Source organism: Hesperophylax consimilis, chromosome 19 (genome assembly GCF_061612785.1).
Source record: "Hesperophylax consimilis isolate HC1 chromosome 19, BYU_Hcon_1.0, whole genome shotgun sequence".
NCBI classification, from domain to species: Eukaryota; Metazoa; Arthropoda; class Insecta; order Trichoptera; family Limnephilidae; genus Hesperophylax; species Hesperophylax consimilis.
In genome coordinates this window covers 21,340,531-21,484,709 of record NC_142854.1, presented here as the reverse complement: position 1 = coordinate 21,484,709, position 144,179 = coordinate 21,340,531, and the positions used below count along the sequence as shown (strand labels likewise).

General features: G+C 34.4%; 4 protein-coding genes across 4 annotated transcripts; 1 reads left to right on the top strand and 3 right to left on the bottom strand.

The window, feature by feature from the left end:
• Positions 1 to 49,613: 49,613 nt before the first annotated feature.
• LOC149414980 (uncharacterized) lies at positions 49,614 to 94,484 on the bottom strand. The gene is made up of 6 exons (XM_089642963.1): positions 94,373 to 94,484; positions 81,645 to 81,790; positions 81,344 to 81,549; positions 80,932 to 81,028; positions 61,697 to 62,059; positions 49,614 to 49,681 (listed from the first exon to the last, which is right to left on the bottom strand). The coding sequence occupies exons 1-6, from the start codon at positions 94,408 to 94,410 to the stop codon at positions 49,614 to 49,616; spliced, it is 918 nt and encodes a 305-aa protein (XP_089499089.1). The 5' UTR covers positions 94,411 to 94,484.
• Positions 94,485 to 99,039: 4,555 nt separating this feature from the next.
• Positions 99,040 to 115,497, top strand: LOC149414979 (uncharacterized). The gene is made up of 6 exons (XM_089642961.1): positions 99,040 to 99,196; positions 100,105 to 100,257; positions 112,310 to 112,366; positions 112,556 to 112,587; positions 112,732 to 113,452; positions 115,448 to 115,497. The coding sequence occupies exons 1-6, from the start codon at positions 99,040 to 99,042 to the stop codon at positions 115,495 to 115,497; spliced, it is 1,170 nt and encodes a 389-aa protein (XP_089499087.1).
• A 1,275-nt stretch (positions 115,498 to 116,772) lies between these two features.
• LOC149414978 (uncharacterized) lies at positions 116,773 to 135,023 on the bottom strand. Its single transcript, XM_089642960.1, has 4 exons — positions 134,813 to 135,023; positions 129,993 to 130,049; positions 128,704 to 129,266; positions 116,773 to 116,853 (listed from the first exon to the last, which is right to left on the bottom strand). Exons 1-4 carry the CDS (start codon positions 135,021 to 135,023, stop codon positions 116,773 to 116,775), a joined length of 912 nt encoding a protein of 303 aa, XP_089499086.1.
• Positions 135,024 to 138,297: 3,274 nt separating this feature from the next.
• On the bottom strand, positions 138,298 to 140,127 carry LOC149414977 (uncharacterized). The gene is made up of 4 exons (XM_089642959.1): positions 139,898 to 140,127; positions 139,514 to 139,789; positions 138,831 to 138,931; positions 138,298 to 138,596 (listed from the first exon to the last, which is right to left on the bottom strand). Exons 1-4 carry the CDS (start codon positions 140,092 to 140,094, stop codon positions 138,298 to 138,300), a joined length of 873 nt encoding a protein of 290 aa, XP_089499085.1. The 5' UTR covers positions 140,095 to 140,127.
• Positions 140,128 to 144,179: the final 4,052 nt, after the last annotated feature.

The following is a 144,179-nucleotide window of genomic DNA, read 5'->3' as shown; positions in this document are numbered from 1 at the left end:
GTCGGAACTTCTATTTATGTTTTACTCTGACAACAAGCTAATATATTTACTAACAAATTTTCAATCTTTGTGCAACAAACTTCCTCAGCATTATAACATTACTTTACCAAGCTAGTTTAATATAATCAATTATATTTGTAATATTAACTGACGTTGTAAATCAGGGATATTTGATTTTTTTTTGTTTTTATTGGATATTCTTGCGATTCTCCATGCAAATTTTACTAGGATTATTATTTTATTATTTATTATTTGGTACATTATTTTTTTACAATTTATGTTTTCCAGTAAGGTAGGCCTCACTGGGTGGCTTGCCCGTGCTGAGGCCTTCATTTTATAATATGAATTCTAATCTACATATTACATTTAAAGAGAAGATAGTAAATTTGAAAAGAAAATAATAAATTTAAAATTAAAAATAAAAATACATTAAAAATTAAAAAATAATACAATGAAAATAATCTTGTGTGTTTGTGAGTGATGTGTGTTTATGTTGGTTTTGTGTGTTACGTGTAGGTTTTATTTTTATTTTATGCTATGACATTTTGGTAATATTGTCTTTTTTGTTGTTTAATCCATTTTGTAATTTTGTGTGTGAATTTATTTTTATTTTCCTCAATTTTAATTTCAATTTTTAGACTGTTGAAAGAGTTTATAGCATGGTATTGGTAGTGTCTTTGTCCAAAGGTTGAATTTACTGTTGGAGTTTTAATGTTTTCTTTGTACGCTTGTTTTTTTAGTATTACCTTTAAGATCGTTTTCTGTGCGGTTTCTATGTAATTGATAGCCGAGTTTGTTGCTCCTCCCCAAGCAATAATTCCATATTCTATTATTGATTGGCAGAGTGCAAAATATATTGTTTCAATTGTTTTATTTTATATATGTTTCTTATGTTAAGGAAAATGTGTATTGTTTTGTGAAGTTTATTTGTGATTTGTTTGATGTGAGGTATCCATCTAAGGTTATGGTCAATTACGATTCCTAGATACTTTATTTGTTTTGTTTTTTCTAGAGGAGGGCAATCGCAGATGTTGGTGTTTAAACATTCGTGTATTTTTATGGTGTTTGTTTTGTTTTTTGGCTGTCCCGTGCTCATTATATCATTATATGATCTATACAAGTTTTTGTGTTTTGTGTGACTCGTGTTGGAATCTTTATCGTTGGCTCCAGTCCATGCTGTGCTAGTAGTGTTAGGTATTCTATGTTTTGTGGGTGTCCGTTTTGTAAGATGTTTATGTTTAGGTCTCCAATGATGATGATATTTTTATTTTTGTTGATTTCTTTTAAAGTATTGTTAAGTGCAGTTAGGAAATGTGTGATGTCGTTTTTGGATGGAGATCTGTACATCGCAAGAATACACGTTTCTTTATCATATGTGTATGCAGTTGGAGTCTATTATGTGTATTTCTTTGAAGATTGTACCTATTTATTTTATCATTGATGTATATGACTATGCCATCATTTTGATTTTTGTGTTTTTTTGTGTGGTGTGTGTTATAGTTTTCGATTGTTTTTGGTACAAATTTATCGTTCAACCAGCATTCTGTCAGCACAATTATATCAAAATTATTATCAAGCTGTTGTAGGTATATCGTAAATTCATCAAAATTTTTATTAATTGACCTAATGTTTTGGTGTAATATTTTGATTCTATTTTTTTCTTTTGTGATGTTTGTCCATATATTAAAATCGTTTGTACTTACACAGTAGTGTTGGTTGTCCGAGTCTGTATATTCCATGTAATCCGCCATGTTGGTGATTAATTGTGTAAGTATATGATGTGAAGTGTATTTACGTGTGGAGTTGTGTTTATGTTAGTTTGTTAATGTCATCACAATGTTTAATATTGAAAATTTTGCCTTCCGGGGTCTTCCTGGTTAATAGATGGCCTCTTCGAAACCATACAAATTTGTAGTTAATTATTTTTGCATGGTTTTTTAATTTCCGCATTAGTTGCTTGTAATATGGCGTCATTACTTCTCTAATGTAAATGTTTTGTTTTCCGGGCTGGTGTATTGCCTCCGTGGTGAGACCTTTTTTTGATGATAGTTTGGCATCCCTTTTTTGTTATTTAATTTGAAAGTTATTTTCGGTGGGTGGTTTGGTCGGCGATCTTGGATGTGATTTATATTCGAAATTTCTGTGTCTTCAGTTTGAACTCCGCACGCAGCAGTTATTTCCTTTATTATGTTTTTTGTCATTTTAGGATCATTATTTTGGATACCTGATATTTCGAGATACTCTTTCAGTGTCGCCTGTTCCATTTCTGTTGTTTTTACTAAAATACTTTTGAATTCTATGTTTTTTTGTTGTAGTTCATTTTTTATTTCAGATATTTTCTTTTTCTAACTGTGGAATTTTTTCAATAGATTTTATTAATGTATCGTATTGGTCGCTTATAAATTGAAGCGATTTTTTATTGTCCGCAGATTCCGTTTCTATCTTGTTTAAAATCACTGTTTTCATTTCATCGAATTTTTTGTCGATGTAATTTATAATGTAATTCATATTTTCTGGGTTTTCAGTGTATGTTGAGTCGGTAGGCCGAAAGTTCTTACTAGAAGAAGGAGTGTAATTGGATTGTGATTGAGTTTTAGGATCCAATGTTTTACATTCTTTGCATTTCCAGTTGTCTCTGAGTGTTTTTGACATTTTTAAAAATTTGAATTATAACGTCGCGTGATTTTTCACAATATTTCACGTCTAAGCTTGTTTAATGTGACCATTGATATGAGTTTGAGAAATATTAACATTTCAACAACGTTTCGCCATATCCATATTTCAGATGCATATCCATATGTCGATTTCGACATAATAAACCTATCCGATTATTGATTTTCAAATGATTGGAATTTATATTGTATTTGGTAAGGTAAATATCTTTCAGCAGGATCTGATTAAACTATATGAAACAATCTAAGAATAAATACAAATAATCATACACATACCTCTCATATCTTTATATAATATTAACATTAGTTGTTGTTATATTTCAGGTAGCATTAATGTGGAGACTGTACCTATTAAGGAAAAACCAGGATCCCGAGAAGAAGATGGAGGAAGAATCCCTTATACGGAAATAGACATAGACCTCCCTGATGTTAAAAAGGAATGCTTACAGCACTCTAAAAGTATTACCGAGACTGCAGGTAAAATGGATTTTTTTATCTGAATCAGTTTTAATATTCTTATCGTTTCATTATAGATACCTACTTATTGAGCTTTATCTGCCATCTTTTTCAGACATGATAACGGACCTGAAGATGAATCCGGGAGAAAAACCTCATTCATGTTCCTATTGTAACTACTCCTGCTCTCACAAATTAATTTTAACAGTGCACTTACGCACCCATACTGGAGAAAAGCCGTATTCGTGTTCCCATTGTAACTACTCGTGCTCACGCACGTCAGATTTAACGGTACACTTACGCACCCATACTGGCGAAAAACCTTATTCATGTCTCCATTGTAACTACTCCTGCTCACGCAAGTCAAATTTAACAGTGCACTTACGCAACCATACTGGCGAAAAACCTTATTCCTGTCCCTATTGTAACTACTCCTGCTCAAATAGATCAAATTTAACGAAGCACTTACGCACCCATACTGGCGAGACGCCTCATTCATGTCTCCATTGTAACTACTCCAGCTCAAACAAATCAAATTTAAAAGTGCACTTACGCACCCATACTGGAGAAAAACCGTATTCGTGTTCCTATTGTAACTACTCGTGCTCACGCAAGTCACGTTTAACACTGCACTTACGCACCCATACTAGAGAAAAACCGTATTCGTGTTCCCATTGTAACTACTCGTGCTCACGCAAGTCAAGTTTAACACTGCACTTACGCACCCATACTGGAGAAAAACCTTAGTCATGTCCTTATTGTAACTACTCCTGCTTAGAAAAATCGAATTTAACAGTTCACTTACGCACCCATTCTGGAGAAAAACCTTATGCATGTTCCCATTGTAACTACACCTGTTCACACATGACAAGTTTAACGGGACACTTACGCACCCATACTGGAGAAAAACCTTATTCATGTTCCCATTGTAATTTCTCCTGCCTACGCAATGCAGATGTACACTTACGCACACAAACTGGAGAAAAACCTTATTCATGTTTCAATTGTAACTACTCCTGCTCAAAAAAGTCACGATTAACGTTACACTTACGCAACCATACTGGAGAATAACCTTGTTTTTGTTCCCACTTTAATTTGTGATAGATCACATCTTCGGATCTACCAGATCTGCCCTGATGATGGACACTGCAACGCTGTCCGAAACGTCGGCTAAAGAAGGAGTTAGCGCAACACGGCATAACACCCCAAAAACAAACAACAAAAATGCTTTTGGCCGTGAAAATCTAAAAACTTACCATTTTTAAGTTTGCATTACAAATTTTTAGTTTATTTAAAAGTGTTATTACCATGGATAAATGTGACAACATAACTAAGACCGTGATTTTTTTACAACTAGATCATTTTGAACTTATTCACAATAATCCTTTTCATAGGTAAGTGTCAAAAGCTGGTGAAAGAAGCAGTGAAAATTTGTTTTAGTGACTTATTTGAAAATTAACAAAAAAATGATTTTAAGTAACCCACAGGTACCCAAATATTATAGTTTATTAAAGTGAATAAACAGAATAAATTTATTAGGCCACTTGTTTTACCGAGACTGCAGATTAAATGGATTTTTGTTTGTCTGAATCGGTTTTAATAAACTAATCATTTCATTACAGATACCGACTTATTGAGCTTTATTCGCCATTTTTCCAGATGTAATAACTGTGCTGAAGTCACACCCCGGGAAAAAAGCAATTTTAGACAAGTATGGCGAATTTTCAAAAATTATAATCATAGAGTATTTCTTAATTTCTTAATGAATTTTAATTAAAATGTTTTTTTTTAAACCTTAGAGATTATCACAACATTGTAAATGTGCATTTTAGATATTTAAGATTTATTTGTATTACTTTTGTGTTATCTTTATTCTACTTTACTATTTAAAAAATACCCTCTGACGTCCAATGTTAAGCCAAATTAAAAAAAAAAACCGAAGACCAACAAAATTTCAAATAATTTTCTAAGCAATATTTCTAACTATATTTTGAATATGTTAAATCAATAATCCTGGTGTGAAAGGGTTAAGAATGCGTTAGAATTAGTCAATAACTTAAGGAATTTGGAAATCCCTAACCACGCTAAGTTTGTGTCCTAAGATGTAATTAATTTATTTCCTAGTATCCCAATAGAATAAAGTAAATCAATTTCTAATAATTTGTTAATTTCTTCATTTTCGCCGAAAGTGCTGATATCTAATCTGAACTTATTTTTCGATCTAATTTTTAAACAGAACCAAATGCAATTGAGAAAAACTGGAATTTAAATGCATCTTTACCATTTCCACGAAAATAAATAGTCCCTTTTTGAGGAAAATCATGCAGCGGAATTTGACACCTTAATACTCGTCAAAAACTTTATTACTTTATGTATGACGAAAGCTTTCCAGATATTTAAAAAAGCACAGGTCTGATGGAAGCTTTCGAGGTATTTTCAAAAGCCCAAGACTTAATGTCTGATGGAAGCCTGCGAGGTATTTACAAATTCACAAGTTAAACAAACATTAATTTAAAAAACTAATTTCTAAATACCATTTAGATATCTGATACTGGAAGTTTCATTTTTAAGTCTCCACTCTTTATTAATTTTATCAGTTTTTTTTAAATCTAAAACCGCCTAAGAGCCCCAACTGCTGCCAACCGTCTGGAGCCAATGATACTATGGCATCCCACGAGTAAGGTGGATAAGTACCTACCTGACTATTCAGATCCAGTCGCCAAACATGGCCAAAGCAATTTCAAGCAACTTTCAATACTGAATGGTTGTCTTACACCACAGGAAAATCGATCCATATCTAGTGGATATGTCAAAAAATCAATGTCCATGTTCGGTAATACTTTTGTTTTCATTTTAAATATATTTATTAAATAATTAATCAATTTGCAGAGTATAATCAATAATGTTAACAAAAAGATAATTCATACAATTAGTTTTCACTGCTTTTACTGCAATACATATTATGAACTACACAATAACGGTGAATTTTGCTTTACACCAGTGTTTCCCGACATAGCGCCTCAGTGGTGGGGCACCATCCTTCAGATATGAGACACGTAGGCATTCCACACATAAAGGGGAATACTCATCGGTCATACAAAAAAATGCCTGAGATGTACAAAATTGAAATATACGCCAAATTGTACTTCAAATAAAATGAAACCCGTTAAAATTTCAAAATTATCTAAAATCACAGAAACTATGCAGGATGTAGCTGTAGTTGTAGTTGTTGTATTTCTTAGTTATTTTATACCTATATAATGTATAAGTATAGTGAGTAAATCTATAATTGGTTTCTCAGTTAAGTAAATTGCACATGTATAAACCAACCACGTAACTGTTAATTTTCCTAAAACAAAATATATCATTACGATTAGATTTACATGATACATGATTTTTCCAAAGCATGAGTGCGAATTCGAACATTAAGCTGGAAATTAGTGAACACAAATGATCTCAGTAAGAACATGAGAATGGATTTTGCTTAGTATGAGTGCGAATGTGTCTTTTTAAGCTTGACTTTTGTGAACATGAATAGTTACACTAATAAAATGAAAATGGTTTATCCTAAATGTGAGTGATAATGTGGATCATCAAATTTTACTTCCATAAACATGAATAATTACATTAAGAATTGTTTTTTTTAGTATAAGTGCTATTGTTTCTAATTATACGTGACTTCTGTGATCATGAATTATCGCAGTAAGAAAATGAAAACGGTTTATCCTTAGTGTGAATGCGAATGTGAGTCACTAAGTTTGTCTTTTGTGAACATTAATAGTTATAGTAAGAACATGGGAATGGTTTTGTTTTAGTATGAATGCAAATGTTTGCCATTAAGCTTGACTTTTGCGAACATGGATAGTTACAGAAAGAACACGAGAAAAGAGACGGGTTTTCCTTAGTATTAGTGTGAATGTGTCTTATTATGCTTGACCATGAATAATCACAGTAAGAAATTAAGAAAAAAGTTTCCTTTGAATGATTGAGAACGTGTTGCAATAACTGTGACTTCTGTGAAAATGGATAATAACAGAAGAAAATTAGAATACTTTATCCTGAATCCTCGTATGAGTGACCACGTATGCCATTTAATTTGGCTTGCGTGAACATGAAGAATTACAGTAATAACGTGATGACGGTTTTTTGCTTAGTTTGAGTGTGAATGTGAAATTAAGGCTTAGAAGAAACTTACACTAAGAATTTGCAAAGAAACTAACATAAAATATCCTAACTTTACTTTGCATGCGAGAAAATTATTATTAACCTTTCCCTCAACTTATTTGGTGGAATGTGGTTTTAGCGCCATAAGCGATTTACTCATTAAAAAACTAAATCGTAAGTTCGTAGCAAGCGTAACTGAATTTAATTTCAGTTGTAAAAAATGTATTAGAAAAGGTTTTATTCAATTTCTTAAGGGGTTCATGTATTTACAAACTATTAGATTATGATTTTAAAATTTACCTGTTCGCTGTCCTAGTTCTTGTATGTTCAATAGACCTTTTTTTGCAAAACTGAGTTATGAATGCCAATATGTTCATTAGCCTATTTCGCATTAATGAAGCTCAAAAAAACCATATTTTTTGGTTTTTAAGTGACATTTTAAGCATTTTTCGAGTGCCAATATCCATTCACGGAATAATGTTTCAGTTCTTATTTGTTCAATCTCCTGGATATTGAACATTCAAACACTCAAAGTTATGAATATAATATTTTTAAAAAGTTCATAGATATTTGTTCAACATCCCGCTGAACGTTGAGGTCTTGAATGTTCAATCTCCACTGTCAACCAATCAGGAGCCGGCTAGTAAAAATGTGCGGCCATGTTGATTTTTAGTTGTTTTCTAACAATGAAATTGTTCCACTAAAAATACGTTTTATTGCGAATATATACTGTTATTGAACTAAAAAATGACTTCACCGAATCCAGAATCAATTCACCTAAGAACAGTAGCTCAAATAGAAAGGTAAGTCTTAAAATTATGTCATTTATAGGCTTTTTCACCATATTTTACATGTACTTCTTGAATTTGCTAGGCAAATATACAGGATGCTTCATTTATTATTTATTTATTCAATTATTTATTTACAAACTTAGGACTTTCACATAAAATGAGTATTAATAAATTAAATTAGTGCATTAAAACTTATTTTTTATTCAAGAAATACAACAAAAGAGCCAGGACATGGAAATGTGTAAAAAGTCGAATGTCCTCATAGTCTGATTGAAAGACATCTACGACACATATTTTGTCCGTTATCACTGCTGAGATCGCTGATGAAAACGAAGTCCAAATATTTCAATTTTGATTCATTCAATTAAAAGTTTCTGATTTTTTGTTTTTTTTAGTCACTTAACCCTCTTCTTGGCACCGATAGAATTAAGCATCACAAAAAATATTTTTTTACATATTTGAAGTCTGTTAGGTTTCAGATTCACAAAAACAAATGAAAAATATTTTTATTGTTTTTTATATAGTTTATTTGGAGTTGTATCCTATAGGATACATTGCCAGGTTGTTAGAAATCAAAATTTTAAAAAAATTACCATGGATAATGAAAAATTATGTCTTAAAAGCTAATTAAAACTATTATTTTGTGTGATATGATAGGAAGCAATTTCTCTTATCAGTAAAACAAAGCCTTAGGCCACATTTTATGCAAAATACAGACGTTTGTCCAGAATTGCATAGTCGGCATCTTCCTTTTTCTTTATGTTCCGGAAAATGTCCTAAGTTATCAAACCGGACTTCATCATCCGGCCTGGCTTTTACCGGATTCTTTATTTTGTTTGGTGGCGTTGTGATGTTTCCGATAGGACGGCCACGTATTTTGTTTTTGTAAAGCAGACCATTTGCAATTTTTAGACGAAAATCCTTCAAACATATTGTATTTTTGCTTCCTTCTTTTTGTAGGGCCGCTTCACGCCGGTAAAGTAGCCATGCGTTGTTGATAGATATATCGAGTAATTGAGAAAATATCGCCATATACCAACGATGTGTGCGAAAAGTGCATCGGTATAAAGCTATCAGCATATCGGCTAAGTCGACACCACCCATATGGGCATTGTACTGCTTTATTATTTCGGGGCAGGTGACGTCAATTTTTTTTTGTCCTGTTTGCTATATCTTTGTATTGTAGATAATGGGTGTGAGTCTACAAATGAACTTCCAATAATAACAGCACGATTGTCAAACCAAGTGACTGCAGCCAATTTTTTCTTCTCATCCGTCATTTGATGAAAAGCTCCTATTCCAAGTCTCTTGAGTTGTTTATCAGGTTTAAGTTTACATCCTCGTAATCGATTTCGCCGCATGGTGCCCAGACCTAAAATTCCCTACTCATGACGAAGATGATGCAGAAGTTCAAAAGAGGTAAAAAAATTGTCAAAATATATAACAGAGCATGCCGCATTGGGAATAGACTTACTGAGAGTCAGAACGTCTTTTGCCCCCATTCCAAGATTTTCTTCGTAGTTTGAAAATTCACAACCACGAAATGTTGCCTCTCCACCGTATATCAAGAAGTCATATACTATGCCCGAAACCCCCGATCGGACAAACATTTTAAAGCCCCATTTTTTAGGTTTGCTCTTTATATATTGTCGCCGGGAACCTGCTCTTGTTCCTTTGTATGGTATCATCATTTCGTCGACAGAATTTTTTATCTCTTTTTCAATTTTTAAACAATTCTGCTTTAACAGTTCAAAAAGAGGCCTTATTTTAAAATAAACATCCCCATCAACATCCTCATTGTTAACAAAATGAAGATATCTTCTGACGGACTGGTATCTTTTGAGTGGCATGATACTTGCCACTTGCTCAATTCGCATTTTTTCAGACCAATAATCAGTGTATGCTGGTAGTTTTATTAGGCCCATTAAAATTTCAATGGCCAGAAAGTCACATATCTCACTGTAGGAAGTATCAATGCATTTGCTTGATGATTGTGTGGAATACAAATTGGTGTTACAAACTATCATATTGAATGCTTCTTCTGAAAAAAACATTTTGAAGTACTCTAAGGGCGATTTTATCGTCTCTGGAGTTGTAAAATGATTGTCACATATGTCTACTTTTGACATAAAATCTTTCTCTTTCCAATCAAAGTTCATTTTTTTCTTACGATTAACATGTCGACGTGTCCGTATTTCAGCGCTTGAGGTGTTTGCGGAAAGATCAGCAACATGAGCCATTGGTTCATTATCTTCCTCCAATGCATCACGAACAATTCCAAAGTTTGATGAGCGCACTGCAGATGAATCATGTTGTAGTTCATCATCTTCGTCACTTTCAATATCAGAATCTGCTCCCGATATTGGTATTATAGTCAGCATTTCTTCAATTTCGCGAGGCTATGGAAAAATGAAAAAATCATAATATATAGATTTCAAAGGGGTTTACTACATAATACAATAAACAATAAATACTTGACATTGTACATAAGATAATATAAACTCTTAATAACTTGGCATTGTATCTCAGGGGATACACATTCAATCAAATGTAATTCACTGCAGACTTGGCGGTGTATATCATAGGATACACACCATTTTGGAATGCAATATAAACAAGATTTGTCACATATTTTACTCAAAATATATTTTTTATTATTCACTAAACCCTTATAAACACGAATTCATTCCTAAAATAACTAAATATCTAATAATGCAAGTAATAAATAAAGATAACTTACAGACAAATTAGTTATGCGTCTTCTGTTGGCAGCCATCTTGCAGCGGTATGAGTTTGAACTGTCACTGTTCTTCTTAATTAAACAATAGATGGCTCTAGTGGCACTAATTATAAAGTTGAGAACATGTTAAAGCAGATTTCATTAAAATCTGTTTTACCCATGTACCAGTTTAAGTGGGAAAAAATTATGAAAACTATGTATACTATAGGATACATTGCCAAGAAGAGGGTTAAAAAACAATAAACATATTCTTATGTAGGAACTACAATAAAACCAACTAGGCAAATGACTAACAACAATAAATGTAATGTTAAATAGCGCACACCCATAACCTAAATCGCGGGATATTATAATTTTAGGATCTTAATAGCTGAAAGTATTTAAAAAAATAATATTTTACTCATGATAAACAACATAAATAATAAGCTCACGGCAAATAAGACCTTCCGAAAGAAAAAAAAATCTTTCTAAAGTAAGTAAACTTTAAAAATTACATTTATCAAATGTAGGTAACGAAACAATAAAAATAAAAACAAATTTTCAACTGAAAATTGAACTTCAATAATTTTACGCATCACTCGAGATTTTTTTTAATGGAATACCGCACACAGTCTCAACTGCTCCCAACCATCTGGAGCCAGTGAGACTATGGAATCCCGAATTGGGGTATATTAGTATATTGTGAGGCTGAAGGTAGTGTGGAGGGGAAGGAGATGGAGAGGAGAAAGAGAGGAAGGAGGATGAAGGAGAAGAGAGATGGTATGTGAGTATCTATTCTGATCTGATCACCAAACACGGCTAAAGCCATTTAAATTCTTATGGTGGTCTTTACACCATATCTTCCTCTCTGGAACATGCCGCAAATAGACAATATGTTATTTTAAATTAATAATTTGTGAAATAACATAAATGAATCAAATGAAATTTACTTGCGCACGCCGGGATTTGAATCCGCGACCTCCGGATTTCTAGTCAAGAGTACCCCTAGACCACGGAGGCCGTAATACGTACGATGTAAGAATATTTCACATTACGCATGCACCGACAACCGATAGTAGTATATTAGCGGTAGGTACCTTTGTACCTACTTGTGCATTGTTTTCAAACTTCCAAAATATTGGATGATTTATATAGAGCAGTTTTGTGAAAAATCAACTTTGTTTGTATATTTTAAAGTAATACTTTAAGTCAACTAGTAACTAAGATAAAAGTAAAGTATTTGAAATCTACTAGTTATCTTCATATAGTGACACGGAGAGCACACTCAATTTTACGCTTAACACAATTTAATATTTTACAGTATTTTTAAACAGTGAAACTAACAATTTAACGTATCATTGAGAGACTGCAAGTTTAAGGAAGTCGGAGAGCAATCCTGCTGGTTCCTAAATTCATAACTGAGTGAGCATTGTCAATTTAAATAAAAGTCAAAACATTAAGTATTATTGTCACCCAAACTACTACCGCGCGGCTGGGTCCCTAGTATCTACTTCAAATCACTCCACCTTAAATACAGGCTGACCCATCCTCCATTTTTCCTAAAAAAAAAATTAAAAAAATTTTAAGTTAATAAAATGGATTCCCAAGGATTCATCAATCTGGCGAGAAACGCGGTTGAGGCCCTCACTGAATTAATAATTGACCCAACAAGCAAATTAAACAAAGATCAAATTGCAAAAATGGTACCAAAAACAAATGCTATTCTCGGAACCATTGCTCAAATGGCTGCCAAAATGGCAGCACTCGAGGGTGAGCTGTCAGCTTTTAAAGCATTATCCAATAAACCTAACTCAGTAGTATCTATTTGTGAAGCAGCCGACGAACTCGAAGAAAGAAAAAAAAGAGCAAATAATCTAATAATCATAAATATTCCTGAAAGCTCTAAACTCAACCAAATAGAAAAAATACAAGATGACAAAATACAAATTACAAATATCTTGAATAAGATTGATAGTAACATTGAAATTAACTCTATCAACACTTTACGCCTTGGAGCAGTGAGGCCGGATAAACCTAGGCCCGTTAAGGTTATTCTAAAGAACTCCACTGAAGCAATAAACATCCTCAGGAGAAAGAACTTTTATCTGACCAACTCCACTGTTAAAATCTTTTCCGACCAAACACCGAACCAACGAAAATTCTTGTCGGACCTCCGCCAAGAATTGGAAACTCGGATAAAGGGAGGAGAAGTTGGGTTAACAATAAAATATATGAATAACAAGCCCACAATAATAAGGTTAACTTCAAAAAACTCAAACACATCATCGGATACGGCCAAAATATCCGAGGCTGCCGTACTAAACTCATAGAGCTACAAACTACTCTTCCACTACTCCAACACATTGAAGTTTTTCTTCTTACCGAAACTTGGCTTGATCCTGATATTCACACCGAGGAACTTGGATTTTCATCTTACAACACCTACCGCCTTGACAGAAATTCAGCCACTAGTACTAAAACCAGAGGAGGAGGAGTTCTTATATCCGTTACAAAATTACTGCCATCCACTCGATTAATTTGTAAACATCTGGACGTGGAACAGGTATTCGTTTTACTAAAAACTAAATCAGGCAAAATTCTACTGGGATGTGTCTACATTCCTCCTGGATCCAATATCACAGTCTACAGAAACCACATAGATGACCTCGAAACCTTAAAAAATAAATACCCTGATGCCAGAACAATTTTATTTGGTGACTATAATACCCCTTGCATTGATTGGATGAATAAGGACTCTTATAACAACTTAAGCCTACCAGAAAATGCCCGCGAAATAATAGATATGACGAACTTACTCTCTCTACATCAAGTCAATCAAGTCTACAATACCAATAATCGGCTGCTGGATTTAGTATTCTGCAGTGATACCTCAGTCCATATTGCTAAATCAGTTGACGAGCTTCTCCCCCTAGACTGCCACCACCCCGCCCTAAGCATAACCATCACTACTAATAACTCACCAGATGACACAACTGTTCTTCCTAACCTAACTTATAATTTCTCCAAAGCTGACTATTCTAACATGAATCAATATCTTGCAAATGAAGACTGGTCATTTCTTCACCAAAATAATACTATTAATTATAATCTTGAATTATTTTACAAAATTATTAATAAGGCCATTGATAGCTTTGTACCACTTTCACACTTCAAGGAAGCGAAGTTCCCAAAATGGTTCAGTGGCGAGCTAATTAACCTAGTTATCTGTAAAAAAATTGCACACAAAAACTTTAAAGAATCGAACTCTCTTAACGACTACAAGATATTTCACAACTATAGAACTCAATGTAAAAAACTATCAAGAAATTCATATTTCAATTATATAAATGGAATCGAAAACTCTATACCTTCTAATATACAAAACTTTTTCACTCACGTTAACTCTCTTAGAAAAAACAAACAAGGTTTACCCCTTTCAATGCACTTCAAAGAAAAGAGTAGTACTGACATGAATGTAAAAGTTAACTATTTTGCTGATTATTTTAAAAGCGTCTATGACGAAGATATCCCAGACAATTATATACCACCTTCGTCGCTTAACGAGAGCATACATATCCCTCCCATACACATCAACTTAAACGACGTTATAAGTAAAATCAAATCCTTAGACAAAAACAAAAAGGCTGGACCTGATAATGTACATCCCAATATCCTGATAAATTGCATTACTTCACTGGCTGAGCCGATTTTTCTATTGTTTAATCAATCCCTTGACACAGGGTGCTTCCCTGATATTTGGAAACGTTGTTATCTAACTCCTATATTTAAAAAGGGTAATAAAAGTGATGTTACTAACTATAGACCAATATGTAAGCTATCTGTAATTCCTAAACTTTTTGAAAAACTATTACTTGATAAAATTTCACCATGTATTAACCATCTCATTGTTCCGAATCATCACGGATTTTTGTCAGGTAGATCAACTCTGACAAATCTCTCGTTGTATGAAAACTATATATCAAACGCATTAGCTAACAGAACTCAAGTCGATTCCATATATACGGACTTTATCAAGGCCTTTGACAAAGTATGCCATAAAATTCTCCTGATCAAACTACGTAAGCTCGGTATTGACGGAAAACTTTTAGAATGGTTTGCTAGTTATCTAACTAATAGAGTTTTACTTGTAAAAATCAATTTGTTCATTTCCAATCAATTTATAGCTACCAGTGGTGTACCACAGGGGTCTCATTTAGGCCCAATATTATTTTTACTGTTCATAAATGATATTGTAAATATATTTGATGAAGATATTAATACGTTACTTTTCGCAGATGATTTAAAATATTTAAAATAATCAAAAGCGCTGAAGATTGTATCTGTCTACAAAATAATTTGAACAGGTTAATTAATTGGTGTTCTCTTAACAAACTTCATCTGAACATAAATAAGTGTTATTCAATTCAATTTTACAGAATAAATCAACCAATTATTCATTCATATAAACTCAGTAACTCAATCCTTACCTCTGTCGAAGAAATTAATGACCTGGGGATAACTTTCGACTCTAAATTAAACTTTAAATCGCATATAAATAATATTAATAATAAAGGAATGAAAATGCTAGGCTTCATTCTTCGAAATTCCAGAGGTTTCAAGAATATTTCAACATTAAAAATTTTGTATACATCCCTGGTTCGTAGTCAAGTCGAATATAACTCCTCGATCTGGTCCCCCCACTACAAATTACATTCAGATTCAATCGAAAAAATTCAACATAAATTCCTAAGACACATTAATTTTAAACTCGGTATTCCCATTGAAAATATAAATTATAATTACTTGATGAAAAATCTAAATTTATTAAAACTCTCAGATCGAAGAATTATATCCGACTTAATATTTATGTTCAAAATTGTAAATGGTAGTATAGACAGTCCTGATTTAATTAACCTCATTGAATTTCATATACCCACGAGAGCTACTCGTTCTAAAATTTTGTTTAAATGCAACAATATCAGGACTGAGTATTCCAAACACTCGCTTGTACCTAGGTTGCATGAAGTTAGTAATAGATACGCAGATGTGGCAGATCTATTTAACTGCACGCAAGGTAGGTACAAGAGGGCTATGCTATCAAATCTTTTCAATCAATATTAATTTAATCTAATTCTACCTTATTTGCACTATAGAAACTTATGTACTTGTATCTCTTGTTTACTTACTTACTTACTCTCTAATGTCATTTCACAATCAAATGCCACATATATTTGTAATTCTTTTTTAAAAATATTTCTACGATTTTAACTGTGACATGTTATCATTGTTTATGGTATATTTATACCGTTGATATTAAATAAATAAATAAATCTGAAAATCACGCTGTATATACAATTTACCACTAATTGGCTAATTGAACAAAAAATACCTCAAACTTATGGAAGCCGAATTGTTCAATCTCCAGACAATATGTTCAATATCCAAAATAATCATTCATCATTTTCAAGCCATGTTCAACGTCCACCTTTAAAGTCATAATATGGGCTTAATATAGCTTCAATCTTCGAAAAATGATCTTTTATAATTTCCTGTTACACATATGTATTAAACGAAATGACCAAAATCGAGAATTTTTTAGAATTTGTATGTAAAAACAAAAAAAAACGTCTCCTGTAAAATTTGCTAAATGGTCTATTGAACATACAAGAACTAAAGCAGCGACTTATAATTAACCTATTTTGTGTATGTACTTCAAGCCCTATCAACTTAAGTAATTATTTCCAAAAGCAGTTAAGTGGAAATAATTTTGTTTGACTAAAAAAATATTGCTTTTATCAAAACGAAACTTATTGCCGTGTGAAAAAGTTTTGATATTATTTGCATTCTTACATTTTGAGTGCAATAATGTGGTCTACTACCTTTTTTAAATCATAAACATATTGTTTTAACCAATTCAGTACCAGACTTTTTCCAGCCAACGAAAAAAATGTTTGTCTACATTATTGAGTTCTGTGATTTTTTTCAATATTTTTACAAAAAAAAATTATTTTTTTTCCAAACGGTCTTCGAAATATTTCATGTTCCTCAGGAAGAACATTGGGGCTTAGGGGGTGTTAGTCAAAGAACGGGTAGTACAAGGAGCATACATAATTTTAAAGTGTTTTTAATTGTTTAATTAGAAAATAAATACACAGAAATCAATACTATTTAACTATAAAGGCAAGCACATTAAATTGCATTTTAATATTATGCTAAAATAATTTTAGTACAATAGAAAAAATCAAAATATATATTTTTTTTAAAAAACGGACCATTATTTATTATATTTACTGACGTTGTAAATCAGGGATATTTGTTTTTTTGGACATTCTTGCGTTTCTCCATGCAAACTTTACTAGGATTTCCCAGGCATCGTTATTAACTGCTCATGCAGCAACGGCAAATATAGATAATTATCATTCATCTTGAACTGCATGTAGACGTCAAACATTTAGAAAAAAATAACTCCTTTACCATATTTCAGATCTATTTCTATATAATAAACCTATCGGATGACGGATTTTTATACTATGGATTTTGTACCCGCTTAGCAACCGCAAGTAGCTTATCAATTTGTTATTGTTTTATTATTCCAGGTAGCATTAATGTGGAGACTGTACCCATCAAAGCAAAAGCAGAACCCCGAGAAGATGATAGAGGGGCAATCACTTATGCGGAAATAAACATAGACCTGCCAGATATAAAAAAAGAATGCTTAAAGCAGTCTGAAATTATTCTCGAGAATGCAGGTAAAATTTATTTTCGGTTTTCTGAATTAGTTTAAATAATTATCTAGTTATTATAGACACGTACTTATTATTATCTGCCATCTTTTTCAAAGATGATAACGGACCTGAAGACGCATCCAGGAGAAAAAACTCATTCATGTTCACACTGTAACTACTCATGCTCACGCAAATCACATTTAACAGTTCACTTACGCACCCATACTGGAGAAAAACCGTATCCATGTGTCCATTGTAACTACTCCTTCTCACGCAAATCAAATTTAACGATGCACATTCGCAGCCATACTGGAGAAAAACCTTATTCATGTTCCCATTGTAGCTACTCGTACTCACGCAAGTCACATTTGACAGAGCACTTACACACCCATACTGGAGAAAAACCTTATTCGTGTTCCCATTGTAACTACTTATGCTCACGCAAGTCAGAATTAACAGTGCACTTACGAACCCATACTGGAGAAAAACCATATTCATGTTCGCATTGTGACTACACCTGCTCACATAAGTCAGCGTTAACAGTTCACTTACGCACCCATACTGGAATTAAACCTTATTCATGTTCCTACTGCAGCTACTCATGTTTTTATCAGGGGAATTTGAAACGACACGCTCTTACCCATACTATAGTAAAACGACATAAATGCTCCCATTGTAATTTCTCCTGCAAAGGAAAATCACATTTTAAAGTGCACTTACTCACCCATACTCGAGTTACACTTTAATGTTCTTACTGCAGCTATTCATGTTCTCTAATAGGAAATTTGAATAAAAATTAGGCATAAACTTAAAAAGTCTCATTTGTAACCATACTCTAGAAAAACAATGTATTTGTTCCCATTGTTAGTACTCCTGCTCACACAAATCAGTGTCAAATGGGCACTTACATACCCATACAGAAGAAAAACACTTTACAAGTAACCGTTATAACCTTTCCTTCTAACTTAAGTCAGCGTTATCATTGTGTGTGTACCCATTAAGCCTGCACTCATAACCCATACTGGAAATAAACCTTATCCATGTTCCGACTGCAGTTTTTCATGTTCACAAGTAGGAAATTTTAAAATCCAGATTTCGACCCGGTCATGAGGAAAACTATTTATGTTCTGACTGCAATATAAACGTTTTCAGAAAGAATATTTAATGCATCATACACTTACCCACACGGCATGAAAACTTTCTCCATTTTTCTAAGAAAAGTTTTCCAAACTGATATGGATGGCAGTATTTATTTTACCCTTCTTGGTTTGCCTTTGTAACTATAAAGTTTGGTTATATGGTTGAGTTTTATAGAGTTAATTTTGAAAATATTCTGAATAATTTTTTTAATAAGTTTCAAGAGTTGGTGAAAGATGAGGTGAAACATTTGTTACGTAGCGGTTTAAATCTTAGTAAATAATAATAATAGAAGAATAATTGATGGACACAATTAGCTGCTGCTATCCTGACAGTCACTAAAGACAGTCCACATTTATCATGAGTATATGTTCCCATGTGGTTTGATATAAAACTACATGGGTCGTGCAAAGATGGTGGGAGGCATATTTATAATATGATAAACTATTCGCGCTATCTTCCGGACGAACTAAAAGCAGATTCATAATTATAGGATTGAATCCATACAAAGGAAATTAACCCGTGTAATTGCTTATCGTGAAGGTTTATCTGGTCAATTTGGAACATATAATGACCGAATTTTGCACTATAAACTACACTCACTGACTGTCAGACGTAAACTTTCTGACGTACTGCTTCTACACAAAATTATACATGCATCAGTTGATACACCAAACATTTTATCCCAAATTAACATCAATATACCATCAAGAAAATCAACAAGGAGGATGAAAGACATTTTCTATATTAAAGCCTACCACACAAATACAGGATATTTTTCCCCTGTACCGCGAACATTAAGAAATTATAACATTATACATGGCTCTAATAATGAAATAGACATTTTTAATGACCAATTTAAACACTTCAAAAAAAATGTATTACCTTTAGTCATATTAAGCTGATATTGTGATGAAGCCCTTTATTTAAAGAGAAGCAACATTGTACCTACCTAATCAGTGTCTCACCAGTACAGGTGTGACAATAACAAATCGTTTATGAACATATTTGTATTTACCTTTTACCCATTCTTATTTGTTATTTACTTGCATATTTAGCTTACATATTATTATAATAGATTAATATTAATATTACTTACATTTTCCGTTTGTTACTATTTTTGTTATTATCATTTTGTTATTATTATATATATAAACATCCATGTACATAAATTTTTGGGCTCCATGCCTGTTTTATGTACTTAAATAAAAATAAATAAATAAAATTTATCCCGTAATACAGCGAAATGCTTACTACGCTCATCCGGAAAATTTACCCTAATCAATGATAACCGATGAATCGCCTATCATCAAATAACTTGGGATAAGACGTTTGTTGATAGCCAGAGAGTTTTCCCGGACAGAGCTCCGAACATTTAAAGTACCAATATTGAATTTTAATACACAATGCTATATTGATATGATATCTTGGCAAGATACGCCGATCACATATCCTCCCATTTTAGAAGGTGTAACAATACAAGACCTGGAGGATCTTAACCTAACTTCAGAAATCAGTTCCATTTTCATCAAATTTGAGAGATTCCCCTGTCACACACAATCGGTAGAACGCTGTGTGAAGGTTGTAACTGAAGCATCTTCGAAAGTGTGTGGTAAGAAGAACAGGGAAGTTCAAGTGATGTACAAACTTTCTTTGAACAGCTTCAATGCGTTTTGTGTGAATGTTATAAAAAGGATTCCATATGGCAGAAGCGTACTCAAGATGACTACGGACGTAGGAGTAATACAAAATTTTGAGTGTATCGATATTGTTGAATTCCTTTCCAATACGGAATAAAAATCCTAACATGCTCAATGATTTCTTGACAATCTTATCCACATGTGCCTTGAATGAAAGTTTGTCGTCAATCAGTACACCGAGGTCTCGAATTCGATTGACTTTTTTGAGTGGTTGACTGTTTGTAATATGGTAATTATATTCAATTCTATTTTTATTTTTTGTAAAGGTTATTACATAACATTTGGCAGTATTCATGTGGAGATAGTTGACAGTACAATAATCATTAAGCCTAATAACTGATAATCAACACGGCTTTATGAAAAAAAGATCAACTGTATCCAATCTTGCAGTATTCACCGAACATATTTCAAAATCAATGGACAAACGAATCCAAGTGGATGCTATATATACAGATTTCTCCAAAGCATTCGATAAAATCGACCACAGCCTATTATTGTCTAAACTTTTAGCTTTAGGAATACACGGTAATTTGTACCGATGGCTAGTTTCATACCTAAACCGACGCTCCCAGATAATAGCAGTAAACGGTTTCAATTCTGAGATTGTCAATGTACCTTCAGGTGTCCCTCAAGGATCTCACCTGGGACCGTTGCTTTTTACTATATTTATCAATGACATTGTAAAATGCTTTAAGCATGCTAAAGTTTTACTTTTTGCTGATGACATGAAAATATTTCTTTCTATTAACTCTATTACTGAATGTTATAAACTGCAACAAGATCTTAACAGACTTAACACAGTCATAGAGTTGCTCATGAACAATCTTTTCAAGAATCTCACTGAAGATAGGTAGTTTTGAAATTGGCCGATAGTTCTGTACGTCGTTTTTAGAGCCGGATTTGAATACTGGTGTAACGAGAGCACATTTCCATCGGTCTGGGAAGATGCCTTCTTTCAGTTATGATTTAAAAAGCAGTAGGAGAGGCTTAGATAATTGCTTGCTGCACATTTTTATAAAGTAAGATGGTATTTTGTCATATCCTTCTCTCAACGACCATGAGATATCATTAATTATTTTTTCTATCTGTTCCTTGGAAATTAAAATAGAAGAAATATTAATAGGAATATCAGTTTGGGGATTATTAGCGAAAGCCTTTGGAGTAACATTATGATTATAAGTAGATGCAAAATAATTTGAAAACATATTACATATAGCTAAAGGATCGTTAGCAGTTACATTCATTAGTTTCATAGTGTTGGGCCAGAAATTCTTTGGGTCATGCGATATTTTGACTTCTGCATTTATTATGAATTGTCTATGACATTCGTTCGAAACTTTTTTTTGTCTCGTTCGCAGAACACAGAATTCATGATAATCTAAAGGATTTGACCATTTTTTCCACTTTTTAAATATTCTGTATTTTTCTTTTGTTAATTTTATTAAAGCCAGGTTATACCAATATGGATATGTGCTGTTATCCTGAACTATTTTTGATGGAACGTTACAGTGAAGCTGCTGCCACACGCAAAGCTCACATCAAAAGATAATGTACAGCGCATCATTTTTTCTACCGACACACGACGCTATCAAATATTTCTTCCTATGGTAGGAGAGGGGGTCAGTTGAATTCGAGAGCGGCCGAGGAACATAATTTCATCTGTCAAAGTGACAACTTTACTAAGGGAACACGGAACTTAGTTGGTAGCTCCGTAATTAAAATGACCCCCTCTCCTTTTTACGGCGGAGAGGGGGACGCATAACTTTTCAAATATCGCTTCGGGAGCGGATACGTAAAATAAATTCGGTTAGCGAAGTTCAGAACCACACTTATAGCGCGTTATCTTTTTACGTGTGTCGGGTCTGTATGGGATTGTATGGCGAGCGCTATTGTGCTTTATATTATCTGTTGATGTGAGCTTTGCGTGTGGCAGCACCATGAATGATTTCATCCAATATATCGTAAAAACGGTTAATAGCTATATCGGTTGTTAGATTAGAAAATTCAGCATCCCAATCAACATTGTTGAGGACATTGTTTTTATTTTCATAATTCGTAAACCTATTCCATTTTTTTGAAGGACTTTAATTCCTGCATCAGGGTTAAAAGTATGATATTTATTGATTAAATGCTCCGCGAAATTTGAAAAACCTGAAGTAGTTAAGCATCTTAAGTGTTATTTTGTCCTAGTTTCTACATTAAGATATTTGGACAATCATAACAACTAATTTTATAAATGCTTGAGTGCTTTAAAATATCCCCTTTTTCTTTAGGGTTTATTAAAAAAATTCCTGATGATGGTACGGAGGTCCCAGATGTGAAAATATATCAATAAAGTAAAAACTAAGTATTTTGTTTTCATTTATTTAAAATGTCATGTAAATAAAAATGACTGTTGGCCTATTTATTTTGGAATGGACATATCTTAATTTGGACTAAATCTAGTATCTTGTGTGTGATCTACTTGTTCTTTATATATTGGATACGACAAAAAGTTTTTCAGTACAATTTTATACTATAATAACACTCAAACAGGTAATACTTTAACTGACTCATTTAGTCTTCCAAAATTTTTGATACGTACCATGAATTATGGTCTGAAGTTTGATCAAATCTTCAGAAAAATAGCATTTGTAGAAATATCATCATTTTTACGGGCACATATGCAAGACTTTGAACTAAATGAGTCAGTTAATATTTTATCTGTTCGTGAGATATTATGGTTCAAAATTGTACTCAAAAACATTTTGTCGTATCCAATATATAAAGAAAAAGTAGATCAAACAGAATACTAGATTTAGTCTAAATGAAGATATGTCCATTCCAAACATTAGGTACTAATAAATATGGCCAACAAACATTTTGTTACTTGACATTTTACATAAATGAAACAAAAATACTTTGTTCGAATTTAATTAATAAAGATTATACTTTTGACCGTGATACAGGAATTAAAAAGTCCGGCACAAAAATGGAAAAGGTTTAAGACTAAAAAATGTAGAAGCTTTGGAATTTAAAAAAAAATCGGTAAATTTAAAGGTTGAAATCATTAATAACCAATTAAATTAAATTTTCAGCCCAATTCTAAGTATGTATGTTCCCCATTACTTCACTTATCCTACTTTCCCCTCCCCCACCTCTCTCCCACAACTGACGCACTGTCCCACTCTAGTATACTGTCACTTTTTGAAAATATGTGTACTTATCCTACTTACCTTATTCTTTATATTGATTTTGTAAATGTTATATCTGTTCTTACTTTGCAGATTTAAGGGTTGGGAACTCTTTGTTAAAAGGTAAAAGTTTTACTTATAATTTTGTTTATTTTGCGTTACAAAATAATAGGTCTGGATATAGCTACACTGTTCATTACCCGAGGGTTGGTAATTATCTCGTTCGAGAAGCTTGTTCCCTGTCAATCTCATCTCACAAGTAATTGTTACACTTCAGCGACATCTGTCGGACTCTGGAGTAAGCTTTATGACTAGCGCCATCTATCGCTTAAATATTCAACTTATTACCATACACCACGGTACATAAAGACATCCGTATCCATATCACAATTACATCCATCGTGTGCATGAGAGTGTATAAGCGCTTTACTAGCAGCTTATACATACCTGGACTGATGTCGAACCTCGTGCTGGCACTGTTGGTGGACGCGGTGGACTCTCTCGCTGCATCAGCTTGTCCAGTTTCTTCACCACCTAGGATTCTTGCTACAGAGTCTTCATCTTCTATCATCGTGTCAGCTGTTCCTGGACTTCATTTTTCTTAACGCAACTTCACTTTATGTTTTGTAATATTTATATTTTTTGTAATACCTGCATCAATTGTAAAGCGCTCCTGACGTGATATCTCACAAAAGCGGCGCAATACAAATTGTCCAAAAAATAAATAAATACGCCTTTGAGTGTGTTGAAGTATGTTGTGTGCGTGTACTCCTGTGAGCATATTGACTGTATTATATCTAACTGGTGTATATTTTGTGCTTCTGCATTGTATTACTTATTCAAGTTTGTTATTCTTCTGTATATATTTTCTATATTGTGGCTTCTAGTTATATGTGTGCTTTTTGTGCTATTTAAATATTGTCAAATTGACAAACTGCTTTTGCAATTTATTTAAATGGTTATTTATAATGAAAACTACAAAAAAAAAATTAAAAAATTCATGTAGTTTTTCTAGTAAACATCTTTCCTAGAGTACATACTCACAATTTTTGTTCTCCCTGTGGCAGTTGACAGTAAGGTGACATAAGTATCTAATAACAAGGGTTTGCTCGACGCTCACATTTTTAATATTTATTATGAACGTATTACTAAAATCTCAAATGTTTCTAGAGGGATCCCTACGGATGCATGATATTTATATTTAATTGTAATATAAACACGACCTTATCATTAAAATTAAATATACATATCATGCATCCGTAGGGATTCCTCTAGAAACATTTGAGATTTTGGTAATACGTTCATCAGAAATAAGTAATAATAAGTAAAATAAACCCACGGAAAGATCAATTTTCTATGCCAGCCGACCGTAGGTTCATCCATTGTTTTTACAAGAGATTTGATTGGGTAAATTCAACCGCAGGTCTTTCTAACACACACACAGGGACACGTACGGCTGTTTCACTTACGTCGTTATGATTCTAGGTTTGTGTTGTTGTTGTAAGGCTGGAAATAGTGTCACACGTACTGTCGGTCGACCGACGACGTTGCGCTGACGAGCTAGACCGAATCACAGCTCTTCTTTCATTCAACTACATATTACCAAGCGACTGACGTACGCGTGTCACTATTTTCAGCCAATGTGTTGCATTGCCAGTTAGGTATTTTGTGTATTAGTAATAGGGTGACCACAACTAAATGCGAAATGAAAGGATATGTATATTTCCTGGGAAAATTATATCAAAAATTATTTTAAAAATCGAATAAAATAGATATTTATTATTCAAAAAGACATAAAATAACATAAACAAGAGGTTTGATTTGAGATTTTCATAGCCAACAGCATTATAATGGTATTAGGTATGTCATGTTGCGCTACTTCCTTCTTTAGACAACGTTTCGGATAGCATTACAGTGTCCATCATCGGTTTAGATGTGTAAATTAATGTTAAACTAAACCAGTATAATGAACAAAAGTTTATTAAATAAAACAAAACTTATATATCCATATCCATCATCAGGACTGATATTTATGCATATGGATGATGACGATGGATACTATATGCTGTGCGAACATTAGCTAAAGAAGGACGTAGCGGAACACGGCATAATTTCCCAAAAATTGCCACTATGAACACAATATCCTAATTTTTTAATATCCACTATTGCTCATTATAGTGGACATGTGGTTTGTGTTATTTCACAAATTATTATTTTAAAAAATATAAAGCGTATTTGGGGCACGATCCAAAGTGGAAGATACTTGCAGTATCGCCCTGGTGTAAGACCACCATTCAGAATTGAAGCGTTGGTTGAAATGGCTTTGGCCGTGTTAGGTGATCAGATCTGAATAGCCAGGTACTTCCCACCTTCCTCTCCCCCATCTCCTTCCCCTCCCCAGAACGTTCATCGTCACAACATACCTCAAGTAGGGATGCCATTGTATCACTGGCCCCAGACGGTTAGAAGCAGATAGGACTCTTGTACGGTTTCACATAAAACCAACAAAAATAAAAATACTACGCCAAATTTACAGAACCTAAAAAAATGGGATAAATGTCGAAATCTACTTGGATTTATTGACTTTAAGCCGTAGTAAGCAGTTCATGTTATGAAATAATGTGGTAAGATAAAAAAATGAAATACAACCAATCGCTCGAGAGGGTTGATAAAATTGAGAATGTACCACAAAATAAAACGAACTAATTTTTCTTTTAAATAAGAATAAATGAATATTTTAGAAACCGGAATCTGCGGAAGATGTAAACATGTGTGAGGACAAATTGTAATAAATGCGCGGCCGCACACGCACACACCCTTGCTTGTGATAATTATTGGTCTACGACGAATTAGTATACATTATTATTAGGGCTCTCTTGTGAGGTGTAACATAAAAAAGACAATATTCAAAGATGTCCAAACGAGGAATGTAGTAGTAAAAGTAATAATTATAAAAAATGACGATGAAAAGATTGTACATTTATATAAAGTAATGAAGATTTCACATTTACATGAAGTAATCAAGATTGTAGATTCACATGAAATAATAAAAATTGTACACTCACAAGTAATTAAGATTGTGCGTTCACGTGAACTTATATAAAGATTAAACATTCACATGAAGTAATTAATATTTTGGATTATCATGAAGTAGTAAGAAGTAATGAAGATTTTACATTCATATGGACAATGGGTCCAAAAAGAAACTCTAATTTCGATGTTTCCTTAATCATCATCGACTACTTCATAATGAGTGTCATAAACGATGGTCTCATAATCATGGAATTCAGAAACACCGTTACCTTCATAATTACTATTCATTTCATAATTAGCTGGTTCTTTAATTTCCGGTGTGTTCAGTTTGCTGCCAGAGCGCGAAGCAATCATTTTATAAGCGGCAGCCAGCACTAGCGTAAACAATCCAATGACCAAAAAAACAACCAACGTAACAACTAACGTGATATTAGTTTTTTTGTTAACTCTTCGTTGAATGCACAAATCCTCACTGATGATACCTTGCGAGCGTTGTGTGTACTCTTCCAACTTTTCTGGTGATGGAAACAGGGCGAAGCTGTTGCCAGTTGGATCCGAGAAGTTGCAGGAAGAGTTTTGCACCGGGAAGAATACAAACAAATCGCTTGATGTTAGTATAAAGATGTTGCTGTGATGGTCGATTGCCATGTCACGGATGTCGGAATAAGTGACAGTTCTTTCCGTAGCGTTTTGGACGTCTTCTGGACTATGGAATAAAAAGCCCTCTGCGTAACTGATAAAAACCTTATTGTTGATATAGTCGATGACGTACGATGGTTTGGCGCTCTTTGTTTGAAAACATAAATACAATACAACGAGGTTATCTTTTAATAGTAATAATAATAAATACATACATATTTCTTAAGGCTTTTTAAAGAGGAATTATATACTCGTACATCCACTCTTTCAGAAATTTCATTCAACAGCACCATTCCTTGTGCTAGAACATCTGTTCTGCCATGTTGTATCTCGAATAAGTCATGGCGACGACAACGGCTGTAGTTTTCTGGCACGTATAAGCCATAGCGTTCCAAGAAAAATCTCGTTAAATCTTGCATATGTCGTGTTAGCATTCCTTGCATTGCCCTAGTTCAACATTAGACAAAGTATTCTTAACTTATTTCAACACTACGGCCAAACATCGCCTACCAATTGATATAAGTAAGCTGGAATGCTAGTGGTTTGTTGATGGTTTTTGGAACCAAACTAAATTTATAAATGTGCTGGAACTGGAATAATTTTACTTATCCGAGGTTCCCTTCGTGAACTCTTCCCTTGTGGGGCCTTTGCGGAAAGAAAGGGGAATGGAGAGGAGAGATGAAACTCTATTCCCCTGTGGGGCCTTTGCGGAACGAAAGAGGAACGGAGAGGAGAGATGAAACCTGGGAAGACACATTGTGAAACCAGAAAATATAGCCATATATCCAATGACAACCCTGGTGAACTTTATTAAAGGGACCGGGTAACTGTTAAAGGTATGAGGTAAAATGGGAAATAACACAATGAACTACATGTAAACCATCTCCACTCTATATGAATAAATAAATCATTTCACATGATATTATATATATCATGTACCACCATAATAAAGCTAGGCTTGTATGTAGAGGGGGTTGTGTTATTATGTTGAGATATAATTTAAAATCTTTACTTTTATTAATATTTCTTATACTTTTTGGTAATGTATTAAAAACTTTACTCACATATATTTATCGTTCAATTGCCTCATTGTATTTTTTAACATTTTGGAATTTGGTGAATTGATATTTGCCTGAGTTTTCTGTTATTTTTAAATGGTGGAGTTTTAGGTATAATATTATATTTGTAAATTCGTAATGTTGCATGGAAGAAGTATATTGCATTTAGTTTTTTGACATTAAATTCTTTAAACGGAACTTCTGATGAATATGTTTACGGTTTCATTCGAATTATTTTTAATATTATCGTTTGTGCTATTTAAAGCGGTTGTCTGTTTTTTATAAGTTCCACCACATCCTATAATGCCATACCGTATTGATGGGCAGAAAACAAAGTATGTCATTCTGAGTAAATATTTATATGTATGTCTTATAGATCTAAAGATTTGTATTCGTTTTCTCACACTGTCTTTGAGTTTGTTTATGTGTGTGAACCATTTCAGGCATTGGTCTACTTTTAATGCCTAGGTATTTTATTTCGTTTTTGCTTATTTATATCTTGGAAAACCTTGAAAATCTTATTAAATATAAACGTAATTTTTCGTTTGTTCGTAATCTTAAATCGCCTAAAGTTCTTGACCGACTCTCTCCTTTTACTTATTTCGAAAAAACTTAGAATTTCATAAAACAGAAATTATTTTTCCTTACATGAAAATCATTGTAACATAAAAATATATTTTATTAAATTAAAAAAACTATTTTTTTTTAATAAGTTTTGGTGCATCTAAATATCCTGATTTTTTTCAACATTTTTCCTGCTAATAATTATTGTAACTTACAAAAAAACCGATATTACTGTACGAATGGATGTTCTTGAAATGATAGTAGGTCTTCACATAGTACACGCGGCAGTTGGCGTCCACAGCAATGTGGTAACCAGTTAGAAACTTCAGAGGACAGTCTATTAAAAACTTTCCGTCGATGATCTGTTTGACTCTGTCATTCTCCAGAACTATGTTGAGGGTATCATTCAAAATGGTCAGCTGTTTGATGGCTCTCAACTGGAAGAAGGAAACACACCAGATCAACTGACCACACGGAGAAAGATGTTATTCACAATTCTCATCAAATTATTCGAAACAACGTTTAAAAACGGGTTCCAGGCATTATGAACGACTTGACAGGAAGTGACATGGTGGGATAATATCCTTGGAGAAGATATTCCTGAAGAAGCATCGAGATAAGTTCTTAGGTAACTCACTTCAGCCGACAGGACCACAAGAGATCTGGAGATCCTGAGAGATGGCTTACCTTTCTTAATATTTCTCATTACACTCATATCAGCCTAGCGTTCTTTGCGAATCTTCGCATTTCCCAGACGATCATGCATGGTTTTACCACACATACTCCTCAGGGATTCCATTTCCACATCATTCAGTTTCCTACATTAGGGTAGGTATCAGCACTCCATTGTGGAATGCTAGCTTCGCTTATTCGAACAAATATTTGTTTCCGCCATCCACATTCTATCCACCAGGAGTTACCTGCATTTACTTTTCTGTCAATATCTCTGTCAGCCTTCCCATCTCTCGTAAACATACTTCTCAAATACACAAACTCATCCACCTGCTTCAAGTATTCCCCATTCACAACTATATTGCACACTATTTTCGTAAACACCATAACTTTAGACTTACTTACATTTACCATTAACTCATTCTTTTTACTCGTACATACATCGTTCACCCTAGACATGAGAGATTGTAGATTTTCCATAGTGTTATCTTATATGACAGTATTTGAGTTTACAAATAAATAAATGATTTAGTCTTACCGATACGTTGTCGTTAATAGAATAGAAGGTCATGTATTCATCGCCTTGAATAAACTTGTATATGCCGTTGCTGGAGCTCATCCAAACGGTTCCATTGCGATGGTAAGCGGTGTCCATTATTATATCCTCTTCTACTTCTGTTAAATTAAACATATTCAAATTCAGTTGAAAAATATTAAAAATGAAATGAACAAATTTGGTGTAAAATATTCCATGTCAAGCTCAAGCTGTAAATACTGACTGAAGCCTCGAGTACTTCATGTACAAAGTCTGCAAGAGAAGGTCTTAAGGCGAAGTATAATAATAATAATAATGTTTATTTCAGCTGGACAGAGCGGTGTGTGCAATGCTCTAATGCTAAATCAATATTTTGATTAATATTTCTAACGAATTTGTGTACATTTTGAATACCAAAAAATATGTTTTAGATAAATTGAAGGTTTTCCTATCGTTTCACTTGAGTAGAATAATAAAAAAAAAAAAAATTAGGTAGGGTGACCTGGTCTACAGTGGATCGGTATGGTACAGTGGATCACTCCAATATCTCGAAAGTTCTTAGTGTGTTTGCATGTGTATTCGGCTCTTAGGTAGGTGTTCCTTCATGCTACTAAACAAGTCGGTACTTGTCCGGCTGCGCAGGCGAATAGACGTGTGGTGCTTTATTTATTGTTTTTGTGGTAGGAGAAAAAAAATCACGTAAGTATATTTTTGCGTACCATTTCATTATTTTTTCCATGATACATTTTTGCTTATTTTAGTTATTATCAGTAGTTATTACAACATGTGTTAACACCCAGATATATGTCTTATTCAAAAGGGTTAAGTCAGAATAATATGTTTAGTAAAAAATGGAGTGTTGTTCTACAGTGGATCAGTGGATCACCTTACACAGTGGATCATGATCCACTGTGTACTACTGATGCTTGATTTGTCTTGATTGTTTGTTTTTTTTTGTTTTATAGGATGCCTCAAAAAGGGACGAAAGAAAGAAAAATAGGCAAACTTACACAGGCGGAAATAGAAGAGGCATTAAAGATAATTTCAGAAGGCTCAAGAATCCGTGGAGCGGCAAAGCATACAAAAATTCCCTTTACTACGTTACAGCGGTATAAAAAAAAAACAAAATAATTCGCCCAATGTAGTAAATATGCGATTTGTTCCTTACTATGAAGTGAATATGGTGTTTTCTAAGGAACAAGAAGAAATTCTCAAAAATTATTTCAAGAGTTTTAAAAAATTATTTTGCTTCTTTAGATTATTGTTTTCGTTCTCTTTTTTCTTTTTAAATCCAGTTATTTTTTATCTAGCCATGGGCTATTTTGTTTGTTCTTCTCTTTCAATAATAAAAACTGATTTATTTCTAGTATTAGTTTTTTATTTAAAAGAAATCCCATCGTTGATCCACTGTTAAATATAGGTTGATCCACTGTGTACCACCAAGTTTCACAGTGGATCATTTTCCCTCATCGCAAATAAGTACATATTACTTTCCTTCCCATTTAATGGCGGAGTTTAAACTATTACAATTTACAAGAATGATAAACAATGAACCATTGTGAAAGTTTTCATTACAATGCCTCAACTGATGTTGAAGTTATATGCCTCCAAAAAAAAGTGATCCACTGTTGACCAAGTCACCCTACTCTATAAAAAATATAATTGTGAAATACTAAAAAAATACTATATCAATATAAATGTATGAACGCATAAAGGAAACAACTTTTTAAAAATACAGTATTATAGCTAAGATTATCTGTGACAGGTTCACTTGATTAACTTTTTTGCTTTCTTATAAAATTATTTACAAAATAAATAAAAAACAATTTTTTGCTTGAAATCGAACGTTTCTAGACTACGTTTGTCAAGCGATTTTAATGCGTTTTACCTACAATATAAGGTATACCAAGAATATACACATTTTTAATGTGCGTTTAAATCAAATTAAATATTATGGCGTCAATTTAAATATTTTATGAAAATACACTCTTTGCAAGTTATGCTTTATTATATTAAGAGGAATTATTTGTTTGCGCCCGAACATACGTAACATTAACATGTGTATTATTTCAATAAAGGCATGTAAATACAATGTTGGATTAAATCACCGATACAATATTGTATTTGTATGCCTTTCTTCAAACAAACCAAACCCTTGACTCTGTGCACTCTGTGTCCGTTTAATAGATTCCAATAATCAAACGGATTTCAATCGTTAGTGCACTTGAGTCAGGTAGGTATAATGTCCTTGATCTACCGGTATCACAACGGAAGATGCTCAGAGGTACTAGCGTCATTGATCCCTTCGGCACCTTGACATTAAATTTGTCACATGAGAACGGGTTACTTCTACGACTCGCTGTGGAACGATTTTCCGGCCTCTGTGTTTCCTCCCTCCTACCCTCCGACCATGGGTCTTGGTCAATCCTTCTTCTCTTTAAAAAGTACCTCCACAAAGCATCCCCAAAGATGACATTGGCGCAGAGGGAAATTATTTTCCTAAGGGTCTCTTGTGTTTAGTTAAAGTTTAAAAAACTCGTTTGTTCAAAATCTTAAATCTCCGAAAGTTTTTCACCGATTGCTTTGAAATTATGACAAAAAGTTGCATTCGATTTGCATTCGACGCTTGTGTTTTTATGTACCTGTATTATATTATATAGATGTCACTTGTGACAGGTTTAAAAATGTTTTTTTTTTAAAACACCTCTAAATGTTTCTCTGTCTCTACAGATAGACAGAGCCACAGCCACGCGTGGCGGGGTACAGTTATTATAAAATAAAAATAATATTGACAGGACGATAAAAGACCTTTTTGAAAAATCATTACCTTCCAAAGTTTTTGTTGAATTATCTTCAGTGAATACAAACACATCAGTCCTGTATTTGTTCCACGTGTTTGTGGGTTCATTTGAAACTCCCACAAGATATGGCGAGCCAATTATGTTCTCTCCTGTAGAATCCGTATAGGCCCCAAAATAATCCAATTCTCCAATGTTAAAAATATTCAAGCAAATTTCTCCAGTGTTGGCACAAACTGATTCAAGAACTATAGCAAAAATCACAACGGCGTACGCACGACACTTCATTATTTTAATAGTTTTTTCTGTAATCTTTGAAAACTGTAAATCAAAGAAGTTATTTTCATATGATGCACATAGTCTGGAAAAAATGTATATTTATTTAAAGAACACAAAGTTTTTAGGAAGTATGTTTACGAGAGATGGGAAGGCTGACAGAGATAATAGTCTTTAGGAAGTATGTTTACTAGAGATGGGAAGGCCGACAGAGATAAATAGACTTTAGGAAGTATGTTTACTAGAGATGGGAAGGCTGACAGCGATAAATAGTCTTTAGGAAGTATGTTAACGAGAGATGGGAAGGCTGACAGCGATAAATAGTCTTTAGGAAGTATGTTTACTAGAGATGGGAAGGCTGACAGAGATAAATAGTCTCTAGAAAGTATGTTAACGAGAGATGGGAAGGCTGACAGCGATATTGAATGAAGGGTAAATGCAGGTAACTCCATTAATGGAGGACTGAACGCTGTTGGCGCTAATAGGTAATTTTTCAAAGAAGCGAAGCTAGCAGTCCACAATGGAGTTCTGGTACCTACCTCGATGGATGGAAGTGAGGTAAAGTCGTCAATAAATATATCCTAGGGAAATAGATTGCATTTAGTTCGAATTAAATCTTGAGATTACACATAAAGACAGCAGCCATTAATAAATGCATAAAAATAAATGCCGCCGATGGGAATTGAACCCGCACCTTCTGATGTCCGGTCAGGTGCTCTGGACCACTGAGCTTATTTCCAGCCCACAAAATAATTCAATATGTACTAGTAATTCAATCAACAATCAAACATCAGAAGGCGCGGGTTCAATTCCCGTCGGCGGCATTTATTTTTACTCGGAAGATATTTTCAATTTCTATTGATATTACAGACGACTAATTATTGGTTTAAATATTTTTTTATCCTTGGTAGTTCTTATTCGAAGTATGACATAGTTAAATATGACCGAAGAAGATAGGGTCCCATTAGCTCAGTTGGTAGAGCGGTGCCCCGGCAAGGCAAGGTTCCTTGGTTCAAGTCCTAGATGCGATCGTGTCTTTTTCTGATTTGTCTGTTTCAAATGTTTGTTTAAGAATCGCCGACATTGTCTTCAATAGTTGAAAGTTTCATACTTTGTCCCATATAGACTCAAAAACTACTGGACCGTTTTAACTGAAAATTTCAAAAATAGTTATTTTTTACATTAGCTCCACACAGCCCTGAGGAAAAAATATCCATCAGGGTCGGTGTCATTTTTGGGGATGAAGTGTGTAGAGTATTTTTAGGAAAAGGAAGGAATGAAAGTTTTGAGATGGAACAAGGTATGAGGGGTGGGTAGGAATCTGGAAGTTAATGTCGCAAGGAGTGATGGGCGTACAAACCCATCCCTCCCACTGCGGTGCAAGGCAATGGATCGAGAGAGAGAGAGTCTGGCTGGACCCGCCACCCCTGCTAACGTAGCGTACCACTGGGGGTGACCTATGGCAGGGGAGTTGGGTTTCCGCTAAGTACCCATTCCCGCCTCCCTAATGAAAGGTCTCAAGTCACTTATTAGTAACAGGAGTCTTAAGAGACTGCTTTGAATGGAAGACTTGACGCATTATCCCTGCACTGGAATTAAATATATATATATATATATATATATATATATATATATATATATATATATATATATAATATTACAAAATTATAAAAAGCTTAAGTACCGTTGGCCATGTATACCTTATCAGAAAATAGTAACTTTTGTTCCGAGAAGAAAAATGGGTATTCCTTATTTATAAATTATTTCTTATCTCTTTAAAATTATTGCTTCATAAAAATCTTTGTTTTTTTGCAGTTTGTCATGCAAATGCAGTTTGTCATGCAAGAAAATGCAGGTACATGAACACGTGTAACGATAATTCAGGAATTTGCTAAAAATTTATCAGGAAACGGCTTGCAATCCCGTTTTTAAACATTTCACCAATACGTTTAAGAGATAATAAATAATTAGCAGTTAGCAATATTCATTTTTCTCCGTTTTCCTGATAAAGGAGACACAAGTCTTACTTTGTATATTTTATGTATAAAATAAAACATGTAATTTTTTTATTGATTTCCTTTGAGTCATAAGTATGTAGAATTCTGGATATTCTTTGATATTTTTTCTTTACAAAATTTGATAATGGAAGCTTGTTTAAAAACGAAATTTGAAATTTTTTGAAATCCTTTTTTCAGATAATTGGACCCGGTTCAACGGAAGATCGAAATGTTGCTGTCGACTATGTAAGACGGACTGTTTACACAATGTCTGACAGCTATTTGATATATCGCAAATACAACAACCCTCTTGGACTCAGTACCGATCTAAACCTGAACTTAAAATTGAAAGCGATGGGTATAGATGCAATGGGAAACATATTTCTGATTAATATGTTGAACAAGGTTGATTTCAGTATTTATGCATTAACACCTTTAAGCATTTCTTGCTTTGCAAACGTAACACTTCACCCTACAGAGAACTCTCAACCAGTGAAACATCTCCAAGATGAACACGATGACCCTAAGAACATTGTTACTAATAAAGAGTGTCAGAACAATATCGACAAATTTGAAAATTATCCCGAATTATTTCACGTCGAAGTAAAAACTACAACCGATGTCTACAGTCGCATTATTTATGATTATAATAAATTTCAAAACCGAGAAACAAACAATGATGAAAAGAAGGAAGCAACAATAATTATTTACACCATTACAATTTTAGTTATTTGTGTAATTTTACTTGCAACTTCACTAAAACTGTACGCTGTTTACAAAAGTAAACATGATAACGTTTTTCTCTTTGAAATGGAGTGTTCACGAGCTGGTAATCTTGGAGCAAATATTGCTAATATTGTTTACAGTGACAACTCGGTGTACAATACTTTGGTGTATGGAAGTCCCCCATACGATCAACTTTATTTAGACAGCAATGTCAACAGTCCAACCATTTATGAAGGCACTCTCAATAGTTTGGATGATTACGAAAGTAGTAAGATTTGTAATGGTGGGACTATTCGTAATTCGGATATCACAGGTAGTGTTATTGTTCGTGAGAACAGTTCTACGGCCAAAATACTTTCCATTGAAGAAAACAATGAGGAAAATGTTTTTAACTCAATTTACAATTTAACATCTCCCGATGGAATCATAATTGAGACCCACGATAATTCTACCAAAGGTGAAATTGTAAGCAATTCCATTTACAATTTAACTTCTCCCGATGGAAACATAAGCGAGACTAATGATAACCGCACCGAAGGTGAAATTGTAATCAATTCCATTTACAACTTATCTTCTCCCGATGAACACATGACTGAGACTTATGATAACCTCACCAATGGTGAAATTGTAAGCAATTCCATTTACAACTTAACTTCTCCAGAGGGAAGCATAAGTGATATATATGATAACCTCGTCAAGGGAGATATTGAAAGAATTTCTAACATTTAATAAAATTATAATTAACATTAGTACCAGTACATTGTTCAAATAACAAGACATTTTCACCTAATATTCTAAATGATGACCAATATTTAATTTTTAAAATATTACATAAATGTACCTATATGATAATATATATTTCTTTGTGTACGTTTTAATAATAAATAATAATTGTTTTAATATCAAAAATATTACTTTATTTTGTAGCGGTTATGTCACCGCTCCTAGAGTCATCAAAATCATAACCAGACGGCATGTGTTAAAACAGCCGAGACAGCAATTATTCTTTCGAGACTTCAATAATAATATCAGTACCGCCATAAGTAGACTGCTGACTTGCATATAGGGTGATGCAAACGCCCAGACAATAAACCGAGTCAGCGGTCCTGCTGGTTCGAAGTCCAGACGCTACTCCAACCCGTGGCAGACGAGAACAAAGAAATCGGCAGCTATATAAGCGGTGGAGGACCTAAGTACATCAGTCAGTCATTCTTCCACATCTTTCCAGTCAACAAGTTCCACGCGACATCATCCTACTCGAGATCTCCGACTCGGCGTAATGGAGGAATCGGCCACCATGGCCGGTTCCCCCCACGTCACGCTTCGATCCTTCTTCACCTCAAGTCAGTAGTCAGTAAGTCATCAATCTGCCGCCAACGATTTACTAATCTCACGAGTGACAACTGGGGGGGAGCCTCGCGCCCCTCCGCAAAGGACACATACCCGGCTTCGCCCGTACCATCATGGACTCTATCGGGACATCATCTTAGCGCCTTGTCCGGATCGTCGTCCCTGGCAAGCGCCCTGGTCCCAGCGTCTCTGACCAGCGCTTCTTCCACGCATCATGACCACCACGAGGACACGCAGCATCCTCACTGGTCACATCGCGCCCGTTCAACCGCCTACAAGGTCCACCGTACCTTTGGCCGTCTCGTCAGCACTGGAGTGCCTGAAAACCTACGTTCTTCGCTAGTACCTGACCTTCATCGAGTCCCGGTCACCAGCGCCCGGCGTCGACTCACTGACCCGCGCTTGACCACCACATCATCGCAGCAACCGGAGTATTTAACATCTGTCCTACATCATCTCCTCGTCACCGCAACTGACTCTCAATAAACACAACAACAACAACACCTTTATCTTTCATTGTCTCACTACCAATTCCCATAATTTACTAAAATCGTTTTTAGGGGCTTTTACGTACGTATTCTAATAACAACCTCAAAGCATCATTACTAACAAAGAGTGTCAGAACAATATCGACAGATTTGAAAACTATCCAGAATTATTTCACATGGAGGTAAAAACTACAACGTCGCATTATTTACGATTACAACAATTTTCAAAATCGAGAAACAAACAATGATGAAAAGAAGAAAGCAACAATAGTTATTTAAACTATTACAATTTTAGTTGTGTATGTAGTTTTTCTTGCAACATCACTGAAACTATTCGCTGTTTACAAAAGCAAGTATGATAATGTTTTCCTGTTCAAACGTTGCTAATATTGTCTCCAATGACAACTCGCATAACGTTTAAGTAATGTAACAAACCCATATAAATTGTTTTACACGTTACGCACAAAAATATGTCATTGAACAAGAAGATAATAATACTAATAAATCTAAACTAAACATGAAACAAAACAAGATACAGAACAATACAAAGATAACGGTCACAACTAGGAATCGAACCCAGGATCTCTTGTCTTGACTTTTTTATACCATTTACTTCATGTAGTATTATGAATTCCACATTGTTACTGTTAAAAAACTACCTCATATATATTTCATTCCAGTGCAGGGATAATGCGTCAAGTCTTCCATTCAAATCAGTCTCTTAAGACTCCTGTTACTAATAATACCCACCCCTCATACCTTGTTCCATCCCAAAACTTTCAGTCCTTCCATTTCCTAAAAATACTCTACACACTTCATCCCCAAAAATGACACAGACCCTGATGGATTTTTTTCCATAAGGGTCTATTTCTGAAATTTTCACTGAAAACGGACAAAAAGTTTTTGAGTCTATAGGGGACCCCATGAAACTTAATTATTAAAGACAATGTTGGCGATTTTTAAACGAAAATTTGAAACAGACAAATCAGAAAAATACACTGTCGCATCTAGGGCTTGAACCCAGGAATATAGCCTTGCCGGGGCACCACTCTACCACATACCTAATGGGACCCTATCTCCTTCGGTCATATTTAACTGTATCAGGCTTCGGATAAGAACTGCCAACATTGTGTTCATTTTCTCACTGCACACTTTTATTGCTGTCTTTATGTGTGATCGCAAGATTCAATTGGAACTAAATGCAATCTAGTTATTTACTTATCCTTACTTCCATACTTCGGGGTAGGTACCAGAACTCCATTGTGGACTGCTAGCCTCGCTTCTTTAAACTATTAGCTATTAGTTCAGTCCTCTATTAATAGAGTTACCTACATTTATCCTTCCTTCAATATCCCTGCCAGCCTTCCAATCTCTCGTCAACATGCTTCCTAAAGATTTTTTATCTCTGTCAGCCTTCCCATCTCTCGGAAACATGCTTCCTAAAGACTATTTATGTTCCTTAAATAAATATACATTTTTTTCAGACTGTGTGCGTTATATGAAAATAACTTTTTGATTAACAGTTTTCAAAGATTAAAGAAAAACTATTAAAATAATGAAGTGTCGTGTGTACGCTGTTGTGATTTTTACAATAATTCTAGAATCAGTTAGTGCCCACGTTGGAGAAATTTGCTTGAACATTTTTAACATTGGAGAAGTGGATTATTTCGGGGCCTTTACGGAGTATACAGGACAGAACATAACTGGCACACCTAGATATGTTGTGGAAGATCCAAATGAACCCACAAGCACGTGGAACAAATACAGGACTGATGTGTTTGTATTCACTGAAGATAATTCAACAAAAACTTTGGAAGGTAATGATTTTTTTAAACGTCTTTAATCGTGTTGTTAATATTAACTTTTATTTTATAATAACTGTACCCCGTCACGCATTGCTATGGCTCAGTCTGTCTGTACTATTAAGAAAACATTTGGAGCTGTTATCAAAAAAAAACACCTACAAAACCTGATAATATAGGTACATATAAACACGCGAGTATTCGAATGCAACGTTGTTTCAAAATTTCAAAGCAATCGGTGGCGCTTCAGTCAGTCTTTACAGCTTGAACTTGACATGGCATATTTTACACCAAATTTGTTCATTTCATTTTTAAAATTTTTCAACTGAATGTGAACGATTTGAATATGTTTAATTTGACAGAAGTAGAAGAGGATATAATAATGGACACCGCTTACCATCGCAATGGAACCGTTTGGATGAGCACCAGCAACGGCATATACAAGTATATTCAAGGCGATGAATACATCACCTTTTATTCTATTAACGACAACGTATCGGTAAGACAAAATCATTTATTTATTTGTTAACTTAAAAACTATGTACGAGTATGAAGAATGAGTTAATGGTAAATGTAAGTGAGTCTAAAGTTATGGTGTTTACGAAAATAGTTTGCAATATAGTTGTGAATGATGAATACTTGAAGCAGGTGGATGAGTTTGTGTATTTTGGAAGTATGTTTAAGAGAGATGGGAAGGCTGACAGAGGTATTGACAGAAAAGTAAATGCAGGTAACTCCTGGTGGATATAATGTGGATGGCGGAAACAAATATTTGTCCAAATTAGCGAAGCTAGCAGTCCACAATGGAGTGCTGATACCTACCCTAATGTCGGAAACTGAATGCTGTGGAAATGGAATCCCTGAGGAGTATGTGTGGTAAAACCATGCATGATCGTCTGAGAAATGCGAAGATTCTCAAAGAACGCTAGACTGATGTGAGTGTAATGAGAAAGATTAAGAAAGGGAAGCCATCTCTCAGGATCTCCAGATCTCTTGTGGTCCTGTCGGGTGAAGTGAGTTACCTAAGAACTTATCCCGAAGCTTCTTCAGGAATATCTTCTCCAATGATATTATCCCACCATGTCACTTCCCGCCAAGTTGTTCATAATGCCTGGAACCCGTTTATAACCGTTGTTTCGAATAATTTGATGAGAATTGTGAATAAGTTAGCAGGGCATCTTTCTCCGTGTGGTCAGTTAATATGGTGTATTTTCTTCTTCCAGTCGAGAGTCATCAAACAGCTGAGTGTTTTGAATGATACCCTCAACATAGTTCTTGAGAATGACAACGTCAAACAGATCATCGACCGAAAGTTTTTGATAGACTGTCCTCTGAAGTTTCTAACTGGTTACCACATTGCTGTGGACGCCAACTGCCGCGTGTACTATGTGAAGACCTACTATCATTTCAAGAACATCCATTCGTACAGTACTAACGGTTTTTCGGTGAGTTACAAAAATTATTAGCGGGAAAAATGTTGAAAAAAAATAGTATATTTAGATGCACCAAAACTTATAAAAATATCGTTCTTTTAATTTAAAAAATATATATTTTTACTTTATTTTTTAATGTTTCAATGATTTTCATGTAAGGAAAAATAATTTCTGTTTTATAAAATTCTGAGTTTTTTCGAAATAAGTAAAAAGAGAGAGTCGGCCAAGAACTTTGGGAGATTTAAGATTACGAACAAACGAAAATTTACGTTTTTATTTATATAGATTTTCAAGGTTTTCCAAGATATAAATAAGCAAAAACGAAATAAAATACCTAGGCATTAAAAGTAGACCAATGCCTGAAATGGTTCACACACATAAACAAACTCAAAGACAGTGTGAGGAAACGAATACAAATCTTTAGATCTGTAAGACATACATATAAATATTTACTCTGAATGACATACTTTGTTTTCTGCCCATCAATACGGTATGGCATTATAGGATGTGGTGGAACTTATAAAAAACAGACAACCGCTATAAATAGCACAAACGATAATATTAAAAACAAATCTAATGAAACCGTTAACATATTCATCAGAAGTTCCGTTTAAAAAATTTAATATCAAAAAATTAAATGCAATATACTTCTTCCATGCAACATTACAAATTTACAAATATAATATTATACATAAAACTCCACCATTTAAAAATAACAGAAAACTCAGGCAAATATCAATTCACCCAATTCCAAAATGTTAAAAAATACAATGAGGCAATTGAACGATAAATATATGGGAGTAAAGTTTTTAATACATTACCAAAAAGTATAAGAAATATTAATAATAGTAAAGATTTTAAATTATATCTCAACATAATAACACAACCCCCTCTACACACAAGCCTGGCTTTATTATGGTGGTACATCTCTTATATGATACCATGTGAAATGATTTATTTATTCATATAGAGTGGAGACGGTTTACATGTGGTTCATTGTGTTATTTCCCGTTTTACCTCATACCTTTAACAGTTACCCGGTCTCTTTAATAAAGTTCACCAGGGTTGTCATTGGATATATGGCTATGTTTTATGGTTTCACAATGTGTCTTCCCAGGTCTCATCTCTCCTCTCCGTTCCCCTTTCGTTCCGCAAAGGCCCCACAGGGGAATAGAGTTTCATCTCTCCTCTCCATTCCCCCTTTGTTTCCGCAAAGGCCCCCCAAAGGGAAGAGTTCACGAAGGGAATTTCGGATAAGTAAATTTTTTCCAGTTCCAGCACATTTATAAATTTAGTTTGGTTCCAAAAACCATCAACAAACCACTAGCATTCCAGCTTACTATCAATTATATTGGTAGGCGATGTTTGGCCTTAGTGTTGAGATAAGTTAAGAATACTTTGTCTAATGTTGAACTAGGGCAATGCAAGGAATGCTAACACGACATATCCAAGATTTAACGAGATTTTTCTTGGAACGCTATGGCTTATACGTGCCAGAAAACTTCAGCCGTTGTCGTCGCCATGACTTGTTCGAGATACAACATGGCAGAACAGATGTTCTAGCACAAGGAATGGTGCTGTTGAATGAAATTTCTGAAACAGTGGATGTACGAGTATAAAAAGCTTTAAAAAGCCTTAAGAAATATGTATGTATTTATTATTATTATTATTAAAAGATAACCTCGTTGTATTGTATTTATGTTTTCAGACAAAGAGCGCCAAACCATCGTACGTCATCGACTATAGCAACAATAAGGTTTTTATCAGTTACGCAGAGGGTTTTTTATTCCATAGTCCAGAAGACGTCCGTAACGCTTCGGAAAGAACTGTCACTTATTCCGACATCCGTGACATGGCAATCGATCATCACAGCAACATCTTTATACTAACATCAAGCGATTTGTTTGTATTCTTCCCGGTGCTAAACGCTTCCTGCAACTTCTCGGATCCAACTGGCAACAGCTTCGCCCTGTTTCCATCACCAGAAAAGTTGGAAGAGTACACACAACGCTCGCGAGATATCATCAGTGAGGATTTGTGCATTCAACGAAGAATTAACAAAAAAACTTATATCACGTTAGTTGTAACGTTGGTTGTTTTTTTGGTCATTGGATTGTTTACGCTAGTGCTGGCTGCCGCTTATAAAATGATTGCTTCGCGCTCTGGCAGCAAACTGAACACACCAGAAATGAAAGAACCAGCTAATTATGAAATGAATAGTAATTATGAAGATAACGGTGTTTCTGAATTCCATGATTATGAAACTATCGTTTATGACACTCATTATGAAGTAGTCGATGATGATTAAGAAAACATCGAAATTAGAGTTTCTTTTTGGACCCATTGTCCATATGAATGTAAAATCTTCATTAATTCTTACTACTTCATGATAATCCACAATATTAATTACTTCATGTGAATGTTTAATCTTTATATAAGTTCACGTGAACGCACAATCTTAATTACTTGTGAGTTGTGAATTTTTATTATTTCATGTAAATCTACAATCTTGATTACTTCATGTGAATGTGAAATCTTCATTACTTTATATAAATGTACAATCTTTTCATCGTCATTTTTTATAATTATTATTTTTACTACTACATTCCTTGTTTGGACATCTTTGAATATTGTCTTTTTTATGTTACACCTCACAAGAGAGCCCTAATAATAATGTATACTAATTCGTCGTAGACCAATAATTATCACAAGCAAGGGTGTGTGCGTGTGCGGCCGCGTATTTATTACAATTTGTCCGCACACATGTTTACATCTTCCGCAGATTCCGGTTTCTAAAATATTCATTTATTCTTATTTAAAAGAAAAATTAGTTCCTTTTATTTTGTGGTACATTCTCGATTAATCAATTTAATCAACCCTCTCGAGCGATTGGTTGTATTTTAATTTTTTATCTTACCATATTATTTCATAACATGAACTGCTTACTACGGCTTAAAGTCAATAAACCCATGTAGATTTCGACATTTATCCCATATTTTTAGGTTCTGTAAATTTGGCGTAGTATTTTTATTTTTGTTGGTTTAATTGTTGGTGAAACCGTACAAGAGTCCTATCTGCTTCCAACTGTCTGCAGCCAGTGATACTATGGCATCCCTACTTGAGGTATGTTGGGAGGATGAACGTTCTGGGGAGGGGAAGGAGATGGGGCAGAGGAAGGTGGGAAGTACCTGGCTATTCAGATCTGGTCACCTAATACGGCCAAAGCCATTTCAACCAACGTTTTAATTCTGAATGGTGGTCTTACTCCAGGGCGATACTGTAAGTATCTTCCACTATGGATCTTGCCCCAAATACACTTTATATTGTTTAAAAGAATAATTTGTGAAATAACACAAACCACATGTCCACTATAATGAGCAATAGTGGATAATTAAAAAAAAATAGGATATTGTGTTCATTATAGTGGCAATTTTTGGGAAATTATGCCGTGTTCCGCTACGTCCTCCTTTAGCTAATGTTCGGACAGCATAAAGTGTCCATAATCATCATCCATATGCATAAATAACAGTCCCGATGATGGACATGGATATATAATAGTTTTTTTTTATTAAATAACCTCTTTTATATTATAGTGGTTTATTTTAACATTAATTTATACATCTAAACCGATGATGGACACTGTAATGCTGTCCGAAGCGTTGTCTAAAGAAGGAATTAGCGCAACATGACATACCTTATACCATTATAATGCTGTTGGCCATGAAAATCTCAAATCAAACCTCTTGTTCATGTTATTTTATGTCTTTTTGAATAATAAATATCTATTTTATTCGATTTAAAAAAAAAAAAAAATTTAGTATAATTTTCCCAGGAAATGTGAATATCCTTTCACGCAATTATTGATACATAAAATACCTAACTAGCAATGCAACACATTGGCTGAAAATAGTGACACACGTACGTCAGTCGCTTGGTAATATGTAGTTGAATGAAAGAAGAGCTGTAGTGCCGCGCAATTCGGTCTAGCTCGTCAGAGCAACGTCGTCGGTCGACCGAAGGTACGCGTGACACTATTTCCAGCCTTACAACAACAACACAAGCCTAGAATCATAACGACGTACGTGAAACAGCCGTACGTGTCCCTGTGTGTTAGAAAGACCTTCGGTTGAATTTACCCAATCAAATCTCGTATAAAAACAATGGATGAACCTACGGTCAGCTTTGCCCTAGCAGGCATAGAAAATTGATCTTTCCATGGATTTATTTTACTTATTTCTAAAAAAAAAAAATTTTTTTTTATTTGACTTATCTCTGATGAACTTATTACCAAAATCTCAAATGTTTCTAGAGGAACCCCTCGGAAACTTACTAATTCATCGTTATTAAAAAAAAATCGATTGCTGACAGCTAATTTTAAAGTTGAAAAAACGTTTTATATAATTTTGAAACCTTTTCACATTAAATATTTTAATGGTAAGGTCGTGTTTTAATTAATATTAAATATAAATATCATACATCCGTAGGGATCCTTCTGGAAACATTTGAGATTTTAGTAATACGTTCATAATAAATAATAAAAATGTGAGCGTCGAGCGAACCCTCGTTATTAGATACTTATGTCACCTTACAGGGAGAACAAAAATTGTGAGTATGTACTCTAGGAAAGATGTTTACTAGAAACGCTACATGATTTTAAAAAAAAAAAATGCATTTTTCATTATAAATAACCATTTAAATAAACTGCAAAAGCAGTTTGTTAACAGGTCAATTTGACAATATTTAAATAGCTCAAAAAGCACACATATAACTAGAAGCTACAATATAGAAAATATATACAGAAGAATAACAAACGTGAATAAGTAATACAATACAGAAGCACAAAATATACACCAGTTAGATATAATACAGTTAACCTTTAACTATGGAGGTCGGGTCTCAGAGGCCCAACCCCTTCTTCAATTTCTCGGAATAAACACCTTCCCCGCGCGTGCCATCCCCGCGCGTCTCAGTAGCTTCAGTTTTAGTTGTGTTATGACCAAGGAGGGAGAAGGTCGCGTCATCCGGCACTTATTACGTGAGAAATAATCATTTAAAGTCTGATCAGGGCCTGGGAGACCCGTTGACTATAATTTCCATACAAATATACTCGGGCCTATGTGACCCGTCTACTATAATTTTCTTACATTTTAGTATTACAAATTTTTTTAATTTGTTCTAGATTTAAGTGGAGTAAATGCTAACGTCTTGTTCAATCAGGAACAGGAAAAGAAAATAGAAATAGGTGATTTTTTGAAAACTTTAGCGCGGTCTCTAGTCCTGCCACATGCTCAAAGACGAGTTTTATGCACAAAGTTGCCTAGAGAATTGAGGTCGACAATTACTCGAATATTAGGTGCAGATGTGCCCCCAGCGGCAATACAGGCTGAAGAAGTTGGTCCTTAAAATCGTAAAAGATGTAGATTTTGCCCATCAAAGCTCTCTAGACAGACAACCCATGCCTGTATTAACTGCAAGAAGCCAGTTTGTCTTCAGTGTTCCAAGCCTCTATGTTCTGAGTGCCAGTAATTTTACATAAGTTTGATCCTTGTGAGAATTTTTATTTTATTTCTTTCAGAAGTTTTTTTTATGACTTTTTGTTACTGTTTCTTTTATTAGCTAGGAAAATTATTGGTTTTGATTTTTGTAATACCTACTATAATTAAGGAGCCTTAATATGATCTCAAGTCAATTAAGACTGAAAACTGACTAGGTTAGTTAAATTTGGAGATAATTATTAAAATATGAATAAAAGTTGATTATTTTTATTATTCAATCTTTTATTTATAAATACTTTATACATATAAACTCCTTGCTAAAGTCAGATTGGTCCAGGTTTGAAAATTAGAAGAATTTTATGAAGGGGTCTGTGTGACCCGACGTCCATGGGAGTGTGATTTTTTTTTCACGTCCATAGTTAAAGGTTAATATGTGCACAGGCATACACGCACACAACATACTTCAACACACTCAAAGGCGTATTTATTTATTTATCCACTGGAGTGACCACGCGAAATAAATAATTTTGCCTCGATTGCTCGAGATATCCAGACGATCATTTTTTTTTAATTTTTCGCCAACATTAAAAAAAAACATTACTTAGAATTTTTACATTAAGTCATACAAACTTATTATAGTGCTATATATAGCCAATGAGTTAACCTGTATTTTTTTGTTTGTTTCATTTTTGTAGGATTTATAGAAAACATATAAAAAAATCGTTAAGTTTATAATCGCGCGAATCCTGCGTGTTTTTTAACTTTAAAACTGCTTTGACAGCTACTTTTTCGAGTCAACATTAAATATTTTATATTTCTGTATGTTGTCTGTGGTTTACTTGATAATAAATGATACATGTCTATGGAAAAAAGACTTGATTTTAATTAGTGATGGGAATGATCGAAATATTTATATAATCGATTTTTTTAAACCGAAACATCAAAAGAATCGAATGATCCATTCGAATGAATCGCTCGGAGTGCGGGAGCAATAGCTACGGACAGGGGCAAAAAAATTTCCGTCGGGGGGGGGGGGGGGTAGGATTCGAAAATAGTAACTCGAATATCAAGACTATCCCTATCGAAAAAAAAATTGTTTGCATATTCCGGTTGTAATTTATTTTCAATAGTATGGCAATATTTTTGGTAAGCAGGTACTAGCGAAATTTCAAACGCTAATTTTAATTCCTGGCAATGATTCCCTTGTTGTCTGCTAGCAACATTAGTATTATTCCTGTTAGCCACGAATTTCAAATATGTATGCATATGCATATTTATTTTATTTTTTCAACTTATGTATCTACATATTATATAACAGGCAGATTTAATTTTGGGTACCTGTATCTTATTATGTACATTATTATTGTGCTGTAATTTTCATTTGCTGTACTTTGATATCTGTTTTATATAATATTGTAAGCTCCTGCTAAATAGCTACTTAGTGTAGCCAGTAGGTACAAATTCCCATTAATAATATTTATAATGTACCTCTTAATAATAAGATAATAATTATATGCTGTTTTGTTAAAAATAACCTCTAAATCTCATGTACGTTGTAGGCGCCTACTAGAACCCAAAACAAACCATTCATTCATTTGTAATTTGTATGCAATTCACAAATTATTATTAAGTAAATAAATTTATTTTACTACAGAAAGCGTTTCATTTTAATTACTAATTAAGAGACACCGATGTTAATTTCAAATAAATTAAATATATTTGTTCGTAGCATAGGTAGCAAATATATTATGTTTATATGAACGAACACATGTCACTTTATGAGTTTAATATAAACTGAATATTGTATACTGCCCGAAGAAGCTACGGTTGTAGTGAAACCCGATCAGCATTAAATATAAAAATGGTGTTTGCTAAGTTATTGGTTTATTTTATTTTAAATATACACTACCCGAATGTCCCGAATAGATGATACATAACCTAAAAATAACATAGGGAGGTATTAAACCTTCAATTGTGAAAAACTATCACCATGAAAATCTTTTACACATAAACTATACCTACTGGAAACGTAAATCGTCACCTAAAAGTATTAATTCATAATTTACAATTCACACACGAGGTTGATTATAACATCAACATGCTTCAGTAGACAGCCAACAATGTACTTATAAAATATTTCGTTTGTCAAGCAATCTGAGATATTTTGACATCTCGAAATATAACCTCTCGAATGTGAGAATCGATTTGCGTTTCCGAACGAATTCTGACAGTTTGAAAACGATTGTCTCGGACTGAACATTCGAATGATTTCTGACATTTCAGAGCGATTGTCTCGATTCCACTTTCGATGACATTTTAAAACGATTATTTCGGACTGTGTATTCGAATTAATTCTGACCAATCACAACGCTTGGCTGGCATCGATTATTTCTGACCAATCACAGCGACGACTTTCGATGACGTTTCAAAACGATTGTCTCGGAGTTGCATTCGATTTAATTCTGGCAATGAATCGAGATATTTCGAATGGTAAAAAAGATCGAGTAAACCATCGATGATTCATCGATTCCGCCCATCGCTAATTTTAATCGTAAACAACCCATCAGAAATCGTAGGTGAAAAAAATATTTTAAAGAATTTGATCACGGACTGTCCAAATGTAAAGAACTAAATTACTATATTAAGTACATTTAACACACTGACATTGTATTAAATTAGAAAGATAATTTCATTGTCTTCAATTACCAATAACAACCCAACCGAGGAGATGCAGCAGGCCCTCAGCCGAGCCAAGCCTCAAGATAAGACCATTTAAATTGATCGTATTTCATACTAACTTCATTTTAACTATTCTCAATGATTTATATTACTTTAAATGTACCCTTCCCTCCCTCATCCCCATCACCTACCCTAAGGATCTATTCACACTAACACACTTTTCGTTCTTTAAACATTTTGCAAAAATATTTGGGAATTATATAAAAATAAACACAAACTTAATTATCGATTTTTCTTAGTCCAATGACTCTAAATAAATTAAATATATATCACCAAAACGTAAGAGGGCTACGCACTAAGACTGACACATTGCTGATGGCAGTTCGATCCAACGAGTATGACGTTATCGCTCTGACCGAATTGTGGCTTGTTGATGGCATCCGTAATGAAGAGTTATTTGATGATCGCTACGATGTACACCGCCGAGATCGGGACTACGCTTGCACAAGGCAGCGCTTGGGCGGGGGTATCTTAGTCGCTGTTCGTCGTGAACTGGTAGCTCACGAGCGCCCAGGGTGGCATTTGCGAGCTGAGGACATCTGGATATCATTAGAATCTAAAGGATCCAAACACACAAATTTTCACATATGCTGTGCTTACCTCCCTAAAGGACCAACATATCGTGAAAATATGGAAACGCTTCCTCACCCAAATTTCTGCACTTACGTTGCAATTTCCCTCAGACAAATTCATTATCCTAGGTGACTTCAACCTCTCTGACATTTCATGGAATAAGTCTCCCAATAACACGTCCTTTATACCCAGTGATCGCTTATCGCCTGTTAGCACATCATTTATAGACCGCATGCATTTTTCTGGATTGCGCCAATTGGAATTCCAAATACCAACGGTCACTTTCTTGATCTCGTCCTATATAATGACTTCGTCACGGTCTCTGCATGTGATGAACCATTAATTTCAGAAGACCCTCATCACACCTCACTAATCATAGAGGTTTCATTTTCTGAACCCGATCCACTAGTGGAGGAACTAAGAAGCGGTTACGTCTTTAGGCGCGGTGATTACGAACAAATTAATACATGTCTCGACCAGGTAAACTGGCATGAGCTGCATTAAAAAAATTCTATTCACAATTAAATAATCTTATAGACGCCCACATTCCCAAAAAACTATGTAGGAATTCTAAATACCCGCCATGGTATAATTCGGCCCTCATTAAATTGACATCAGAAAAATACAAATACTTTCAAAAGTTTAAGATATACAAAAACCCATCTGACTACGCCACTTTCTCTTTACTAAGATCACGCCACAAAAAACTTAATTGGGAATGCCACAATATTTACTTACTAAAAATCGAACGTGATATATCCTCCGACCCAAAAAAAGTTTGGAATTACATAAAATCCAACTCCAAATCCCACGGTGTTCCGAACACTATGACATTTAAAGACGAAAAAGCTGAAAATGGGTCTGACATCTGTAACTTATTCTCTAAATATTTCATGTCTGTCTACAACAATAATTCTCGAAACATCCAGATCCTACCGGACAACCCCAAAGAGCTCTGTGTTGCTAGCATTAATAATATTGAAGTCGACCAGCATCATATACAGAAACACCTTGAAGATTTAGATCTCAAAAAAGGCGCAGGCCCAGATAAAATTCCCCCTTTCTTCATAAACAAATGTGCCCGCAGCCTATCTAAACCGCTATCCATAATTTTTAGTCGCTCCCAAATAATAGTCCCAAACACTTGGAAAACGGCATTTGTAACTCCCATCTTCAAGAATGGCCAAAAATCTGACGTCGAAAATTATAGGCCAATTTCAAAGCTCTGCATCTTTAGTAAGGTTTTCGAAAAAATTGTGTATGACCAGATGTTTTCGGCCTTGAGATCGTCACTCAATAATAACCAACATGGATTTATGAGGGGGAAATCTACAACCACTAACTTAACGGCATTCACCGAATTCTTACAAGATAACATGGATCATCGTATACAGGTAGATGCAATATATACAGATTATAGCAAAGCTTTTGATTTAGTTATTCATGATATCTTGCTGAGAAAACTTTTACAAATCGGTGTACACGGAGACCTCCTCAGATGGCTCTCGTCCTATATTGCAAACCGTAGCCAAGCAGTAGTTGTCGGTGGCTATAAATCGAACTGGGAAACCGTGCCGTCGGGAGTACCCCAGGGGTCATTATTGGGACCATTAGGTACTCTTTAATATATATATTAATGACATTGGGAAATGTTTTCACCACTCCAGAACTTTATTATACGCAGATGACATGAAAATATTCTCCCCTGTTACGTGTATCAATGAGTGTACCCGCATGCAAGAAGATCTAAATCGCCTAAATATTTATTGTGCAGAACACAACCTGCAAATAAATGTAAAAAAATGTGGCACCATCAGCTTCACCCGAAATAAAAATCCCATTTCTTTTAATTACTCCCTTAACGGCACAATACTGAGCAAAATGACAGAGGCTAAGGATCTGGGAGTAGTGTTAGATTCAAAATTACTTTTTGAGCGCCATATCGAATCCATGGTCGCAAAAGCTTCCCAGGTACTTGGCTTTGTACTCAGAACATGCAAAAATTTTAAAAAAGTAAATACCATGAAAATGCTGTACTTTGCGTATGTACGCAGTTCTCTGGAGTACGCCTCTCAAGTCTGGAATCCCAGGTATAAGTCACACATAGAAAGGATTGAGAAAGTGCAATATCGTTTTCTACGATACCTTGATTTTCGGGCCTATCGTCCTCATCTGAGTCACGAGGAGTCAGCAGCGTTTTTCAGGATTTCGTCACTGGAAAGTCGTAGACACTCCGCAGACGTACTATTTTTACAAAAAATTGCCACCTCTGTGATAGATTGCCCGGAATTACTAAAAAGAATTCAATTAAGAGTACCCATCAGACAAACCAGACAAAATCACACATTAAACATCCCTCAATGTAACACTAACTCAAAACAAAATGCTTTTATTCACCGTGCTTCATACAATTTTAATACTTCATACAGTAAATTAGACTTATTTAACTCAGCACCCCACAATTTCAAACCTAAAATCAATAAATAATTAAATTATCATTAATTATTTTTTTTTTTGGTAAATTAATGTTTTTAAGACAAGATTTTTTTTATGCATAGCACAAAGGATAACAATTATTTTTATAAGCAATAATTGTTCGCCTGAAACACTCATCCACATTGAAAAATCTCCTGATAAAAGATACATGACGCCAACGGGACTCGAACCCGTGTCCCTTCGATTTCCGGTCGACAGCTCTGACCACTGAGCTATGGAGGCTTATCTCTTACCCGCGAAATTATTCAATATATGCTAGTGTTTCATTCAACAATTACTGCTTGTTACATTTTTTCACCTGAAAACAAACAACTTTATTTTATAGGCCTTTTCGCTTCCGTGGTCCTGCTGCACCTACATATCTGTGTTTATTTGCATATCTACCATTTGGTAGAAAAGCAGTTGGGAGAAACCAGTTTGACATTTTTTATTTATGAAAAGAGTACCAATTCCAAAAAGGATACAATATACAGATAATGAATGAATTTTGAATTTAATCTTTAAACATTTGAATATTATTTATTGTACATTAATAATATACTGTCACTGAAAGAACAGTTTGTATGGGGAAACCTAATAAAGACAAAGTCGTTAAAATGCATTTAAAAGAAATTACATTAAATGTCAGATTGCAAGAATTGACAATTTGATTTCGAATACGTCTTCCTTCAGCGAGACGTTTCCTGGGAAGTTCTAATTCTTCTGAAATGGATAATGGCCTATTATCCATTTCAGAATAGTTATCTTGTTCATCGATTCTACTTATCCTGCGCAGGTTGTGTAACACGACGCATGAATTAATAATGCGGGTCGCTCATGCAGGCTCATACATCAAAATCCGCTGGACCGATAGGCATCTCCAAGTCCCTTTTAGAACTCCAAAACATCTTTCCACAGCTGATCGAGCTTTACAGTGTGCATCGGTGTATCTATTTTCTTTTTCAATGACTGAATTTGGAATAGGCGTCATTAGCCACGGTTCCAAAGGGTAGCCTGAATCTCATGTTAAGTACAAACACACCGTATATTAAAATGAACATAAGTTTTGTTGTTTAAATTGCTTTCAAATGATATATTATATTCGTTTTGTATTTAAATCGAATATAATATATCAATATCTTTAATGTTTCCTGTTCTATGTTGAGAGAAGAAAATATTATATGCTGTGTACTTGTTTTTGTTGAAAAAATATTTATAAAAACAAAAAAGTCTTTTTTGTAATTTGAGTGTTGTCAATAAAACATTTATTATGTACTACATGTCATGAATTATTTATACCTATGAGCCACGTTTTCCTTTCTCCTCTTCCATGCCAGAGCTCCATAACACGACGAACTTGCGAACCGGCCCAAATCTGGCTGTCATGCCGCGATCTAGGATACCATGCATTTACATCCAAGATAACCAAGTTCGGATCACAAATCTGAAATGTTCATTATTTATCATAACATGACTTTCTTGTGCATATTAAATTACACAAAGAATGATGAAGATGATCAAAATGAAGAGCTCACCATTTGCACGTTTAAGGAGTGATTCCCGTGATGATTGCAGTACATATCTTCTTGTACTGCAGGAGCAATGGTAGCTATACGAGTGCAGTCAATTGCTCCTATAGTGCCAGGGAAAGGATCACCGGACTGCTCAAATATTTGTCTGGCCTTTTGCCTATCTGCAGCAGTCAAAGGGAATTCAACCCACGTCTGGAGTAGTGTGTCGTTGATAGCCGATGAAACATTTAAAATGCATCGGCTAACCGACGACAGACAGACAGCCAAGCCCCACTCGTGACCTATACCTCTCTGGTACGAGCCCACAGCGTAAAATCTTACTGCAGTAAGTCCCTGTGAAAAATTCAGCTATTAATAGTGTATCTTATTTTGTCATGGATTACATAGTTAATTGAATGTACCTCTCACCTGTGACTGGACAGACAGTCCATGCTTTCTTCTCGGTTGTAAGATAGTGGATAACGAGTTCATTAGGGAGTGGCCAATTTCCTTAGATATATATATTTTTTTTTATATATTAACTCCACACAGGAGGCCCTGAAGAAAATAATTTCCCTCAGGGCCTATGTCATCTTTGGGGATGCTGTGTGGAGGGTCTTTTTGTGGAGAGGAAGGAGTGAACATGGGTCTTGAAGAGTCCCATGTTGTAGGAGGGAGGAAACACAGAGGCCGGCAGTTCGTTCCACAGCCGAGCTGTTGAACTTAAGAACGAATCGTAGAAGCGACCCGTTCTCATGTGACAAGTGTCAACTGAGTACGCACCGGTGCCGAAGGGATCAATGACGCTAGTTCCTCAGAGCATCTTCCAATGTAATACCGATAGAACAAGGACAGCATTCCTACCTGACGCCTGTGCTCTAAAGATTGCAGTCCGTTTGTTAAGATTGGGGAATCTATCAAACGAACCGCTTTTCTGCACAGAGTCAAGGGTTTTTTTCAGGTATTTAGGGGCTCCGGACCAGAGATGGCTGCCAAATTCGACAGTAGGGCGCACTTGCGATTTGTACAGGGTCAGCAGTTGTGTATTATTAAAGTATCTGCGGGCCCTGTACAGTGCGCCCAGCTTCTGAGAGGCCAACTTTACTCTGGCTTCCCTTGGAGCCCCCGTACCTGAGCTGGTCACTTATAGTTATACCAAGCATATCAATGGAAGGCCTGTTCGGAAGATCGCTTCCGTTGAAGGAGACTAGATTATCATTTGGATCCCTTTTAGACGTAATCAGACAGGATTGGGTCTTTGAAACATTAAATTCGACGAGATTATTTTTACCCCAGGAGGAAATACTTTCGAGATAACCGTCCATTCTCTGCTTCAAAGCCCTCCGAGCCGTTGGAGTTTGTGGGCCCTTTGGGGGCTTGTCAAACAAAAAGCTATCATGAACTGTACTGTCATCCGCGTAACAATGATATTCTGAATAAATTCAGGAACTCCGTTTGCCCCATTTCCATGAGATTTTGGGCGTCTCTTAAGATACGTTAGGGGATTCTAACTTCGTTGTGGTTAACTTCAAAACCCACAATTTCGAGCGCCAGCCATCCTGCAGCCATTTTATCTGAAACTTATTATTATTTATGTAGAAATCCTCAATGGTATTTGTAGTTTATTGTAAATTAAATCACTTTTATCAGGCTTTCAACATGTTACGTACTTTACAAACATCGAAATTACGTAATTCAATTCATTTAATAGCATTATTGTGCCACAAACAAGTCACTAATCATGTTTACAGTCAATACTTACGAGAATATTAAGTTTTCTCTTGTTAAAACTACGCAAATATTGCTAATTGTCAAAACGTCACACTTAAATGAAGCAAATTCTCCGCGAATGCTAGCATTCGGCCGACAAAAGAGAGCTCACGGGGTACCCTTAGCGGAAGGCTATGAGTTTTGGCACGCACTCGAAAATCTAAAGATTCCATCTGTCATCGAGAGAACCGGAATCGTTTCATACGAATAATCAGAGAAAAATCGTCAATTTGAAGGAAAGGACGATTTTAGTGTCGTGTAGAACGAGAATCGCCCTCCTAGGACCTTAAATTCTTTATTTATTTTCTCTTCACAGCCGCACAGATTATTTTATTGATGCGGATTTTCCCCACGTCATCCGTTAGGGATTTCACCGTATTTTTCTCCGTGGTGGCTGTTGGACATTTACTATAGGTACATAGGTGTTGTATGTTGCGGATCTTATCCATCTCTATATTGCGGACTTCCACGAAAGCTCTATGCCAGTGTTTCCCAGCCTTCTTTATGCCATGCCCCGCCGTATTCTTTTCAGAAGTCAGATGCCCCACCGGCATCTTTTTTTACGAAACAACAGGTAAATTTTAAAATCATAATCTAATATGTTTGTAAATATATGAACCCCTTAAGAAATTGAATAAAACCTTTTCTAATGCATTTATTACAACTGAAATTAAATTCAGTTATGCTTGCTACAAAGAAATTTTATGTTCGGATCTAACTTAGTTAATTTCGGTCTTAGGTCCTTAGTTTTTTGTCAAACGATTTAGTTTTTTAATGAGTAAATCGCTTATGGCGCTAAAACCACATTCCACCAAATAAGTTGAGGGAAAGGTTAATAATAATTTTCTGGCATGCAAAGTAAAGTTAGGATATTTTATGTTAATTTCTTTGCAAATTCTTAGTGTAAGTTTCTTCTAAGCCTTAATTTCACATTCACACTAAAAACTAAGCAAAAAACCGTTATCACGTTATTACTGTAATTCTTCATGTTCACGCAAGCCAAATTAAATGGCATAAGTTGTCACTCATACGAGGATCCAGGATAAAGTATTCTAATTTTCTTCTGTTATTATTCATTTTCACAGAAGTCACAGTTATTGCAACACGTTCTCAATCATTCAAAGGAAACTTTTTTCTTAATTTCTTACTGTGATTATTCATGGTCAAGCATAATAAGATACATTCACACTCATACTAAGGAAAACCCGTCTCTTTTCTCGTGTTCTTTCTGTAACTATCCATGTTCGCAAAAGTCAAGCTTAATGGAAAACATTTGCATTCATACTAAAGCAAAACCATTCTCATGTTCTTACTGTAACTATTAATGTTCACAAAAGACAAACTTAGTGACTCAAATTCGCATTCACACTAAGGATAAACCGTTTTCATTTTCTTACTGCGATAATTCATGATCACAGAAGTCACGTTTAATTAGAAACAATAGCACTCATACTAAAAAAAACAATTCTTAATGTAATTATTCATGTTTATGGAAGTAAAATTTGATGATCCACATTATCACTCACATTTAGGATAAACCATTTTCATTTTATTAGTGTAACTATTCATGTTCACAAAAGTCAAGCTTAAAAAGACACATTCGCACTCATACTAAGCAAAATCCATTCTCATGTTCTTACTGTGATCATTTGTGTTCACTAATTTCCAGCTTAATGTTCGAATTCGCACTCATGCTTAGGAAAAATCATGTATTATGTAAATCTAATCGTAATTATATATTTTATTTTAGGAAAATTAACAGTTACGTGGTTGGTTTATACACGTGCAATTACTGAGAAACCAATTATAGATTTCCTCACTTTACTTATACATTATATAGGTATAAAATACCTATACATTATATAGGTATGAAAAAACTAAGCAATACAAAAACTACAACTACAGCTACATCCTGCATAGTTTCTGTGATTTTAGATAATTATTGAAATTGTAACGGGTTTCATTTTATTTTAAGTACAATTTGGCGTATATTTCAATTTTGTACATCTCAGGCATATTTTTGTATGACCGATGAGTATTCCCCTTTATATTATCCCATATTCCTAAAATATTTGAATCAATAATCACGAAGAAAATCACACCTATCTTTAAAAATGTACTGATCGAGGAACAGCATGGATTTAGATCTGCTAAATCTACTACTACTAACTTACTATCTTTTACCAATTCCATCGTCAATGGTCTAGAAGATAACTCACAAATAGATGTTCTATATACCGACTTCTCTAAAGCTTTCGACAAAGTAAACCACTCAATCCTTATGGCCAAACTATATGCTATCGGTATTAGAAACCCCTTGCTATCATTCTTTAATTCTTATTTAAGCAATAGAAAACAAAGAGTTAAATTAAACAACTTTGTGTCTACTATTATTGAAGTAACGTCCGGCGTACCTCAAGGAGCACATCTAGCACCGCTTCTTTTTAACTTGTTTATAAACGACATTATTAGTATTTTTTCTCATACACGCTTTTGGCTTTTTGCTGACGACAATAAGATTCTAAAGATAATAAAAAATCACGATGACTGCCTTATTTTCCAATCGAATATCGACTCTTTCAATGATTGGTGTAAAATTAATTGCTTGAAACTAAATGTCGATAAATGCAAAATTATGTCCTTCTATAGATCAAAAAAACCGATTGTCTTCGAATACAAACTTAATAATATTTGCTTAGCAACTGTTACTTCTATTAAAGACCTTGGTGTCTCTCTTGATAGCAAGCTTTCTTTTCGGGATCACATAACTGCAATCGTTAATAAATCGCTAAAACTACTTGGTTTCATAACTAGAATCACTTTGGACTTCAAAAACGTAAATACCCTTAGAACTCTTTACTGCTCCTTGGTTCGCCCCCATCTTGAATATGCTTGTGTTATTTGGTCTCCTTTTTATGCTGTCCACATTCGACGCATTGAATCTGTTCAACATCGGTTCTTAAGAGGGATTGCTAGGAGGCTAGGTTTAGAAAAAGGCAAATACTCATATGATGAAATTGAACTAACTCTAAACCTCTCTACTTTGGAAGTCCGTCGGGAAAGAAATGACCTCATTTGCTTCTTCAAAATTATAAATGGTATTATTGATTCACCTACTCTACTGCAACTCATTCCCTTCAATATCCCCTCGCAAAGACTCAGAAATAATGAACTGCTCTTCCTCAACCATCATTCGACAAATTATGGATATTATTCACCATTGTCCAGAATGTGTAGACTGGTCAACTCAAGTCAAAACCTTAACTTTTTTGGGATAAGTCTAAATGATTTTTGCCAGTCGCTAAAAAAGTGACTGAATATTATAAGTGTCCTGTAGTCCTGACCCACGGCGTATTTTTGACTTGATTCGACATGTCACTTTATTTTTTTATATTATATCTACCATATGTCCTTGCTTTCATGTACCTTTGTCTACTCCTATATTTTTCATTTTACTTTATTCGTGTTATTATTTTGTAATTTGGACGATGTCCGTTAATAAATAAATAAATAAATAAATGTGTGGAATGCCTACTTGTCTCATCTCTGAAGCGTGGTGCCCCACCAATGAGGCGCTATGTCGGGAAACACTGGTGTATAGCGAAATTCACTGTCACTGTATAGTTCATAATATATATTGCAGTAAAAGCAGCGAAAAATAACTGTTTGAATTATCTTTTTGGTAACATTACTGATTATACTCTGTAAATTGATTAATTATTTAATAAATATATTTAAAATGAAGAAAAAAAGTATTACCGAACATTCACATTGATTTTTTGACATACCCAGTAGATATGTATCGATTTTCCTTTGGTGTAAGACAACCATTCAGTATTGAAAGTTGCTTGAAATTGCTTTGGCCGTGTTTGGCGACTGGATCTGAATAGTCAGGTAGGTACTTCTTCACCTTCATCGTGGGATGCCATAGTCTCACTGGCTCCAGACGGTTGGCAGCAGTTAATAAAATTAATAAAGAGTGGAGACTTAAAAATGAAACTTCCAGTGTCAGATATCTAAATGGTATTTAGAATTTAGTTTTTTAAATTAATGTTTGTTTAACTTGTGCATTTGTAAATACCTCGCAGGCTTCCATCAGACATTAAGTCTTGGGCTTTTGTAAATACCTCGAAGGCTTCAGTCAGACCTGTGCTTTTGTAAATATCTAGAAAGCTTTCTTCATACATAAAGTAATAAAGTTTTTGACGAGTATGAAGGTGTCGAATTCCGCTGCGTGCTTAGTAACACTTGGTTAAAACTTACTTATTTTCCTAAAAAAGAACTATTTATTTTCGTGGAAATGGTAAAGATGCATTTAAATTCCAGTTTTTCTCAATTGCATTTGGTTCTGTTTAAAAATTACATCGAAAAATAAGTTCAGATTAGACATCAGCACTTTCGGCGAAAATAAAGAATTAACAAATTATTAAAAATTGATTTACTTTATTCTATTGGGATACTAGGAAATAAATTATTTACATCTTAGGACACAAACTTAGCGTGGTTAGGGATTTCCAAATTCCTTAAGTTATTGACAAATTATAACGCATTCTTAACCCTTTCACACCAGCATTATTAATTCCACATATTCAAAATATGTATTGCTTAGAAAATTATTTGAAATTTTGTTGGTCTTTGGTTTTTTTTTTTTTTTTAATTTGGCGTAACATTGGACGTCAGAGGGTATTTTTTAAATAGTAAGGTAGAATAAAGATAACACAAAAGTAATATAAATAAATCTTAAATATCAAAAATGCACATTTACAATGCTGTGATAATCTCTAAGGTTTTAAAAAAATAACATTAATTAAAATTCATTCAGAAATTAAGAAATACTCTATGATTATAATTTTTGAAAATTCGCCAATGCTTGTTTAAAATTGCTTTTTTCCGGGATGTGTCTTCAGGAAACACAAATTACATCTGGAAAAAATGGCGAATAAAGCTCAATAAGTCGGTATCTGTAATGAAATGATTAGTTTATTAAAACCGAGTCAGACAAACAAAAATCCGTTTTATCTGAAGTCTCGATAAAACTAGTTGCCTAATAAGTTTATTCTGTTTATAAATTTTAATAAACCATAAAATTTAGGTACCTGTGGGTTACTTCAATTTTTTTTGTTAATTTTCAAATAAGTCACTAAAACAAATTTTCACTGCTTCTTTCACCAGCTTTTGACACTTATGAATAGGGTTATTCTGAATAATTTCGAAGTTAAATTCTTGTAAAAAATTGACGGTCTTAGTTATGTTGTCTGCCCTGATCATGGACACTGCAACGCTGTCCGAAACGTCGGCTAAAGAAGGAGTTAGCGCAACACGGCATAACACCCCAAAAACAAAAAAAACAAAAAAACACATCTGAAACACTTCTAGGTGACCAAATTTTTAAACCAAAAACATGATTTTGCATTACTACGTATGGCATCGCCTTAAGGCTTACTTTAGTCAGCAGGAATAGTTACAGTTGGAACATGAATAAGGTATTTATGTCAAGTATGGGTAAGAATGTGACTTTTTTCTTGTTTCCTTTTCGAGATCGTGAAGAGCGTAAGTAGGAAGACGAATACCGTTTTATTCCAGTGTGACTGCATAAGCGTAACGTTAAATCTGACTTGCGTGAGCAGGAGTAGTTACAATGGGAATATGAATCAGGTTTTTCTGCAGTATGGGTGCGTAAGTGTTTCGGTAAATATGACTTGAGAGAGCAGGAGAAATTAAAATGGTAACATGAATAAGGTTATTATCCAGTATGGGTGCGTAAGTGTAACGTTAATCGTGACTTTTTTGAGCAGGAGTAGTTACAATTAGAACATGAATAAGGTTTTTCCCCAGTATGGGTGCGTAAGTGTATCGGTAAATATGCCTTGCGTGAGCAGGAGAAATTACAATGGGAACATGAATAAGGTTTTTCTCCAGTATGGGTGCGTAAGTGTACCGTTAAACTTGTTTTGCGTGAACAGGTGTAGTTACAATGGGAACATGAATAAGGTTTTTCTCCAGAATGGGTGCGTAAGTGTACCGTTAAACTTGTTTTGCGTAAACAGGTGTAGTTACAATGGGAACATGAATAAGGTTTTTCTCCAGAATGGGTGCGTAAGTGAATTGTTAAATACGATTTTTCTAAGCAGGAGTAGTTACAATAAGGACATGAATAAGGTTTTTCTCCAGTATGGGTGCCTAAGTGCATTGTTAAACGTGACTTGCGTGAGCACGAGTAGTTACAATGGGAACACGAATACGGTTTTTCTCCAGTATGGGTGCGTAAGTGCACTGTTAAATTTGATTTGCGTGAGAAGGAGTAGTTACAATAGAGACATGAATAAGGTTTTTCGCCAGTATGGGTGCGTAAGTGCACTGTTAAATGTGACTTGTGTGAGCACGAGTAGTTACAATGGAGACATGAATAAGGTTTTTTGCCAGTATGGGTACGTAAGTGCACTATTAAATGTGACTTGCGTGAGTACGAGTAGTTACAATGGGAACACGAATACGGTTTTTCTCCAGTATGGGTGCGTAAGTGCACTGTTAAATTTGATTTGTGTGAGCAGGAGTAGTTACAATAGGAACATGAATGAGGTTTTTCTCCTGGATTCATCTTCAGGTCCGTTATCATGTCTGAAAAAGATGGCAGATAAAGCTCAATAAGTAGGTATCTATAGTGAAACGTTAAGATTATTAAAACCGATTAAGATAAAAAAAAATCAATTTTACATGCAGTCTCGGTAATACTTTCAGAGTGCTCTAAGCATTCCTTTTTAACATCTGGCAGGTCTATATCTATTTCCGTATAAGGAATTCCCCCTCCATCTTCATCTCGGGGTCGTGTTTTTTTTTTAATAGGTACAGTCTCCATATTAATGCTAACTGGAACAGAATAACAACTAATGTTAATATATACAAAGACATGAGAGATATGTGTATGATAATTTGTATTTATTGTTAGATTGTTTCATATAGTTTAATCAAGATCCTGCTGAAAGATATTTAACTTACCAAATACAATGCAAATTCAAATCACATGAAAATCAATAATCGGATAGGTTTATTATGTCGAAATCGACATGTGGTTATATGCATCTGAAATATGGATACGGCGTAACGTTGTTGAAATGTTAATAATTCTCACACTTATATCAATGGTCACATTAAACAAGCTTAGACGTGAAATATTGTGAAAAATCACGGGTCATTATAATTCAAATTTTTAAAATGGAAAATAAAATAAATTCATGAAAAATTATTTTAATTATATAAGTAGGTTCTCAATATCAGTTGCGAGTAAAGCAATATTTTGAAGGGTAAATCAAAAGGGCAGCTCACGTGAAATAACACAAACCTGCGCTATATAAATGTTGTGTTATTATTATTAAAATAATGGACGCCAAGAGGGAAAGTAAAGAACAAGCAGCTGTTCTAATTATGTGAATTAAAGACTTCATTGATATGCAATGCAACTTACTAGTTGGCTGAACACTCTCGGCATACTGCAAACATTCCTTCTTCACATCCGGGAGGTGGATTTCAACATCCTTATAGGCCAATTCACCTGAGCCTTCTTCCTGTGACGATGGTTCAGTTTGAATAGAAACACTCTTTGGGTTGGGATTCATGGCACTGCTGTGATAGCGTACTGTCGTGTGATGGTAATTATTCTCAGCTAAAAACAAGTAAAATCTGTAACCAAACCTTTCTCTTTGAACCGTTTATATTATTAAAAATAATCAACACTTTTATTATTAATAAAACCAACATGTTTCGTAATTAATGCTCATCAATTCAGGGTTTACTAAAAACTAATCCAAATAAAAGGTTTGCCGTTTTTGAGGTAAGGAAAAAAATGATTTGATGTGACAGGGTAAAGGTAAGATGAACTTAATTAATGCTTGATTTTAATGTTTGACAGCGGCCGTAAATGAACAACGATCAAACTCATGTACTCTCGTCGGTCTCTCGTGTTTTATCGCGAAGGCATTTTAATGATCAACTGATCACTTGAGCGATATATTCTTACAATTAACAAGCACAAATTTACGAGTTTAAGTGTTACTTAGTTAATATAATAGAACCTACTTACATAAAATGCGAAGGACAAAGGTCAATTCCAAGACGTTGAAGAAACGTCATAAAAAATAGAAGCAGTTCAATATCAATTTGTGTGTAGTTCATATAATATTACTTTACAAAGATGGAGCAATAATTAGATACGAGAAGGAGGCTAAGGAGACTATGTGACACATTAGTCTGACTGGTCTGACAACTGACGTCCACAGTAGTCTCACAATAAATCAACTATCTGTAGATTGTTAACTACGCCCTCTTTCCTTACGTTTGGTTTGGTGAAGTTTTAACCATAGATCTGGCAAATTTGTATACACCACGCATCCCCGACGTCACATCACACCATCGAAAAAAGGATGGAGGAAATTTAAAAAAAAGGCGCAACCATAGACAATTTAATTCTGCTTCGGAACCTACCTAAAACCCAATTCATTAGCCTAAAACATAAGTAAAATGTCACCCAAGACCACAAGGTCCCATCTTACAAAGCCCTGTCCTAAGAAAGAAATGACCTTTAAAGAATCTTACTTTACAGCTCATTTTCTCAGGACAGCGTTTTATCAGAAGGAAGCTGAAAAACAAACTCATAATTACATGTACAATATTTTTATTTTTTTAATATAAACATGAAATACAATAATATAAGCACAAAACACATTAAGATGGTGAATTTAGAAGAAATTACTGTATCAATATAAAAAAAGCTGTTGGAAATGATAGTTATTTTCTTTCAACATCCAACGGCTATCGAAAAAAATATTGTCAATAAGGCAGTCAACGGTTCAACCTACTGTTTTAGCTGTATTAGCGTCTAATTACATTTGTAGCAATGCTCACTTCTGGGCGGCGCAGTTCCTACCCGATTAGAATAAACATTGGTCAATTTTCTCCGGTTGGCACTACTGTTTCGAGCTATCGGTCCGGAGCGCACTTCGTCGAGCTCAGTTGCTGGCTGGACTCAGGGGACTACGGTGTGGTTTGTGTGACACTGGAACATGAGGGACTACTTTGCAAGTCACGAAAGGTCTTTTTCTCTTTTAACTTTTTAATCATGTAACTTATCATTATAATAGGGATTACTTATTTAACTTCTTGCATAGTTATTTTATACTACGCTGGCGCCCACTCAGACATTCCTTACAAGATTTTTAATGTTTTAAATTAATAATGTTACTTGCTCTTTAGTCATATTTTTATCAAGAGGGCGTTAAACTTACGTACATTCTTGACACGCCCGGAGATAAGATGTTTATTAGAGTCTCATGTTTATTTTTATTGATCAAGTATTTTAATAATTGTTATTTAATAAATTAGCGTCTGTTGATATTTAAAACCTTCTATTATTTAACTGCCTTCTCAGATCTCATCTCTACCTACATACATTGTGTTCAGTGCGTGTGCGTAGATGACTAGATTATTGTATTTCGTAATTACCAATTAATGTCACAATCGTTAGATCCATCATTAATTTATACCATTAATCTTTTCATCACCCATCCATTGGCAACAATGTTACAAATGGAAGCCCTTGTGGGAGAACCTAATTTTGACTAAATAATAATGCAGTATTTTTTTTCTTTCCTTGTTTTAATCTTGTATTGAGATGTCTGACTTTTTTTAATGAATTTTCTTGTATAATCCCTTGAAAGACCTTTCGTGTTGCATTGTAGATGTTCGGGTGTTGTTCGATTTTACATCGTGTCACCGAGGTTTTTTATTAATTTTCATTTTACGCAGCTTTGTTATCCGGCACAACTCATGACGTTTTTCGTCTTATTATCGTGTTCGTTAGTACGCTGACGTCACACTTATTTTATATTATTTTTTGTGTTTTGCGGTATTTGTTGTTGTTGTATGCTTGCATGTTCTTATGATTTTTTTCTACCTACCCTGTTAGTTAAGTATGACGGATTCGACCATTTTAACAAGAAGTCGTGCGTTAATCATGTCTAAACCAGAGGATGGCACTAATTCGGCAAATTCGGCGGTCGCGTCTAACACAGTTCCGGTTTACAAATGGAACTTAACCTTCGACGGCACTGGGAACGTACATAATTTCATTGAACGGGTCAACGATTTGTCTCTATCTCGGAACGTAAGTACAGCTTCTCTTTTTTCGTCTGCGGTGGAACTTTTTACAGGTCATGCTCTAGACTGGTTTAGAGTCAACCGTCCTTCATTTAAGTCATGGACGGATATTGTAAATGCTCTAAAGGAAGAATTTGAGTTACTGGACCATGAAAGACGGTTAGTTGCTCAGATCAGAGCCACGTACCAGCATCTAAAAGAGAACCTGGGTTCATTCATAACTCGTGTTTTGACTTTAAGCAATCAATTGTCGTCAAAATTACCAGATGACGAAATTCTGGAAATATTGCAATGTAATATGTTACCGAGATACATTAAAAAATTATCGCTCTCTGTCATCTCGGACATTAATTGTCTTAAAAGATTGGGAAAAATGATTGAACTAGCAGACAGTCGGTCTGATTCCAGACCTTCCCCGCCAAATGCAAATACTGTTAATTATAATAATGTTTCTCATTCCTCCTCAAATAATGCATTTAGCAGAGGGAACAACAGAATGTCTCATAATAATCCCAATTTCAGGAATCATCGTCAATCTTTTGAGTTCAATAAACGTAGCCCGTCAAATATGAGTTCTAGGGAGGTGAGATGTTTCCGCTGTGGCCGTCCTGGGGTGAAGGCGCCTTCATGCAATCATTTTTAATTTTGTAGTTATGCCAGATATAAAATCTAACATCATCCTTGGTTGCGACTTTTGGAAAGTCTTCAACATTTGTCCCAAGTTAACTAAATTAATGACTATTGACTCTGACAAAAGTTGCGTGTCTGAGGTAAGAGGACTGGATAGCTTTGAGAATTTAGATTCATATCAACAATCAATCTTAAATAACGTTATACATGAATTTGAAGCCTTTTCTGGAAATCGTTTGGGTAGAACGTCTCTTGAAAAACATGTCATTGACACGGGTGATTGTCAGCCTATTAAGCAACGTGTTTATCCGATATCTCCTCATTTATTGCCGGAAGCTCACAGAGAACTTGATAGACTATTAAATCTGGGAGTAGTAGAACCCAGCAATAGCTCGTGGAATAATCCTATTGTTTTAGTGCCCAAGAAAAATGGTTCTTTTAGACTTTGCTTGGATAGTAGAAAACTCAACGCGGTCTCGCGGCGGGACGCTTATAGTCTACCGTTGATATCTGATATCTTTAATAGTCTCGGAGGAGCACGTTATCTATCAACTTTAGACCTCAATGATGCTTTTTTTCAAATCCCGTTAGAGGAAGATTCTAAGGAGAAAACCGCATTTACTATCCCTAAACGAGGCCTCTTCCACTTTGTAACAATGCCTTTTGGTCTTCATGGTGCGAGTTCTCGGATGATGAGGCTAATGGACAAGGTTTTGGGTCCGGAGTTCGATGGGAAGGTCTTTTGTTATCTAGATGACATAATTATCATTAGCTCTACCTTTGAAAAACACATTGATCTTTTAAGACGGGTTAAACAAAAGTTACAAGCTGCGGGTTTGACAATTAACGTAAAGAAGTCAGTCTTTTGTCGTGATTCCCTTAAATACCTAGGTTTCGTGATTGATAAGGATGGTTTGAGAACTGACCCGGAAAAAGTAAAAGCAATCTTTGACTTCCCCATTCCAACGTCGCAAAAGAGCTTGCGTAGGTTTATCGGTATACTTTCTTGGTACAAAAGATTCATTTTAAATTTTTCTTTAATTGCAGCACCTTTGCATAATTTAACCAAAAAGGAGTTTGCTGGTAAAAAAATTGTATGGAATGAACAGGCTGATGCTGCCTTTACTAAATTAAAGAATATTCTGGTCAAGGCTCCTGTTCTTGCTTGTCCCGACTTTAGTAAACCCTTTACAATTAGTTGCGATGCATCGAACACCGGTTTGGGGGCGGTCCTTTCTCAATCTGACGTTAATGGTATAGAACACCCTATTTCCTTTATTTCCAGATCACTATCTGCACAGGAGAAAAATCACTCCACAACCGAGAAGGAGTTAAATGCTATGATCTGTGCACTAGAGAAATTTAGGGGTTATATTGAAGGTTCGCCTATTCCTGTCAAGGTTATCACTGATCACTATAGTCTAAAATGGCTTACGAACTTAAAGTCTCCGTCTGGTAGATTAGCGCGGTGGGCGGTTAGACTACAGCAGTTCAACTTTGAAATAATACATAGGAGCGGTAAAGATAACATTGTTCCGGACGCACTGTCTCGTGACCCTTTACATGTTGACTTGATTAATCAGTCCTTTTCCACTTCCGACCGTTGGTACTTAAGTTTGAAAGAGAAAATTTTGGCTAATCCGGAAAAATTTCCAGCGTTTAAAGTTTGCAATGGTGTCATCTTCAAACACATTCAGAGCATGGAGGCTCTACACAGGTCTTATGACTGGAAGGAAGTTCTCCCAAAAGACTGTAGGAAAAACGTCATTATTCAAAATCACGTTCCGCCTTCTTGTGCACATTTTAGCATCTTAAAAACGTTAAATAGGATTAAACTTAAATATTACTAGCCAAAAATGGCAGCTGATGTGAAGTCATTTGTAAGTAAATGTCATACTTGTTTAGGTTATAAAAGTTCTAACTTACTGCCTCCTGGTTTGATGGGTGACCCGAAACTTGTGCAAAGGCCGTGGCAAATGATTGCGACAGATCTATTAGGTCCTTACCCTAATTCTTACAAAAAAGGTTATACTTACCTTTTAGTGGTTTCTGATTTCTTTACGAAGTATACTAGACTTTTTCCACTTAGGAAAGCAACGGGTAGTGTTATTGCGGAAATTTTGGAAGATGATATCTTTTATAAATTCGGTGTTCCAGATACGATTGTTTTGGATAATGGCCCACAATATATATCGCGTGACATGAAAGCGCTGGCCAATAAATTTCATATCCGTCACTTGTTTTATAATTGCAGATATCACCCGCAGAACAATCCTGTTGAGCGTGTAAACAAGGTGTTGGTAGCAGCCCTGGGTTCTTTTGTGGGATCTGATCACAGATCCTGGGCGTGCCATCTACCTGAAATTGAACTGGCTATAAACACGGCTGTTCGTGAAGTCACAGGCTATACACCGTTCTTCCTTAATTTTGGTAGAGAGATTGTAATTTCTGGAAATGACTACAAAGGTGTAGACTTCAACGCGGAAGACATTAGATTCTCAAAACGCGATTCATGGGCATCTGATTTACATGAATTAAATGACATTTTCTCCCAAGTTCGCACGTCCTTAAGACAATCATACGAACGTAATAAGGTTCAATATAATCTGCGTCGTAGGGACGTTCAATATGAGGTTGGGGACATTGTCTGGAGAAGGTCCTTTGCTCTGTCTGACGCTGGTAGATACTTTTCAGCAAAATTAGCCCCCAAGATTATACGTAGTAAAATTATTTGCAAAATATCGCCGGTTGCTTATCAATTAGCGGATATGACAGGGAAACCCGTGGGAACTTTTCATGTTAAGGATATAATCAAGTTAGAAGAAGCTAACTGATCTCGGGGTGGATTAATTGATGAAATATTTTTTTCTTCTGTTGTAATCGTTATATTTTTATTTGAGAATTAATCCCTTTTCTCTTGTTATATATTAGGTTATTGCTTGCCTTGCCCTCAGGTTTGCAATTTTTCTTTGTGTTCTCTCATTGTGAGGACATGACTAGTATTTTTGTGTCTTCACATTGAGTGTATTTTTGTATAAGTTTTGCTTTGTCCTTGTGTACATGTGTAGTATGTGTTTTGGGGAGTAATTTGTCCATTCCGATTCAACGCGGGGGATTGAAGTTTTTTTAATCTCACGCATTGAATCCATTTTTTTTTTTTTGGTTTTAAGTGCTATTATATTGTATTGAATATTTTATAATCTCACGATTTGAATCCATTGTATCACTTTATGCGTTATCCTAGGGCAGTGAAGTTCACAATCTCAGTTGGCCACTGTTTTGTGCTATTTTTCTGTTCGAGGGATCTTTTAATAGCTGATTATACCTTGTGAGATTATACTAATTGTTCCTTGATGAACTAAGTCCGTGTTAGCGACTTGTTTTGAGGTACGGTTTGTCCTTTCTAGAGGGACATACTGTATTCCAATTATGGCATATACTAAGCTGTATTTCGGTTTAACAGTTCTGTACCGAGTTTGTCCTCGTGTCATTTTAATTGTGTGCATGGTTGTTCTTTATATGTTGTTCAATAGTACCTTAGTTGCCTTGGTGTTGGTTGACTATTTTAATTAAATAATTTAGAAAATACTTCATGCAGTTTTCCGCGATAGCCTCAGATGCTCATAACGTTCTATTTTTCTCTGGTTTTAGGAAACCATTGGCATGGTGTTTTCTTTGATTAAGTCATTGTTTAATACACTTTTCAAATAATTAAAAAAAAATGATATGTCATAATAATTAATTTAATAATTCATTTATTTATTTAATATTTATTTTGTAATTTTGTGAGTTTTCACTCGCTCATGTTATTTGAGATTTACATAAACATATTATTAACATTTAAAAATTGCATCCCTTCATGAAGTTTTTTTACTTTTATTTGCTCATAATGTCCTTGGCTTGAATTATTATTAAAATTATATTTGTTCATATTATTAAGAATGTAAATGAGTAATTTTTTTTACATTTTTTTTAACAAATACTATGCGTTTTCACATGAAATTGGTGTGGCTTCTCTCTGAGCTCAAGACAAGTCGCATCAATTTCATTTGGATTTAGCTGTATTTTTGTCAATATTGGGTCATCATTATATGGTTCTGTTTGAGCCGGTCACTTTTGTCTTATTATGAATTTGGGTTTGTTTCTGGGATAACTTTATAATTTTTCATCTCTGCTCGCAGAGGGCAGTAACTTCAATTTGGGTTTAGACTTTATTATTTTCATTTTATAGTGGTTTTTTTAGCTTCAAATTTAACTTTTGTTGGGCGCTCAGCTTTCACTTTTAGCTAGACTCGTTTTATAATTTTTTTTAATAAATTTTGTTAGTCTTTATTACAGTTTATCATTTCATTTGTTATTTTATTCAAGTTTTTGTTTACAGTTCAGTTACAGAAAGGTCTTTTTCTCTTTTAACTTTTTAATCATGTAACTTATCATTCTAATAGGGATTACTTATTTAACTTCTTGCATAGTTATTTTATACTACGCTGGCTCCCACTAAGACATTCCTTACAAGATTTTTAATGTTTTAAATTAATAATGTTACCTGCTCTTTAGTCATATTTTTATCAAGATGGCGTTAAACTTACGTGCATTCTTGACACGCCCGGAGATAAGATGTTTATTAGAGTCTCATGTTTATTTTTATTGATCAAGTATTTTAATAATTGTTATTTAATAAATTAGCGTCTGTTGATATTTAAAACCTTCTATTATTTAACTTCCTTATCAGATCTCATCTCTACCTACATACATTGTGTCCAGTGCGTGTGCGTAGATGACTAGATTATTGTATTTGGTAATTACCAATTAATGTCACAATCGTAAGATCCATCATTAATTTATACAATTAATCTTTTCATCACCCATCCATTGGCAACAATGTTACAAGCTCTTTTGAGTAGATGATTTTTGAAGTGGATTGATTTACTTTAATAATAAAATATGACGAGGCAACATTTGACAAATTAAGAACTGTTTGCGAGCATAATAAGTTAAAAGTTTTCTTAGTTCATCAGTTGCGTGTAAAGCAATATTCCAAAGCTAAAATTTTTAAGTGAAATAACACAGAACCGCGCTATATAATTATTATTATCATAATTAAAAGTATGGACGACAAGAGGAAAGTAAAGAACGAGCAGCTGTTCTGATTATTTGCATCGGAAACACTTCTGTGATATGCAATGCAACTTACTAGTTGGCTGAACACTCTCGGCATACTGCAAACATTCCTTCTTCACATCCGGGAGGTGGATTTCAACATCCTTATAGGCCATTTCACCTGACCCTTCTTCCTGTGACCATGGTTCAGTTTTGATGGAAACACTCTTTGGGTTGGAATCCATGGCACTGCTGTGATAGCGTCCTGTTGTGTAATGATAATTATTCTCAGCTAAAAAATAAGAAAGGACTGTAACAAAAACTCTCTCATTGAACAGTTTATATTAAAAAGAATCAACACTTATTAAAAACCGCAATTATTTAAAAAAAAAAAAAAACAACATGTTTCGTAAGCAATTCTTCAAAATTTACTTAATTAAAGGTACCACAAAAAAGGTTGGCTGTTTTTAAATTAGCGAAAATAACGTATGTGATGTTCAAACAGGGTCAAGGTGAGATGAACTTACTAATCGCTTGATTTTAATATTTGACAGCGGCCGTAAATGAACAATTAACAAACTCGTGTACTCTCTTTTGTCTCTCGTGTTATATCGCGAATGCTGTTTAAACTGATCAATCAGTTGTTGAGCGATATAATCTTACAATTAACAAGCACAAATTTACGAGTTTAAGTGTTACTTAGTTAATATATAAAGGTCATACTTACATACAAGGCGAAGCACGGCGGTCAATTGCAAGATATTGAAGATCCTCTTCAAAAAAGTAAAAGCATTTCAACATCAATTATTGTGTAGTTCATATAATATTACTTTAGAAAGACAGAGCAACACTTATATACGTTAAGGAAGCAAAAGCAAAGGAGACACAATAGTCGGACACCTGACGCATAAATAAACCAATCACTAAATTGATAACTTCGGCCTTTTGTAGGGAGAAATTTTGTCCACGGATGACGTCGTTACGAGATTTGAGTCATAAACAAACCACTCAGCAAAGTAGAGGAGACAATTAAAAAAAAGCGCGGCCATAGACAATATGATCTTACCTGGGTAGGCACCTAGGGAAGATCATATTGTGCTATTCATCCGCCTAAAATATTATTTCAAAAATAAATGTAAGAAATGTTAACATATTCTCTCAGGACGACAAGGCTCCAACTCACAAAGTGCGGTCCTGCGAAAATGAGCTATTAGGTATCTTTCCTTACGGCACATTTTCTCAGGACGGCGCTTTGTAAGTTGAAAATCTGTCGTTCCGAGGCCGTTGTAAAAATAGCTCAAAATTACTTGAAATTTGAATTCCTTAACTTTAAAAGGAAAATATTTTCAAACAATGATTGTGCTTTTCTATAAGAAGAGAAATATTAGCATTCAATGTTAACATTTCCTCTGTTTATCAGAACAATGAAAAACTTTGTTACATGTTGTAAAGTATTTTTTATTTTATTTCAAACAGAAACAGAAATTAATAAATGAATAAACGCAAAACACATCTCGAATTGGTACCAAGTTTGCGACTAAATCTTTTTCTGGTTTAAATATTCATTTGAGTTGCTAATATTGTTTTCAATAATTAAATATTTCAATTTGAGGATTTAGTCACGAAGTTATTCAAAAAATATTATGAATACAGAATCCATGAGCACAAAACACATCTTAAATTAGAGCGGCAGACGTCACTTGCTTCAAGCGCAGTACCAAGGGAACGGAGTTCGATCCCCGTCGTAACCTAACGGCTTTTATTATTTTAAAATAAGTCGATTTGGTACACTAACCTTCTACATAAATTACAACGCCATCTTGGTGCAATACACCAAAAACACATTAAGATGAACAGGCAAAAGAAAACCACAAAAAAGGCGCCATCTAGCGATTCGGAAGAAGGCTATCACACTAACAAAATTATGAAATTTATGGAAAAAAAATTTGAGGACTTATCAGAACAGTTAATGAAATCTTTTAACGAACAACTGAAAAATGAACTCAGAGAACTTAAAAAGTCTGTGGAATTCTGTTGTAATAAAATTGATGAATACGAAGAAAAAAATAAAATCAAAGATAATTTAACTAAGCAATTACAATCAGATAATAAGGAAATCAAAATGCAATTGAACAAAATGGAACAATTTCAAAAACAAAATAATATTGAAATACAAGGTGTTCCTTTCAAACAGAATGAAAACTTACCTCAAATAGTTCACAATATATTGGAAACAATAAAATGCGAAACTGAATTACCTAAAATAACAAACACATATAGAATTAAAAACAGAAACCAATTAAGTGAAAATCCAGGGATAGTAGTTTCCTTTCAAAATAAAGAAATAAGGACAATATTATAACCCAGAAAAGAAAATATGGTACTTTGTACCCAAAAAATATAATTTTTTCTGAAGATTATAAATACATTGTTTACATTAATGAACAATTGTCACAAAATAATAAACACCTATTCCTGGCGAAATCATCAAGACTAGGCTACAAGTTTATCTGGGCAAAAAATGGTAACATAATGATGAGAAAAGATGAATTAGCCCCAATCATCCTAATAAAGCAGCCGGAAGACATTCCCTCCGAATAAATAAACAAGTGACCATAATACATGTATAAATACTTCATCATTGTTCAAAATGTCTGATGAAATTTTTTTGCATGAAAACTTTATATGTAAAAACACAAGTGAACTAAATAATCATTATAAAAATGTTAATTTTTCAGTTCTAAATATGAACATACGGAGTTTAAGAAAGCACTTTGATGAACTCTGTGTCCTAATCGAAAGTCTAGATTTTTCTCCTAGTATTATTATATTAACAGAGACACAGATGAAAGAGGTAATCCCCTATAACCTGCCAGGATATATAACCATTTCTTCTAAGTGCAAACATACTGGACACGATGGAGTCACGGTGTTTATGAATAATTGTCTCATGAAAACTGTTTTCGAGATTTTAGATTTTAAAACAGCAAATGCTATTAAATTAACATTTAACCATAACAATTATAATTATCTGCTAATAGCTATCTATAGATCACCTACACTAAATGAATCTCTCTTCAATAACGAACTTAATTGGCTTTTAAAAATGACTAACAGAAATAACTTCAACTTTGCAATATTAACCGGTGATATCAATATAAATATAAATGAAAGAACAAACTGTATAATTGAGTACTTAGATTGTTTGTCGTGTGCTGGATATCAGTCTTACATAAACTCACCAACTAGAGAAAATCTGAATAACTCCACGACTCTAGATCACATATTTGTTAAATCACACAAACACTTTAAAACAACATCTTCAACTCTAATAACAAACATTACTGATCATTACCCAACATTTTACGGACACAACATCTTAACTGCAAATTCAAAAGAAAATTCTGAAACAGTTGAAAAAAATAATATTAATTACCTCACATTAAATAATCTACTTCTTTTGGAAAATTGGGATCAAATTCTATCAATTTCAAACCCACATTCAGCATTAGAATCGTTTTATAAAACTCTCCAAGAATATATTTCAAAAAGTACAAATAAAATTGTTATATCTAAGAGAAAATATAAAAAAATTAAACCTTGGATAACTGTAGGAATAATAGTCTCCATTAAACAAAGAGATAAACTATACAGAGAGATACTAAATTATCAAAGAGCCTGTAAAAAATATTTACTGTATAGAAATTTACTAAATAGGTTAATAAGAAGTTGTAAAAAAAATACTATGGTGAACAAATTGATAATGCAAATAATGATACCAAAAAAACGTGGAATATTATTAACGAAATAACGAATAAAAAAAAGAATAGCATCAACTGAGGTTAAGGAGATTAAAATAAATAACAATATTATAACTGACAAATCTGACATTGCAAATAACTTTAACAACTTCTTCACAAATGTAGTAGACCAAGTACTTGAATCATCCAGTAAGATTGCTAATACAGCGCCCGTTGACTCATCTCTGCTTTTGGTACCAACAAACAATTCAATTAACCCATTAGATTATTTTACACCTATCACAACTAATGAAATTGAAAAGCACATTGACAGCCTAAAACCAACAAATTCTTCAGGAATTGATAATTTATCAGGTAATACACAAAAAAAAATAAAACAATATATTTTAACTCCTTTGCAACATATTTATAATATATCCCTAAAAGAAGGGTATTTCCCAGAACAATTTAAAATCACCACTATAATACCAATTCACAAATCGGGTGACACGCACATATTAGACAATTACAGACCTATCTCCTTAGTTTCAAACCTTTCAAAAATATTTGAAAAATGTATCAAAAATAGAGTTATGAAATACCTAGAACAAAACAATATTCTGTCCGAAATTCATTATGGCTTCAGAAGTAAATTAAGCACTGAAGATGCAATATTCGAACTGACAAAAAATTTATACACATCGGTCCATTAAAGAAGGAGTGTTCCCAACTATTTTGAAAACGGGCAAAGTAATTCCAATCCACAAAAAAGGAAACAAGGAAGAAATTAATAATTACAGACCAATTACAATTCTAAACACGCTCTCAAAAATTCTCGAGAAACATATCAAAAACCACCTTTTAATTTTTCTTAACAAAAACAATATACTATCACCAAATCAATTTGGATTCAGGGAAAATATGAGTACCTCACATGCCATAGCCTCAGTAACAGACTTCCTCAAAAAAAATATAGATCAGGGTAAAAAATGCCTTGGAATATTCCTAGACCTGGCAAAAGCGTTTGACACAATTCACCACCAAAACCTGTTCAATAAACTTAAATATTTCGGAATCACGGGAACAGAACTCAAATTAATTGAAAGCTACATGGAAAATCGCACCCAATATACCTCAATAGAAAACACATGTAGTGAAAAGGAACAAGTATCCTACGGAGTACCACAAGGCAGCGTACTTGGCCCAATCCTATTTCTTATTTATATTAACGATCTTTGTCACCTCGAAATAGACGGGGAAATTATAAGCTTTGCTGATGACACTGTGTTACTTTTTAAGGCCACTGACTGGAACACACTAATCACAAAAGCTGAAGTTGGCCTAAATATTACAAAAAAATGGCTTGACTCTAACTTATTAACTTTAAATATAGATAAGACTAAATTCATAACCTTTAGCATAAACTCGAGAGGCCAACCCGCCAAAAACATCTACCTTAAAATACATTCCTGTCACTCAGCGAGCACCCCATGCAATTGTCCTCCAATCACACAAACCGAAAATATAAAATATCTTGGTATATACTTCGACCGATATTTAAAATGGGACAGACATATTGAATCGGTTAAAGGAAAGATAAACAAGTTGATTTACTTTTTCAAAAACGTGAGAAATATACTGAACATATTTGATATTAAGAATATATACCTCGCAATAGCACAATCTATAATGGAATACGGCATTATTGCCTGGGGCTATGCCAGTAAAAAATACATAGACACACTATTTAAAGCTCAGAAAACCTTAATAAAAGTAATACTTAAAGTACCAATACTAACACCCACTTCAACCATATTTAAACAATTCCCAGTGTTGAAGATTCAAAAACTATATTCAAAACAAATACTTACTTTCCTTTACAAGAACCTAAACACATTTAAAACTTCACAAACTTCTCGCAATACCAGAACAAGACATGCACACCAACTACTAATACCAAAAACCAACACATCCTTTGGACAAAAACACTACAGATTCCAGGCTATAAAACTATTCAATTCACTTCCAACACAATATAAAACATCTAATCTTACAGAATACAAAAAACACATATGGAACTGGCTACAATCCTGTTAATATTTAATTTTTTATATTTCACTTTTTTGGAATAACTATGGAAAAACTACTGTTATAACTATGGAAAAATCGATTTTATATTTTAATTTTTAATGTTTCTCTGTGTAACCAACTCCACTGTATTGTTTTAGAATTATATAACTTTACAATTGAAAAAGTCCTCCACAACACAGGTGAACTCCTAGCGTGGAGGACAATATACTATACCATTGTTTAACAAATATATTAAAGCATAAATAAAAAATAAAAAAAAAAATAAAAAATCTGTTGATCAAAATAAAAAAGTCTAGCTATATTTTTAGACTTAAGAAAAGCGCTTGATACTGTAAATCACAATGTACTCATAAACAAAATTAATCAAATAGGTTTCAAAAAAGATGTACTAAAAATTCTCACTCACTGTATCAAAGTAGTGGTGAGTCCAAAAACGACAAACACGTTTGCACAACATGTTTGGAGTTAAAAAAATGCCCAAACTGTTATTTATAATCCGCACAAACAGTTTGTCCGTTTTGTCGACTCTTCTAACTTAGGTATATCAAGAAAGCACGAGTATGAATGAAAAAGAACTATTCCAAACGAATAACATTATCTTACTCTCTCGCACTAACGTCGTAATAATATGTAAGAGTGAGATAGGTCTGTTGCAGGCGAAAAATATTTGTAAAACGTCAACTGTTTGCCCAAACTGTTGAAAAAAAACGAGCCGTTTTTGAGGTAATTTGTGTGAATTAGTAATGGGTTAGTAGCGTAACTGTAAGTTACAGTCCATAACAATAAAAGTAATAAAACCCTGCTATCTATAGGGGCGAGATAGCTAGGCATCATTAAAATTAAGTTATATTCACAAAACCAAGAATTCGTCGTTCAGAAAATAAACAACTTTACACTATCAACACTCAGTATACGAGCCGTTTGGTGAGGTCTGTTCGTTTTTCTCGTTACTCTCGTTCTCGTTTTGTAATAATAAACAACCGAATGGAAAACAGCCCCTTATTTATGTGATTTCAATTTCAGCCAGTTTTAAAAATAACAGGATTGCCTTCTCACTCTTTGCCTGTAATAGGTGTTAAGTGTGAAACGTTAAGATAGTGTTTTTTCCTGGAAAAAACAGCTAAACAGGGTGCCTTACAGAAAACAGCCCTTACCTGTTAAGGATTGCCTTCTCGACAAATAACAGTTCGTTTTTGTTTTTTTAAAAAGAACAAAATGGCCCAGTGCCCACCACTATCTCAAAGACAGATTACAAAAAACCAAAAATAGGGAACTTTTAAAGCACAGAAACAGTTTTGTTGTTTGTTTTTGGGGTGTTATGCCGTGTTGCGCTAACTCCTTCTTTAGCCGACGTTTTGGACAGCGTTGCAGTGTCCATCATCAGGGCAGATCCGTTAGATCCGAAGATGTGTAAATTTTGGTTGTCGAGTTTGTGCTTATTTGTTTGTGGCTTGGGCCAAATATTAAGATCAAATATTTGGGTATATATATTGACACAAATTTAAACTGGCAACCACAAATTAATAACACCGTTTCTAAATTAAGATATCTGACGTACATATTTTATAGACTTAAGGAAGTACTCAATGTTGACAAATTGAAAATGATTTATTTTTCTCTAGTGCAATCCTCAATTATGTACGGTATATTAGGATAGGGTGGCGCACTAGATACATTTATAAAACCACTACAAATAGTACAAAATCATATTATCAAGGTTATATATAATAAAAAGAGGACATTTTCGACTCATCAATTGTACAAGGAATCTCAACTATTCAATCTCCGTAAACTATTTTTACTTCAAAGCCTGAAATATGTCTTGAAAAACCAAAATAAATTTCAAAAATATGAACCCAAAATCAACTTTAGAAGAAATATGTATTTTTTACCCCACAAACCAATACCAAACTAATGCAAACTCACAGTAGCTTAATTGGACCTCGCACTTTTAATCTACTACCAAAAAAATTCAAGTAACAACTAAACTAGCGCAATAACAAAAATAATTAAAGTTGTGGCTGTACAATGCAAATATTGAAGCATTATTCATTAAATTTTTACTTTTTTCTATTTTGTTTCTGTATAGTTATTATTATTTTATTTTGTGTTCTTTTAATTCATACATATTATCTTACAATCTTAATTTTTACTTTGATTTATTTTTAATATGCACCTCTTGCACAATCTTTTAGACTAACTTTAATTATAATCCTACCGTTTTTCTTTATTATGCTTACTGCTTTTATTTTATTTTTACTGTTATATATTTTTAGGTACACAAATCTAATGTATTAACTTATATTACCCACGAACAGGCTGCGCCTTAGTGGGTTCCCTTTCCTATTATTATAAAACTTGTAATGTGAAATATATAAAAAGGGAAAAAATAAAGGAAATAAAAAAAAAATGTGCTGTACTCCAGAGTTTGCAAGAGCAAATTAAGTCACTCACTCTCGAAGTCAAAAAACTCAAAACGACTCGAAGAGAATGTTGTCATCCATCGACATCGTACCGGAATTCCGCGCGACGACCTCGTTCCAGGTCACGCGGTAGGTCAATATACAACAACAATACCTCAAACGGCTACTGAAAATATCATGTAAAATTCGGTGACAAATCGTACTATCGCATTAAACCATGTATTTTTAATAGCAACAAGTCGGGAAAAGACAACGAAAAACCGCAGTAGGGACATGCGATTGACCTCAACATACATGTCCTCTCTTCATCCATGAACTCATGAAGCAACAAAAAATTTTGATCGATACCGGTGCTGACGTATCCGTCCCCAAGGCCAAGCAGGATCACGAAAAATACAGTCACCACGGAAACAAGCCCCACCACGCTATGCAGTGTTAATGGTAATACCATAAAAACATACGGTACAAGAACTATCGACTTCAATTTGGACTTCAGCGTGAAATGAAGTGGAAATTTACCGTCGCCGACGTATCAAGACCAATCTTAGGAGCAGACTTTCTACATCACTTTAACCTAAGCGTCAACCTGAAGAACGCAACATTAACGGACCAGTCCACTACAGATTGGAGGAATGAATTCTCAAGGACCCTCATCCGGCATCTCGACGTTATCTGCTAATCAGAAATACCGAGACATTTTAAAATAAATAACCTGCAGTGACACGACCCAACATGAAGACTCCAGATGTTCGTAAACATATTGTTACATATGTGATTGAAACAAGGGGATCGCCTGTAACAGATCAAGCCCGCAAGCTGGCACCGGATCTTTTGGAAGCGGCTAAAAAATTATTTAAATACATTATGGAGCATGGAATGTGTCGGCCGTCAAAGAGTAGTTGGGCCAGCCCATTTCACATGGTTAAAAAACAAAACGAAGAATGAGGCCCTTTTGGGGATTACAGGCGTTGGAACGCGACTACGATCCCAGAAAAATACCCTTTTGCACAGCTCCACGATTTTTCGCAAAAATTGACAAAAGCAAGAATATTCTCAACGGTAGACTTAATACGAGCCATAATAGAGCCGAGTATATAAAAAAACACGTTTCTAATTTTCGCTAATTTGATTAATCAAAACAAAATTCAGATTTTGTAAGTAGGAACTTAATGACTTACAAAGGTGCTTAATTATAAAACATACATTATTAATTATGAAATTGAAAAAAAAAATTAAATTAGTCTAGTATGTGTGCGTAAGTGTACCGCTATATTTGACTTCCGTGAACAGGAGTGGTTACAATGGTGACATGAATAAGGTTTTTCACCAGTATGAGTGCGTAAGTGAACCGTTAAATGCGATTTGCTTAAGCAGGATTGGTTACAATGGGGACATGGATAAGGTTTTTCGCCAGTATGGGTCAGAATGTGAATTTTTAAATGTCCCTTTTGAGAACACGAATAAGTGCAGTAGGAACATGAATAAGGTTTTTCGCCAGTATGTGTGCGTAAGTGTACCGTTAAATCTGACTTCCGTGAGCAATAGTAGTTACAATGGAAACATGAATAAGGTTTTTCACCAGTATGGGTGCGTAAATGCATTTTCAAACGATATTTGAGTGAGTAGGATAAGTTACAATGGGAACATAAAAAAGGTTTTTCGCCAGTATGGATACGCAAGTGTACCGTTAAAACTGACTTGCGTGAGCAGGAGTAGTTACAATGGGGACATGAATAAGGTTTTTCGCCAGTGTGGGTGCGTAAGTGCACTGTTAAATGTGATTTTCTTGAGCTGGAATAGTTACAATGGAGACATGAATGAGGTTTTTCGCCAGTGTGGGTGCGTAAGTGCACTGTTAAATGTGATTTTCTTGAGCTGGAATAGTTACAATGGAGACATGAATGAGGTTTTATTTCGGCATGTGTCTTCGGTACCACTATCACATCTGGAAAAGATGACAGATAAAACTCAATAAGTCGGTATCTACAATGAAACGATAAGATTATTAAAACTGATTCAGACGAAAAAAATCCATTTTACCTGCACTCTCGGTAATACTTTCAAATTGCTCTGAGCATTCCTTTTTAACATCTGGCAGGTCTATATCTATTTCCGTATAAGGGATACCCCCACCATCTTCTTCACTGGGTCCTGGTTTTTCCATGGGTACAGTCTCCACATTAATGCTACCTTAAACAGAACATCAACAAAATGTTAATATTTATTCATTTTCGGGAAATCGACAGTTTACATTTAATCAGTTTGTAAATAAGTATTATATAGTAAAATAAAACCAATTATGGATTTCCTCCTTGTGAATTTACCTCTACTGAGACAGCATCATATAGAATAAGTAAATTAAATTTGCGACAAAAGGAAAATGATTTAAAAAATTTATACAAAACAAAAGATTATATAAAACGAAAAATTTACAAAGCAATAAATTTATTGCCATGGAGAAAGGGTGTAGATATAAATCAAATTATAATAGAGATATAAACAATAGATACATAAATATTATTCACAAACCATCAGAGAAATATTCTTTTATGTACCTCTTGTATTTGGTAAGTTCGCAACTGAAAATATCAACCTTGGATAATACGCTATTGTAATTATTGCATAGTCTGTTCAGGCAAAAATTCTGCTTAGAGTTCGTTTTGCTTTGATCAACCTTGAACAAGACACAAGAGCGTTTTGAACGCGCAAGTACATTGAATGGAATCTTGTTTAGCAACTCTGGGCAATAATTATTATTGTTACCTACTTTGCACAGGAATATTGCATCCTTATGATGCCTCCGTACAATAAGTGAATCAATTTTAAAGTATGAAGCTGCCTCAGCATTATTATTAAATCTTACAAATGACTTGTAACAAAGTTATTTTAGGAATTTGTTTTGAATTGCTTCGATTTTCTTTATGTGGATTTTGTAAAATGGAGACCAATCAACTGATGCAAACTCCAAATGACTTCGTACATAGGCAAAGTAGCGTTGATTAATAATATCGATGCTATTAAAAAGTTTTGTGTTTCTTATGATGAAGCCTAACATTTTAGGAGCTTAATTTGTGATTTGATGTTTATGAAGGTTACATTGTAGTCTACTATCAAGGGTTATTCCGAGATCACGAATATTTGAGACTGTTGCAATGTTGTTGTTGTTTAAAGAATAATTAAATAATATTTTATTTTCATTTCTCGAAAAGACAATGTGATGACATTTTGAAACATTTCGATACAGTTGATTTTATTGGCAATATGTGGATATATTGTTTAAATCATGTTGTAAATTGACACAATCGTTAATATTTATATTGGCTTGTATAGCTTGGCATCATCAGCAAATAATTCAATTTCAATATATGTAGAGACATGAGCGCTATGTGTATGATTATTTGTAATTATTGTTAGATTGTTTTATATAGTTCAATCAAGATCCTGCTGATAAGATACTTGTAGTTTGCAGTAGTAGGCTCATTGGAATTCCCATCATACAAACATTAATAATCGGATAGGTTTATTATATTATATATTATTGTGCTCCTGGATTCCGAGCACTAATGAAAAAACGGATCACCAGCTTTCGAACACGACTAGCCACGAGCGAAAACGGTCTTGTGATGGCAGCACTGCACTTATGGCAGGGACCTATTTACAAGCGATGGAGCCAAATCCTGATGTCATAGATAAAAAAATATATAAGTATTTTTTTAAATATTTTTTCTTTTTTAAAAAACTTTAATCTCACTATGTTTTTTTGTATTATTATTATAATCTTTTGTTTTCGTTTATTGTGTATGTGTTATCTTACAATATTTTTTTTATATTTACTTTATATATATTCGATGTTTAATATGGAGCTCGTGGGATTGCACCACCCTCCCCGAGATCTGGAATTAAAATTAAAAAAAAAAAAAAAAAATTATTTCGATTTATATCTGAAATATGGATACGGCGTAAAGTTGTTGAAATTTTAATTTATCTATGTCTAATATCAACTGTACATTGAATTGGCTTAAACATGAAATACCGTGAAAAAGAAGGGACATTACAATTCAAATATTAAAAATGGAAAATATAATAAAATCACGTTTATTTATTTTGAATGAAAAAAACATACACTTAGTAAGACACCACTTTATTTTTGAATCAATAACGATAGCCAACCGGGTTTCGCTTGTCTCAAGCTTCATCAGGGCTAAATATCAACTGTTGATATTATATTATATTGAAGCTTGGGACAAGCGAAACCCGGTTGGCTATCGTTATTGATTAAAAAATAAAGTGGTGTCTTACTAAGTGTATGTTTTTTTCATTCAATATGTCACACCCCAAAGTATTTGCTTCCTTCGAAAATATTAATTTATTTTATTTATATAGGTTGGTTCTTTACCGTTTGTTTAAAGATTTTTTTTATTATTTATTGAGTAAGTTTATAAAATATTTGAATATAAACAAGATAATATTTCATTTTGTAACTTTAAATATTTTTACAATAAACATAACATTTCTTTTTAAATTCATTCATTCTTCAGACTTTCAGGCATTTCATCATACATCTTTAGTCCTTTGTACATTGGGCAGTTCTGTGATTTTGATTTCTTATGTGGAAATCAAATTCTATTTACATTTCTGGTTTCGTAATTATGAACATCTCTGTTAAAAACAATTTCAGCGTAAAAATGTTTTGGCATTTGGTTGTTGATGAAATTATGCACAAAATTAACATATTAAATAAGAGTGTCTTATTAAACAAACTTTTACAATTTTGAAAACGAAACATTCAATTAGCTTATTCCTTAAAAAACATTACAAAATTACATTTTATTTCGTTTTTAAGTACATTTGTAAAATGGTATTACATAATAAGTACCTAAGCGGTGTATGAACTATACCAGCATCAATAGAGCTTGCCTTTTAAAGGCAGCTTCACCGATGCTAAATATGTCGATATCCGAATTAATTCTGTTCAACAGCAAGACTGCTCTCCCCACCGGCATGACCATTGGCAAGTTGGTCCTGTAGGCCGGGAGATAAAACAGTCTATGCTGTCGGTGACGGAGATAACCATCAGGAACATAGAGACTAATACTCTCCATGATAGTCGGATTTTCAAACCATCCACGAATCAGTTTGAAGAAGTGTGATACAATATGCACATCTCTTCTGACCTGTAGATGGTTCATACCGAGCATGCCCAAGAGAAAGTCAGTAGGATAGAGCCACGGGTGTAGCCATACTCCCTCAGGTAGACGAATCTCAGAAATTTCTTCTGCACTCTCTCCAACATGAGGGAATACTTCACCTGATGTGGGCTCCAAACCACCGACCCACTCTCAAGCCTACTCCTAACCAACGCAATGTATAGCACTTGGAGAACCCGGGTGTCTCTAAAATTCATCGCAGTGCGTAGGACGAAGCCCAGCATTTTCAGTGAAGCACTACACGTCATTTCTATATGAGTATGAAATGTCAGCCTACTATCAAACATGATGCCAAGATCTTTCATAGTGGAGACACGTTTTAAACTTCGGGCATTCGTGGTATACCGGTAAAACCAAGTATGACGTGCCCGTGTGAAAGAAAGAATGAAACATTGAATTCGATCTGATTCCGTTTACTCCAGTCAACAATTATATTAATGTCCGATTGGAGTCGAATGCAGTCTTCTAAATTTTTAATTTCCAAGAATAGTTTTAGGTCATCAGCAAAAAGAAGTGACCTGGAATGCAGAATATTTTCTGTAATATCGTTAATAAAAATCAGGAAGAGGAGCGGTCATAAATTAGATCCCTTTGGAACGCCTGAGAGCACAAGGAATAATTTTGACAAGAATATTCCATGAGATACAAATTGCTTTCTTCCAGTAAAATAGCTGACAAAGAATATGAGAAACCGTAAAGAAAAACCTGTAGATGACAATTTATTTAATAATATGTCATGGTTTACGGTATCAAATGCCTTCGAGAAATCATTATATGAGCAATCTACTTGGTAGCCCTTATCTAAAGATTTGGAAATATAATCTGTGAGTACCAGTAGGTTAGTATCTGTTGATCGACCTTTTCTAAACCCATGCTGTTCCGATATTAAGAAAGGCTCTACTTGAAACAGCCCATGTTTATGAATTATCGATTCGAATAACTTAGCCGGGGCGGAAAGTATTGCCACTGGCCTGAAATTTTTGACAGATGTCTTTGATCCACTTTTGAAAATAGGACAAATTTTTGAGACTTTCCAGGAATCAGGAAATATACCAGAAATAAATTCAAAGCAGGAATTCTAGAGTTCATTGAAGCAGAGGTTCAGAGACACACACGAGAATTTAGTATTTTTCATTATACTAGCTGAAGAACCCAGCTTCGGCCAGGCTACACCCAGTTGTTGTTTTATTTTGAACGGTAAATTTAACGTTTTTTTTAAATTTTATAAATATTTTTAAAAAAAATTGGTGACGTTTGAAACTACCATACTAGGTTTCATGCCCGTATTATGGTAATCGTACAACGGAAAAGGAAATTGTTATGGTCAAAAAAATATATTGGACATCGAGTGTCAAAATCCTTAAGGGGCGAGAAAAAGGGATAGCGATAGATTTTAGAAACATCTTGTAGACAGTCGCCTTTAACTTGTTTAGAAGATCAGCTGGGGAAAATGTCATCAATCTAGGAATAATAGATATCAAAAGCACAAACACTTCTTTATTCAAATAGATGTAAATATGATAGATAGGTCCATAAATAAAAAACCTCTAATTCAATAAACCGAAACAATAATTTCATAATAAAAATAGAAGATTTATGAGTAGCAAGTAGGTACGTAGTATAAACCATTATTTTAAATGTCATTTTTATGCATCCAATAAGGAATTATACAATCTTCTTCAGGTAGGTACCATAGTATTGATTATTGTTTTGTTTGTTTTTTCCTAGGTTTGTCAACAGTAATTCATATCGAAGCATGGTTGATATTATCATTAATTACAGAAAAACACAACATTGATGACATAATGGATAATATGCTTGACATAATCGATAATTGATAGAATCTAACCTGAATACCATATTGAACTGCAAACGGAAAGTACAAAAAATAAACAGATATACAGGGTGTCCGGGGGTAAAGTGCAGTAACTTCGTGGGGGGATTCTACGTGATCGTAAAAAAGATAAATAACTTTTCCGAAATTCCAATTTTTTATTTTTCATACAAAAAGACATACCTGCTAAAAAGCCATAGTGTAGGTGCAAACTTACCCGATAAATTCGCAAGTGTGAACGTGGCAACGTTGCATATTTGTGAGTGGCGCGTATCCATGGAAACCGCATGTGAATTGTAAACAATAACAACACAGAGTTCGCCGTATGTTTTGATATTTTACCAAATTCAAAAAGAGAACTGCACTAAAATCACGTTACACTTTTTATTATAAAAAATATTAATAACTCATTGAACTAATTTCATCGCTTTTTACTAATAGGCCACTTGCATCATATTTTTTAATTTTTTTTTCCGGTTAAGGAAAATATTCTAAGACATTCTGTATTATTATTATTTTTTTAATCGTATTTTTGAAACCCTGGGGATTTTTTGAAAATTTCAATCCGAAAAATCAGACCTTTTTTTATAAACCGGAAAGACGGGACATAATTTTATAGGTGAGAAAAAACAATGATTACATAGCGGAAAATCATTTTTTAAAAAAAAGAACGTTTTCCACACGAATGACACAGCAGAATAACGAGGCATACCAAAAATATTACATCTCATAAATATTTTTTTCCTTGATCCATCTTATTGATCATAAATCATTATAATGTACAACGTCTATATTAATAAATCCAATGTAGTATACTTGTACTTGTAAATTATAATAATAATAAGAATATTATAAAATTTGATTTTGATAAAATCAGCACCATAACTATTATACCTCTAAAACACGTACCGACATCTAAATTGTACGGGGTTCTCTTCACATCTGTCAAAAATTCAAACCAAATGAAAAGTTCGCAGAGAACAAACAATAAATCTAGCGAACGAATTCAAAAATTCTTAGATAAATTAAATTTTCAAAGTTGTTTACTCCGCCCGTCAAATTTTGTGACACATTACATTCAAAGCACGATTTACTAATAGCGGAGGGTGCAGGAGGGGGTGCGGGGGACAGTTTACCAGCTGACCGACTGAATTCGGGTGCCGGGGGTAGCGGGGATTAGTTACCGGGGGGGCGCGGGATGTAGATTTGGCAACGACGAAAAAAATAATGCCGTCTAGGCACGTAGGAGAAATTTTTCGTTATTAGTACATCTAAAAGTTGGAATTTCAGAAAAAGTTATTTTTCTTTTTTACTCCTACGATCACGTAGAATCACCTCCCGAAGTTACTGCACTTTACCACCGGACACCCTGTATATAAACTTTGAACGGTCGAGTTGAAACAGGACTCCGCTACGTTCTTGTGAGGAGAGAAGTTTTGGAGTACAGAAGGTGCAATTATCTACTTTGATGATAAAATATGACGCGGCAACATTTGATGAATTAAGAACTGTTTGCGGGCATAATCAGTTAAATGTTTTCTTGGTTCATCAGTTGCGTGTAAAGAAATATTTCGAAGGTAAAATCTATATCGCACTTGAAGTGAAATAACACAAAACTGCGCTATATAAAAGTTATGTTATTATATAATTATTAAAATTATGGACGATAAGAGGGGAAGTAAAGAACAAGCAGCTGTTCTGATTATTTGCGTCGGAAACACTTCTGTGATATGCAATGCAACTTACTAGTTGGCTGAACACTCTCGGCATACTGCAAACATTTCTTCTTCACATCCGGGAGGAGGATTTCAACATCCTTATAGGCCATTTCACCTGAGCCTTCTTCCTGTGACCAGAGGCGGATTTGCAGTCTTGGCCGCCCTAGGCCCCAGACCATGTAGCCGCCCCTTTCTCAGTACCATATGATGGGACCAGGAGTATCCAAACGTTCCTAGGGTCAAAACCGTTTTAATTTTCCTGCCATTATCATTCATGGTTCATGGGGTGAGATTTGTCCAGGTCTTGGCGGCGGATACGTCTGCCCACCTGCTGCGTGGCGGGCCGGATCGAGAGAGACTGGGTGAGGGAGGCCTTTTGACCTTTCCAGCCAGACTATATTGACCCATCGCCTTGCACCGCAGTTGGAGCAATTTATTCATACGTATGTCACTCCTGGACACACTAATCCCCAGATTCCTACCCACCCACCCCTCATACATTATCATTCATGGTTCATGGGGTGAGATTTGTCCAGGTCTTGGCGGGGGATACGTCTGCCCACCTGCTGCGTGGCGGGCCGGATCGAGAGAGACTGGGTGAGGGAAGCCTTTTGACCTTAACAGCCGGACTATATTAACCCATCGCCTTGCACCGCAGTTGGAGGGATGTATTCATACGTATGTCACTCCTGGACACACTAATCCCCAGATTCCTACCCACCCCTCATACATTTTCCTTTTCAGAACTTACTATCCTTCCCTTCCTTAAAAAGACCCTCCACACAGCATCACCTAAGATGACATAAGTCGTGAGGGAAAATATTTTCCTCAAAGCCTCCTGTGTGGAATTAATGTAAAAAAATACGCTTGCTAAATTCGCTAGTTCAATTACTGTATAATTGTCGATTGTCGCCGGCCGGATTGATGACATTGGCGGGCCGTTGTTTGGAGACCCCTGATATAGACTATAGACTACATAATGAATTTACTTTATTGACAACTTTTATAGAAATCGATTCAGAAATTTAGTTAACTATAATAGCTGCTAGTTTGTAATACTTTCTAAGGTTTCAAGGATTTGAATAAAACATTTAAAACAGTTTTAGGTTTAATTTATTTAACTAGTTTCAGGTTTATTCTCATACAATAATATATAAGTGTTTCACGCTATAATGCATAACAATACCTAAGGCGGTTCACTAGCACACTAGCGCAACTGAATGACGGTAGGGATTGGTTGGAAATACGCGAGCGACGGAGCATGATAGGTGTGGCGAGGGCGGCTGCGGGGCGCGCTGTGTGCTGTGTGTGAACACGCTCTTTCATATCGCTATTTCGTACGTACAATATTTAGGAAGTCATTTCTTGTTTTCATCTGTGACTTTTTTGTCACGATTGGCCGCCCCTAATATCTGGCCGCCCTAGGCCCGGGCCTACATAGGCCTAAGGGCAAATCCGCCTCTGCCTGTGACCATGATTCAGTTTTGATGGAAACACTCTTTGGGTTGGAATCCATGGCACTGCCGTGATAGCGTCCTGTCGTATGATGATAATTATTCTCAGCTAAAAATAAGAAAGGAATGTAACGAAACCTCTCTCAAATACTCTAGTGCAAGGCTGCCCAACCCCAGGCCCGCGGGCCACATTGTGGCCCGTGAACGAATTATAAGCGGCCCGCGTGAACCATTTTCAAAATATCCGCCAATTTGAAAATTACTTGAATCGAAATTTTTTTCGTATCATTGCATCATCCACCAGGAGGCTTTGTGTGCTAAGGACATACAGTTGAATGATATAATGGAGCCAGTAGTACCTACACTGCATAAATTACACACATTCAAAAGCTCTTCACAGACGTCAATTCAGAGTTTTATTTGAAGAAGAAATCAGCGAATTTGGAGAGTTACAACTGTATTGCGCTGTGCGATGGCTTTCAAGGGGCAACATGTTAAAACATTTCTTCAGCTTGAGAGAGCAGGTGTTGGAATTTTTAAGAAAAAGGGGCGTTACCTTTGGAAAGTGATTTACTCAAGAATAAGTACAGGTTTATTGATCTTGCATTTCTTGTTGACATCACCAATTATCTCAATATTTTAAATTCAAATTACAAGGCACTTCTGATAATATTTAGCCAACGAAAATATTGACCTTTTTCCCATACAAGATTTGAAAGAGAAGCTCAATATTGCCACCATAAACGAAAAAGTACGAAGCTAAAATTACAAGCTTATTACAGTCGTTTGAAGGCAGATTCCAGGACTTTGAAAGTACAAAACCAAATGAACATTATTTTTTTTAATCCTTTCACAATCAGTTTGACTGAAATAATTAGTTATCCTGCCAATATCCAGTTGGAACTCACTGAACTGCAAAATCACTCTGTACCTTTTTGCAGAAAAAATATTTTCAAAGTCACAAACTTCTTCAAAAGAATTTTGAGATTTCTGGAAATTGGTGCCAAAGGAAGACTGGCGTTTCAATTTTTAAGTAGTTTTGGATCGACGTATGTTTGTGAAAAGTTTTTTTCTAATCTTAATTTTGTAACAAATAAATACCGCACATCTCTAACTGAGCAAGATACCTATGTCTGATTTGTTGCTACTGTCAACATCTAAACTGACTCCTAACATAGGAGAATTATTAAAACAAAAGAAATGTCAGAAATCACATTCATTGTACCAATTACTTGGATTTAGATTAGTTACATAAAATGTTGTTTCGTTACGTGGCAGTAGATGCTATTATTTTATTATTTCAATAAACGACAATAAAATTTCAATATGTTTATTTGTTTGTTGCATTAAACAAGACATTAAAAACCTTAGGTAACAAAAATAGGAACCGTCAGTAGTCAGTGGCCCGCCAATGACTTTTAAATCGTCAATTTTGCCCAACTGTTAAAAAGGTTGGGCAGCCTTGCTCTAGTGTTATATTGAGAATGCTGTTTAAATTGATCTAACAGGTGTCAAGCGATATATTCTTACAATGAACCAGCACCAATTTCAGAGTTTAAGTGTTACTTAGTTAGTATAAATAGAACCTCTCTACATACAGGGTAAAGCATGACGGTCAAGACGTTGACCAAACGTCATCAAAAACGTAAAAGCAGTTCAATTTCAATTATTGTGTAGTTCGTACAATATTACTTTAGAGAGACGGAACAATAATTACAAACGAGAAGGAAGCAAAGTAGACTCTGTGACACATTAGTCTGACTTGTCTGAATCCTGACGTTTCCGTTTGTAGAGATGATCGATATTCCTGTACCAGCTCCCGGCTACATTTATGTCACTGGAATCGTTGATATTTTTTTGTGGAACTGGTTCATTCTTGCATTATTTATCGAAAATTAAAAAGTCACTAGTCTCTTGAAACTTACCCACGGTTTCTTTTATTTCGTTTTGAAGAACGGGTTACTAAATTAACGTTCCGCATAAGTATCTGGTAATCAGAGCCGCAGTAACATCTCATTTCAGATATCAACCATCTTCGTATTCAACTTCGAATTAATATGTAATTTTAAATCGGAAAAAATTATTCGATCCAATCTTTTTGATTAATAAAATTAGAACAGTAGGTAGATGAAATAAAGATATTCTCTAGAAATGGCAACTCTTAAATATCATTAGAATTTTCTAAGCTTTTTAAACTGTGGAATTATAGATATGACTCCTTACTAAGTAGCATACAATAATTAATTAATTATTATTAATAATAATTTAAATTAATAATTTTAAACAAATATATTAAATCGGAAAAATTCTTCGTTTCGATAATTTTAATCAATTTAATGAGCAAAGTAGGAAGCCATTATTTAGACATTATCTATAAATACCAACTCTAAAATATCTTGAGAATTTATTTAGCATTATTTCAATCGTGCGAAAGAACTTCGTAATTTTATGAGCAAACTATGGAATTATACTGATCGTTTTGATATGATGAAAGTCATTAAAATACTCTTAAAATAAAGTCCAACATATGAACAGCTTTATTGGATATGTCTACAACTAGAAACTACTGACATATTAGGTTTGGTTTACTTATTCATAAAAGACCAAAGTTTTGGTTTTTTGTTATTTTTAATTATTTTAACAAATTTAATATAGCATCTATACAATGTGTAATATACTTAAAATTTAGAATGTAAGACCGGTGACCAAGTTAAATACAAACTTTGAATATAAGTCAATCGACATAGATGGCATCAGGGGTTCTATCCCTGAGCATTACCTCAGGGTAACTCTTATAAAGACATATCGATTATCTCTCGAGGGGTGGAGTGAGCTATCAATTGTTGCTACTATCATTCCGAACCATACAAGGGGTTCAGTAAAGACATGGGAGTCATGTTTCCGCGTTATATTATAGCAAAGGGCAACGTTACAACATACAAAGGATTATCATATAGAACACATCTTATACTCATGGGGCACGGAAAATATTACGGGTACAAAATATAATCCTAACTAAGTTCAATCTCTCAATCTACATTTAATTTACAAAATCGGAACTGAATTTATTAAAGCACATGGAAAGGTGATAAAATGGTCAAGCTTACATGGTTCTTAAGTCGGTTCTTAAGCGAAGTTTAGGCGGCCTTTGTCCATGTGCAACGTAAACGTTGAAACATGTGCGTTCGAGTTAGTTTCGCTGAGATGTTCGGCCAGGAGTTTAAACTTTGTCGTTTTGTTAAAAGGCAAGGAGTTTAGTGTAATTTTCAAGACGTAAGTCTGGATATTCCCTTGAATCCGGATTGCTTCTGGGGCGCGGGACCACAACCCGAAGCAGCGTGTTGACATGCTGAGGTCAGGATTCCGAAAGAGGACGAGGCCGGCGAGCGAGGGCTGACGGCTTGGGCGATTAGTTCCGTTTCTTACCGCGCGGAACGCTGATGGCGAGAATTTAGTGACCGGCAGGTGCTGCTACTTGCGGCGATCTAAGAGCAAAGAGCTAGCATGTAGCGTATTCAACTATTATTATTTTATAATTCGATATAAACCGAACAAATGTGTCACCGCTTCTTTTACCAGCTCTTGAAACTTATTAATAGGGTGTTTCTAATTATTTTCAAAATTATCCCCTAGTAAAAAGCCCATAGTCTTATTTATGTAGTCACTTTTATCCATAATAATAACACTGTCAAATAAAACTAAGAAATATATACAAACTTAATTGTTACAAAGGTATATCAAAGAAACATATAAAAATGACATCACAAAGCGATAAAGAGTTAAGAGAACTTTTCTTCGAAAAATGAACAAGGTTTTCGTGTTATATGGGTACGTATATGATGCTTTAATTATTCTTTCTGAAAACATGGATATTAAAGTCGGAACATGAATGATTTTTCTTATGACCGGGTCAAAATCTGACTTCTCATGAACATGAATAACTGCAGTCAGAACATGGATAAGATTAATTTCCAGTATGGGTGCACGCTATATACGTACACACACAATGATAAGTGTGTCTTTAGTGAGAATGAGATGTTACAGTTGTAACATGAATAAGGTTTTTATGTCAAGTATGGGTAAGAACTTGACTACATAAATCTACAATGGGAACATGGATATAGTTTTTTCCAGTATGGTTAAAAACATGTCTTTAAAGTTTGGGCCTACTTTTTAATCCTTTTGAGAACATTAATATTTGCAGTAGAATCAAAAATAAGGTTTTAATTCCGTAAGTGCACTGTTAACGCTGACTTGTATGAGCAGGTTTAATTATAATGGGTACTCATGAATAAGGTTTTTTCCAAATGGAATTTACAAATTTCCCATTACAGAACCTGAATAGCTGCAGTAGGAACAGTAAGTGGGCTGTTAAATGTGATTTGCATGAGCATGAGTAGTTACAGTGTGTGCATGAATAAGGTTTTTCTTCTGGATGCGTCTTCAGGTCCGTTATCATGTCTTAAAAAGATGGCAGATAACGCTCAATATGTACGTATCTATAATAACTAGATAATTATTAAAACGAAATCAGAAAAACGATAATCGTTTTTACCTGCAGTCTCGAGAATACGTCCAGACTTCTCTAAGCATTCCTTTTTAATATCTGGCAGGTCTATGTTTATCTCCGCGTAAGTGATTGCCCCTTCATCCTTTTTTTGGGGTTCTGATTTTGCTTTGATGGGTACAGTCTCCACATTAATGATACCTGGAATAATAACATAATAACTAATTAATATTCTATTTACGGTTGATACATGAATATCCGTTATTCGATAGATTTATTATATCGAAATAGATCTGAGATACAGTAAAGAAGTTATTTTTTATATAAAGAAATAGACGTCAAACATGCAGTTAGAAGATAAAAAATAACTATAATTTCCGTTGCAATTAGAGATAATAATTGATATTTTCTAATGCCCTACAATTTTCTTTTTATAAACAGTGAGATATTTCCACTAAAATACCAAGGGCAATGTATTTTTGAAAATTAGTTTTCCAGACGTACACGCAGCTTGACGGTGCCTGTGGAATCCTAGTAAGGTTATGCATGGAGATAAGCGGGAATGTCCGTAAAAAACAAAGAAATCTACAGAATTTAAAATATCCAGTTGCAGATAAGATATTTCTATCTCTTCCCGGGGAGCAAAATTTTGGGTTTTGAATTGAGAAAATGTTTATTTACTTATAACATGCATCAAAAAGAATTTAAGGAGTGAGATGATTTTGTGTTACAGCTTATAGCTTCAGGAAATAGAGACTGTTTGTGAGCATAATTTCGTTAAACGTTTTCTTAGATTGCCAATTGGAAAAATTTACAAGTACCGCGCTGTATTATAGGCGATAAAAAGGAGAGGCAAAGACAAGTAGGGGTTTGACTTTTTTTTATTTTATTTTATTTATTTATTTATTTTTTTTTTTTTTTTTTTTATTTTTTTTTTATAGTGAATATCTCACAAGAGTCCCAACTGCTCCCGTCTGGAGCCAGTGAGACTATGGCATCCCCAATTGGGGGATGTTGTGAGGCTGAAGGTAAGTGGGGAAGGGAAAGAGGAAGGTGGGGAAGTACCTGGCTATTCAGATCTAGTCACTAAACACGGCTAAAGCCATTTGGAGCAACGTTTCAATTCTGAATGGTGGTCTTACACCAGGGCGATACAGGTAGTATCTTCCACTCTGGAACGAGCCGCAAATATACTATATATTATTTTAATTAATTATATTATTTTAATTAATTAATTGTGAAATAACACAAATTAATCAAATAAAATTTATTTGCGCTCGCCGGGTTCGAACCCGCGACCTTCAGAATGGCAGTCCAATGCGTTACCACTGGACTATGCGCCCATCTGAAACACAGACAGATGGATAATGCCACTTACTGGTTTGCTGAACACTTTCGGCACACGGCAAACATTCCTTTTTCAAATAAGGAAGGTGGATTTCTATATCAGTAAACGCCTGTTTTTCACCTGAGCTTTCTTCCTGCGACCATGGTTCAGTTGTGACGGTAACATTATCTGGGATGGGAAGATCCATGGCTCCACTGTGATAGGGTCCTTTTATGTGATAGTAATTATTCTCAGCTGAAAATAAGTAACGTCTGTATCGAAACTTATCTACATCATAAAAAATATTCATCAGAGAGTTTGAATCGCTTTTTTTGTTGAAAAAACCAATATGATTCTTAAGCAATTCGGATTTCATTAGAGTTTACTAAAAGCTAATCGTGCCACAAACTAAGATTGCTGTTTTTGAAAATGTATATGATGTTCACTCGGGGTAATTAGATGAACTTACTAGTCACTTGGTTTTAATGTGTGACAGCGGCCGTAAATCAACAATGAACAAACTCATTTAATCTCATCTGTCACGTGTTTACACGGTAAGTGTTGGGTAGCTTAGTATGTTATAACGCTGTCAAAACTAATCAATCAAGTGCTTGGCGATATATTCTTACAATAATCAAGCACCAATTTACGAGTATAAGTGTTACTTTGTTAACATAATTAGAACCTACTTACATGCACGTTAAAGCGCGGTTGTCAATTTCAAGGCGTTGAAGAAACGTCACAAGGAATTCGAAGCACTTCAATTTTTAAATCATTGCTTTAAAATTGTGTTCGTGGTTGAAATAAACTCAAGTGGTATAAATTTTATCTTATTGTTATGAAGTTTATATGTTATTACTTTAGAAAGACGGAGCAACTGTTACTGATGAGAGGGAAGCACATAAATAAAACTCTCTCCAGATCGATATCTTCGGGCATTTTGTATGGCCCCATTTTGTCACCCCCTTAACCACAGACGACCACAGATAAAACGATCGTTTGGTCCAGACAGGTAAATATATTGTGGACCATAAAGAAAACTCAAGGCCATTTAAAAAAGTGCAAACAAAGACAATATAACTGCACCCAGCTAACATTCACTGGCCCAAAAAAAATTATATTTTAACAAATAAAAATATTGGAATACAGGAAAAGGAAAATAAAAGAAACCCACAGCTATGCACACATCAAAATACTTTTTATTTTCAAAAAGACAATGGACAGTAATACAAAACAGAGTCAGTACAACCGATGTATTGAGCATTGATTTATTATTGAAGTAGAAGATAATACTAATATATCTAAACAAAACATGAAACAGAACAAGACACAGAAAAATAAAAAGTAACGGTCTCAACTAGGAATCGAACCCAGGATTTCTGTCTTACTGCAACAACTTTATAGGATTTAATTTGACCTTGCACAAAAATACAAGAATACCTATATACACAAAATTTCTTCAACGTGTTGAAAGATATTCATTATATCAAGTAATAAAAAAAGAATTAGAGGCAGGGCTGACCCTGTGCGGGCGCAATTAGAGCAAACCGCTTCGGGCGCTGAATTTCGAAGGGTGAATTTCCAAACTAACGTAAGATTATCATTCATAAAAACCACGCTACGCATACATACAAATCATCAAAATATAATTGATTACAGTGATCGCCTATCTACTACCTAAGGCCTAGGAATCTACTGGTTTTGAAAAGGAGCGCTAAAATTTTACTTGTGCCATGCGCCATTTGGCTCAGGGCCGGCCCTAACTAGACGAACAACAATAGTAACGCCTTTTGACTTTTACATGGTATAATTCAAATCATAATACATAAACCATAATATAAGAAATAAAAATCGTGTACATAATAAAAGCTTTTAAATAAATATAGCTTGTAAAACAACAAAAGATATTTTGAAATTGAAGTTAAGAACATGTAATTAATATTTCTATTTTGGATACTGACAATTCGTGTTGGAATCCATTATCTATAGTGTAAAATAAAGTGACATTCGCGTCTGTCTGATTGTGCGCTTAGTTCTTCTTAACTATGTGATTGATTTCGATATGGTTTTCAGCATCATTTAGAGAATTTATTTATATAAAGAGTAAGGTTTATATAAATACCACATGCATTGACACATATTGATAAAAAGCAGAGAAAAGTCGACATAAAGATTATTTTTGGCCGCTTACATTGCTAACGCTGGCGAGAACTTATTAGAATATCAAAATAATGTACTACGGAATTGTATGCCTTAAAAAGGCCTGCAGAAAAGTCTGTTATCAATATATATTATTGTATTTCATGTTTATATTTAAAAAATAAAATTATTGTACATGTAATTATGAGTTTGTTTTTCAGCTTCCTTCTGATAAAACGTTGTCCTGAGAAAATGAGCTGTAAAGGAAGATACTTTAAAGCTCATTTCTTTTTTAGGACAGGGTTTTGTCAGATGGGACCTTGTGGTCTTGGGTGACATTTTACATATGTTTTAGGCTAATGAATTTGGTTTTCGGTAGGTTCCGAATCAGAATTATACTGTCTATGGTTGAGCCTTTTTTTTAAATATCCTCTATCCTTTGTCGATGGTGTGTTGTGACGTCATCGATGCGTGTTGTCTACAAATTTGCCAGATCTAAGGTTAAAACTTGACCAAACCAAACGTATGGAAAGAGGGCGGAGTTATCAATCTATAGATAGTTGATTTATGGTTTATTTATGTGCTTCCCTCACATCAGTAACAATTGCACCGTCTTTCTAAAGTAATAACATATAAACTTAATAACAATTATGTAAAATTTATACCACTTGAGTTTATTTCAACCACGAACACAATTTTAAAGCAATAATTTAAAAATTGAAGTGCTTCGAATTCCCTGTGACGTTTCTTCAACGCCTTGAAATTGACTACCGCGCTTTGCCGTGCATGTAAGTAGGTTCTACTTATGTTAACAAAGTAACACTTATACTCGTAGATTGGTGCTTGTTTATTGTAAGAATATATCGCCAAGCTCTTGATTGATTAGTTTTGACAGCGTTATAACATACTAAGCTACCCAAGACTTACCGTGTAAACACGTGACAGATGAGATTAAATGAGTTTGTTCATTGTTGATTTACGGCCGCTGTCACACATTAAAACCAAGTGACTAGTAAGTTCATCTAATTACCCCGAGTGAACATCATATACATTTTCAAAAACAGCACACTTATTTTGTGGCTCGATTAGCTTTTAGTAAACTCTAATGAAATGTGAATTGCTTAAGAATCATACTGATTTTTTCAACAACAAATTATTTTATGATGTAGATAAGTTTTGATACAGACGTTACTTATTTTCAGCTGAGACTAATTACTATCACATCAAAGGACCCTATCACAGTAAAGCCATGGATCTTCCCATCCCACATAATGATACCGTCACAACTGAACTATGGTCGCAGGAAGAAGGCTCAGGTGAAAGACAGGCGTTTACTGATATAGAAATCTACCTTCCTCATGTGAAAAAGGAATGTTTGCCGTCTGGCGAAAGTGTTCAGCAAACCAGTAAGTGGCATTATCCATCTGTTTGTGTTTCAGATGGGCGCAGTAACAACCCCTACTTGTGTTTGACTCTCCCTTTTATCGCCTATAATATAGCGCGGTACTTATACATTTTTCCAAGTGGCAATCTAAGAAACCGTTTAACTTATTATGCCAACAAACAGTTTCTAATTCCTGAAGCTATAAGCTGTAACACAAAATCATCTCACTCCTTAAATTCTTTTGGATTATAAGTTAATGCATGTTATAAGTAAATAAACATTTTCTCAATTCAAAACCCAAAATTTTGCGCCCCGGGAAGAGTTAGAAATCTCTTATCTACAACCTCTGTAAAGTCACACAATTCAGAATACTCACAACAAGTTTATTTACCACGAAATTTTTAATCTTTGTGCAACAAACTACGTCAACATTATAAAATGACTTCGCTAAGCTAGTTTAATACAATCAATTATATTTGTAATATTTACTGTCGACGTATATCAGGGAATTCTAAAATTCTGTAGATAACTTTGTTTTTACGGACATTCCCGCGTATCTCCATGCATAACCTTACTAGGATTCTTTCGGCATCGTCAAGCTGCGTGTACGTATGGAAAACTCATTTTCAAAATACATTGCTCTTGGTATTTTAGTAGAAATATCTCACTGTTGATAACAAGAAAATTGTAGGCCATTAGAAAATAACAATTATTATCTCTAATCGCAACGGCAATAATAGTTATTTTTTTTATTTTCTAACTGCATGTTTGAGATCTATTTCTTTATAGAAAAAATAACTTCTTTACTGTATCTCAGATCTATTTCGACATAATAAAGCTATCGGATTACGGATTTCCATACAATGGAATTTTGTATCCGCTTATCAACTGTAAGTAGCCTATAAATTTGTTATTATTTTATTATTCCAGGTAGCATTAATCTGGAGACTGTACCCATCAAAGCAAAATCAGAACCCCGAGAAAAAGATGGAGGGGCAATCACTTACGCGGAAATAAACATAGACCTGCCAGATATAAAAAAGGAATACTTAGAAAAGTCTGGAAGTATTCTCGAGACTGCAGGTAAAAACGAATTTCGTTTTTCTGAATTCGTTTTAAATAATTTATTATAGATACTATCTAGTTATTATAGATACGTACATATTGAGCGTTATCTGTCATCTTTTTAAGACATGATAACGGACCTGAAGACGCATCCAGAAGAAAAACCTTATTTATGTACACACTGTAACTACTCATGCTCATGCAAATCACATTTAATAGCCCACTTACGCACCCATACTGGAGAAAAACCGTATCCATGTTTCCATTGTAACTACTCCTTCTCACGCAAATCAAATTTAACAGTGCCCATTCGTAACCTTACTGGAGATAAATCTTATTCATGTTCCCATTGTAGCTACTTGTACTCACGCAAGTCACATTTAACGGTGTACGTACGCACCCATACTGGAGAAAAACCTTATTCGTGTTCTCATTGTAACTACTTATGCGCACAGAAGTCAGAATTAACAAAGCACGTTCGCACTCATTCATGTTCTCATTGTGATTACTGCTGCTAACACATGTCAGCATTAACAGTTCACTTACGCACTGATTCTGAAATTAAACATTATTCATGTTTCTACTTGCATGTTCCTACTGCAGCTATTCAGGTTCTGTAATGAGAAATTTGTAAATGTTTCATGTTTTTATCAGGGGAATTTGAAAATCACATTTAAAAGTGCACTTACTCATCCATACTGGACTTAAACCTTAATGTTCCTACTGCAGCTATTCAGGTTATGTAATTGAAAATTCGTGAATTCCATTTGGAAAAAACCTTATTCATGAGTTCCCATTATAATTAAACCTGCTCATACAAGTCAGCGTTAACAGTGCACTTACGGGATTAACACCTTATTCATGATCCTACTGCAAATATTAATGTTCTCAAAAGGATTAAAAAGTCGGCGTAAACTAAAAAGGCCCGTTTTTAACCATACTGGAGAAAAACTATATCCCTGTTCCCATTGTAAATTTATATATTTTTTTTTTTATTTTTATATTTACTCCACACAGGAGGCCCTGAAGAAAATAATTTCCCTCAGGGCCTATGTCATCTTGGGGGATGCTGTGTGGAGGGTCTTTTTGAGGAGAGGAAGGAGTGAACATGGGTCTTGAAGAGTCCCATGTTGTAGGAGGGAGGAAACACAGAGGCCGGCAGTTCGTTCCACAGCCGAGCTGTTGAACTTAAGAACGAATCGTAGAAGCGACCCGTTCTCATGTGACAAGTGTCAACTGTGTACAAATGTTGGGCGCGCGTTTGGCGTGTATCCCGACTACGCACCGGTGCCGAAGGGATCAATGACGCTAGTTCCTCAGAGCATCTTCCATTGTTATACCGATAGAACAAGGACAGCATACCTACCTGACGCCTGTGCTCTAAAGATTGCAGTCCGTTTGTTAAGATTGGGGAATCTATCAAACGGACCGCCCGTTTCTGCACAGAGTCAAGGGTTTTTTTCAGGTATTTTGGGGCTCCAGACCAGAGATGGCTGCCAAATTCGACAGTAGGGCGCACTTGCGATTTGTACAGGGTGAGCAGTTGTGTACTATTAAAGTATCTGCGGGCCCTGTACAGTACGCCCAGCTTCTGAGAGGCCAACTTTACTCTGGCTTCGATGGAGCCCCCGTACCTGAGCTGGTCACTTATAGTTACACCAAGCATATCAATGGAAGGCCTGTTCGGAAGATTGCTTCCGTTGAAGGAGACTAGATTATCATTTGGATCCCTTTTAGACGTAATCAGACAGGATTGGGTCTTTGAAACATTAAATTCGACGAGATTATTTTTACCCCAGGAGGAAATACTCTCGAGATAACCGTCCATTCTCTGCTTCAAAGCCCTCCGAGCCGTTGGAGTTTGTGTGCCCTTTGGGGGCTTGTCAAACAAAAAGCTATCATGAACTGTACTGTCATCCGCGTAACAATGAATCGGTGCACATGTCAAAAGGTCATTGATGTGCAACAAAAACAAAGTCGGAGACAGAACCGATCCCTGTGGGACGCCAGCATTTATGGAGTGCGAGGAAGAGGTGAAACCGTCAGCAACCGCCTGAATCGACCTATCCCTTAAAAAGTCAGCAATCCACGTACACAGGGATGCGGGAAGTCCGTAAGAATGCAATTTGTTGACAAGTCCTCGGTGCCAGACCCGGTCAAAGGCCTTGGATATGTCTAGTGCGACCGTTTGGGTCTCACCGTGACGTTCCAGGCAACGCCCCCAAACATGCGTCACATACGCGAGAAGATCACCGCACGAGCGGTTCCGCCGGAATCCGTATTGACGGTCATTGATAATTTTGTTCTTCTCGAGGTATGTAAGCAGTTTGTCGTTGATCACACGTTCCATCACTTTGGACAGAACTGATGTGATCGCTATGGGGCGGTAGTTGGCCGGGTTGGAGCGGTCACCTTTCTTGGGAATAGGGTGAATTACCGCTTTTTTCCAACCAAAGGGCACAGTGCCACACTTCAGGGACATTTTATTTATTTATTTATTTATTTATTTAGACGCCGTAAAAGGCTTTTACAATATACATGAGTTATGTTTACAGTGGTTCACAGGAGCGAAACAGTATTATGTTAAACAGAATAATTACTGAGAAATTATATTGAAAATTAAACAAGAATAACATCTGGTATACATAGGTACAATAGCATTTTTATTTTCAATCCGTACAGTAATTTAGTATTGAGGTTATTGTTACCTTCAATATTGGATTTGGTTGAATTTGCTGAGAACTAAGAGTTAGCTCTATTGAAACAGGGCTGTCAGAAAGACATCTCATAACAATTTTGGGAAAAATTATAGTTTTGATTAAGTATATAAAATTATTAGATAACACTCTTCTGTCTGATATCTGATGTAAGTGCATAGTTTAGGTTCTGTGATAACTTATGGATAGAATGGTATTATGCCTAATAACTTTGATAATTACGACAGAGGTATGTTATTATAGCCTTCTTATAACTATATTCCGTGCAGTTGAACACACCTACTACTTCTGAGAAAGCATTGCCAACTGCATGCAATCTAGGTATAAGCGAGTTTCTAAATGACTCAGTCCTGATATTGTTATTGAAATTAAAAAGAATTTTGGATCGAGTGGTTCTAGTGGGTATATGGAAGGTAATTAGGCTTAATATATCAGGGCTGTCTATAATACCATTGACAATTTTAAAAATAAAAGTCAAATCGGAAATAAGTCTTCTATCTGAGAGTTTAAGTAAGTTTAATTCTTTCATCAAGTGATTGTAATTTATTGATTCTATAGGTAGACCGAGTTTATAGTTAATGTATCTTAGGAATTTATGCTGAATTTTTTCAATAGAGTCGGAGTGGATTTTAAAGTAAGGACACCAAATAGGAGAATTATATTCGATTTGACTTCGAACAAGTGAGGAATATAAGATTTTTAGTGTTGAAATATTTTTAAAGTCTCTGCCATTTCGGAGAATGAAGCCGAGCATTTTTAGTCCTTTGTTGGTGACTGTTTCTACATGTGAAAGAAAGTTAAATTTTGAATCGAAAATAATGCCGAGATCGTTAATTTCACTTACAGAGGCGAGAGAAACATTATTAATTTTGTATTGATAGTTAAGGGGTTGTGTTGTTCTAAAAAATCTTATAATGTGGCATTTACTAATATTGAGATAAAGTTTGTTAGTTTTGCACCAATCTTGAAGTTTATTTAAATTTAATTGAATTTGAATACAGTCATTTATTGTTTTTATAATTTTAAATAGTTTAAGGTCATCGGCAAAAAGTAGCACTTCAACATTTTTATCAAATACAGTAACAATATCGTTTATGAAAAGGAGAAACAGTATTGGGCCTAAATGTGACCCTTGGGGTACACCGCTAGTAGCTATGAATTTGTGTGAAAGGTTAGAATTATTTTTTACTTGTAGATTTCTATTTGTTAAGTAGCTTTTTATCCATTCCAATAGTTTACCCTCAATTCCGATTTGACTAAGTTTATTAAGAAGAATTTTATGGTTAACTTTGTCAAACGCTTTTACAAAGTCTGTATATATTGAGTCGACTTGGGTTTTGTTTTCGAGTGAACATGCTATAAAATTTTCATATAAGGAGAGATTTGTTAGTGTGGATCTGCCTGGCATAAATCCATGTTGATTAGTTACAATGATGTTGTTAATATGTATGGAGATTTTATCGAGGATAAGTTTTTCAAACAGTTTGGGGATAGTTGAGAGCATGCAGATGGGTCGGTAATTAGTGACATCATGAATATCGCCTTTTTTAAATACAGGTGTTAGATAGCAATTTTTCCATAGGTCGGGGAAGCATCCAGAATTTAATGATTGGTTAAATATATGACATAGTGGATTGGCTATTATTGATGCACAGTTAATTAGAAAGGCAGGACTAATTTTGTCAGGACCCGCTTTTTTCTTTAAGTCGAGTGTTTTTATTTTGCGTATAACATCAGGAACATTTATATGTAAAGCGGGAATGTGGACCGATTCCTTTGGATGAAAGGGTGGAAGTTGAACATTTGGGATATCATTATCGTAAACATTTTTGAAGAAGTCGGCAAACAAATTAACGATGTCATTAGTATCACTACTACTTTTCCCTTCGAAATACATGTATGTTGGTAGGCTAGGTTTGTTTTTTCTTAGTGAGTTTACATGTGTAAAAAAGTTTTTGGTATTTGAAGGAATAGACTTTTCTGTGTTGAGTATGTATGTTTGATATAATTTTTTGGAGAGCTTTTTACAGTCAGTTCTATATTTATGAAATATTTTGTAGTCTGAGATAGAGTTGCTCTCTTTGAAATTTTTGTGCCAGATTTTTTTGTTAATTATTAAGTGTTTTAAGTCATTATTAAACCATTTGGGGAACTTTGATGGTTTGAATTGAATTAAGGGAACATATTTTTCAATAGCCGTGTTGATGATGGAGTAAAAAGATTCAAGATTTTGGTTAACATTTGTGTTTTTGTCTAAAAAGGACCAGTCTGTACTTTCTAAGTATTTTGTTATGAGTGGATAATCTGCCCTTGCAAAATTGTATGAATATTTAGGAACACTATTAGAGTAAATGTTTAGGAAGTTGTTAGTAATGGTGATGTTTAAGGGAGGATGGTGGGAATCTTCGGGAAGAAGGTCTATGGATTTACATAATTTTACTGAAGGATCGCTACTAAATGCAAGATCTAGTAAATGGTGATTAGAGTTGTATACGTTATTAATTTGTTTAAGACCTAGGAAATTTGACATATTTATAATTTCACGAGCATTAGCAGATGTATTAAAATGAGTTGTTGAGTTATCGCTATGGGTAATCCAGTCTGTATTGGGAGTATTGTAGTCGCCGATTAGCAGCATTCTAGCTTCCGGATATTTGAGCTTGAGGGCCTCTACATCTTCAATGTGGTTTACGTAAATTTGTGTTATTGATCCGGGAGGAATATAAACACATCCAAGAATGATTTTTCCTAGGTTCGTCTTGAGTAGTAGGAAAATTTGTTCTATATTTTTGTGTTTGCATTTTAGCCTGGATGAAGTTATAGATTTGGTGACTGATATTAATACACCTCCTCCTCTTGATTTGGTGCTGGTGGCGGTACTTCTATCTAAGCGGTAGGTGTTGTGTGAAATGAAGCCTAGTTCTTCTGTGTTAAAGGACGGATCCAACCAAGTTTCAGTCAGGAAATATATATGAAAGGGATGGATTGGAATCGATGATCTTAGCTCATTAAGTTTTGTGCGGCAGCCTCTGATATTCTGATAGTAAGCCATGATAGGTTTTAGTTTTTTGAGTTACTATTTACAATAACAGGTTTATTATTTTTGTATTTTATTGTGAGTCCAATCTCACCATCTTTGGTTCTTTGTTCTAGTGTTAAACGTAGCTTGGTGAGATAGTTTCTTTGAGCTGGGGTTTGGTCTGAATAAATTTTAATACCGGGGTATTCGGTTATGTTGTTCTTTTTCTTCAGTATGTCTATGGCTTGGATGGAACTGTCAAGGATGACTTTAAGAGGTCGAGGTTTGTCAGGTTTTGTGATTCCCAGACGAAAAGTTGTTATGTTGGCTCGGGTGATGGATGATTTAAGAGTTGTTAGTGTGGTTAAGATTCTCGTTGTATCATCAGTATTTTTTTCTATATGGGAACTGGCTGAGCTTTCAGGGAAGTTAAAAATAATTATGTTTTTTGACCGTTTTTTCCTCTCTTCGAGCTCATCGGCAGCTTCACACATTGATACAGTTGATGAGTTTGTGGATTCTTGTGATGAGTTTGAATCTATCAATTTTGAAGAGACCATGTGCTCGTACGACTTGACCTGTCCCTCGAGAATTCCAACTTTTACACCTACATCCAACATAGTGCCAGAGAGGTTGGACAGTTTATTGAGTAGTTTGGTCATCTGATCTTTAGTTAGTTTTAAAGCGGGATCCGTTATGTTACTGTATAGAGCACTAATTTCTTCTTTCGCTTTATTGATATAAGAAAGAGCATCTGTGGCACTCATCTTGCAAGTTGGAATTTATAAAATTATTTTAATTTTATTTTATATAATATAGCGGTGACAACCCTGCACTTGAGTTGTCTGTGACAAGTTAGATGGGCAATTCACTTGCACACTACGATACTCTGAATGTGTATGTCAGTAGTACTTCCTTCTGTATGGCGTTTGTTTGTGTGTGTCTAATGCGCTCTGGTGACAGTTGAGATTTGAGATATTAAGTTATAAATAAAGAGTTACCAGTTAGTCAGCTGCAACTATTATTTCACTGTTTAAGTTTAGATTTTAGTTGAGTTTTTGTAATAAAAATCACTACATAGAGTCCTTAGATTAATGTTTACTGTTAAATTTTGTGGAGCAAAAAAAGTATGTGTTCACTGTGACACTTGGTATTGTATTGTTATTATATTACTTGGTATTATATTTTGAAGAGCTTTGTCAAAACTGGAACTATTTCCGCAGCACACCTCTGCAATACCAGGGCAGGTATTCCATCAGGTCCACTAGCTTTGTTAACATCGAGCCCCCGTATGACGTGGAGTACATCCCGATGCCGGATCCTCAGCTTTTTCATATAGAAGCCGCAGTGAGGAACCGACGGCGTATATATTATATTATATAGTCAAGTTCTTACCCATACTTGACTTAAAAACCTTATTCATGTTCCAACTGTTAACTCTCCTGCTCACTAACGTCACACTTATCATTGTGTATGTGTACGTATATAGCGTGCACCAATAATGGAAATTAATCTTATCCATGTTCTGACTGCAGTTATTCATGTTCACGAGGAGTTAGATTTGACCCGCTCATGAGAAAAATCATTCATGTTCCGACTTTAATATAAATGTTTTCAGAAAGAATAATTAAAGAATCATATACGTACCCATATAACATGAAAACCTTATTCATTTTTCGAAGAAAGGTTCTCTTAACTGTTTATCGCTTTGTGATGTCATTATTTTATGTTTCTTTGATTTACCTTTGTAACAATTATCTTTGGTTATATGTTTGAGTTTTATTTGACAGTGTTATTATTATGGATAAAAGTGACTACATAAATAAGACTATGGTCTTTTTACAAGGGGATAATTTTGAAAATAATCAGAAACACCCTATTCATAAGTTTCAAGAGATGGTAAAAGAAGCGGTGACACATTTGTTCGGTTCATATCGTATTAAATAATAATAATAGTTAAATACGCTACTCTTCGCTCTTCGATCGCCGCAAGTAGCAGCACCTGCCGGTCACTAAATTTTCGCCATCAGCGTTCCGCGCGGTAAGAAACAGAACTAATCGCCCAAGCCATCAGCCCTCGCTCGCCGGCCTCGTCCTCTTTCGGAATCCTGACCTCAGCATGTCAACACGCTGCTTCGGGTTGTGGTCCCGCGCCCCAGAAGCAATCCAGATTCAAGGGAATATCCAAACTTACGTTTTTAAAATTACACTAAAATCCTTGCCTTTTAACAAAACGACAAAGTTTAAACTCCTGGCCGAACTTCTCAGCGAAACTAACTCGCACGCACATGTGTCGTCGCTTACGTTTCACGTGGACAAAGGCCGCCTTAACTTCGCTCACCGACTTAAAAACCATGTAAACTAGACCATCTTATCCCCTTTCCATGTGCCTTAATAAATTCAGTTCCGATTTTGCAACTTAAATTTAGATTGAGAAATTGAACAAAGTTAGGATTATATTTTGTATCCGTAATATTTTCCGTGCCCCATGAGTATAAGATGTGTTCTATATGATAATCCTTTGTTTGTTGTAACGTTGCCCTTTGCTATAATATAACACTGAAACCTGACTCCCATGTCTTTACTGAACCCCATGTATGGTTCGGAATGATAGTAGCAACAAATGATAGCTGACTCCACCCCTCGAGAGATAATCGATGTGTCTTTATAAGAGCCACCCTGAGGTAATGCTCAGGGATAGAGCCTCTGATGCCATAATTTTTTTTGATTTGCCAGATATTAAAATGGAATGCTCAGAGCACTCTGAAAGTGTTACCGAGACTGCAGGTAAAATGGAATGATGAAATGTCTGAAAGTCTGAAGAATGAATGAATTTATAAAGAAATGTTATGTTTTTTGTAAAAATATTTAATGTTTAAAAATGAAATATTATCTTGTTTATATTCAAATATTGAATATAAACAAGATAATATTATAATATAAACTTACCCAATAAATAGTTTAAATAATCTTTAAACAAACGGCAAAGAACCAACCTTTATACTTACAATAAATTAACGTGAATTTATTTTACTTTCCATTTTTAATATTTGAATTATAATGTCCCTTCTTTTTCACGGTATTTCATGTTTAAGCTAATTCAATGTACCTTTGATATTTATTTATTTATTTAACGCCCAGAGGGCTTTTACATGGTTGGTAGTATACATAATTTTAATTTGACAGATACTTTAAAAGTTACAAAAAAAATTACATTTAATAAAAGCTATGAAACAAGTCATGCAAACACAAGAGACAAAAACAGAAAATTACAGCTATTTGTAGGTTTACATGATGTGTTTAGGAGTAGGTATTGTTGAAATAAATGTTTTAAATGATCCACAAAACTTGCCAAGTTGGTATTGAATATACCAACATCACCCAAGTAATGATTTCCCATGGTGTGAAGTCGTTGTATCGGAGAGTGGGCAATGTAGTTACGCTTATGTGTGCTGCTGTAGAATATTGTATTTTGTCGTGTTGTTACTGTGGATGTATGTATGTTTATAAGTTGCAGGAGTTCACAACAGTCGAATTTAGAGTTAAGTATTTTGAATAAGAACGTTAAATCGTTTATTTTACGCCATCTTCTAATGTATGTATTTTTAGAGTATTTAATAAGAAATTGTATTTTAAGTCTTCGACAGGGATATTTAATTTAAAATTTATAAAACGTAGAATTTTTTTTGTATTCGCTCAATGTTGTTAATGTGAATTTTGTAAGATGGAGACCAAACTACTGAGTTATATTCAATTAGACTTCTTACTAGAGATACGTCTAATAGTTTAAAGGCTTGTAAAGAATTAAAGTTTTTAGTTGTTCTTAATACGAAGCCTAGTGTTGTCATACTTTTGTTCACAATTTGATGGACATGATTGGTGAAACTTAGTTTATGGTCCAAAATAATTCCAAGATCTCTTATTTCCGTTACTCTTTCTAAAGCTATGTTATTGATGAAATATTCGAATAAAACAGAATTTTTGTTTCTGAAGAAAGTCAAGGTTTTGCACTTTACTACATTTGAAAATAAATTATTTTGAACGCACCAATCTCTAAACTTACTAATATTTGACTGTAGTATATGGCAATGATTTATATCAGTTATTTTCTTTTATAGTTTGATGTCAGCTGCAAAGAGCAATACCTCGACATCGTTGAAGCAATTGGTTATATCATTGATGAAAATGAGGAACAAATCCGGGCCAAGGTGACTACCTTGCGGTAGGCCACTGGTAGCCCGGAAAGCTTTCGACATCCAAGATTTTATTTTAACGAACAGTTTACGATTTGACAAATAGCTACTAAACCATTTTAGCATGTTAACCCTTATTCCTAGAGCAAATAGTTTTTGGATTAGTAGTTTATGGGATACTTTGTCGAATGCCTTCGAAAAGTCTGTATATATACAGTCGACTTGTTTATTTTCTGCAAATGATTGTAAAATGAAGTTTTGAAATACCATTAAGTGAGTTTCGGTGGATCTTCCTTTGATAAAACCGTGCTGTTTTTGATTAATTAATTTTATTAATTTGGGATAGATTTCATCAAGGACCAATGATTCAAAAAGCTTTGGCAGTACTGACTGTATACAAATGGGGCAATAATTAGCTATGTCAGTATCGTCTCCTTTTTTGTAGATCGGTGTAATGAAGCTAAATTTCCAGCGGCTGGAAAATGTCCAAGGGACAAGAGACGGTTAAATAGTAATGTGAGTGGTTTAGATAATGTATTAGAGCATTTTTTGTGGAATATTGGTGGAATGTTGTCTGGGCCAGCGGATTTGTCAGTGTCTAAGGAAAGTAATTTTTGTTCGCAATACTTTTGTGTGATTTGGCAGTTTGTTAAGTTTGTGGTCATATTAAATTTGTTTTTTATCATCTGGAGTGTCTTCATCATATACATTTTTGAAGAAGTCCGAAAAAAGGTTTACAATGTCCTGTGTATTGTTTGCACTGATTCCATTCATTTGCATTATGGGCGGGTAGTCTGTGTTTTCATTGTTCATTTTTTTAAGAAAATTCCAAAGGTTTTTGGATTTAAAGACAGTGTCCTCGACAGAGGTTATGTACATTTTTTAACATTGTTTGGAAAGATCTTTACATTTTTTCCTAGTTTCGCTAAAGATTATATAATCATTTATGGATTTACTTTGTTTGAATTTTTTGTGTTGACTCTTTTTTTGCTGAAGAGAGGCTGTAAGCTCTGATGAAAACCAAACCGGGTAGGCATAGCTTCTCGTTGTGTAAAAAGGTACATAGGATTCAATAGCATTAGAAAAATATAAATAAATTTTATCTAACGATTCATCAACGCTTTCATCGGATAAAAAAGACCAGTCTGTATTTGAGAGATGGCAGTTAATTGAGTCGAAGTTGGCTCGTTTAAAGTTAAGGACGCTTTGTGAAGGTTTCCTTTCATTATCACATGTCATATTGAATTTAATGTATAGGGGAGGATAATGATTATCTATAGGTAGAAGTGGATCATTTGAGAGTTCAACAGACATTTTAGGATAGTTTGATAAAGCTAAGTCTAATGAGCGATTGTTACTGTTATATATAAAATTATGTTGATGAAAGTTTAGAAAGTTTACAATGTCCAAAATTTCACGTGCACGATCGTTTTCACTTTCGTTTATGATGAGACCACAGTTATTTGCTTTCCATATTAAGTTTGGTAAGTTATAATCCCCAAGAATAACAATTTTCAAGTGAGGATATTTTGATGAAATTGTTTCGATGGCTTCACAGTGGTTTTTATATGACTGAGGGACAGAAAGTGGTGGTAGATAGGCCGTTCAAAATATAATTTTCTCGAGAGGAGTCTTTATTTGCACAAAAAGATGTTCGATGTTATTGTGTTTCGTGGTTAATTTTCTTGCTGACAACTTCTGTTTTATTGCAATTATAACTCCAAATATTAGACATATGATATGATATTTTCATTTGCGAACTTACCAAAAACAAGAAGTCCATAAAAGAATATTTCTCTGATGGTTTGTGAAGAATGTTTATGTCTCTATTGTTTATATCTCCATTATGATTTGATTTCTATATACATCCTTTCTCCATAGCTATAAATGTATTGTTTTGTAAATTTTTCGTTTTATATTATCTTTTGTTTTGCATAATTTTTTAAATTCATATTCCTTTCTCACAAATTTAATTTACTTATTCCATATAATGCTATCTCAGTAGAGGTAAAGTCACAATGAGGAAATCCATAATTGGTTATATTTTACTATTTAATCCTTATGTACAAACTGATTAGATTTAAACTGTCGATATCCCGAATATAAATAAATATTAACATTTTGTTGATGTTCTGTTTCAGATAGCATTAATGGGGAGACTGTACCCATGGAAAAACCAGGACCCCGTGAAGAAGATGGTGGGGAAATCCCTTATACGGAAATAGACATAGACCTGCCAGATATTAAAAAGGAATGCTCAGAGCAATTTGAAAGTATTACAGAGACTGCAGGTAAAATGGATTTTTTTTCGTCTGAATCAGTTTTAATAATCTTATCGTTTCATAATAAATACTGACTTATTGAGCTTTATCTTTCATCTTTTCCAGATGTGATAGTGGTCCCGAAGACACATGCCGAAGTAAAACGTCTTTCATGTCTCCATTGTAACTACTCCAGCTCACACAAATCACATTTAACAGTGCATTTACGCACCCATACTGGCGAAAAACCTTATTCATGTGCCCATTGTAACTACTCTTGCTCACAAAAATCTTTTTTAAAGAAGCACTCATTCACTCATACTGGCGAAAAACCTTATTCATGTCCCCATTGTAACCAATCCTATGTAAGCAAATCGCATTTAACGGTTCACTTACGCATCCATACTGGCGAAAAACCTTATTCATGTTCCCATTGTAACTACTCTTGCTCACGCAAGTCAGATTTAACGGTACACTTACGCAGCCATACTGGCGAAAAACCTTATTCATGTCCCCATTGTAACTACTCTTGCTCACGCAAGTCACATTTAACTGAACACATACGAACCCATACCGGCGAAAAACCTTATTCATGTCCCCATTGTAACTACTCCTGTTCACTGAAGTCACATTTAACTGAACACATACGAACCCATACTGGGGAAAAACCTTATTCATGTCCCCATTGTAACTACTCCTGCTCACTGAAGTCAGGTTTAACGTTGCACATACGCACCCACACTGGTGAAAAACCTTATTCATGTTCCCATTGTAACTACTCCTGCTCTCGAAAATCTCTTTTAAACAGGCACTTATTCACTCATACTGGGGAAAAACCTTATTCATGTCATCATTGTAACTACTCTTGCTCACGGAAGTCAGATTTGACGGTACACTTACGCACCCATACTGGAGAAAAACCATATTCATGTTCCTACTGCAGCTATTCATGTAATCGAAGGGGAGATTTAAAACATCACATACGAACCCATACTGGCGAAAAACCTTATTCATGTCCCCATTGTAACTACTCCTGCTCACTGAAGTCACATTTAACTGAACACATACGAACCCATACTGGCGAAAAACCTTATTCATGTCTCCATTGTAACTACACTTGCTCACGGAAGTCAGATTTAACGGTGCACTTACTCACCCATACTGGAGAAAAACCTTATTCATGTTCCTACTGCAGCTATTCAAGTACTCGAATGGGACATTTAAAATATCACATTCTTACCCATACTGGAGAAAAACCTTATTCATGTCACCATTGTAACTATTCCTCTTCACGAAAATATCTTTTAAACATGCACTTATTCACTCATACTGGGGAAAAACCATATTCATGTGCCCATTGTAACTACTCTTGCTCACAGAAGTCACATTTATCGGTACACTTACGCACACATACTGGCGAAAAACCTTATTCCTGTCTCCATTGTAACTTCTCTTGCTCACGGAAGTCAGATTTAACGGTACACTTACGCACCCATACTGGAGAAAAACCCTATTCATGTTCCTACTGCAGCTATTCATCTACTCATATGGGACATTTAAAACGTCACATTCTTACCCATACTGGAGAAAAAGCTTATTCATGTCACCATTGTAACCACTCCTGTTCACGGAAGTCAAATTTAGCGGTACACTTACGCACACATTCTAGACTAATTTAATTTTTTTTAAATTTCATAATAAATAATGTATGTTTTATAATTTAGCACCTCTGTAAGTATTAAAGTTCCTACTTACTAATCTTAATTTTGTTTTGATTAGCCACATTAGCGAAAATAAAAAACGTGCGTTTTTATATACTCGGCTCTATTATGGCTCGTAGTCTACCGCTGAGAATATTCTTGCCTTTGTCAATTTATGCGAAAAATCGTGGAGCTGTGCAAAAGGGTATTTGCCCGGGATCGTAGTCGCGTTCCAACGCATGTAATCCCCAAAAGGGCGCCATTCTTCGTTGTGTTTCTTAACCATGTGCAATGGGCTCACCCAACTACTCTTTGACGGCCGACACATTCCATGCTCCATAAGGTATTTAAATTGTTTTTTAGCCGCTTCCAAAAGATCCGGTGCCAGCTTGTGGGCTCGATCTGTTACAGGTGGTCCCCTTGTTTCAATCACATGTGTAACATTATGTTTTGTCATCTGGAGTCTTCATGTCGGGTCGTGTCAATGCAGGGTATTTATTTTAAAATGTCTCGGTATTTCTGATTAGCAGATAACGTCGAGATGCCGGATGAGGGTCCTTGAGAATTCATTCCTCCAATCTGTAGTGGACTGGTCCGTTAATGTTGCGTTCTTACGGTTGACGCTAAGGTTAAAGTGATGTAGAAAGTCTGCTCCTAAGATTGGTCATGATACGTCGGCGACGATAAATTTCCACTTCATTTCACGCTGAAGTCCAAATTGAAGTTCAATAGTTCTGGTCCCGTATGTTTTTATGGTATTACCATTAACACTGTATAGCGTGGTGGGGCATATTTCCGTGGTGACTGTATTTTTAGTGATCCTGCTTGACCTTGGGAGTACGGAAACCTCAGCACCGTTGTCAATCAAAAAATTTTGTTGCCTTATGAGTTCATGGATGAAGAGAGGACATGTATGTTGAGGACAATCGCACGTCCCTACTGCGGTTTTCCGATGTCTTTTCCCGACTTGTTGCTATTAAAAGTATATGGTTTAGTGCAATAGTACGATTTTTCACAGAATTTTACATGATATTTGCAGTAGCCATTTGAGGTATTGTTGTTGTATATTTGCCTACCGCGTGACCTGGAACGAGGTCGTCGCCCCGAATTCCGGTACGATGTCGATGGATGACGCCATTTTCTTCGAGTAGTTTTGAGTTGTTTGACTTCGAGAGTGAGTGACGCAATTTGCTCTTGCAAACTCTGGTGTACAGCACATACGTTTAAATCTACGTTCGGAATATTTTCATTACGCTGTTTCTCGTCTACTGCTCCACATTGTGTTTTTGGTATCCTTCCAAAATTTTATCTGCTGCAGACGCAAGTTGTAACAGGTTGTCATCGGGTAGTGCGGCCAATGTGGCCTAGACCTGTTGAGGTTGCCTTTGCAGCCGAAATGTGAGCAGCGAGTTCATGCATGAGTCGGAGTAGTCCAGATATTTTCCTATCATCGAGCTGTAGTCCGGTTAGAAGACGAGTGAGTCGTTTTTCTCCAGAATCTTGTAATCTCTCGATGAGTGCTGATTTGAGAACCGTAAATGGTCTTCAGGAGATATGGGAGATTGATACGAGTGACTGCACGGTTGATGTTTTGATTTATTCGTGAGGACGATTTTTACAATTACGTAGAGCTCGGAAACGGTGGCAGTAAGATAGTAAGACTGGCAGTTTCGAACGCTAAAACCGGTATGAAGATTCGTCTTGTCGTGTTCGCTTGCGTTGAGTAGCGGATTTCTTCGCGCCGGTATTGCCATATGTGGGGAGAAATAAAGTAGTCCTACACCATGTTAACCCAACATAATGACAGTTCAACACACATTTAAAAAGTATGTGTAAGTCAGTGTAAGTCATGTGAGTCCTGCTGCTGGTAAAACATCAACATTACAACAAAATCATTTCAAGTGTGTTTTGTGTTTACTGTTTTTACTTTTTCGACATATGTAACTGTTATACACTAAACATTGTTAAATATATATGTTTATAAATTTTATTTATATTTTTTTCTAGTGACCAAAAAATTATTTATATTTGAATACAATATATATATATTTAAAACTGTTGTTAACATGGTGTTTGTTTTATGCTGGGTGTAAGGTAGGTTTAAGTAGGTGGGTAATGTTATATGTTTCGTGAACACCTCACTGGGAGAACCTGTGCTGAGGTGTAAACGTGGTTATGATTAAGTGGTAGAAGTTTTTATTTGTATTGGTTTAATTTTACTTTTTTTTTCCTTTTTTTATAGTTTTTGTACATTGATGTTTGAAAACAAGGAATGTATGTGTATATGTATATAAATAAACACATGTATATATATACACTTACACATTCATCCATAAACACATACAGATACTCTCATATACACCTACGCACACACATAATATATATATTCTTCAGACTTAGAAATACTTTCTCATTAAAAATATTAAAAGAAATTCACTTTGCACTTGCGCACTCTGTACTACAATATGGAATCATAGCTTATGGTGGTGCATATCTCATATCCCTTCTCACACTCGAAAATTAAAAAAAAAAAATTATATAAAAATTATCCGAAAAAAACCGTATTACTACCCAACAGAAAATTTATTCTAAGAATTCGCTGTTCCACTTTAAAAAAATTACGACAAAATTGCCCTAATTCAGCTACACAAAGATATTTTCATCAATGACATAACCAATTGCTTCAACGATGTCGAGGTATTGCTTTTTGCAGAAGACGTCAAACTATACAAGAAAATAACTGATATAAATCATTGCCATATACTACAGTCAAATATTAGTAAGTTTAGAGAATGGTGCGTTCAAAATAATTTATTTTTAAATATAGTAAAGTGCAAAACCTTGACTTTCTTCAGAAACAAAAATCCTGTTTTATTCGAATATTCCATCAATAACATAGCTTTAGAAAGAGTAACGGAAATGAGAGATCTTGGAATTATTTTGGACGATAAAGTAAGTTTCACCAATCATATCCATCAAATTGTGAACAAAGGTATGAAAACACTAGGCTTCGTATTAAGAACAACTAAAAACTTTAATTCTTTACAAGCCATTAAACTATTATACGTATCTCTAGTAAGAAGTCTAATTGAATATAACTCAGTAGTTTGGTCTCCATCTTACAAAATTCACATAAACAACATTGAGCAAATACAAAAAAAATGTCTACGTTTTATAAGTTTTAAATTAAATATCCCTGTCGAAGACTTAAAATACAATTTCTTATTAAATACTCTAAAAATACATACATTAGAAGATGACGTAAAATAAACGATTTAACGTTCTTATTCAAAATACTTAACTCTAAATTCGACTGTTGTGAACTCCTGCAACTTATAAACATACATACACCCACAGTAACAACACGACAAAATACAATATTCTACAGCAGCACACATAAGCGTAACTACATTGCCCACTCTCCGATACAACGACTTCACACCATGGGAAATCATTACTTGGGTGATGTTGGTATATTCAATACCAACTTGGCAAGTTTTGTGGATCATTTAAAACATTTATTTCAACAATACCTACTCCTAAACACATCATGTAAACCTACAAATAGCTGTAATTTTCTGTTTTTGTTTCTTGTGTTTGTACGACTTGTTGCATAGCTTTTATCAAATGTAATTTTATTTTTTATGTTTCAAAGTATCTGTCAAATTAAAATTACACTACCAACCATGTGAAAGCCCTCTGGGCGTTAAATAAATAAATAATAAATATCTTTAATTAAAATAACACCCCACTGAATACTTCTGTTGGTGGACTAACTGTAACACCCGTAGGAACCATAACAGCACAGAATCACTATGTATATAAAGGAATAAAATTATTTAACCAATTACCCGAAAAAAAAAATATGACAAATATAAAAAAAAAAATTAAATCATATTTTTGTCGTACCACCATACAATTTTAACTTTCTCTTAGATATATATTCTTGACTTTTTTGTTATTCCTAATGTTTTATGTACACCCTATATACATTTCTTGTTTTAATTACCTTTATAATCTTAAAAAATATTATTTATTTATTTTATTTTAACTGCACATTTACAGTTATACATAACCAATAATAAATATACATTTTATTTTATTTTATTAAGAAATAATCGCGTTTTCGAACGTTTTATTAAATTGGAAAATATCCATATCAGGGGACAGGTAACTAAGTAACAATCATTTTTCCGAGCGGCATTACTAATAATAATATTAATAATAACGTAGATGAACAGGGGATCATTATGTCATCTGTACAGATGAACATGGATGGATAGTCACCAAAAAACAAAAACATGTATTCCTAGACAGCGTATGAAATGGACGAACGATGTCAATATGTTCATTGTTCGTTCATATTTTTATGTAACCAAACTAGAAACAGATATGTCGTTATATAGGAAAAAATTACATTCACTTTTCTCACAAAATTATCCGATTGCCAAACTAAACGAACAAAGATTATATAGAGATACTTATAGAGCTTTTAAGGTTTGTTCCTTTGTTATTTTTGGTTTTTAAAGCCATATTTAGACCGCATTTTTGAAGTGAAACTTCTTTAGGCGCGTAATGAATTTTCGGGGACGGAGTAAAACCGAGTCACGATCGAAACGAAAATGCGGGTACCCCCACCACCGATTAAAGTTCATTTGATCTAGTCAAAGTTTTGAAGTAACATATAAATGCTTCTTAGCTCATCCCGACAACTGGCGTTGGTGGTGTAATGGTCAGCATAGTTGCCTTCCAAGCAGTTGATCCGAGTTCGATTCTCGGCCATCGCACATTATTTTTTTGTTTTTAACGCCTTTTTCATTCAATATCTTATTTTTTAGTAGGTCAGAACATTTTTTAAAAGAAAATAATATTGCAAAATAACACTTATCTCACTGTGATAAAACAAAGCAAAGCCGCATAAATTGATTATATTATGTAGGTGTATACCGTGTTTGGTGACCAGATCTGAATAGCCAGGTACTTCCCCACCTTCCTCTTCCCCATCTCCCTCCCCTCCCCAATACCCTCAGCCTCACATCATACCCCAATTGGGGATGCCATAGTCTCACTGGCTCCAGACGGGAGCAGTTGGGACTCTTGTGCGGTAATACTGTAAAAAAAAAAAAAAAAAAAAAAGGTTCTGAAAATATGAGAGCTTGTTATTTTTTATAATGTTACCTACATCACACCCAAAATATAATATATTTTTAAAAATAATGTACAATGTACAGAAATAGAATCCCACACAAGATCGCGTAGTGCGCTCTAGCGAACGGATATTTTATCAGAGGGAGATAGTTTTAATTTTTTTGAAGTGAAACTGTATATATCTCGCACTTTAGTTACCATAACCCAATTATCACGACATTAGGAAATGATATTCATGAAATTGACAATGAAAATGGCAAATGATTGGTAAATTGTCATTGTAATTTCTTTGTAATTTTTAATTGTAATATTGTTATTTATGTAATATTGTATACTTGTGAATAAATTGAAAATTTTTGGAACTATACATTAATCGAACGTCATTCATCTATAAGAAAATATTAGAAAAAGCAAATCCATGCTTCGTCGTTGAATTATTTAACCTCTAATTTTCAAACTAACCTAAGAGAGAAAATAGAGATGATGAAATGAAAATAGAGAGAGAGGAATACTAGAAGTTTCACTTCTGTCTTGCGTAGGCTTGACACACCCAGTTTTTTTATTTCTTTTGCTATTTAAAGTAATAAAAATAAAATATGAAATCTATTGTCACAAATATTTTATCAGTAAATTGATTTAACCGGTAATAAATAATTTTTAATTGGGAGGGGGTAAAATAGAATCATATTAATAAGTCCTCAAAACGTGGCTTAACCACAGTTTGAAAATGGCCTTGAAAGCCGAAACAGCTGTAACAATAACAAAAACCAAAAAATACTTGCAGAACTTAATAATTATATTATAAATTTGATTTTAAAATTAAATTTAAAAAAAATTTAAATGGAGTTCTACGAAATAAACACAAAAACAATAAATACAAAATCAAGTTATTTAAGGAGATCTCATATTCCAGGTGCCCTTCGAATTCGAAAGGGGCGCGGCATATTGGGATGGGTGGTAGAAAACTTGAGAACCAATCAGAGAAAGCCGAACGCAAGATTTGTATCTACCCAATTACGCCCATAAACGCACACTGGTAAAATTTGTCAAAAATCCGGTATAATTTACATAATATCGGCATAATGCACAACTCTTCGGCTGGGTTTACACTTGTACGACTTTCGTAAATTTTTGGTAAGTTACTCACAGGAGCGTTTACATAATAATATGAATTCAACTTATCGTAAATAATGCTCACGGAAGTTGTTTAGAAGTTTAATTTACGAACTTCTCACAGAGACCGCTACACCAGTAACCAGCTATTTTAAGGTAAGATGGCTTCCTGACAACAACGCGTTGCCGCCGAGTTTGACAGCTCTCAGTTAGTAATATTTGATAACAGGGATTTGTTTATTTACAGTTCATAAAGTCGAGAATTTATTTACGGTTAGATTATGGATTCACATTTCCGCAAACAACGGATTGCCACCGCGATAATATGCACAATATTGTCAAAGAAAAGCGTAAGGGCCCGTCGAGAGTATTGGATTAGGAGTTCGCTTCAAAGAAGAAATACTGATGGGGCCATCGTTCGTTTAACGGCAGAATTAAGAATTGAGGATCAACAACAATTCTTTAATTTTATCCGAATGACAGCAACTGACTTCGAATACATATTGGAAAGGATTGGACCGCTAATTAAAAAGAATGATACTCGTTTTCGGAATGCTATTTCACCAGCTGAAAAAATATTAGTGACTCTTCGATTTTTGGCGTCAGGTAATGTTTTCTATGCATTCTTGTATTGCATTTTTGTATGCATTCATTGGAGATGTTAATTTGTTGTGAAGTTTGATAGCTGATTCATCAGTTCGTGAAGTCGAATACTAGAAACATTATCACACATTTACACAGGCATTTTTTTAAACATGACGATTGTGTTAATGAAAATTAATGTTATGTTGGTCTCCATAGATTATTGCAGTGTATTATTTCATAAAGCTATCATGCCGATTCAAACTTAGTACTTATTTGTGTGTTTACAAAGTTTTACAATTATATTTTATATTTTCAGGAGATTGTTATTGAGATTCCTTAATGTACTTGTTTCGAATAGCTACGTCTATTATATCACTATTTATACCTGAAGTATGTGCTGCTATTTATGATACAGTAAAGGACAACTATATGAAGGTATGTTAAAACAAAATTAATTATACAAAATACATAGTTTGGTATATTTTTTATTTTACTTAGTTAAAGTTTTTGTTACATTGGAACGGAAAATACAGGGTAAAAAACAAAGAAATATAAAAAAAGTGTTGACAAAAGTGAACAAAGGCGTGTGGGGTACTTATCTAAACTGGACAATTCATACAATTCGAAGAACAGCACCAGATAGTTAGAATATTTTTTAACATATATCAATGATATAAAATTTTAAAATAGGAAAGTGAAATCTTGGAAATAATTTAAACATATAATAAAGTATATACTTAGGAATAGACTCGATGAAAAATAAATACCCATTTACATACAAACTGTCCTAGTATTCTCTATCTTAGCAATGCAAGTAGCTTAAACAAACTCGAAATAATCCAGAATAGAACAATGAGACTAATATTGAAGTGTTATGTATGTATTATAAATACGTATGTAATAAGTATAAGCAAAATATAAATTAAAATCTTAATGTATGTTTATATTTGGAGTGAAGCTAAGTAAATAAAATATTAATTGGAGTTATAAGAAAACGTAACTGAAAAAAAATAACTGATGATAAAAAAAGTAAGAACCAAGTGGAATAAAACGTAAAATTAAAAAAAACATCACGATTAAATTAAAATTAGTGTTTAGATCAGCCATTGTCTTCTCAAATATCTACTTAAACAAGATCCATCAAGTTATATTTGTAGTGCTGCTCTCCCGAATTGTCCAGTTCACTGAGATAAAACTGATTTGAAGTCGATGGCAGTTGTGATGACTGCGGCAAATATATAGGAGAAAGGGGAGTCTCTAAGTCATCCTCCAAAGTTTCAATAACGAGTTTTTGAATCTTGAGTTTCAATTTTTTTTCGTTATATTCGTGAGCTACACTTCTTAGCGATGAAGCCACAAAGTCACCAAAAACTTGGTCATCATTCGCAGGTGTATCTAATATTTTGCTGCATTTGTAAAGCAAATCAGCCTCCTTTTTGCAGCACGGTTTGGCCGCTCCGATGTCTGCCGAGGTTGACTGTTGCTAGGCATCTCTATATTCTCCTTCTCCGTAACGTCCCTCACAGCGCCAGTATTTTGTAGATAAATATAAAAAAAACATATTTTTGTATTAAATATGATTTGAGATTTTCACGGCCAAAAGTATTTTTGTTATTTGTTTTTGGGGTGTTATGCCGTGTTGCGCTAACTCCTTCTTTAGCCAACGTTTCGGACAGCATTGCAGTGTCCATCATCAGGGCAGATGTGTTATTTTACAAAAAATAAAATATAATTGTAAATAACACATCTGCCCTGATGATGGACACTGCAATGCTGTCCGAAACGTTGGCTAAAGAAGGAGTTAGCGCAACACGGCATAACACCCCAAAAACAAATACAAAAATATTTTTGTATTATTTTTACAGTTGCCGTCAACAGAAGAACATTGGAATAATGACTATTTGAATAATTCGCACAAAAATGGCACTTCCCTCATTGTATCGGAGCACTGGACGGAAAACATGAAGTCATTAAATGTCCAGAAAAGAGTGGGAGCATGTACTTTAATTATAAAGGAACATATAGTATCGTTCTAATGATTGTCGTGGACGCTGAATATAAAATTATTTACATGAATTGTGGCTGCATTGACCGTGTTTCTGATGGGGGTGTGTTTCGTAATACAGCATTATTTAATGGTTTAGAGCAAGGAGTACTCAGACTTCCTCCTCCCATACCTCTAGCGGGGAGGCAGAAACCGATGCCTTATGTATTGGTGGCCGATGATGCCTTTGCGTTATCAAATTATTTAATGAAACCATACCCATACAAAAGCCAACCCATTGCTAAAAGAGTCTTCAATTATCGTCTTTCAAGGGCCAGGGCTATGGTTGAGAGTGTATTTGGTGTAATGGCTAGCAGGTACAGAATTTTACGAAACCGCATTGAACTACCCCCTAAAAAGGTAGAACTAATTGTTTCTACGATCTGTGTGCTACACAATTTCATGATGTCTGGCAATAATGCTTCACGTTATACTGATAGAGGAAGAGAGGAGGAAATGCCTCGTGAAAACCTTTTTCCTTTAGAAGAAAGGTATGGAAATAACAATCCACCTGCAAGTGGACAATTAATTCGAGATGAATTTAGCGAATATTTCGTTTCTCTTGAGGGAGAATTGGCATGGCAATTCAAAGTGTCTAACCTACGCTACTTAACTAACAGATGCTAATCACACCGTTTCCCCGCAGTCTACTTTCATCATTAATGATTATTAATTAACCGTGAACGTGAATATGTATTCTACACTTTATAAATAAAAATGTCCATACAATGTGTTAGTTGTTTCTGTACCGATATCCCTGTCCAAGAACTTTAACATATCATAATTATTATACCATCTACCCACAAGTGGACGACGAATTCAGAGAATATTTCCCAATGTAGAGTTCTGGGGCTTTACTATAAGTGCCTGTGTCAATTTTCTTAATCGCCCAGGGATGAAGATTATTTATCGATTTTTGGCGTAAAAACAGAGCACCTGACATATTCATAGCATTCAAATTAAGGGAGGTTTTTATTAGACTACTTTCTGGTACCTAAATCCAAAACTGACATGAGCACTTCTAGTATTAACCCCCAGAATTAAACTTGAACATAAATAGGTATACTTAAATAAACATCTACTTTAAAAAAAAAAATGTTCTTGCCAATCTGTCTTTTGCCTGTGTACCGGAGATTATGTCCAGGAGCTTCAACATTTCGAAGTAAATCCAAGGGGAAGTGTACAGATCATCTAACCCGCTGCCACTCTTCTTACATTTTATCTTCCTCAGTTCCTGCAGAAATTGTCCCTTTAAATTATGTAATTTTCTATTTACTTCTTCCGGCGTTGTTGAAAACACTTCTGCAACTGACGCAAGAGAATTGCTTCGTGCATTCCTATCTTTATAGTCTGCCCTTTGGTAATCCCATAACAGAGGAAGACTTTCAAAAATGTCTATCAGCTGCTTTGTTTCGTCCTTACTCCAATTCTTCGCGTCGGCTAGTTTATTGGGCATTTTTACCAATTATCAACTATGATACGTGAACTGAACTAGAAATGGGTGAAACAGCGAAATGCCAAATGACAACAAGTAAACAAGTCCCGAGGAGCAACGGGATCTTACTGTCGGTGTTGCAGATTTCTGTTTTACCATCCCGACAGTGACGTCAAAACTTACGGTAAGCGACTCAACTTATCAATCTGTTTTGATAAGCTGTGAGAGAGCCGTAAATTCCCGCGTGAGCGATTAGACCTGTCAAAAAGTTACGTAAGAAAAACTTCTGTAACTTGGTAAAAATTACGGTAAGCGACTTATGGTGTCGTTTACATTGGTAAATTTGTCTTAAGTCGCTAACGTGAGCAACTTTCAGGAAAAAACTTCCAAGTGTAAAGGCAGCCTTCCAATTATCAAATTTTACAGGAGGCACAAAAAACTGTTTTTTAAACTCTTCGTTTTTGATGTGACATCTCACAAGAGCGCCTCTGTCTGTACAGATAAATACGTGTATATTTATTTATATCGCCACTGGTTGGGCAGGGTTGCGGGGCGGATTAAGGAAGAGGTTGAAGGAAGGGTTTTTTTAATGCGGGTCTTGAAGAGAGAAATGTACTTAAAATTTGTACAGTTTGTGTAATAAAATTATGCAACAATTTTTAAATCATTTTTTATTAAGTAAATTTTTAGGTGGGTACAAATATATAAGGTAGGTTATCTATACATAACAACATAATAGGAATAACATTCCAATAACATCACAGTAATGTTTTAAAATACAGAATTAAAATCATTCGCTTTGGGTGTAGGAGAATGCAAACATTTTGATAACAGTTAAATAATGGACGGAATGTAGCGAAGCCGTGTTTAAACATAATAAACTAAAAATCTCCACGTCTAGAGTGTCTTATTGGGGATTTACATCATTATTCTGGATAATTGTGATCCCTAAAAAAATACCTAAGGACTCTTATGGTCTTTTTTTAAGCCTTATAAATGAACTCACTCGAAAAATGAACAATTCCAAAACCTGCATTGACCATTTGGAATAAAACACAAGCAATCTGTAATGCGTGAACTGACAATAACTGACCACTTTATAACAATCCTAGTAATAAACATATAAAAAAAGCAATCTGTAATGCGTGAATTGACCACTTTATAACAATCCTAGTTATAAACTTTACCCTTGGAACCTTTTAAGAACAAATACGTCCCAAATTTCGTTAAATTTTACCACTGTGCTTCGCTTCGGTACGCAAAAGCGCGCGAAATTGGAAATTGGTTTTACACTCTACACTCTTTCCTCGTTGTTTTGTTCAGCTGCGTTATTAACATTTTTTGGCAAAGAAATTATTGCATGGTTGTTTTTCAAATAGTATTAATCGACTAAATTAAATAAATGACAATACCTAATTATAGTTAGAAATTATTGAAACAGCAGTATTTTTTAATTGTTTTTTACGGAAAGATTACGTAGAGGCCTGTAAAAAACATTTAGATAAATTACATTACAAAAGACATTGCATGCATTGAAAAAATAAAAATTAATTCCAACTCCATGAGTATATTTTACCTAATAGTCTAATCGTGTTCGATAATCGATGATGACCGATTAAAAATATTTTTTTTGTACATTTAAATAATGATTATAACTTATGTTATCGTGCGTTCATTTTGCAGTGTATATTTGTTATTATTCTTTATGTGTATCTGTTTGATTTCTAAACATAATAACATAAAATAAACAAATATTTCTTGCGTTATTGTTTCTAGGTACCTAATTATGAAATAAAATATTTAAACAGACCCAAATATACCAGCATGTTTTTTAATTTTTTTTAGGCCACTGAGCGTACCCAGTTTTTGTATTATCTTCCCTGCCCATTGTATAAAACTAGGAATTTAAAAAAAAACGATTACACGTAAACTGATTTTAGTTGAAAAAATTTCACAGAACAGAGCGGCACTAAGATAAAGAACGTCTTCATACCGCCAGCGCTGGGCGGTAAATAAATACAAAAGCGTGAAACCCTTACGTTTACGGCATAGAGGTTATTTTACAATGGCAAATTCAATGTTTACCTCCCCGAAAATCGATCAATATTCTTTTAAAATAAACAACGCAAAAAGGAATATTTTTTTTTATTTTGTGAAGTTCTGGTACATATATGAAAATTTATTCCGATAATCTAAAAAAAATGAATTTCCCACATTATACAATAAAAGAATATCCGAAAATGGGCTTGTAAATGGGATATTTTGCACTAGACAGTATTTTTTAGGCCTGATACTTTATTTTTTTCTAGGCTTATAAAAGGTTTTATCAAAAAATTGATCGTTTGCTGACAAGGCCAAGATGTGTTCTACTTGCAGTATTTAATTAAAGCATCTGTATAATTTTTAAGCAATCAAATTTTCAAACTATAAACATCTGATTTTGCGTTACTTGGTATTGGATCGCCTTAAACCTACATACACTGATTTTACAGTTAAATTCTAATACGAACATTCAAATATAAATTTTGCAAGCGCATAAAATTGTCACATGTTTATTAAATTAGTTGACCACACAGTTTGAACTCGTCACAATACATTTATGTTTGTTTACATTTTATGCACTCTTCATCCATGAACTCATGAAGCAACAAAAATTTTTGATCGACACCGGTGGTGACGTATCCGTACTCCCAAGACCAAGCAGGATCACGAAAAATACAGTCACCACGGAAACATGCCCCACCACGCTATAAAGTGATAACGGTAATACCATAAAAACATACGGTACCAGAACTATCGAACTTCAATTTGGACTTCGGCGTGAAATGAAGTGGAAATTTATCGTCGCCGACGTATCAAGACCAATCTTAGGAGCAGACTTTCTACATCACTTTAACCTAAGCGTCAACCTGAAGAACGCAACATTAACGGACCATTCCACTACAGATTGGAGGAATGAATTCTCAAGGACCCTCATCCGGCATCTCGACGTTATCTGCTTATCAGAAATACCGAGACATTTTAAAATAAATACCCTGCATTGACACGACCCGACATGAAGAATCCAGATGTTCGTAAACATAACGTTACACATGTGATTGAAACAAGGGAATCGCCTGTAACAGATCTTTTGGAAGCGGCTAAAAAATAATTTAAATACCTTATGGAGAATGGAATGTGTCGGCCGTCAAAGAGTAGTTGGGCGAGCCCATTGCACATGGTTAAGAAACACAACGAAGAATGGCGCCCTTTTGGGGATTACAGGCGTTGGAACGCGACTACGATCCCAGACAAATACTTTTTTCCACAACTCCGCGATTTTTCGCATAAATTGACAAAAGAAAAAATATTCTCAGCGGTACACTTAATACGAGCCACAATAGAGCCGAGTATGTAAAAAAGCACGATTCTCATTTTCGCTAATTTGACTAATTAAAACAAAATTAAGATTTGTAAGTACGAACTTTAATACTTACAGAGGATGAATGAGAGGATGGATTATGAAATTTAAAAAAAATAAAAAAAAATTAAAATTAGTCTAGTATGTGTGCGTAAGTGTTTCGTTAAATTTGACTTCAGTGAAGAGGAGTTGTTGCAATGGTTACATGAATAAGCCTTTTCTCCAGTATGGGTAAGAATGTAATGATTTTTTTTTTTTTTTTTTTTTACTTTATTTATTTTCATTTCTTTACACATATTATACATATTGATAGATAGTATAAAATAACATAATATATAATACCAAATAGTTTACAAAAGAAATGAAAACCCACTAAGGCACTGACTGCCTGAGTGTGGGTAATATAAAACGATTACTATATTTCAAGTACCTAAAGTATAATATACATTAGTAGAAAAAGTTTTTTTTTTTTGTTTATAGTTATTATAAAAAGTAAAGAGAAAACATTATGTACAATAGTTTATAAAGTTTCAGCAAGTGAGTTGTAGAAAGGATAAATAAATTTATAGTAAAAGCGTTTCAATATCTGCGTCAATTAGCCATAATTTTACCTCTTTAATATATTCTATCTTTTTATTTATCATTTGAGTTTGTAGTGGTAGAAGGTTAAATGTACGAGGACCAATGAAACTGATATGCGTCTGCATTAATTTAGTATTGGTTTGGGGGTGTAAAATATATTATTTGTTCTTTTGCTCATTCTGTTTTTAAATGTCCCCTTTGAGTACATGAATAGCTGCAGTAGGAACATGAATAAGGTTTTTCTCCAGTATGGGTGCGTAAGTGTACCGTTAAATCTGACTTCCGTGAGCAAGAATAGTTACAATGGAGACATGAATAAGGTTTTTCGCCAGTATGTGTAAGTAAGTGTACCGATAAATGTGACTTCCGTGAGCAAGAGTAGTTACAATGGAGACATGAATAAGGTTTTTCGCCAGTATGTGTGCGTAAGTGCACCGTTAAAACTGACTTCAGTGAGCAGGAGTAGTTACAATGGGCACATGAATATGGTTTTTTGCCAGTATGAGTGAATAAGTGCCTGTTTAAAAGAGATTTTTGTGAGCAGGAGTAGTTACAATGGGAACATGAATAAGGTTTTTCACCAGTATGGGTGCGTAAGTGAAGTGTTAAATATGATTTGCTTGAGAAAGAGTAGTTACAATGGGAACATAAATACGGTTTTTCTCCAGTATGGGTGCGTAAGTGTACCGTTAAATCTGACTTGCGTGAGCAAGAGTAGTAACAATGGAGACATGAATAAGGTTTTTCGCAAGTTTGTGTGCGTAAGTGAACCGATAAATTTGACTTGCGTGAGAAAGAGTGGTTACAATGGTGACATGAATAAGCTTTTTCTCCAGTATGGGTAAGAATGTGATGTTTTAAATGTCCCCTTTGAGTACATGAATAGCTGCAGTAGGAACATGAATAAGGTTTTTCTCCAGTATGGGTGCGTAAGTGTACCGTTAAATCTGACTTCCGTGAGCAGGAGTTGTTACAATGGGCACATGAATATGGTTTTTCTCCAGTATGAGTGAATGAGTGCCTCTTTAAAAAAGATTTTTGTGAGCAGGAGTAGTTACAATGGGAACATGAATAAGGTTTTTCACCAGTATGGGTGCGTAAGTGAACCGTTAACTTCGATTTGCTTACGCAGGATTGGTAACAATGGGGACATGAATAAAGTTTTGCTCCAGAATGGGTTCGTAAGTGCAAAGTTAAATCTGACTTCTGTGAGAACGAGTGGTTACAATGGGGACATGAATAAGGTTTTTCGCCAGTATGGGTGCGTAAGTGCACTGTTAAATGTGATTTGCTTGAGCTGGAGTAGTTACAATGGAGACATAAAAGAGGTTTTACTTCGGCACGTGTCTTCGGGACCACTATCACATCTTGAAAAGATGACAGATAAAGCTCAATACGTCGGTATCTATTATGAAACGATAAGATTATTAAAATTGAATAAGACGAAAAAAAATCCATTTTACCTGCACTCTCGGTAATACTTTCAAATTGCTCTAAGCATTCCTTTTTAATATCTGGCAGGTCTATGTCTATTTCCGTATAAGGGATTCCCCCACCATCTTCTTCACGGGGTCCTGGTTTTTCCAAGGGTACAGTCTCCACATTAATGCTACCTGAAACAGAACATCAACAAAATGTTTGTTGTAATCTTCTGTGTTTATTAAATTAAAATATTACACTTTTTAATAACTGGTTTTATTGACGATGTACGTATTACAAGAAAGATGATAGCAGTGTACAGAGCATAGAGAAAAAAACAAAAGAAATCCAAATGTTGCCAACCACAACATGTTGCCAACTTTTAAACTAACCTTATTATTATAGAAAATAATGTATTAAATTGTATGTTTTAACACCCCCGCTCAATGTAACACATTCTTACATTATCTATATCCAAATATCCTATTTAAAGAAACAAGTTTTATGCAGTCCCACAAAGCTGTCACACATGACGGCTTGTCTGTAGGTTCTACAAATAATATATATAAACATTTTTAATTTTTAATACATTTAATTCTATTACCTGTCGATGTTTACCATCCACCACTAGAAATATGCATGTCCAATCTTAAACCAATTCCTATCGTAAAAAAGGTAGTAGAAACTCGAAATTTCAAAAAAGCTGACTATGTTAAAATTTCAAATTTCCTTAAACAGACTGACTGGTCATTCTTTGATAGCGACGATGATATTAATGTACACCTTAAAAAATTTTACTTCATCGTTAATTCTGCAATTGAACAATTTGTTCCTTTAACGACTTACAGAGAAACTCTATACCCAAAATGGTTCTCAAAAGACCTGATAGACTTAATTTACCTCAAAAAATTATCTCATAAGAGATTCAAACAAAGTCGCCTGGCCATCGATTATACTGCGTTTCAAAAATTGAGGGCAGAGTGCAATAAGCTCTCCGCAAAATGTTACAAAAATTACATTAGTGATGTCGAAGGCTCTATCATGGACGACTCAAATTTCTTTTGGAAATATGTTAAATCCCAAAAAGAAAATGGTACTTACATACCTAGTAGTGTGTCATTCGATTCTAAATTATCCCAAAATCTTCAGGAAACTGTTAATCTTTTTGCTGATTTTTTTAGCGGCGTTTACATTAATGCAAGTGAAGACAGCAATATTTCGTGCTTTGATTTGGTTGAAACTCTTGATATATCTGACTGTAATGTAACCATAGACGATATTATATCTAAGCTGAAGAGTTTTGATTCCCGAAAATCCGCAGGACCTGATAATGTTCCGCCCAGGTTTTTAGTAAATTGTATGCATACATTGTCATATCCTATTCATAAGTTATTTACAAAGTCACTCTCATCAGGTGTATTCCCGGACCTTTGGAAGTTTAGTCTTTTAACGCCCATTTTCAAAAAAGGTAATAAGAGCGAAGTAACAAATTATAGGCCAATATGTATAATGTCTACTTTACCCAAACTTTTTGAAAGCCTAGTACTAGATAAGTTGATATCCCGAATCAATCGAACCATCTCTCCCCTTCAACATGGATTCATTAAAGGTAGATCTACTCTTACCAATTTGATATTGTACACGAATGATATTGTTAATGCCCTTAATGCATCACATCAAACTGATTCCATATATACTGACTTCAGTAAGGCATTTGATAAAGTAAACCACAAAATATTATTACGTAAACTAAAATTGTTGGGAATAAGAGGGAGCATGTTGGAATGGTTCAAGAGTTATCTATTAGGAAGGTACTTAGCAGTCAAGATAGATTCGTTTACTTCTTATACATTTGCTGCCTCGAGCGGAGTACCACAGGGATCTCACTTGGGCCCAATATTATTTTGTTTGTTTATCAATGATATTGTTAATATTTTTACTAATGTTAAAGTCCTGTTATTTGCCGACGATCTGAAGATATACAGAATAATCAAAGACGATGACGATCGCGCAATTTTGCAGTTGAACCTTAATAAACTATGTGCGTGGTGTTCTGTCAATGATTTGCAACTAAATTTAGGTAAATGCCAGATTATCAGTTTTTACAAAGGCAAAAATCCACTTAATTTTTCCTATTTTATGAATGGTGCTAATCTTCTTCGTGTATCACAGATTCGTGATCTTGGTGTTATATTCCACGAGAGTCTACAGTTTAACGAACACATCGATGAAATAACAAGCGATGCGATGAGAATACTAGGTTTTATTTTGAGAATGGGAGCAAATTTTAAAAGTATGTCAACATTAAAACATCTGTATTGCTCGTTAGTACGAAGCAAATTAGAATACAATTCCACCGTATGGTCACCGTACTACAAGGTCCATTCTCAATCATTAGAAAAGGTACAAAATAAATTCCTTCGGTACATTAATTTTAAAATGAAAATTCCAATCGAATTTATAAATTACAATAACTTGCTTGCTGAAACTAAACTTCTTAAATTATCTGATAGAAGAGTGTTAATTGATTTGCTATTTTTATTCAAAATTATTAAATCTTTAATTGACAGCCCTAATTTGTTGGAACTTATTTGCATTAATGTTCCTGCTAGGCAAACTCGCAGTAAAGATACTTTTAAATTTAACAAGAACCTCAACACTAATTATTCTATTTTTTCACCAATTCCTAGAATTCACAACCTTGCGAATAAATACTGTGAACTTATAGATATGTTTGGTTTTGACAATTTTGTGAGCTTTAAAAGGCAACTTATTTCGATTCTATCGGCTAATAATTAACTTTTATAGCTTTAATAATTTTATTACATCTTCTCCCATTCGAAACCTTTCAAGTAAATTATATCCATATTTGTTTGTTTTTTATTTGCTCTACTATACACTTATAATTGTATGCATATACCTACTAACTACTTTTTATACATAACACTATGTTCCATCTCAGATCTTATTATTTCTTATTCATGTCGATATTGCTAAATTCTATTAGTTTTTGCTTTTTACAGGTGCAACTCTTATTTTGTTATTTTTTTTTTTTTTTTTTTTTTTTTTAAATCTCTGTTATAATGTTCTTTACCTCACGAGTAAGTTACACTCTAATTTATATTGGTTTTATCGATTTGTTAAACTCACAATTAATACTGGGTTTAAACACACCCACTTATTTACTTTTTATGTTGAACTTTCTTTTACTTACTATTTCATGCTTGGGTATATTTTATATTGAATCCATCTTATTAGTGTTTTGCTAATTTGCACAAAATTTTATTATATGTGTTGCTTTCTTACAATTAACTCCATTTATCTTCTTATGTTCAATTATTGTAATCAATGTAAATGTATATTTTCATGTAAAAGCCCATTAGGGCGTAAATAAAATAATAAATAAATAAATAAATGTATGACACAAAATTATACAATAAACAATATCACAAAATAATATATATCAAAGTACCTACCTATATACAAATTATTTAGGCAGCTACGTTGAGATGTTCAGGAATACATCAATAATAAAGTTCAGAGATACATTGATCCGTCGTTTATTAGCCAACGCTTAGTGTTTTTGGGGCAGGGTCTCTCATTATTCTGAGGTTTAAAAGAATTATTAAATTTATTGAAAATCTCTGGTATTAAATATTTAAGCGTTCGGCTTCCATACTTATTTGTTACTCTTGGAATAATGAGGCCCTTATTTTCAGTGAATCTTGTTGTGTGATTATGCACCGGTTGCTTTTTATATTTGCTATCTCCCTCATTATCCATTATAATAATGTACCAAAGAAGACCCTTTATTGGAAGTAGGCCCTCAGAACCATACAGTAGTTTTAGATTACTTCTTTGTCTGTAGATATTCGGTGGTACATTTTTTTTTATTATAGCAATTTGTAAGTTTTGTATATATTTAATATAAATATTGCTTGAGTGCCCTTATATTGAAAATCAGCTTATAATCTAGAGTATATTTTATATATATTAAAATTCTTTTTAAATGAGTCAACAAAACATCACTTGCATTATTTTGGTACCTACTTAATATAGATACAGCTACACAAAGGTCTGGCCTAGTGCCTGAGACCGCATACATTAAACTTCCAATAATTTTCCTACAAGTATTTTCAATATCCTTGTCAGACTTACATTCTTTGGATTCTAAGATTTTTACATTAAAATTTTGATGAATAGGGGTATACATGGGTTTGCAATTTTCCATGTTAAATCTTTTTAATACATTTTCTAAATAAGATCTTTGACACAATTCAATTACACCATCTTTTAAATTCCGTTTAGTACTGATACCAAGAAAATTTGAAATCTTTCATCTTAAACGCATTGTGTAATTTTAATTTAAGATCACTTAATTCGTGTTCATTATTACTAAACATCAAGAGGTCATCGACGTACAGTAAGACATAAGTTTGGTTTTCTCCATTACATTTAGTAAACAAACAAGGATCATTCTTTGACTTTACATAGCCTGCTTTACTTATTACATGGTTAAATTTTTCATTCCAATATTTAAGAGATTTTTTTAGCCCATACAATGATTTATTTAGTTTTACAATATTATCACAACCATTATATGCCCCTTCCGGTAATTTAATAAACACAGTTTCCTTTATATCCCCATATAAAAAAGCTCCAGTGACATCCATCTGATGTATTGATAGTTTTAATTTTGTAGCAACTGAAACAAATAATCTAAATGTTGACAATTTGGCAACGGGTGAGTAAATTTCATATAAATCTTTTGTATCATTCTGTTCAAAACTTCTGGCAACCAATCTTGCTTTGTATTGAATAACATTATCAACTTTCTTTATTTTGAATACCCACTTACTACTAATAATGTTTTGTTTTTCAGGTACAGCGCAAACTGTCCAAGTATTATTTTCTTTGAGAGTATCCAGTTTTTGTTTTACAGCTTCTTCCCACTGACAGGCATCACTCCTCTGCATAGCTTCCTTGTAGGTGCCTGGTTCTGTCTCTGCAGTGTACACATTTTGGCAAGTATAGAATTGTGGCGCCTTTCTGACACGTTTGGTTTGACGAGGAGAAGCTGGCTGGAATGTACTATCACTATCGCGTTCACTATCTTCATCACTTGTTTCTTCAGGTTCATATAAGCTGTGCTGCTCATCATCTGACATCTGATTTGTAATGTTTGGATCACTCACAACATCTTCTACTAACTCTTGCTGGTTATTGTCGGTTTCATCGTTGTATTCTTCTGTTACAGACTCTAGGTTTAAGCTATTACATTTCCCAATAACAGGTTCCAGAAAAATGACATCTCTCTTTATTAGAACATCATTTTTATCAGGATAAAAAATTCTATACCCTTTCACATTTTCTCCGTACCCTACCATGATTCCATTTTCTTCGTTTTTCTTTTGGAATATGAACAGCTACGGGCGTACCAAAGATATGTAAGTTACTGAGATCAAAATGTTTGTCTGTCCATTTTTCATAGGGTGTTTTTCCTGGTTCATTACTTGAGACTTTAATATTATTGTTCTCTAACACGTCTTTCACCTGCTGTATATTCTGGTGTACAAGTTTCTCATGCCACTTACTCAAACTTGATTTAACTGTAGTTGCATTTGCAAAGCAGTTTTTATATTTATAACGAACATCCATAATATACATATTTCCAACACGATTTGCTACCGCACATACTTTATTATTCTTAAAAAACTTGCAAATGTTTTGATCTGTCAACATGACATAACCTTTGTCGGCCGCACAATTTACAGAAAACAAGTTTATTTTTAAGTCTGGCACACACAGTACATTATATATGGTTGTCTCGACCCACCGGTGTCCATTGAATACTTCTAGTTCCACTTGTCCGCAACCAATAACATTTATTTGAGTACCATCACCTATTATCACAGACTTTTGTGACACTTCTGGTGAAAATGTCGAAAATAGATTTTTGTCTTGACACATGTGTTCACTTGCACCTGTGTCCACCAACCACTTTGACTGTTGATACAGTTCTTTAGGTATTTGTTGTACTACAAACGCATTTTTCTCCTTTCCTTTCTTATGCCAGCACTCACTCTTGATGTGCCCAACTTTATTGCAATAAAAACACTTTTTTTCACTTTTGTTTGGAAAGTTACGATGGTTATTATTCACATGACTCATACACTCAGATTGATAATGTCCCATCTTATTACATTTGAAACACTTTATATTTCGTTTATTTGGAGCAGTTTTCTTTGCCATAAACGCAGATGACGGCGATGCGAGTTCAGCCTTTTCCCTTACTCTCTCCTCTTCCACTAACAAACGAGCGACAAGGTTATCATAGGTTTGTTTGTTATCTGGCGCAGACTCCCATGCTGATATGAAGTGTTTGTAGATATCTGGCAATGACATCAATACCTTCGTAATTATGAATTTATCCGAAATTTCTTCACCCATTTGTTTGAGTTGATTTTGTAACTCCTGTATTTTTGGCAGGAAGACTGACATCTCCATTCCTTCTTCATATTTATATTGGAAGAATCTTTGCTGGATTTTGTGAATACTTGTTTCACTTTTTTGTTCAAAAATGCTCGTTTACTTTCGCCACATCTCTGCAGCAGTAGTGCAAGATAATATATTATGTAACATCACTTCCTCGGTCATCCTGGTCACTAACATTGTTTGAGCCTTAGCATCTTGTGTCTCCCATGCTTTCTGTTCCTCGGAGTCTTGCCCTTTTACAACTTTGCCTTCAACAACATTAATTAAATTTTGACCCCGTAACAACACCATTGTTTGAAACTTCCAAACATTCCAGTTTTTTATTCCTTCCAGTTTGATAACTGTATTATTTCCGTCCGTCGTGTCTTTCAATTCCTTTCTTACTAGTATTTCCTTCCTTGCAGCCGAATGTAGCAAGTATTTTTCTCCTTCCCGGTAACTTAACCTCCAACGCCAACACGCGTGTGGTGTGAGGTTTATTTTCGTTTCTCCGGTAATTGTTTTCAACTAGTCACTTCACTGTACTTTATTTTTGATAGGTATGTGGCCTGTGGTGATCTGGGCCCATAACCTGTTGTAATCTACTGTGTTTATTAAATTAAAATATAACACTTTTTAATAACTGGTTTTATTGACGATGTACGTATTACAAGAAAGATGACAGCAGTGTACAGAGCATAGAGAAAAAACAAAAGAAATCCAAATGTTGCCAACCACAACATGTTGCCAACTTTTAAACTAACATTATTATTATAGAAAATAATGTATTACATTGTATGTTTTAACAATGTTAATATTTATTCATTTTCGGGAAATCGACAGTTTAAAATTAATAAGTTTGTACATAAGTATTAAATAGTAAAATAAAAACAATTATGGATTTCCTACTTGTGACTTTACATCTACTGAGACAACATAATATGGAATAAGTAAATTAAATTTGTGAGAAAGGAATATGAATTAAAAAATGTATACAAAACAAAAGATTATATAAAACGAAAAATTTACAAAACAATACATTTATAGCCATGGAAGCTCAGTTTCGCTGAGAAGTTCGGCCAGGAGTTTCTGGGTCGCGGGACCACAACCCGAAGCAGCGTGTTGACATGCTGAGGTCAGGATTTCGAAAGAGGACGAGGCCGGCGAGCGAGGGCTGACGGCTTGGGCGATTAGTTCTGTTTCTTACCGCGCGGAACGCTGATGGCGAGAATTCAGTGACCGGCAGGTGCTGCTACTTGCGGCGATCTAAAGGCTCGTTCGCATTGGTCGAGTAGTTTAGTCAAGTAGCTCGCTACTCGCCATTTGACTGACCAAAAAGCGTTCGCATTGGTCGAGTAGATTTCACGAGTGAAGTGTCAAATTGTAAGATGAACGGGCTGCAACGCAACAAAGTAAATAGGCTAATTAAGCTGATTGTAATGGATATTTTAGAAGAGGTGGAGGAAGAAATTAGTGAGACGAAAGTGAAAAAACTATGGATACGAAAATGGATTAATAGAAGAGATGCATTAGGAGCTACAAATTCTCTTCTGAAGGAAATGGCATTTGAAGATCCGAAAGAATACTTCGCGACTTTGAGAATGACTGAAAGCTGTTTTAATTTCCTTCTAATGAAAGTGCAGTCACAAATTCAACGCACGGATACCCTTTTCAGAAGTGCAATTCCCGCAAAAACCAAATTACAGGCAGTTCTCTACTTTTTTGCTACAGGATGTAGTTTAAGGACAATCACACATCTCTTTCGACTTGGAAAATCAACTGTTTCGGAATTCATTATAGAAGTTTGTGAAGCTATCTATGAATCATTAAAGGAATTTATCAAGGTAAGATAGGCCATCCCGCTATAATTATAGCTGTATCTAAAACGGTTCTAAATAAATTATAAATATAATTTGAGAAACATTTATTAATTTTCACATGGTTTAAATATTAAAATTTACATTAAAGTTATTCGATGTCATGGTTTTCATGTGTTTCAATTTCATATGTGTCTTCTGGGGGCTCATCTAAATAAATTGCATCATCATAATACGAAGTATTACTACATGGAGAGTCTTGCGAATCATTTGATACTGGTGTGACTATCCTGGTGAATCTATTTCGCTCAGTTGAATTTTGAAGGTGTTGGCGTCGAATTCTGTTCATGTACAGTTGAATATATTCCTGGGTTTCAAGTGCCAATAGCAAGGGCAAAGATTTCAGTTGTAAGCCGACGTGTCTGCCGAAGACCTCAAACTCGTCTTCTTCTGTAGAGTTGGCAACCTCAGTTATCCCTTTAGTTGACTCACCATACTCGAAAGTTGGGAAAGCCGCTTTTTTTTGTAGGGGGTTTAGATACGGGTTCACGAAAAGAATTCATAGTAATTCTGCTTTCCTCAGTATCTGTATCCGTGTGTATAATGTCTTCCTGAAAATAAAGTAGAATGTTGTTTATATCGAATGTATACATTATTATAAATCTTTTTTCAGGTTCCCGCCACCACAGACTGGAATATCATTGAGAACGGATTTCGAAAAGAATGGAACTTTCCTGGATGCTGTGGAGCAATCGACGGCAAACATGTCGTCATTAAAGCACCTCCTGAATCAGGAAGTTTATACTACAATTATAAAGAGACAAACAGCATTGTCTTAATGGCAGTTGTAGATCATAAATATTGCTTCAGTTATATAGACATTGGATGTAATGGGCGGGTTTCTGATGGAGGCGTATTTCGAAACTGTAGTTTGTATCAAGCATTAGAAAACGGTATTCTGCCAGAAGGGCATGTACTAGTTGGAGATAATGCATTTCCCTTGAAAGAATACCTTTTAAAACCTTTCCCAGGAAATCGATTAACATCAAAGCAAAAAATTTTTAATTATCGATTGTCTCGGGCCAGAAGAATAATGCTTTCGGTATACTAGCTGCCAGATTCAGAGTGTTTGAGAAACCGATGCCCTACAGTCCTGAGAAGGTTGTTTGCATTGTAAAGGCGTGTTGCGCTTTACATAATTGGCTCAGAGAGACAAAATTACAGAACAAGCAGTTGGAATATACAGTAGACAAAGACAATTTTGATTCAGGAACTGTTATCCCTGGTAATTGGAGGGTGGAGCCAGAGCCTCAAGGATTGGAACCACTACCAAGTTGTCTGTCCAATCGTTCATCCCGAAGGTCTACAGATCTTCGAGAAAGATATGCAGATTACTTTGTGAACGATGGATCGGTACCTTGGCAGACAAGAATGGTACATTAAAAACTGATGTATAAACGATAGAATAGAATTGAAATGTACTTGCCAAGTTGCTTTCACTTTCTGTTAACATTGTATTAATGTTTCTGAGGGATCCATCTAATAGATTGAACCATTTGACTGATGGTGAATATACTGCGTCAGTTCCGGCACCGGAGGGTTTTGACTCCTTTATTTTTTTTAACTCCTGTGAGTAGGTAGATCTGAAAAGAAATTATTAATGATTAATGACTCTGCTACTACTTTAACATAAATTTATAATAATACAGGCACTTGTAATATACCATATAAATAAAAAAAACTTCACTAACCTGATGCTTTTAATTTTCGCTCTTATCTCCCTATCACCAAATCCAGGAATATTCATCCCTTTTTCTAATTCAGCGTATGCTGATTCCCTGATTTGTTTGATCTTATATCGGGGCGACTTTATATTCCACAAGCATTCGTGTTGTAAATACAACGTCACGAATTTGACAGTAGCGTTTTCGCTCCAACGACAAGACATTTTGGCGTGTTTTGACGGCTAGATAGACCATCGATAAACTCTATAAATCTGCCATAGACACATGATGAGGGACGCTACTCGCCCGAAAAAATAGAACAGAATGGATTGACTTGACTAAATCGCTGACTAAACTACTCTACTAAATTTATGGTGTTCGCACGTGTCCAGTTACTAAATTACTCGCTACTTGACTAAACTACTCGACCAATGCGAACGGGCCTTTTGAGCAAAGAGCTAGCATGTAGCGTATTCAACTATTATTATTATTTAATACGATATAAACCGCTATGTTACAAATGTTTCACCGCTTCTTTTACCAGCTCTTGAAACTTATTAATAGGGTGTTTCTGATTATTTTCAAAACTATCCCCTTGTAAAAAGCCCATTGTCTTATTTATGTAGTCACTTTTATCCATAATTATAACACTGTCATATAAAACTCAAACATATAACCAAACTTAATTGTTAATCGTTAATTGTTAATTCAATCTATGGTTAACTGTAGTGTTACGATCAGTAATTTCCGCGATCCTTATAATCTAACCGCAAAATAAATAATAGTGATTAAAAAACACAAAGAAAACATTTCAATTAAAGTATAAACGCACTACGCTTTAAATATCTAAAATAAATAGTGGATAATACCAAAGAAAAGTAATATCTGTGCATAAAAAGAGTTACTGAAAACAACATAACCTCAAACGCCAAGACTTCGTGTCATTGTCTATGCAAGATTGCCAACAATAAATACTAAGTAGTTATTGCCAGTACTAATTTTTCAAACGTACATTTGTGAGGGGTATTTCTGAACAAATAATTTAGTGATGTCAAACACTCGTAGCAAAAACCAAATAATCGCTGATGAAAAACCAGACATGGACAAAATTATCGAGTACATTGATAAAAAATTTGAAAATTTGAAAAGGGATTTATTCATCAAAATTGAATCTCAGGCAAAAGAGACTACAAAAACCATGGAATTCAGAAAAAAATAATATCATCAAAAGACTTGAAATTAGACTGGCTGACATTGAAACTACTTCAAGGTGTAATAATTTAGAAAAAGCTGGAATTCCTCAACAGAACAGAGAACCACCTATTGAAATTGTGAGGAAAGTTGCTGCCGCAGCTGGAATCAATCTAAAACAAACTGATATAACTGACGTCAACAGAGTCCCAGACAGACGAAATGGGGCTCCACCTAAGCTTCTTGTTACCTTTTGCGAAAAAAGACAAAAAGATTCCCTCCTTGAAAAGAAGAAAGAGATAAATTATGAAGAAATCAAGGATCTGACTACATCTCCAATCTTCATTGGGGAAGATTTAAGCCCGTACCACAAAGAAATTCTTTGGAAATCTAAACAAATAGCCAAAGAAAAAAATTACCAATTTGTATGGTATAAACAAGGAAAAGTTATGCTGGGGAAACAGCAACATGAAAAAATTATCTACATTAAGCACTTAGATGATATAGTGAAAATAATTTAATATAAAATAAATATAAAAAAAAAAGTTACCATCCACTTAATAATTTAGTTTGCTAAAATGAATACCACAATAATTACTTCTGAACCAAAGATTTTAACAACTTTAAATAATTACTTCAAAATTCTACACACAAATATAAGAAGTATAAATAAAAATTTCGATGAATTGCAAATTCTATTAAAATCTATCGGACTTCGCTTTGACATCATAATTCTCACTGAATGTTGGATTAATGAGAAATCTTCACCCATGGAGATTGCTGGATATACTACCTACTCAACCTTAATTAGTAATAAACAAAATGATGGCGTAATTGTCTACGTAAAAAATTAAATAAAAGCTGAAGTGAAAGAAACCACAATAATAAATGCCAATTGTCTAAAAATTAAAATTGGAAATGAATCAACTATACTAGCAATCTATCGATCACCTTCATCTTACAATTTGGATCCTTTTATTAATTCCTTGGATGAGGTACTCTCTCTACAAAAAGAAACTAAAAATGTTTTTCTTATTGGAGATCTAAATATAATTATTCTCGATAACGGTCACCCCCAAAAAATTAATATCTGCAGACATTAGCCTCTCATGGTCTTAAAAGTCTTATAAATGAACCCACTCGAAAAGTTGAAAATTCCAAAACCTGCATTGACCATATAATGAGTAAAACTAAAAAACATACGCAATCTGTCAAATACGAATCAACAATAACTGATCATTTTACAACAATCCTAGCAATAAACCAAAACAAAGCAAGGAAAATTCAAAATAGACCGTCGATAATAGAAAAAACAGAAACAAACTGGAATGCCGTTAAGCATAATTTGCAAAGTACTGAATGGGAAAAAATTCAAAATATTGACAACACAAATGATGCGTGGAATAGCTTCATTGATATAATCCAACATAACATAGTGTCCAGTACCAAAAAAACTACGAAGAAAATTTCATACAAGAATATACACATAAAGCCTTGGATCTCACAGAATATTATAAACTGCATACGAAAAAGAGACGAATTACATAAAAAACTTAAACAAAATCCTTATGATATACACAAGCTACGATACTATAAAAGACATAGAAACATCTGCAAAAACATCATAAACACCACAAAAGAATCCTTTTATAAAAATAAAATAGAAGCGTGTATTATAATAATCCATAATCCCAGAAAAATGTGGCAAATCATAAATTAACTCACGAATTCTAAATCCACCAGTAATACATCAAAAATCGATGAACTGAACATAAACAAGGTTCCCACTCTGTATGCCGAACACCCTGACAAAATTCTTGATCATGTTAATGATTTTTTTACAAATATTGGATCAAAATTAGCCAAAAAAATTACATTACGTGTTAAAAATGATGCAGACAAACCAAATGAAGCACGAAATCTGGAAAGAGAACTTAATTTCAAACAAATAACCGCTGACGAAATCAAAAACATAATTACTTCCCTAAAACCAAATGTGTCATCAGGGGATGATGTAATCTCAACCAATGCAATAAAACATCTCAGTGAAGAAATTACCTTCCCGCTGACACACCTTATCAATCTATCTATAGCTAAAAGCGTATTTCCCACATCCCTTAAAGAAGCTACTGTTATACCTATTTATAAACAAGGATGTAAAAATGATATCAATAACTATCGACCAATGAGCCTTCTCAGTACCTTTTCTAAAATATTGGAAAAAGTACTAAAAAAACAACTTATGATGTACCTAGAAGATAATAACCTAATATCGAAATCTCAGTACGGTTTTAGAAAAAACTTGAGTACTGCCGACGCCATAGACGATATCATAAATACGATCACGAAAAGCTTAGACCAGGGAAATAAATCTTTGGCAATTTTTATAGACCTGCAAAAGGCCTTTGACACGATAGACCATAAAATCCTTTTCAAGAAACTTAAAACAATTGGGATGTAAAACACAACTCTAAATCTACTGATAAGTTACATGTCAGAACGTTCACAGTGTGTTAAAATTGATAAGTGTAAAAGTAAACCTCTCCCAATCAATTACGGTGTACCGCAAGGAAGTGTCCTAGGACCTTTATTATTTCTGATATATATAAATGATATCTGCAACTTACACACCAACAGAAAAATCATTAGTTTTGCCGACGACACTGTCATTTTATTTAATGAAAGTGATTGGATAACCACCTACAAAGAAGCTGAAAACGGGCTTATCCTTCTGCAAAAATGGCTTATGCAAAACTCACTCACACTTAATGTTAACAAAACAAAATATTTAACGTTTTCTAAAACGGCTAGAGGACAACCAGCTGAGGATTATACTCTCAAATTACATGATTGTCAAGGAAAAAACGAAATTCAATCATGCCACTGCCCCACCATAACACACTCTAGAAGTATAAAATATCTCGGCATTGAAATTGATAAAAATCTTCGATGGGACTCCCACATAAATAGTATTACAAAGAAACTCACAAAGCTTATATACTACTTTAGAAATATACGCAATATACTAAGTATAAATGATTTATATAAGGTATACTATGCTCTCTGTCAATCACGCATAGAATATGGGATTATTGGATGGGGATCTGCCTCAAACATC

Coding starts and splice junctions, on each gene's coding strand:
- LOC149414980 (XM_089642963.1), bottom strand. CDS start 94,410: ATGCTTAGAGAAGTCTGGACGTATTCTCGAGACTGCAG. Junction 81,550..81,644: donor AAGTATTACCGAGAGTGCAG/GTAAAATGGATT, acceptor CATCTTTTCCAG/ATGTGATAGTGGTACCGAAG. Junction 62,060..80,931: donor TCACTTACGCACTCATACTG/GTGAAAAACCTT, acceptor AGATGAATCCAG/GAGAAAAACCTCATTCATGT.
- LOC149414979 (XM_089642961.1), top strand. CDS start 99,040: ATGGATCTTCCCATCCCACATAATGATACCGTCACAACTGAACTATGG. Junction 100,258..112,309: donor AAGTATTCTCGAGACTGCAG/GTAAAAACGAAT, acceptor GTTCTGTTTCAG/ATAGCATTAATGGGGAGACT. Junction 112,367..112,555: donor AGGACCCCGTGAAGAAGATG/GTGGGGAAATCC, acceptor CATCTTTTCCAG/ATGTGATAGTGGTCCCGAAG.
- LOC149414978 (XM_089642960.1), bottom strand. CDS start 135,023: ATGTCAGATGATGAGCAGCACAGCTTATATGAACCTGAAGAAACAAGT. Junction 130,050..134,812: donor TATGCAGAGGAGTGATGCCT/GTCAGTGGGAAG, acceptor GTTCTGTTTCAG/GTAGCATTAATGTGGAGACT. Junction 129,267..129,992: donor AGGACCCCGTGAAGAAGATG/GTGGGGGAATCC, acceptor CCCATACTGGAG/AAAAAGCTTATTCATGTCAC.
- LOC149414977 (XM_089642959.1), bottom strand. CDS start 140,094: ATGTCTTGTCGTTGGAGCGAAAACGCTACTGTCAAATTCGTGACGTTG. Junction 139,790..139,897: donor GCGAAAATTAAAAGCATCAG/GTTAGTGAAGTT, acceptor ATTTCTTTTCAG/ATCTACCTACTCACAGGAGT. Junction 138,597..138,830: donor CAATGATATTCCAGTCTGTG/GTGGCGGGAACC, acceptor CCAACTCTACAG/AAGAAGACGAGTTTGAGGTC.